This window comes from Pseudophryne corroboree, chromosome 3, assembly GCF_028390025.1.
Source record: "Pseudophryne corroboree isolate aPseCor3 chromosome 3, aPseCor3.hap2, whole genome shotgun sequence".
NCBI classification, from domain to species: domain Eukaryota; kingdom Metazoa; phylum Chordata; class Amphibia; order Anura; family Myobatrachidae; genus Pseudophryne; species Pseudophryne corroboree.
This window is the reverse complement of record NC_086446.1, coordinates 788,067,679-788,211,857: the sequence shown is the minus strand read 5'-3', so window position 1 is coordinate 788,211,857 and position 144,179 is coordinate 788,067,679. Positions and strand designations below refer to the sequence as shown.

Below are 144,179 nucleotides of genomic sequence, written 5' to 3'. Positions count from 1 at the left end.
TATTCACATTTTATCTTGTGATAGTGTCCATAATTCATATTACATCCCACAGTAGTATCACTTTACCTTATAAACGTTATTCCTCACAGTAGAGCCCCTTATTCACATTACATCACACTGAATTGCTCCTTATTCACATTACACTACACTCTATTGCTCTTTATTCACATTAGACGACACAGTAGTGCCCTTTCTATACGCAACGCCACATAGTAGAGCACCTTATACACATAATGCCACACATTAGTAATGCATTTATACACCTAATTCCACACAGTAATGCCCCTTACACATATGAGACACCTTATTAATGTCCTTATAAACACAATGTGCCTTACATATTATGACAACCTTTATTAATGCCCTTTTACACATAACGTCCCTTACATATGTCGCACATTATTAATGTACTTATACACATAATGACACACATAGTGCTCCCTACACATTTGCTGCACATTATTAGTGCCCCTATACACATAATGACACACATACAGTAGTATCCTGTTACACATATGCCGCACATTATTAATCCCCTTATACACATAATGACACACATAGTGCCCCTTACACATATGTTGCACATTATTAATGCATTTTTACATGACACACATAATGTTCCTTACACATATTCCGAACACTACTGCACAACCAACCCACTCACATGCACACAGCGCTCACACTGCCACTAACACTGTGACCTCTGCCTCTGCTTGGATACAGATGTGTCCTCCTAAATCTTGCCTCAATCGTAACGTCGGGCATCTTTTTTTTAATGAAAATACGTCTTATTTGCATTGCTATGTGGCTAGGGTGCACAAGCAGCTTCTGCTTATTAAAATGATATGCAGCATGCCAATACACTGTGTGAGACTGAGGCTGTATCTGCATATCAAATGCTACACACAGAATATAGGCATGCCGCATATCATTTTAATCAGCAGAAGCTACTGATGCCCCTAGGCATATCAAATGCCCTAGGCAATTGCCTAGTTTGCCTATGCCTATGGCCGGCTCTGCTGGTTCCCCAAGGCCGATTTTCAAAAAAAAGATTTTAAACCTACCGGTAAATCTTTTTCTCCTAGTCCGTAGAGGATGCTGGGGACTCCGTAAGGACCATGGGGTATAGACGAGCTCCGCAGGAGACATGGGCACTATAAAGAACTTTTAGTATGGGTGTGCACTGGCTCCTCCCTCTATGCCCCTCCTCCAGACCTCAGTTAGAGAAACTGTGCCCAGAGGAGATGGGCAATATGAGGAAAGGATTTTGTCAATCTAAGGGCAAGATTCATACCAGCCCACACCAATCACACCGTATAACCTGGAATATACGCAACCAGTTAACAGTATGAACAAAAAACAGTATCAGTCAAAGACCGATTCCAACTGTAACATAACCCTTATGTAAGCAACAACTATATACAAGTCTTGCATATTCAGTCCGCACTGGGACGGGCGCCCAGCATCCTCTACGGACTAGGAGAAAAAGATTTACCGGTAGGTTTAAAATCTTATTTTCTCTTACGTCCTAGAGGATGCTGGGGACTCTGTAAGGACCATGGGGTTTATACCAAAGCTCCAGACCGGGCGGGAAAGTGCGGATGACTCTGCAGCACCGATTGAGCAAACGTGAGGTCCTCATCAGCCAGGGTATCAAACTTGTAGAATTTTGCAAAAGTGTTTGAACCCGACCAAGTAGCCGCTCGCAAAGCTGTAATGCCGAGACGCCTCGGGCAACCGCCCAAGAAGAGCCCACCTTCCTAGTGGAATGGGCCTTTACCGAATTTGGTAACGGCAATCCCGCCGTAGAATGAACCTGCTGAATCGTGTTACAGATCCAGCGAGCAATAGTCTGCTTAGAAGCAGGAGCGCCAACCTTGTTGGTTGCATACAGGACAAACAGAGCCTCTGTTTTCCTAACCCTAGCCATTCTGGCTACATAAATTTTTAAGGCCCTGACTACATCCAGAGACTTGGAGTCCTCCAAGTCGCCCGTAGCCACAGGCACCACAATAGGTTGGTTCATATGAAATGAAGAAACCACCTTAGGAAAAAATTGAGGCCGCGTCCTCAACTCTGCTCTATCCTCATGGAAAATCAAATAGGGGCTCTTGTGAGACAAGGCCGCCAACTCTGACACCCGCCTTGCAGATGCCAAGGCCAATAACATGACCACCTTCCAAGTGAGAAATTTCAATTCAACCGTTTGAAGAGGTTCAAACCAGTGAGATTTCAGGAACCTTAATACCACATTAAGGTCCCATGGTGCCACTGGGCGCACAAAAGGAGGCTGGATGTGCAGCACTACCTTCACAAAAGTCTGGACTTCTGGGAGAGAAGCCAATTCCTTCTGAAAGAATATAGATAGGGCCGAAATCTGTACCTTAATGGAGCCTAACTTCAGGCCCATATCCACTCCTGTCTGTAGAAAGTGGAGAAAACGGCCCAGAAGGAAATCTTCCGTAGGAGCATTCTTGGCTTCACACCAAGATACATACTTCCTCCAGATACGGTGATAATGTTTCGCCGTCACCTCCTTCCTAGCCTTTATCAGAGTAGGGATGACTTCTTCCGGAATACCTTTTCCAGCTAGGATTCGGTGTTCAACCGCCATGCCGTCAAACGTAACCGCGGTAAGTCTTGGAACACGCAGGGCCCCTGCTGCAACAGGTCCTCCCTGAGAGGTAGAGGCCACGGATCTTCTGTGAGCATTTCCTGAAGATCTGAATACCAGGCCCTTCGAGGCCAATCTGGAACAATGAGTATTGTCTGCACTCTTTTTCTTCTTATGATTCTCAAAATTTTTGAGATGAGAGGAAGAGGAGGGAACACATAGACCGACGGAAACACCCACGGTGTCACCAGGGCGTCTACTGCTACTGCCTGAGGGTCCCTTGACCTGGCACAATACCTCCGAAGCTTTCTGTTGAGGCGTGACGCCATCATGTCTATTTGAGGTAGTCCCCAATGACTTGTTATCTCTGCAAAAACTTCTTGATGAAGTCACCACTCCCCTGGATGGAGATCGTGTCTGCTGAGGAAGTCTGCTTCCCAGTTGTCCACTCCCGGAATGAAGACCGCTGACAGAACGCTTACGTGATTTTCCGCCCAGCGCAGAATCCTGGTAGCTTCCGCCATTGCCGCTCTGCTCCTTGTCCCGCCTTTGGCGGTTTACATGAGCTACGGCTGTGACGTTGTCTGATTGAATCAGCACCGGTAGGTTGCGAAGAAGATTCTCCGCTTGTCGTAGGCCATTGTATATGGCCCTCAATTCCAGTACGTTGATGTGTAGACAAGCCTCCTGGCTTGAACATAGTCCCTGAAAATTTCTTCCTTGAGTGACTGCTCCCCATCCTCGGAGGCTCGCGTCCGTGGTCACCAGAATCCAGTCTTGAATGCCGAATTTGCGACCCTCTAGAAGGTGAGCACTTTGCAGCCACCACAGGAGAGACACCCTGGCCCTGGGGGACAGGCTTATCTTTTGATGTATTTGCAGATGGGACCCTGACCACTTGTCCAGAAGGTCCCACTGAAAAGTCCTCGCATCGAATCTGCCGAAGGGGATGGCCTCGTAAGCTGCCACCATTTTCCCCAGAACCCGAGTGCATTGATGAACTGACACTCTTTTTGGTTTTAGCAGGTCTCTGACCATGTTCTGGAGGTCCTGGGCTTTTTTCATTGGGAGAAAAACCCTCTTCTGTTCCGTGTCCAGAATCATTCCTAGGAATGATAGTCGAGTCGTTGGAATCAATTATGACTTTGGCAGATTGAGAATCCAACCGTGCTGTTGTAGCACTCTCAGGGAGAGCGACACGCTCTTCAGCAATTGCTCTCTCGATCTCGCCTTTATCAGGAGATCGTCCAAGTATGGGATAATTATGACTCCCTGCCTGCGCAGGAGCACCATCATCTCCGCCATCACCTTGGTGAAAATCCTCGGAGCCGTGGAAAGCCCAACGGCAACGTCTGAAACTAGTAATGACAGTCCTGTACCGCGAATCTCAGATACTCCTGATGAGGAGGATATATGGGGACATGAAGGTATGCATCCTTTACGTCCAGAGAAACCATAAAATCCCCCCCTTCCAGACTGGATATCACTGCCCGGAGTGATTCCATCTTGAATTTGAACTTTTTCAAGTACAGGTTTAGGAATTTTAGATTTAAAATGGGTCTGACCGAACCATCCGGCTTCGGGACCACGAACAGGGTTGAATAGTACTCTTTTCCCTGTTGGGCCAGGGGAACCCTGATAATTACTTGCTGTTGACACTGATTTTGAATTGCAGCTAACACTACTTCCCTCCCCGGGGGAGAAGCTGGCAAGGCCGACTTGAAAAATCGGCGAGGGGGCACCTCTTCGAATTCCAGTTTGTAGCCTTGGGAAAAAATTTCCATCGCCCAAGGATCCACGTCTGACAGAACCCAGACCTGGCTGAAGAGTCGAAACGTGCCCCCACCGGTGCGGACCCCCTCAGTGGAGCCCCAGCGTCATGCGGTGGATTTAGTAGAAGCCGGGGAGGACTTCTGCTCCTGGGAACTAGCCGTAGCAGGCATTCATTTTCCTCTACCCTTACCTCTGGCAAGGAAGGAAGAGCCCCGACCTCTTCTGGACTTATGCGACCGAAAGGACTGCATCTGATATTGTGGAGTTTTCTTTTGCTGTGAGGGAACATAAGGCAAAAAAGTAGATTTACCCGCAGTAGCTGTGGAAACTAGGTCCTCGAGACCTTCCCCAAATAAAACCTCACCCTTGTAAGGTAAAACTTCCATATGCTTCTTTGAGTCGGCATCACCCGTCCATTGGCAGGTCCACAGAGCCCGCGTAGCTAAGACTGCCATGGGGTTGGCCCTTGAACCTAGTAGTCCGACGTCTCTTTGAGCGTCTCTCATTTATAAGATTGCGTCTTTGATGTGACCCAAGGTCAACAAAATGGTATCCCTAACTAGAGTATCAAGATCAGCTGACAAGGGCCAGTATTTACTAGTGATGAGCGGGTTCGGTTTCCGAGAAACCGAACCCCCCCGAGCTTTACCTTTTTTACACGGGTCCGAGCAGACTCGGATCCTCCCGCCTTGCTCGGTTAACCCGAGCGCGCCCGAACATCATCATCCCGCTGTCGGATTCTCGCGAGATTCGGATTCTATAAGCAGCCGCGCGTCGCCGCCATTTTCACACGTGCATTGGAGATGATAGGGAGAGGACGTGGCTGGCGTCCTCTCCGTTTAGTAGAAGTCAGAAGACAGTTGATTTCATTTGATTGCTTGTGCTTGTTTATTACTGTAATTGTGGGGAGGATTGGGGAGCAGCTGTTAGGAGGAGTACAGTGCAGAGTTTAGTTTTTATCCGTTCTCTGCCTGAAAAAAACGCTCCATACCATATCTGTGCTCAGTGTGCTGCATGATATATCTGTGCTGAGTGCTCACACTGCTTAATTGTGGGGACTGGGGAGCAGCTATAGCAGGAGTACAGTGCAGAGTTTTGCTGACAGTGACCACCAGTATACGTTTGTCTGCCTGAAAAACACTCCATATCTGTGCTCACAGTGTGCTGCTTTATTGTGGGGACTGGGGACCACCAGTATAATTAATATTATATATAGGAGGAGTACAGTGCAGAGTGCACTGCTGTACCTACCTCTGTGTCGTCATCCATTAAGTATACTATCCACTACATTCCTATACCTGTGGTGCATTTTAGTTTAGCAGTTTGCTGACAGTGTCCACCAGGACCAGTATATACTGTATATAGCAGTATGGTAGGCCACTGCTGTGTACCTACCTCTGTGTCGTCACTCGTCATCCATAAAGTATACTAGTATCCATCCATCTACATTGTATACCTGTGGTGCCTTTTTTTTAGACTAGTTTATTAGTTCGCTGACAGTGTCCACCAGGTCCAGTATACTGTATATAGCAGTACGGTAGGCCACTGCTGTGTACCTACCTCTGTGTCATCACTCGTCATCCATAAAGTATACTAGTATCCATCCATCTACATTGTATACCTGTGGTGCCTTGTTTTTAGACTAGTTTAGCAGTTTGCTGACAGTGTCCACCAGGTCCAGTATACTGTATATAGCAGTATGGTAGGCCACTGCTGTGTACCTACCTCTGTGTCGTCACTCGTCATCCATAAAGTATACTAGTATCCATCCATCTACATTGTATACCTGTGGTGCCTTTTTTTTAGACTAGTTTAGCAGTTTGCTGACAGTGTCCACCAGGTCCAGTATACTGTATATAACAGTACGGTAGGCCACTGCTGTGTACCTACCTCTGTGTCGTCACTTGTCATCCATAAAGTATACTAGTATCCATCCATCTACATTGTATACCTGTGGTGCCTTTTTTTTAGACTAGTTTAGCAGTTTGCTGACAGTGTCCACCAGGTCCAGTATACTGTATATAGCAGTACGGTAGGCCACTGCTGCGTACCTAACTCTGTGTCGTCACTGGTCAACCATAAAGTATACTAGTATCCATCCATCTACATTGTATACCTGTGGTGCCTTTTTTTTAGACTAGTTTAGCAGTTTGCTGACAGTGTCCACCAGGTCCAGTATACTGTATATAGCAGTACGGTAGGCCACTGCTGTGTACCTACCTCTGTGTCATCACTCGTCATCCATAAAGTATACTAGTATCCATCCATCTACATTGTATACCTGTGGTGCCTTTTTTTTAGACTAGTTTAGCAGTTTGCTGACAGTGTCCACCAGGTCCAGTATACTGTATATAGCAGTACGGTAGGCCACTGCTGTGTACCTACCTCTGTGTCATCACTCGTCATCCATAAAGTATACTAGTATCCATCCATCTACATTGTATACCTGTGGTGCCTTTTAGTTGTGCGCAGTAAATATAGTAGTAGGCCATTGCTATTGATACTTGCATATAATTCCACACATTAAAAAATGGAGAACAAAAATGTGGAGGTTAAAGGGAAAGATCAAGATCTACTTCCACCTCGTGCTGAAGCTGCTGCCACTAATCATGGCCGAGACGATGAAATGCCATCAACGTCGTCTGCCAAGGCCGATGCCCAATGTCATAGTAGAGAGCATGTAAAATCCAAAACACAAAAGTTCAGTAAAATGACCCAAAAATCTAAATTAAAAGCGTCTGAGGAGAAGCGTAAACTTGCCAATATGCCATTTACGACACGGAGTGGCAAGGAACGGCTGAGGCCCTGGCCTATGTTCATGGCTAGTGGTTCAGCTTCAAATGAGGATGGAAGCACTCATCCTCTCGCTAGAAAAAAGAAAAGACTTAAGCTGGCAAAAGCACAGCAAAGAACTGTGCGTTCTTCAAAATCACAAATCCCCAAGGAGAGTCCAATTGTGTCGGTTGCGAAGCCTGACCTTCCCAACACTGGACGGGAAGAGCTTGCGCCTTCCACCATTTGCACGCCCCCTGCAAGTGCTGGAAGGAGCACCCGCAGTCCAGTTCCAGATAGTCAAATTGAAGATGTCACTGTTGAAGTACACCAGGATGAGGATATGGGTGTTGCTGGCGCTGGGGAGGAAATTGACAAGGAGGATTCTGATGGTGAGGTGGTTTGTTTAAGTCAGGCACCCGGGGAGACACCTGTTGTCCGTGGGAGGAATATGGCCATTGACATGCCTGGTCAAAATACTAAAAAAATCAGCTCTTCGGTGTGGAATTATTTCAACACAAATGCGGACAACTGGTGTCAAGCCGTGTGTTGCCTTTGTCAAGCTGTAATAAGTAGGGGTAAGGACGTTAACCACCTCGGAACATCCTCCCTTATACGTCACCTGCAGCGCATTCATCATAAGTCAGTGACAAGTTCAAAAACTTTGGGTTACAGCGGAAGCAGTCCACTGACCACTAAATCCCTTCCTCTTGTAACCAAGCTCCTGCAAACCACACCACCAACTCCCTCAGTGTCAATTTCCTCCTTACCCAGGAAAGCCAATAGTCCTGCAGGCCATGTCACTGGCAAGTCTGACGAGTCCTCTCCTGCCTGGGATTCCTCCGATGCATCCTTGAGTGTAACGCCTACTGCTGCTGGCGCTGCTGTTGTTGCTGCTGGGAGTCGATCGTCATCCCAGAGGGGAAGTCGGAAGACCAAATGTACTACTTCCAGTAAGCAATTGACTGTCCAACAGTCCTTTGCGAGGAAGATGAAATATCACAGCAGTCATCCTGCTGCAAAGCGGATAACTGAGGCCTTGGCAGCCTGGGCGGTGAGAAACGTGGTTCCGGTATCCATCGTTAATTCAGAGCCAACTAGAGACTTGATTGAGGTACTGTGTCCCCGGTACCAAATACCATCTAGGTTCCATTTCTCTAGGCAGGCGATACCGAAAATGTACACAGACCTCAGAAAAAGACTCACCAGTGTCCTAAAAAATGCAGTTGTACCCAATGTCCACTTAACCACGGGACATGTGGACAAGTGGAGCAGGGCAGACTCAGGACTATATGACTGTGACAGCCCACTGGGTAGATGTATTGCCTCCCGCAGCAAGAACAGCAGCGGCGGCACCAGTAGCAGCATCTCGCAAACGCCAACTAGTTCCTAGGCAGGCTACGCTTTGTATCACCGCTTTCCAGAATAGCCACACAGCTGAAAACCTCTTACGGCAACTGAGGAAGATCATCGCAGAATGGCTTACCCCAATTGGACTCTCCTGGGGATTTGTGACATCGGACAATGCCAGCAATATTGTGCGTGCATTACATCTGGGCAAATTCCATCACGTCCCATATTTTGCACATACCTTGAATTTGGTGGTGCAGAATTATTTAAAAAACGACAGGGGCATGCAAGAGATGCTGTCGGTGGCCCGAAGAATTGCGGGCCACTTTCGGCGTTCAGGCACCGCGTACCGAAGACTGGAGCACCACCAAACATTCCTGAACCTGGCCTGCCATCATCTGAAGCAAGAGGTGGTAACGAGGTGGAATTCAACCCTCTATATGCTTCAGAGGATGGAGGAGCAGCAAAAGGCCATTCAAGCCTATACATCTGGCCACGATATAGGCAAAGGAGGTGGAATGCACCTGACTCAAGCGCAGTGGAGAATGATTTCAACGTTGTGCAAGGTTCTGCAACCCTTTGAACTTGCCACACGTGAAGTCAGTTCAGACACTGCCAGCCTGAGTCAGGTCATTCCCCTCATCAGGCTTTTGCAGAAGAAGCTGGAGACATTGAAGGAGGAGCTAAAACAGAGCGATTCCGCTAGGCATGTGGGACTTGTGGATGGAGCCCTTAATTCGCTTAACCAGGATTCACGGGTGGTCAATCTGTTGAAATCAGAGCACTACATTTTGGCCACCGTGCTCGATCCTAGATTTAAAACCTACGTTGTATCTCTCTTTCCGGCAGACACAAGTCTGCAGAGGTTCAAAGACCTGCTGGTGAGAAAATTGTCAAGTCAAGCGGAATGTGACCCGTCACCATCTCCTCCTTCACATTCTCCTGCAACTGGGGGTGCGAGGAAAAGGCTAAGAATTCCGAGCCCACCCGCTGGCGGTGATGGAGGGCAGTCTGGAGCGAGTGCTGACATCTGGTCCGGACTGAAGGACCTGCCAACGATTACTGACATGTCGTCTACTGTCACTGCATATGATTCTCTCACCATTGAAAGAATGGTGGAGGATTATATGAGTGACCGCATCCAAGTAGGCACGTCAGACAGTCCGTACTGGCAGGAAAAAGAGGCAATTTGGAGGCCCTTGCAGAAACTGGCTTTATTCTACCTAAGTTGCCCTCCCTCCAGTGTGTACTCCGAAAGAGTGTTTAGTGCAGCCGCTCACCTTGTCCGCAATCGGCGTACGAGGTTACTTCCAGAAAATGTGGAGAAGATGATGTTCATTAAAATGAATTATAATCAATTCCTCCGTGGAGACATTCACCAGCAGCAATTGCCTCCAGAAAGTACACGGGGACCTAGGATGGTGGATTCCAGTGGGGACGAATTAATAATCTGTGAGGAGGGGGATGTACACAGTGAAAGGGGTGAGGAATCGGAGGATGATGATGAGGTGGACATCTTGCCTCTGTAGAGCCAGTTTGTGCAAGGAGAAATTGATTGCTTCTTTTTTGGTGGGGGCCCAAACCAACCAGTCATTTCAGTCACAGTCGTGTGGCAGACCCTGTCGCTGAAATGATGGGTTCGTTAAACTGTGCATGTCCTGTTTATACAACATAAGGGTGGGTGGGAGGGCCCAAGGACAATTCCATCTTGCACCTCTTTTTTCTTTCATTTTTCTTGGCATCATGTGCTGTTTGGGGACAATTTTTTGGAAGGGCCATCCTGTCTTGATTGACACTGCAGTGCCACTCCTAGATGGGCCAGGTGTTTGTGTCGGCCACTTGTGTTGCTTAGCTTAGTCACACAGCGACCTTGGTGCGCCTCTTTTTTTCTTTGCATCATGTGCTGTTTGGGGAGTATTTTTTGGAAGGGCCATCCTGCCTGACACTGCAGTGCCACTCCTAGATGGGCCAGGTGTTTGTGTCGGCCACTTGGGTCGCTTAGCTTAGCCATCCAGCGACCTCGGGGCATATTTTAGGACTAAAAATAATATTGTGAGGTGTGAGGTGTTCAGAATAGACTGAAAATGAGTGGAAATTATGGTTATTGAGTTACTTGGGTCGCTTAGCTTAGTCACACAGCTACCTCATTGCGCCTCTTTTTTTCTTTGCAACATGTGCTGTTTGGGGAGTATTTTTTGGAAGGGCCATCCTGCCTGACACTGCAGTGCCACTCCTAGATGGGCCAGGTGTTTGTGTCGGCCACTTGGGTCGCTTAGCTTAGTCACACAGCTACCTCATTGCGCCTCTTTTTTTCTTTGCATCATGTGCTGTTTGGGGACTATTTTTTTCAAGTGCCATCCTGTCTGACACTGCAGTGCCACTCCTAGATGGGCCAGGTGTTTGTGTCGGCCACTTGGATCGCTTAGCTTAGCCATCCAGCGACCTCGGGGCATATTTTAGGACTAAAAATAATATTGTGAGGTGTGAGGTGTTCAGAATAGACTGAAAATGAGTGGAAATTATGGTTATTGAGGTTAATAATACTATGGGATCAAAATGACCCCCAAATTCTATGATTTAAGCTGTTTTTGAGGGTTTTTTGAAAAAAACACCCGAATCCAAAACTCACCCGAATCCGGCAAAAAAATTTCGGTAAGGTTTTGCCAAAACGCGTCCGAATCCAAAACACGGCCGCGGAACCGAACCCAAAACCAAAACACAAAACCCGAAAAATTTCCGGTGCACATCACTAGTATTTACTAAAAGTCCGAGTTTGGTCGATTTGTGTTTTTTTTTTCTAAGTCCCAATCCGGGAATTCACTAAGCACCAATCTCGGCAGTGTCTGGTCTATTCGTAATGGTTTGAATGACAACGTCCCGAAATACGAATGAATAGACCATCGGTCAAACGCGGCTGTTATTTCATAGAATACGGGAATTCACTATTCATTCGTATTTGGGTGTTAGTCTCTGAGGGCTCAAATGCGGTCGTATTTTTTTGCGATTCGTTAAAAAAGTGGCAAAAAAAATAGACCTGCTTTCTTCAGTCATGTTTACATGTGTTGCAAATAAAAAATCACTCACACCTGAATTAGGATGCCTATAAAAGGATGTTAGGCCCATCTCAAAACACCTACACTCAGAAATGGCAGCAGGACTGTGGGCCAGTGATCTTTTGTGTGCTGTGGGATTCCTCAGACTCAGACATCAGCCTGTAAGTACCCAGGGCGAAGAAACTCAACATGGTCAGCAGGTTGTACAGGTTCCGCGGAGGCTGCGCAGGTCTCGTTTTTTTAGGGGGCATTTAAACTTCAACGCATTGTCCGATGATAAGGTCATACAGATGTTCCGTCTAAATCGTAACAAAATTTTCCGTCTGTATGACCTTGTCAAACTGGGCCTAGACCCTGAGACAGCACGCTCTCGCCCTGTCTCAGGCCTGCACAAACTCCTGGCTGTGTTGCACTTTATGGCTACTGGCAGCTTTCAGGCTGTGTCTGGGGATGTCATAGGAATCTCACAGCCCACATTTTCCAGAATCTTAACACAGGTGATGTATACCTAACAACCTCTTCTGTTTTGTGTTTGTTTTAATTTTTCGGTGGCCAGTTCTGTCCTAAAATCTCAAGTTTATTGTTCTTTAAAATGTTCACACACGTTTTGGCTGTTTTGCAGCCCCACATCGAGGCCTCAATCTGCTTCCCTACCCAGGAGTCTCAGTGGCATGCCGTCAGGGTAGATTTCTATGAGCTGGCTGGCATGCCCAATGTGCTTGGAGCCATAGATTGCACACACATTCAGCTGAGACCACCTAGGGGCAGGCAGCACATATATACAAACCGCCATTTTCAACACTCCACAAATGTGCAGGTGGTTTGTGATGCAAATCTAAAAATAATGAGTGTTGTTGCTGGTTACCCTGGGGGCTGCCATGACTCCTTCATCCTCAGTCAGTCATCCCTCTTTGATAAGTTTGAGGACGGACAAATGCCAGATGGATGGCTGCTGGGTATGTAATTTGATATGTGTAGGCCTGCGTATACTTTGCCCAAATACAGGTGCAGATGTATTAACCTGTAGAAGGAATAAGGAAGTGAGAAACCAGTGATCTGTGCAAGGTGTTAAAGGCACCAGCCAATCTGCTCCAATATGTAAATGAACATTTAGGATCAGATTGTCTGCTGCCATTATTACCTTGCACATATCACTGGTTTTTCACTTCCTTATGCCTTCTACAGGTTAATACATCTGCCCCACAGTGTGTTACTTATGCGTTGCTGTATCTTCACATGAATCACGTTACTATATCTGTCTTTTAGGTGATGGAGGATATGGCTGTTTCTCTTGGCTTCTAACTCCATTGTCCCGACCTGATACCCCTGCTGAACACAATTACAATAATGCACATAAGTCCACGTGGAATGTGATAGAAAGATGTTTTGGTGTGCTGAAATCTAGGTTTCGGTGTCTGGATTAGTCTGGTGGGCTTTTGTTGTATAGTCCCTCCAAGGTGACTCAAATTGTGTTCTGCTGCTGCTTTCTTCATAACATGTGTTTGCAACAACATCTGCCACATGTTGAGGAGGAGGAGGAAGAAAGCAGCAAGCAAGCAGAGGAATTAGAGACATCTGGTGATACTTGGAGTACTGATGTAGGGAGGCAGGTTAAGCAACACATCATCAATAGCTATTTCTAAGGTAAGCTTGGTTTGCTTATTTCATTTGTTGTGTCTTCATAAATAGATGTTTTGTTTTTTTGGTCAAAATCCATTACTCAGAATGTGTCTGTCTCCTTGACACATACAAACATACCCTCGCTATATGGTCAACAAATGTTGCATGTGTATTGTGTGTCTTTTTAATATCAAAACCACAGATTATGAGTGGCATGCATTAAGTCTGGATAAGTGTTCGAAATCTTACAGTGCTAATTTCTTACAAGCCCACATCATCCATTTAGTATTTCACTTCTCATTGTGTGTAATGTCCTAATGCACAGGTTCACAAACTCGGCCCCCAGGCCCACACACAGTGCATGTTTTTCTCGTAACCCAGTAGAAGCACAGGTGTATGAATTACTCACAGACATATGTAAAAAGGTTCACAGGTGGAGCTAATTATGTCACTTGTGATTCTGTGAGTAGACCTGCAAAACATGCACTGTGTGGGCTCCTGATGGCCGAGTTTGAGAACCTGTGTTCCCAAAAAACTATCCTCAACATATAATATGTTTGCCTTGAGGAATACATGTGTCCCTATGTGTGACGCAACATCATATTTAAGACTCACAAACTTACTGTAATCAGGATTAATTTATTTCCTAATGTTTGATGCTGGAAACTTGATGATGTGTAAGTAAATACACAGTTTGCCACACATATACATTATTATAAACCGATTTTTTTTGTCATATTTGTTTGTTTCAGCATCATGTGTAAAAACATGCTTAATAATTTTTAACACACACAAACCTGTCCCAACAATACTGACATTCATTTGTACAATGTTTTCCCAAAAAAACAAAGGCAACATATTACAAGCTTTTTATGCCACTCAATTGTGTTAATCTTGTAATGTTGTATAGATAAGATAGCTAAGATATGTATCACTAACATTGTAATTTGGATTGTCTGCAGGCAAAGAGAATGATTGGAATCTAGAAAGAGTAATGATTAGAAAAAAATCAAGTGGTCAGTTTACTTCCTGCTAAAGACATTCTGCCTGGCTGGCAATTATTGTATCTGCAGGCAAAGAGAATGTTTGGAATCTAGAAAGAGTAATGATTAGAAAAAAATCAAGTGGTCAGTTTACTTCCTGCTAACATGTATGTGTGGCTCCATCAACATTTTCCTCCTCCAATACCCAAAATAAATGAAAAGGAATAAATGTGCGTACTATTTTCTCACTTAATTTGGTGCACTTATAATTAATGATGTTTAAAAAAGGGGCAAGGAGCTAAGTGTGATATTTTGTAAAGCATCAAAAACACTTGCTAACTTTAATTATCACAAATGTCTAACTTTTTTTTGTTACGTTTTTTTTGGTGGCTGCTTGTCCTGCCCTTTGCCTTTAGCACTGTCATGTTGGCGTGCTCTGGTGGATCGTCTTGGTGGTGATGAGACTGGCGTGATATTTGGAGTAGTCGTACCAGAACTGCTGGTTGTTTGCTGTTGGTGCATGCATCCGAGTGTTTCATTCAGGTTAGTGAGGGTGGCATTGAGTTCACGTGTAGCAGCATTTTGATTGTCTACTATTCTGAATAAGCTTTCATTAATCTTTTGACTGTTTTGAAAAATGCTCATATAACTTTGCTGTTGTCTGTGCTGTTCTTCCATTAGTCTGTGCTGTTCTTCCATTATGCGCTGGAAGTTGCCCATGACTTGTGTAATGTCTGTACGCATGAGTTCCATGGTATTGCCTATTCTGGTTGTTTGCTCATTTTGGCCACTCAGATTTCTAGAGATTCTTCTGAGGTGAGATGGTAGGCTTGCAAACATTTGTGTCTGCTTACGCAGGCAATCTTCATTAGTGGCCTGCTGTCTAGCCCAAATAGTCCAAAACACCTGATCAGGGCCTTGTGTTCCTGGTGTTGTTGGGCTGTGTTGTGGTGGGGGTGGTGTGCTTTGCAGTGGTGGTGTACTCACAGGTGCTGGGGGGCTCATTCCTTGCATTAATGGCTGCATTTATAAGATGTTTGTCTCCTCCATGTCACTGTGTTGGTGTTGTTGCGGAGGGATGCTTTTCCCAGGACTCGAAGCTGAAATGTTAAACATATCTCCGTTAGCTATCCATATGGTTGTGAAATGAAAACAAAACACTACACATGGAACACATGTCATTCACTGTTGCTTTCAACTATTCTGCCTAGCAACATCATCACTCATAGCTTAAATACATACATATGCCTGCTTGTGGCAAATGTGTCTGGTTACTTAATTGTGAAAGCAAACACTTTAGTTTTATTGTAGCTCACACATACTCCAGCATAAAATAAACATTGTAATACATAATGTGTTACCTTATAGCTTTGTTCAAACAAACATAGTAATGTTTTTGTAGGTATTTTGCAATGTTACCTTAAGCACACATGAGATTTTTGGAAAAACAAACTTACTTTTTACAAACAAACCAACATGTTTTTTTGTTGCAGCATCTTACACCCAATGTCATACTGTATGACTCAAGTGGACATACATATCTTTACTGGATGTGGACAAGGCCATTTAGTTTGGATTCCATTTCAGCTTTTACTTACTGCGGTAAGTATTTTTGTTTTGGATGTGTTTGGACTTAATGCGGTTATGACTGATTATGATTATGTCCTGACATTTTACACTTTTTTTCCAGTTTGATACTCACAATCAAGATGAGGGGAGTGTGGATGACGTCTTGGAGGTGTGTCCAAAATTTGGAGTGGGGGGACAGAACATACGGATGATAATCGTTGTGGCGGGGTAGCCTGCTGTGTTTGTGGCGGGACAGACGACCTTGCTTTCTTTTCGGCCACAGGTTTCTTGTGGTGATGTCTAACAGAAGAGCCACTTCTGCTGCTCCATACTTCTTTTGATGGACCTTTTAATGAAAGTGCAATTTTGTTATGCCCATTCCTTTACAAGCATACCCTATACTACAATGGACACTTTACCTGCTTCCGCAGCGTCATCATCATCAGATGTGTTAGGATTTACTGGCCGACGAGTAGTACTGCTTTTTTCCGACACTGTATAAAATGAAATATATTCATAAATCATGCTATTGTGTATACATCCACCCATTATACTTATAAACATTTATACCTTTAGAAATGCTTGGTTTTTATTAAAAAAAAAAAAACATAAGGAGCAAAAATACCAAAACAAATAATTAAAATTTTAAAAATATGCACTATGGCAACATCAAGACAGGCAAACATGTACAGGACACTGACATAGGCCACAAGTTAAAGGAATGGGGGTTTTTTTGAAAAAAAAAACACAAATTAATTTTGAATTGTTTTTAAAAATAATACAGATGCAATATCTAATTGGCTCTGTGATGTGGCACTCCAAATACACATTACCACTATATGACCACACAAAAAAACCAGCAAATGTTAAGATTTTAAAAAATGCAGTATGGTGTCACGGAACAAATAGAAGCAAAAAAAAATATTTTTTTTAAACTTATATACAAAAAAAAACACCTTCTGTAAAGATGACCTTACACATGTAAGTGGTTTACAAACCACTTTCCAGTACTCCAGCCTCTAACATGACAACGACTTATTTTAATTCTAAAAAACATGGAACACTTAAATATAAAACATAGTCATATTTTTTTAAGAAAAAAACCACCAAAAGGAAAACATTATTGCAGGACAAATCAGAGACAGAACAAGTCCAAACTACACATGCTAAATATGTGTGTGAAAAACACATGACATACAATAAAGTAAGATGTTACATTGGCTTTTAGCTAACACATGACCCAAAACAATGTATTTGCAAACACACACTTGAAGATGGGAGTAATATGCAACGTCACATGACACAGATTACAAAATACAACTTATACAAAAAAAAAAAAAAAAAACACATGCTCACCATTCTTCCTTGGCCTATCTGAATCCCGGACATGGGTTGCAGAGACAACTTCAGGAGGTATGACACTCCGCATGGGCTCCTCATACTCCAGATATCTTGCAATATAGGGCTGCCCACCACCGGTTTGCCGAGCCGACTTGGCCTCCTTGGCCATTTTGGACTTGACACGTCGCTTTATGTCATAGTACCGTTTGCGGCATGTGTCCTCCGTCCGCTTGACCACCCCCTCACTATTGACAGCAGCAACTACTTTCGCCCACAACACCGTCTACCTCCGTGTTGGCACCTTGGCGGACTCAGGGCCAAATAGCTGCCTCTGATACTTCATCAGCTCACGCACCAATGCCACATTTTCAGCAAAACTAAACTTAACATTCCGCCCAGTCTTAGTAGTGGTGCGTGGCTGCGGAGCACTCTGACTGTCACTGTCACTTGAGGCTGCTGCAGCAACCTCACCCACCTCCTCCACCTCACTAACCTCACTAACACTCACCTCCTCCACCTGACCGACCTCCTCCCCCTCACTCACACCCTCCACCTCTGAGTCACACATAATTGTGTGTGTAAACAGTTAACACAGGGAAAAAAAAAGACAAACAACTAGTGATAAGCGGGTTCGGTTTCCCCCCCGAACTTCACCCTTTTTACACGGGTCCGAGCCATACTCGGATTCTCCCATATGGCTCGGTTAACCCGAGCGAGCCCGAACGTCATCATCCCGCTGTCGGATTCTCGCGAGATTCGGATTCTATATAAGCAGCCGCGCGTCGCCGCCATTTTCACACGTGCATTGAGATTGATAGGGAGAGGACGTGGCTGGCGTCCTCTCCGTTTATATACGAGACAGTTGATCTGATTGCTTTGCTTGTTTATTTTACTATTGTGGGGAGGATTGGGGAGCAGCTGTTAGGAGGAGTACAGTGCAGAGTTTTGCTGATAGTGACCACCAGTTTTTTATCCGTTCTCTTCTCTGCCTGAAAAAAACGCTCCATACCATATCTGTGCTCAGTGTGCTGCATGATATATCTGTGCTGAGTGCTCACACTGCTTAATTGTGGGGACTGGGGAGCAGCTATAGCAGGAGTACAGTGCAGAGTTTTGCTGACAGTGACCACCAGTATACGTTTGTCTGCCTGAAAAACACGCCTGTGGCTTTTTTTTTATACTAGTAGTTTAGCAGTTTGCTGACAGTGTCCACCAGGTCCATTATACTGTATATAGCAGTACGGTAGGCCACTGCTGTACCTACCTCTGTGTCGTCACTCGTCATCCATAAAGTATACTATCCATCCATCTACATTGTATACCTGTGGTGGCTTTTTTTTTATACTAGTAGTTTAGCAGTCTGCTGACAGTGTCCACCAGGTCCATTATACTGTATATAGCAGTACGGTAGGCCACTGCTGTACCTACCTCTGTGTCGTCACTCGTCATCCATAAAGTATACTATCCATCAATCTACATTGTATACCTGTGGTGGCTTTTTTTTATACTAGTAGTTTAGCAGTCTGCTGACAGTGTCCACCAGGTCCATTATACTGTATATAGCAGTACGGTAGGCCACTGCTGTACCTACCTCTGTGTCGTCACTCGTCATCCATAAAGTATACTATCCATCCATCTACATTGTATACCTGTGGTGGCATTTTTTTTATACTAGTAGTTTAGCAGTCTGCTGACAGTGTCCACCAGGTCCATTATACTGTATATAGCAGTACGGTAGGCCACTGCTGTACCTACCTCTGTGTCGTCACTCGTCATCCATAAAGTATACTATCCATCCATCTACATTGTATACCTGTGGTGGCTTTTTTTTATACTAGTAGTTTAGCAGTCTGCTGACAGTGTCCACCAGGTCCATTATACTGTATATAGCAGTACGGTAGGCCACTGCTGTACCTACCTCTGTGTCGTCACTCGTCATCCATTAAGTATACTATCCATCCATCTACATTGTATACCTGTGGTGGCTTTTTTTTTATACTAGTAGTTTAGCAGTCTGCTGACAGTGTCCACCAGGTCCATTATACTGTATATAGCAGTACGGTAGGCCACTGCTGTACCTACCTCTGTGTCGTCACTCGTCATCCATTAAGTATACTATCCATCCATCTACATTGTATACCTGTGGTGGCTTTTTTTTATACTAGTAGTTTAGCAGTCTGCTGACAGTGTCCACCAGGTCCATTATACTGTATATAGCAGTACGGTAGGCCACTGCTGTACCTACCTCTGTGTCGTCACTCGTCATCCATAAAGTATACTATCCATCCATCTACATTGTATACCTGTGGTGGCATTTTTTTTTATACTAGTAGTTTAGCAGTCTTCTGAGTGTCCACCAGGTCCATTATACTGTATATAGCAGTACGGTAGGCCACTGCTGTACCTACCTCTGTGTCATCACTCGTCATCCATTAAGTATACTATCCATCCATCTACATTGTATACCTGTGGTGGCTTTTTTTTTATACTAGTAGTTTAGCAGTCTGCTGACAGTGTCCACCAGGTCCATTATACTGAATATAGCAGTACGGTAGGCCACTGCTGTACCTACCTCTGTGTCGTCACTCGTCATCCATAAAGTATACTATCCATCCATCTACATTGTATACCTGTGGTGGCTTTTTTTTTATACTAGTAGTTTAGCAGTCTGCTGACAGTGTCCACCAGGTCCATTATACTGTATATAGCAGTACGGTAGGCCACTGCTGTACCTACCTCTGTGTCGTCACTCGTCATCCATAAAGTATACTATCCATCCATCTACATTGTATACCTGTGGTGGCTTTTTTTTATACTAGTAGTTTAGCAGTCTGCTGACAGTGTCCACCAGGTCCATTATACTGTATATAGCAGTACGGTAGGCCACTGCTGTACCTACCTCTGTGTCGTCACTCGTCATCCATAAAGTATACTATCCATCCATCTACATTGTATACCTGTGGTGGCTTTTTTTTTATACTAGTAGTTTAGCAGTCTGCTGACAGTGTCCACCAGGTCCATTATACTGTATATAGCAGTACGGTAGGCCACTGCTGTACCTACCTCTGTGTCTTCACTCGTCATCCATAAAGTATACTATCCATCCATCTACATTTTATACCTGTGGTGGCTTTTTTTTTTATACTAGTAGTTTAGCAGTCTGCTGACAGTGTCCACCAGGTCCATTATACTGTATATAGCAGTACGGTAGGCCACTGCTGTACCTACCTCTGTGTCGTCACTCGTCATTCATAAAGTATACTATCCATCCATCTACATTGTATACCTGTGGTGGCATTTTTTTTATACTAGTAGTTTAGCAGTCTGCTGAGTGTCCACCAGGTCCATTATACTGTATATAGCAGTACGGTAGGCCACTGCTGTACCTACCTCTGTGTCGTCACTCGTCATCCATTAAGTATACTATCCATCCATCTACATTGTATACCTGTGGTGGCTTTTTTTTTATACTAGTAGTTTAGCAGTCGGCTGACAGTGTCCACCAAGTCCATTATACTGTATATAGCAGTATGGTAGGCCACTGCTGTACCTACCTCTGTGTCATCACTCGTCATCCATAAAATATACTATCCATCCATCTACATTGTATACCTGTGGTGGCTTTTTCTTTTATACTAGTAGTTTAGCAGTCTGCTGACAGTGTCCACCAGGTCCATTATACTGTATATAGCAGTACGGTAGGTCACTGCTGTACCTACCTCTGTGTCGTCACTCGTCATCCATAAAGTATACTATCCATCCATCTACATTGTATACCTGTGGTGGCTTTTTTTTTATACTAGTAGTTTAGCAGTCTGCTGAGTGTCCACCAGGTCCATTATACTGTATATAGCAGTACGGTAGGCCACTGCTGTACCTACCTCTGTGTCGTCACTCGTCATCCATTAAGTATACTATCCATCCATCTACATTGTATACCTGTGGTGGCTTTTTTTTTTATACTAGTAGTTTAGCAGTCTGCTGACAGTGTCCACCAGGTCCATTATACTGTATATAGCAGTACGGTAGGCCACTGCTGTACCTACCTCTGTGTTGTCACTCGTCATCCATAAAGTATACTATCCATCCATCTACATTGTATACCTGTGGTGGCTTTTTTTTTTATACTAGTAGTTTAGCAGTCTGCTGACAGTATCCACCAGGTCCATTATACTGTATATAGCAGTACGGTAGGCCACTGCTGTACCTACCTCTGTGTCGTCACTCGTCATCCATAAAGTATACTATCCATCCATCTACATTGTATACCTGTGGTGGCATTTTTTTTATACTAGTAGTTTAGCAGTCTGCTGAGTGTCCACCAGGTCCATTATACTGTATATAGCAGTACGGTAGGCCACTGCTGTACCTACCTCTGTGTCGTCACTCGTCATCCATTAAGTATACTATCCATCCATCTACATTGTATACCTGTGGTGCCTTTTAGTTGTGCGCATTAAAATATGGAGAACAAAAATGTGGAGGTTAAAAAAAATAGGGAAAGATCAAGATCCACTTCCACCTCGTGCTGAAGCTGCTGCCACTAGTCATGGCCGAGACGATTTAATGCCATCAACGTCGTCTGCCAAGGCCGATGCCCAATGTCATAGTACAGAGCATGGAAAATCCAAAACACAAAAGATCAGTAAAATGCCTCAAAAATCAAAATTAAAAGCTTCTGAGGAGAAGCGTAAACTTGCCAATATGCCATTTACGACACGGAGTGGCAAGGAACGGCTGAGGCCCTGGCCTATGTTCATGGCTAGTGGTTCAGCTTCACATGAGGATGGAAGCACTCATCCTCTCGCTAGAAAAAAGAAAAGACTTAAGCTGGCAAAAGTACAGCAAAGAACTGTGCGTTCTTCGAAATCACAAATCCCCAAGGAGAGTCCAATTGTGTCGGTTGCGATGCCTGACCTTCCCAACACTGGACGGGAAGAGCTTGCGCCTTCCACCATTTGCACGCCCCCTGCAAGTGCTGGAAGGAGAACCCGCAGTCCAGTTCCTGATAGTCAAATTGAAGATGTCAGTGTTGAAGTACACCAGGATGAGGATATGGGTGTTGCTGGCGCTGGGGAGGAAATTGACAAGGAGGATTCTGATGGTGAGGTGGTTTGTTTAAGTCAGGCACCCGGGGAGACACCTGTTGTCCATGGGAGGAATATGGCCATTGACATGCCTGGTCAAAATACAAAAAAAATCAGCTCTTCGGTTTGGAATTATTTCAACACAAATGCGGACAACAGGTGTCAAGCCGTGTGTTGCCTTTGTCAAGCTGTAATAAGTAGGGGTAAGGACGTTAACCACCTCGGAACATCCTCCCTTATACGTCACCTGCAGTGCATTCATCATAAGTCAGTGACAAGTTCAAAAACTTTGGGCGACAGCGGAAGCAGTCCACTGACCAGTAAATCCCTTCCTCTTGTAACCAAGTTCCTGCAAACCACACCACCAACTCCCTCCGTGTCAATTTCCTCCTTACCCAGGAAAGCCAATAGTCCTGCAGGCCATGTCACTGGCAAGTCTGACGAGTCCTCTCCTGCCTGGGATTCCTCCGATGCATCCTTGAGTGTAACGCCTACTGCTGCTGGCGCTGCTGTTGTTGCTGCTGGGAGTCGATCGTCATCCCAGAGGGGAAGTCGGAAGACCACTTGTACTACTTCCAGTAAGCAATTGACTGTACAACAGTCCTTTGCGAGAAATGATGAAATATCACAGCAGTCATCCTGCTGCAAAGCAGATAACTCAGGCCTTGGCAGCCTGGGCGGTGAGAAACGTGATTCCGGTATCCATCGTTAATTCAGAGGCAACTATAGACTTGATTGAGGTACTGTGTCCCCGGTACCAAATACCATCTAGGTTCCATTTCTCTAGGCAGGCGATACCGAAAATGTACACAGACCTCAGAAAAAGACTCACCAGTGTCCTAAAAAATGCAGTTGTACCCAATGTCCACTTAACCACGGACATGTGGACAAGTGGAGCAGGGCAGACTCAGGACTATATGACTGTGACAGCCCACTGGGTAGATGTATTGCCTCCCGCTGCAAGAACAGCAGCGGCGGCACCAGTAGCAGCATCTCGCAAACGCCAACTCGTTCCTAGGCAGGCTACGCTTTGTATCACCGCTTTCCAGAATAGCCACACAGCTGAAAACCTCTTACGGCAACTGAGGAAGATCATCGCAGAATGGCTTACCCCAATTGGACTCTCCTGGGGATTTGTGACATCGGACAACGCCAGCAATATTGTGCGTGCATTACATCTGGGCAAATTCCAGCACGTCCCATGTTTTGCACATACCTTGAATTTGGTGGTGCAGAATTATTTAAAAAATGACACGGGCGTGCAAGAGATGCTGTCGGTGGCCCGAAGAATTGCGAGCCACTTTCGGCGTTCAGGCACCGCGTACAGAAGACTGGAGCACCACCAAAAATACCTGAACCTGCCCTGCCATCATCTGAAGCAAGAGGTGGTAACGAGGTGGAATTCAACCCTCTATATGCTTCAGAGGATGGAGGAGCAGCAAAAGGCCATTCAAGCCTATACATCTGGCCACGATATAGGCAAAGGAGGTGGAATGCACCTGTCTCAAGTGCAGTGGAGAATGATTTCAACGTTGTGCAAGGTTCTGCAACCCTTTGAACTTGCCACACGTGAAGTCAGTTCAGACACTGCCAGCCTGAGTCAGGTCATTCCCCTCATCAGGCTTTTGCAGAAGAAGCTGGAGACATTGAAGGAGGAGCTAAAACAGAGCGATTCCGCTAGGCATGTGGGACTTGTGGATGGAGCCCTTCATTCGCTTAACCAGGATTCACGGGTGGTCAATCTGTTGAAATCAGAGCACTACATTTTGGCCACCGTGCTCGATCCTAGATTTAAAACCTACGTTGTATCTCTCTTTCCGGCAGACACAAGTCTGCAGGGGTTCAAAGACCTGCTGGTGAGAAAATTGTCAAGTCAAGCGGAACGTGACCCGTCAACAGCTCCTCCTTCACATTCTCCCGCAACTGGGGGTGCGAGGAAAAGGCTAAGAATTCCGAGCCCACCCGCTGGCGGTGATGCAGGGCAGTCTGGAGTGAGTGCTGACTTCTGGTCCGGACTGAAGGACCTGCCAACGATTACTGACATGTCGTCTACTGTCACTGCATATGATTCTCTAACCATTGAAAGAATAGTGGAGGATTATATGAGTGACCGCATCCAAGTAGGCACGTCAGACAGTCCATACGTATACTGGCAGGAAAAAGAGGCAATTTGGAGGCCCTTGCACAAACTGGCTTTATTCTACCTAAGTTGCCCTCCCTCCAGTGTGTACTCCAAAAGAGTGTTTAGTGCAGCCGCTCACCTTGTCAGCAATCGGCGTACGAGGTTACTTCCAGAAAATGTGGAGAAGATGATGTTCATTAAAATGAATTATAATCAATTCCTCCGTGGAGACATTCACCAGCAGCAATTGCCTCCAGAAAGTACACGGGGACCTGAGATGGTGGATTCCAGTGGGGACGAATTAATAATCTGTGAGGAGGGGGATGTACACAGTGAAAGGGGTGATGAATCGGACGATGATGATGCGGTGGACATCTTGCCTCTGTAGAGCCAGTTTGTGCAAGGAGAGATTGATTGCTTCTTTTTTGGTGGGGGCCCAAACCAACCCGTCATATCAGTCACAGTCGTGTGGCAGACCCTGTCGCTGAAATGATGGGTTCGTTAAAGTGTGCATGTCCTGTTTATACAACATAAGGGTGGGTGGGAGGGCCCAAGGACAATTCCATCTTGCACCTCTTTTTTCTTTCATTTTTCTATGCATCATGTGCTGTTTGGGGAGTATTTTTTTGAAGGGCCATCCTGCCTGACACTGCAGTGTCACTCCTAGATGGGCCAGGTGTTTGTGTCGGCCACTTGTGTCGCTTAGCTTAGTCACACAGTGACCTTGGTGCGCCTCTTTTTTTCTTTGCATCATGTGCTGTTTGGGGACTATTTTTTTCAAGTGCCATCCTGTCTGACACTGCAGTGCCACTCCTAGATGGGCAAGGTGTTTGTGTCGGTCACTAGGGTCGCTTAGCTTAGTCACACAGCTACCTCATTGCGCCTCTTTTTTTCTTTGCATCATGTGCTGTTTGGGGACTATTTTTTTCAAGTGCCATCCTGTCTGACACTGCAGTGCCACTCCTAGATGGGCCAGGTGTTTGTGTCGGCCACTAGGGTCGCTTAGCTTAGTCACACAGCTACCTCATTGCGCCTCTTTTTTTCTTTGCATCATGTGCTGTTTGGGGACTATTTTTTTCAAGTGCCATCCTGTCTGACACTGCAGTGCCACTCCTAGATGGGCCAGGTGTTTGTGTCGGCCACTTGTGTCGCTTAGCTTAGCCATCCAGCGACCTCGGTGCAAATTTTAGGACTAAAAATAATATTGGCCCTCATTCCGAGTCGTTCGCTCGGTATTTTTCATCGCATCGCAATGAAAATCCGCTTAGTACGCATGCGCAATATTCGCACTGCGACTGCGCCAAGTAATTTAACAATGAAGATAGCTTTTTTACTCACGGCTTTTTCATCGCTCCGGCGATCGTAATGTGATTGACAGGAAATGGGTGTTACTGGGCGGAAACACGGCGTTTTATGGGCGTGTGGATGAAAACGCTACAGTTTCCGGAAAAAACGCAGGAGTGGCTGGAGAAACGGGGGAGTGTCTGAGCGAACGCTGGGTGTGTTTGTGACGTCAAACCAGGAACGACAAGCACTGAACTGATCGCACAGGCAGAGTAAGGTTGAAGTTACTCAAAAACTGCAAAGTAGTTTGTAATCGCAATATTGCGATTACATCGGTCGCAATTTTAAGAAGCTAAGATACACTCCCAGTAGGCGTAGGCTTAGCGTGTGTAACTCTGCTAAATTCGCCTTGCGACTGATCAACTCGGAATGAGGGCCATTGTGAGGTGTAAGGTGTTCAGAATAGACTGAAAATGAGTGGAAATTATGGTTATTGAGGTTAATAATACTATGGGATCAAAATGACCCCCAAATTCTATGATTTAAGCTGTTTTTTAGTGTTTTTTGAAAAAAACACCCGAATCCAAAACACACCCGAATCCGACAAAAAATTTCCAGTGAGGTTTTGCCAAAACGCGTCCGAACCCAAAACACGGCCGCGGAACCGAACCCAAAACCAAAACACAAAACCCGAAAAATTTCCGGTGCACATCACTACAAACAACACACTCCTCCACTACCACTACACAACTCACACACACACACACACACACAAACACTGACAAGGGACTATAAAGAAAAATAACTTGGACTAAAAATGAGACAAAACCACAAAATACAAGACAACAAGAATGACAAGACGACTTTCAAACACAATACCACACTCAGAAATTGCTACCAACACTCCTCTTCAAACCACAAAATCACCTACCTCCACAGGACAAACTCCCTCCTCCTCACCACTAACTAAACCCACGAGGTGCGGACGGTTTGGGGCGTATTTATATGGTTGCGCACAGACACTCCTACCATCTGAAACACAACCAATCACGAACGGGGATAAAAATCGAAACTGAAAGTGAAAATGCGGCCGCGGGGAAAAAAAACCCTGCCGTGTTTAACTTAGTGCAAAAACCTGCAAATCCAACAAAAACACGTACGCAAACGACAATGACGGCCGGAAATGTGGAAAAAAAAAAGACTGGCATCGACATCTGGAAACACGAAAACAATAAACTCGAATGCTTAGTAACTTTGCGTATATGGATTCAAAAAGTTGCATGAAAATGCACCCGATACAAAACGAATTTAAACACTACACAAACCGACTCAAACACGAATATTAGTAAATATTGCCCAAGGTATCTGTCCAAGCTGCTACTGCGCTACAGACCCAAGCCGATGCTATAGCCGGTCTGAGTAAAGCACCCGTATGTGTATAAACAGATTTCAAAGTTGTTTCCTGTCTGCGATCAGCAGGATCTTTGAGAGCTGCCGTGTCCAGGGATGGTAGCGCCACCTTCTTGGATAAGCGCGTCAACGCCTTGTCTACCCTGGGCGAGGATTCCCACCGTACTCTGTCCTGCGCAGGGAAAGGATACGCCATAAGAATCCTCTTGGGAATCTGCAGTTTTTTGTCTGGAGTTTCCCAAGCTTTTTCAAATAAAGCGTTCAGCTCATGAGATGGGGGAAAGGTTACCTCAGGTTTCTTTTCCTTATACATGTATACCCTTGTGTCAGGGACAGAGATGACCCATCTGTGATATGCAAAACATCTTTTATTGCAATAATCATATAATGAATACTTTTGGCCACCCTTGGGTGTAACCTAGCCTCATCATAATCGACACTGGAGTCAGAATCCGTGTCGGTATCAGTGTCAGCTATCTGGGATAGGGGACGCTTTTGAGACCCTGAAGGGCCTTGTTTTCTGGACTCTGCTTTGTCCAATCTCTGATGTAACAAGGTCACATTCACATTTAAAACATTCCACATGTCCAACCAATCCGGTGTCGGCGTTGCCGACTGAGACCCCCCAATCATCTGCTCCACCTCCTCTCTAGAAGAGCCTTCCATTTCAGACATGCCGACACGCGCACCGACACCCCCACACACACAGGGATTGTATATATTAATATGGAGACAATTCCCCCAATAAAGCCCTTTGGAGAGGCAGAGAGAGAGAGTATGCCAGCACACACCCAGCGCCAATAACCCTGGAAACCAAATTCCCAGACAAGTAGCGCTTTTATATATTTATATAGATAAATCTATACACTCACTGCGCCTTACAAGTGCCCCCCACCCCACCCCCTTTTTGGCCCTCTGTCACCGTGTTCAGCAGGGGAGAGTCCGGGGAGCCAGCTTCTGCAGTGTGCTGTGGAGAAAATGGCGCTGGTTAGTGCTGGGAGATCAAGCCCCTCCCCCTCAGCGGTGGGCTTTGGTCCCGCTCAAATTTTATTTATACTGGCTGGGGTTAAAATATATACTGCCGCTGTAGCCTATATTCATATTTCTGCCAGTCCTAGAGGTTTATTGCTGCCCAGGGCGCCCCCCCCCCCCCCTGCGCCCTGCACCCATCAGTGCCTCAGTGTGTGTGTGTAGTGTGGGAGCAATGGCGCGCAGCGTTACCGCTGCGCGTTACCTCATAGAAGATCTGAAGTTTTCTGCCGCCTTTGAAGTCTTCTTTCTTCTTATACTCACCTGGCTTCTATCTTCCGGCTCTGTGAGGAGGACGGCGGCGCGGCTCTGGGAAGAACGGCGAGGGTGAGACCAGCGTTCCGACTCCCTCTGGAGATAATGGTGTCCAGTAGCCTAAGAAGCAGAGCCTATCATTTAAGTAGGTCTGCTTCTCTCCCCTCAGTCCCACGAAGCAGGGAGCCTGTTGCCAGCAGTGCTCCCTGAAAATAATAAACCTAACAACATTTTTTATCAGAGAAACTCAGTAGAGCTCCCTGTAGAGCACCCATTCTCCTGTGGGCACAGAATCTAACTGAGGTCTGGAGGAGGGGCATAGAGGGAGGAGCCAGTGCACACCCATACTAAAAGTTCTTTATAATGCCCATGTCACCTGCGGAGCCCGTCTATACCCCATGGTCCTTACGGAGTCCCCAGCATCCTCTAGGACGTAAGAGAAAATCTGGTACCCCTGGAAAGAGGGGACCCTCAGCTATCAGCCTAGGGCCCTTTTACTCCTGGAGCCCTTGGGCAAGAGCCCATTGAGCCCATACGAAAAGACGGCCCTGAGGTCCATCAGTCCTCTGATTGCTCAGACTGCCCATCGCAAACTGAGCCCTAATCTCTACATCATCAAGGCTGTCTGGGGTTGCATGCAGAGACAAAAGGATTTGAGCAAGCCTACATCCAAGGGCATAGCTACCATAGGTGCAGGGAGTGCAGCGGCTATGGGGCCCAGAGCTGAGAGGGGCCACCTTCCCTGTCACAGTTACATGTGTTATATACAGGGGTGTATCTACCATAGGTGCAGGGAGTGCAGCTGCTATGGGGCCAGAGCTGAGAGGGGCCACCTTCCCTGTCACAGTTACATGTGTTATATACAGGGTGTAGCTACCATAGGTGCAGGGAGTGCAGCTGCTATGGGGCCAGAGCTGGGAGGGGGTCACCTTCCCTGTCACAGTTACATGTGTTATATTATATACAGGGTGTAGCTACCATAGGTGCAGGGAGTACAGCTGCTATGGACCCAGAGCTGAGAGGGGGTCACCTTCCCTGTCACAGTTACATGTGTTATATACAGGGTGTAGTTACCATAGGTGCAGGGAGTGCAGCTGCTATGGGGCCCAGAGCTGAGAGGGGCTACCTTCCCTGTCACAGTTACATGTGTTATATACATTTTTCACTATTGGATGATACACAGGGGCCCTTACAAACTTTTGCCATGGGCACTACAATATATCTATTTATGCCCCTGGACCTGCTTAATGTTGTATAAAATGAACTGGAGGGCATTATAATGTTACATAAAATGCACTGGGGCACTATAATGTGGTACAATATAAAGTGGAGGTACTATAGTGTGGCATAATAAGAACTGTGGCATTGTAATGTGGTACAATAGTAAGTGGAGGTACTATAGTGTGACATAATATGAAATAGGGCACAGTAATGTGGTACAATATGAAGTGGAGGTACTATAGTGTGACATAATATGAAATAGGGCACAGTAATGTGGTACAATATGAAGTTGAGGTACTATAGTGTGACATAATGTGAAATAGGGCACAGTAATGTGGTACAATATGAAGTGGAGGTACTATAGTGTGACATAATATGAAATAGGGCACAGTAATGTGGTACAATATGAAGTGGAGGTACTATAGTGTGACATAATATGAAATAGGGCACTGTAATGTGGTACAATATGAAGTGGAGGTACTATAGTGTGACAATGTGAAATAGGGCACAGTAATGTGGGCACTGCTGCAGAGAGTTGTCACTCTAGAAGCTTTGGAATAGGGACCCCTTCAAAATGTTGCTATGGGGCCCACTAAATTCTGGCTACGCCCCTGCCTACATCCACAGACGATCTGTGGTTTGTTCTCCAAGATGTTTGTAACAACCTCCCTACCGAGTCCCTTCAAAAACTGTGTGCAAGTGTACCTAGAAAAATGTATGCTATTTTCAAGGCAAAGGGCGGTCACACCAAATATTGATTTGATTTAGATTTATCTTCTGTTCATTCACTTTGCATTTTGTTAATTGATAAAAATAAACTATTAACAATTCTAATTTTGAAAGCATTCTTACTGTGCAGCATTTTTTCCACACCTGCCTAAAACTTTTGCACAGTACTGTATTTTAATGTTAAAAAAATAGCCTCCTTTAACACCAATGTAGAAATATCGAGCTCTGAAAACTGTTAGAAGCGTAGTTGTCTATTGCACAGAGTCTCCAACAAAATGGCTTCTCACGGGATACTTCCCTTACCAAGATGGCCGCTGATAGTGTATCTGCGCATGTCCTGTGCCATTTTGCCACTATGTATGAGCAACTGTCCTCTTAGCTCCTGAGACCTGTTATGCTACCCTGCATTATCTGATATTCAAAAGACCCGCGCCACTACCCTGACAAAGAACAGTCACCACCTGGTAAGCTGTCTGCACCCCTGCTCTATAGAAGGACCAGTGTCTGTAACAGTGAGTACAGCTGAACATCCACTTCTACAAATAAACTACAGAGCCTGGTTAAGCTACCTGAGTGGTCATTGCCTACACAATTTAACCGCTGACGTGTACAGTGCTCCGCTCACTCTCGAGGCTGCACGCACATGGCAAACTTTTTTATTGATTAAGAAAAAAAATGTTTCCACTTAATAGCCGACACACTTCATCTAATCAAAATAACACCTCCGCCTGTACTGAAATAAAATTGCTCCTCATTGATTCGACGTGCTGAGGAAATACATGAAAAGCCCTTAGACCGGGCATCAAAGCAGTTTGAAAGCCTCTAATTGATATAACTCATTCAAATAAAAATATATACTGTATTCCCTTGCGTCCCGGTTTCTTTTTGTTGCGCGAAAGAAAGTACTTCTCACACAAGTATTTGTCTACAATTGCTTCAGAGAAGCTAATATTATGTGTGGCATGCCCAAAATAATAGACGTCAAGCTGTTGCAGCCTCTCCGTAATTGTTATAATTTTATTTCAATAACAATGTTCCCATTTCGCACAATGAGAAAATTACACAGAATAAAAGACGCTTTTATTTGTAGCTGTGAAAAAAAAAGCAACGCTGTCCCAATTGTGAACGCTCTTATTTAACCAACATTAAAGATCTGGACGTATGGCCCATCCAGCTGTTTTACTGTCTCCGTGCTTCTCTTGTCTCGTGGAAAGTTTGTAAGAACCTCGCACTATGCCCCCGGGCACCTTGTGACACGTTCATTCAGACTGACAAAATGCTCTTTGTGCCTCCAGAAATACACAGATTCCCGTGCTATTATGAATCCTCTGCTTTGTCACTGAACCGTGTAATATTCTCGTCTCTCTGTGCATGGTATAATCCTATAATAAGAAGTACTTGTTCAATGATTAGAGGAGTCCAAGCAGAACTACAGCTGCTGTTGGTCTTATGCCTGAGTAGTCCAATAACATCGGTACAATGTGAAATATTGTTTTTACAGCCTGCGGGCTGTATACTGCACTGAAGGGGTTAATCGTTGATTTATTTTTGGAGATATATGCAGTAAAGTGAAAATAATGCATGCACCGGATAGATTTTATTTCCACGGAGCCAAACTCTCCTCCCTTCACTGGCATCTACCTTATTATCAGTGGTGCAAGTAGAATTTTTTTCTTAGTGGTACTGATAGTAAAAATGGGCGTGGTCACGTGTATTGAGGCGGCGTGATCACATGAAACTAGGGGAGTGGCTACTTGACAATAGGGGCATGGCCACATTATGCCACACACGGTAATGCTCCTTAAACATTATGCCAAACACCGTAATGCCCATTACACATTATACCACACACCGTAATGCTTAGTACACATGCCACACATCGTAATGCTCATTACACATTATGCCACACACTGTAATGCCCATTACACATTATGCCACACACCGTAATGCTTATTACACATTATTCCACACACCGTAATGCTTATTACACATTATTCCACACACCGTAATGCCCATTACACATTATGTCACACACATAATGCCCATTACACTTTATGCCAACACCGTAATGCATTACATATTACACCACACACCGTAATGCCTATTACATATTTTGCCACACACAGTCATGCCACTGACACCATTTCATGTCCCACACACAAAAATGCCCCTTGTAAATTATGCACCAGTGGTGGGCTGGTGGTACTGAGTACCACCATCATATTTCTTAATGGTACTCCATGCCACCCGGTACCACCCTACTTTCAGCACTGTTTATTATTTTCTTACCCAGTATATCTTTATAAGTAGGCTGCGGTTCAAGCTGAAAGTTATCCCCCCCCCAAAAAAAAAAAAAAAATGATGCCTGAGAACCAGCAGTACTTACACATGAAATTAGTTATATTTTGCCTTTTCTTTTATAGTTCTACACATTGTTATCACTGATTTATGGGCCATTAAGGCAGTTGCGCCATTAATTTCCGAACAGTCTGTCCAAAATTAGCCACATTGCGGGTGTCAAATATACAGTAGCGTTCCATTTACAGAAATGACAGCCCCAACAAGTACATGGAGAAACCGTAGTAATAGATATCTTGGCCATCCTTGACTTCTCCTTTCCACCTTTGCAACATCTCCAGGATTTAACACTTCCCAACCCTTGAATATGAAAATAACCTCACTGAAAGTGTGGGTAGCCACGCGCTTAATGTGAGTCGGTTCTCCGAGCAGCTGCAAAGAATAGGATGGTCAATCCAAACACAGATAATATATAGAAAATATACAGCGCTAAAAAATGGTATAAGCAGACAGGTGTAGATGATGAAACAAATAAAAAGATTTATTTAAACACTAAATACTAAGTATTTTTCAATAAATGATATAACTGAAACATTAAAAATGGAGCCTATTCATAAAAACCAGCCTCTGGTAGATTTGGACATATGAGGACAATGGCAGTGTTATCCAGTGGTAGGTGGACCTGAGTGATGTTAAGCCTTTAGGGTGGGATCGAATTTTTCCACAATAATTACCACTCTTGAAGATGGATTGTTCCCTTAGCGGTGGTTCAGATGGCACAGACTCCAACGCAAAGTTGAGGGGAAAAAAGAAGTGGATATAAACAGGATGACACACTAGAAAGGAAAAGTCCCAGGCTGCAAAGGTCCACTTTCCGATTATGTGGATGTCGCAATGAAAGTCCTTTTGGAGTCCAAATATAAATCCTAACTTCCCAACCCTTGAAGCATCCGCACTCTTATTATCTCTCACTTGAAATATTGAAGCTTCAATCCATCCTCAGCACCACGGCTCAAGTTATTTTCCTCTCTCATTGATCAACATAGACCTCCCCTCCATTGCCGGAGAATGGCTCTATGTTGCCGTGGCCTGGGCTTGCACAATTGGCATCATGACATTATGACAAGGGGCACTAGGAAGTAGAGCACTGTCTGAAGTGGCTAGGTGGCCCTACAGACAGCAGGGTAATTGGCAGGAATGTGTATGTGCCATGAAGCAATGATTGTACCACTACCACCCCCCAGATCCTGCACCCTGGGCAGGTGGCCCTACAGACAGCAGGGTAATTGGCATGCTCGTGCCATAGAGCATTTATGGTACCACCCCCTAGGGTCCTGCACCCTGGGTAATGGTGACATTCCTCTAGTCCAGCTCCACTCTCTGATAGTTACCATACGGCATCTCTGTCCCCCACACAATACAATATGAACTCAGCTACAAATCCCTAATCCTCTCCTCTCTCCCCTACATTTTAAAACACATTTCTACCTACTCCATCTCCAGTCTTCCAACAACTACTGCCGCACCTTCCCACTGCTTACTTCTCCTCACTCCCATCTCCAACACTTCTCCCGCGTTGCTCCTCACCTTTGGAACTCACTCCCATGCACAATTAGACTATCCGTATCTGCTAGTCAACAAAGCCTCAAAACTCATCTTTCCATAAGTCTAGCACTCCTTGTAATTCACCCCCACCCCATAATCTACTCCCCCTATCAGTGTCATCCTCTATCTGTCTGCCGCTGCCTAATAAGCAGGGCTCGTTTTCCTTGTTATTATCTCCTTCTACCGTCATAGCCACCTGCGCACATATACCTGGTCCCAAAGTCTCCTTCTCAACCTCTAGCACCTTTAGTTGCCCCCATGCTGCTGTGCATAGGCTTACCTCAACCTGATTTGCTTCCTGGGCTCTCCTCTTTCTTCATCCATGACTCTGGCACCATCTGTATGTCCACATGTGCCTGGAAGAGGTAAGACAGGAGTGTTCTATGGTAGCTCAAGTTCAGTAAGGGTAAATATGCACAATTGTGAACACATGCAGACCGGGAAACAGAAGTATAAAGGCTGGTGAAGACCATTTGTATAGCTAGCCTGAGAACAAAGCACAAAACCAAGTAACTTTGTATCTGGGACTGCCCGTGCTGCAATACAAGTTGTGCAAATACATTTAGATATATTTTTGCATGCAGGGAAAATGCTGGCAACTTTTGCATGAAGCCCACAGAAACTGGACACATTTATTTTAACACTGTCTGCAATTCAGATTTCCGTTTGGACAAGTTCTTCCAAAATGTAAATCTCTGCACATTTTAAACCTGCACACCAGTAGTGCAACATGATTGTGCCACTAACTAAAAAGATCTTCCAAACTATTTTTTTTTTTTTTTCAGAAAACTGACGGTAAGAAAAAGTTGCAAAAGAGAGAGAGGATTTACGTACATTGGTCATTGGTCCCAACCTGGAAGAAGAGCGATGAGTGTTGAGTACCGTCAGTTGGACATTACAACCCACAGACAATCAAAAGAAGCAAAGTGAGTTCCCTACGAGGCTTAGGATGGAACCTTGAGTAGACGACAGAGGGCAAAACCCGATATTATCTTACAGCCATTAAGTGATTTTAATAAAATGAGATTGTTGTTTCACTCAGGTTCAGAGGCATCAATATCCCAGCTGGCACCCTTGTTAAGTGAGTACACAGAAGGGAATTAACAATAGAATTGGCAAGAACAGGCCGTCTAATCTGTGGTATAAGTGTCATTGTAAGTGCTCCTTTTTAACGCTTTCCAAAAGTCTTAAATAATTTATAATGAAAGTTAGAGAAAAAAATGTGACAGGGAAGAGTGATTGCGGAGAAGATTTTATTGCCATTCAAGGTCAAAGTGAACTTCCTTTTCCATCAAGACATACAGCCCGATCTCTGCAAAGTATTATACATTTCTTTTCAATGAGATTTGCATTTCTCCGTAATTACACTAAAAATATTATAGGCGACAAATTTTTAATTAAAAGGGCGATATATTCTATATAAATATCAAATTGATTCCATTTTCTCCCTGCATGTTAGTAAAATGTAAGGGCACCAAGAATCTCTGCATTTATTAATAACGGGTCATACTGATCATTTGGGCTATTCTGCGGACTTGCTCTGCTCAGGCAAATATCTTCCATAAATACTGATAGGAACTCACCATATAGTCTTCACCAGTCTCCAAAAGGGATACATTATCCAATGGCCACCTCGATTACCAATGAGTGTTACATCCAACACATAGAAGCTTATTATATAATAATAATATGATATGCAATTGCTGTAACTGCGCAACATAAAAATTACAGTAGATGAGTTTCTCTCATAGGTTGGAAGCAAACACCTGTTTTGGTTGCCACGGGCTACAGTACTTAATGCACAGTGCACCATGATATCAAATATGGTTGATAATGATAAACCTTTCTGAAACACGGACTTCAAATGCACTGGGTAGACTTTCCTTAAAAATAAGTTTTGCAATCGTGATTTAAGGTGCCTCCAAGTAATACCAGCAATTTTGTGTCATGACAATACTGTACGTCTAACCCATTCACTAGGAGCTACTTACTTGGACTGAATGGTGTGCAGTCTCTTTGACTCTACTGCAGCTATGTTAAAAAAAAATGTGATATGTATTTGTTGCATTAAACACACAATAAAGGATTTGCGAATAAACTTCACAGTAAGATGAACAGGTAAACTTCATAAAAGAACATGGAGAATTGAAAAAATAAGATTTTACAAGAGACCACACTATCAAAGCATAGAGAGACTACATCAATGAGATCTAAAGATACAGCGCCACCTAGTGTGCCACCTACTGTACTGTTCTTTCAGCACATTTCCTCAGGCAATATTCACCATGCAGCTGTTGCTATACTCCAACAATATTATTAGACACTTTGTAGAGATTGACTAGAATCTTTTCTCCTTATTCGAATACCATAATCCTCCAGACCTGTGGCCTTGTGAGGACAGGGGCTGGTGTATTGGATGTGACAAAGGGCTGCAGTCTACCGTCCACCTACAAAAAGAGTGTGCTGCCCTGGCACACAGGTTGTATTTGATTGTGATCATTGTAGAAATTGGATGGTTTACAGACAGGGAACTTTAATATTTAAGGGGGGATATATAAAAAAAATTTGCAAAACAAAAAAAAGAATAAGTTAAGCCATGCCTGGATAGGATAAGATAGGAATCTGTCCTGGTGAAGAGGTTTACTGCCCAAAGACGCTTGCGCCACGGGAGGTCCAGGGAGGGATCCAATTGGATCTCACTCGGACAGGGTCTAGCGATGCTTTTCAGTCGCACAGGCAGCCGCAGAGTGATTGACAGGAAGTGGGCGTTTCTGGGTGTCAACTGACCGTTTTTAGGGAGTGTTCGGAAAAACGCAGGTGTGGCTGGGCGAACGCAGGGCGTGTTTGTGACGTCAAATCAGGAACTGAATAGTCTGAAGTGATCGCAAGCGCTGAGTAGGTCTGAAGCTACTCAGAAACTGCACAAAATTATTTTGTAGCCGCTCTGCGATCCTTTCGTTCGCACTTCTGCTAAGCTAAAATACACTCCCAGTGGGAGGCTGCATAGCGTTTGCACGGCTGCTAAAAACTGCTAGCGAGCGAACAACTCGGAATGACCACCTATGTGAGCAGATCTGCGTCTGTGTGAGCAACCTCTTTGATCGACATGCCCGCGACATTCCATAACATGCCCATAACATGGATCTTCTCTGCTACGCCACCTCCCAGTCACTGCTCAGGAATGCCCAGCATACATCTCAGGGCATGGTTCATAGATGGACACATAGCCCGATTCAGACCTGATCATTGTTGTGCGAATTCGCAAGGCGGACGATTATCGATCAACTACGGATCGTAGTGCGCACACGTGAGGCCACACTGTGAAAGAATGCAGCGATTTTTTTTTTTATCGCAAGGCGTACGCAAGTTGATTGACAGAAATCCGACGTTTGGGGATGGTAACTGGCTGTTTTCTGGAAGTTTGTCTGGGGTGAGTGAGCTATTAGAGAGCACGTTCTAGAAAGGCTTTCTTTTTGGTGCACTCTTTTAAATTGATTTGTTAGTTATTTAAAACATAGGCCCTCATTCCGAGTCGTTCGCTCTGTATTTTTCTTCGCATCGCAGCGTTTTTCTGCTTAGTACGCATGCGCAATGTTCGCACTGCGACTGCGCCAAGTAATTTTGCTATGAAGATAGTATTTTTACTCACGGCTTTTTCTTCGCTCCGGCGATCGTAGTGTGATTGACAGGAAATGGGTGTTACTGGGCGGAAACACGGCGTTTTATGGGCGTGTGGATAAAAACGCTACCGTTTCCGGAAAAAACGTGGGAGTGGCTGGAGAAACGGAGGAGTGTCTGGGCGAACGCTGGGTGTGTTTGTGACGTCAAACCAGGAACGACAAGCACTGAACTGATCGCAGATGCCGAGTAAGGTTGAAGCTACTCAGAAACTGCTAAGTAGTTTGTAATCGCAATATTGCGAATACATCGTTCGCAATTTTAAGAAGCTAAGATTCACTCCCAGTAGGCGGTGGCTTAGCGTGTGTAACTCTGCTAAAATCGCCTTGCGAGCGAACAACTCGGAATGAGGGCCATAACTTTTATTTTAATTCCATTAAAAATAAAGACACTATTTATAAAAAAAACCCTGTATAATTGACAGTACAACAATGCAAAAGACAGTAAATAATTATTAATTGGGTCATGCCACCAATGGAATTAAAATAAAATGGAATTTAATGGACTTAAAATAAAAGTTATGTTTTAAATAACTAACAAATCAATTTAAAAGAGTGCACCAAAAAGAAAGCCTTTCTAGAACGTGCTCACTCACCCCAGATAAATATACTGTATCCAGGGCCGGTTCTAGACCTTGTGGCGCCCAGGGCGAAAGTGGGGGCGTGACTTCATAGGAAAGGGCCTCTCCTCTGCCTTGGCCACTGCTTCCCATGCACGAGTTCAGGATTTTGCCCGTGCTGCACCCCTTCAGTGGAATGCGCTCCCCCGCTCCATTAGACTCTCCCTGACCTTGCAAAGCTTCAAACGGGCACTGAAAACCCACCTATTTATCAAAGCGTACCCCTCCAATGCATAACCTAGTCCGTAGGCTGCTCCTCCATCCCCCTGCCCCATGCCTTGGACATCTCTGCTTTGCTCGCATACCACCATCAGGCTTCTACCTGCTTGCTTGCACCTCATGTCATCTGTCTGTTGCCCCTCCCCACTAGATTGTTAGCTCTTCAGAGCAGGGCCCTCTTTCCTCTTGTCTAAGCCCTCTTCTTGACACATTTCACTCAGCGACCATCTTTACCTGCTTTTTCTCCTGCTGGTAAATGGCCCCTCTCTATCTATGGTTGCCAGCCCCAAGTAGTACAATGATTACTCCTTCGCTACTTACATCTAAGCTGTATTATGTTTTGAGAATTGTGGTGCTCTTTGTTACCTGCACTCCATTTTTGTTATTTATTTACTGTTATGCTAAGTTTTGCCTCCCTGTACTGTCCTTTGTATGGCGCTGCGAAACACTTGTGGCGCCCTATAAATAAAATGTAATAATAATAATAATAATAAAGGGCGTGGTCAGTTTTGCTTCCTGTAGAGTTGTGCACCCTGTAGAGCTGTGCCCACAGTAGTTGTTGTGCCCCGTGCAGCTGTTATGCCCCCTGCAGCTGTGCCCCCAGTAGCTGTTATGCCCCTTGCAGCTGTGCCCCCAGTAGTTGTGCCCCCTGCAGCTGTGCCTCCAGTAGTTGTGCCCCCTGCAGCTGTTGTGCTTCCTGCAGCTGTGCCCCCAGTAGCTGTTATGCCCCCTGCAGCTGTGCCCCCAGTAGCTGTTATGCCCCCTGCAGCTGTGCCCCCAGTAGCTGTTATGCCCCCTGCAGCTGTGCCCCCTGCAGCTGTTGTGCCCCCTGCAGCTGTTGTGCCCCCTGCAGCTGTGCCCCCAGTAGTTGTGCCCCCTGCAGCTGTGCCCCCAGTAGCTGTTATGCCCCCTGCAGCTGTGCCCCCAGTAGTTGTGCCCCCTGCAGCTGTGCCCCCATTAGTTGTGGCCCCAGTTGTTGTGTCCCCCTTAGTGTGCCCACCAGTAGCTGTGCCCCTAGTAAAAAAATACTTACCAGCCCTGTTCCTGCTTCCCGACCACTGCACTCCGTCTCCGCCGCCGGCACCGCTCCTCTGAGCTATGGGAGAGACGTCATGACGTCTCTCCGATAGCGCCGCACAGAAAGGTCCTCTCTGCAAAGGGAAACTAGATGCTACCTCACTGCGCGTTTAGATTCCCTTCGCGGAGAGGACCTTTTCATAACCACCGCCATCCTAGTTAGTAGCAGCTCTTGCCACGGCGGCGGCGCCCCCGGGACAGCGGCGCCCTGGTCAAAAGTCCTGCTTGCCCGTGGCAAGAGCTGCTACTGACTGTATCTTGCCACGAGCCTCCAGCCCTTGCACCTCCAGCCTTTTGACACACTACAATTCAATGTTCTAATAAGTCATTAATTGTTTGGTTTACTATACCACTATTCTGAATATTTTCCAGTCCATTGCATAATCATCTTGGGGCCACCCTCCACCCACACACCTGTTTTCTGGAAGTGTCAGGAAAAACTCAGGCACGCCCAGAAAACAGGGGCAACGCTGGCCATCCCTGGCCCTGAAAGCCAGCCTGCGGCTTTGGAGAATTGTGAGGAAACTCACAATAGAGGACCACCGCTCGCCATCTACTCTGAATCAGGGCCACAATCGCAACAGCGCCTTTGTGCGTACACTCAGTGTAAAGCGTGCCACGAGCAAGTGTTTAAGGGATTGCGGCGCACAAAACCTACAGTATGTGAACTTCTGCGTCGTGTGCTGCTCTGAATCAGCGCCATATTGTACTAGCCACTAGGATTATTGTTGCAGATGAATTGGTACAAAGTCTCAGGTTAAGCACAGTGATGCGTGATTAGTGATGAGCGGGTTCGGTTCCTCGGAAACCGAACCCCCCCCCGAACTTCACCCATTTTACACGGGTCCGAGGCATACTCGGATTTTCCCGTATGGCTCGGTTAATCCGATCGCGCCTGAACGTCATCATCCCACTGTCGGATTCTCGCGAGATTCGGATTCTATATAAGCAGCCGCGCGTCGCCGCCATTTTCACTCGTGCATTGGAAATGTTAGGGAGAGGACGTGGCTGGCATCCTCTCCATTTATTAATGTTGATGCAAATATTTGTGCTTATTGCTTAATTGTGGGGACTGGGGAGCAGCTGTATTATATAGGATACAGTGCAGAGTTTTGCTGACAGTGACCACCAGTATTATACGTTCTCTGCCTGAAAAACACTCCATAGCTGTGCTCAGTGTGCTGCATATATCTGTGCTCACACTGCTTAATTGTGGGGACTGGGGACCAGCAGTATTATATAGGAGGAGTACAGTGCAGAGTTTTGCTGACCAGTGACCACCAGTATACGTTGTCTGCCTGAAAAACACTCCATATCTGTGCTGCATATATCTGTGCTCACACTGCTTTATTGTGGGGACTGGGGTCCACCAGTATATTATATAGGAGGAGTACAGTGCAGAGTTTTGCTGACCAGTGACCACCAGTATACGTTGTCTGCCTGAAAAACACTCCATATCTGTGCTCAGTGTGCTGCATATATCTGTGCTCACACTGCTTTATTGTGGGGACTGGGGACCAGCAGTATTATATAGGAGGAGTACAGTGCAGAGTTTTGCTGACAGTGACCACCAGTATACGTTGTCTGCCTGAAAAACACTCCATATCTGTGCTCAGTGTGCTGCATATATCTGTGCTCACACTGCTTTATTGTGGGGACTGGGGACCAGCAGTATTATATATGAGGAGTACAGTGCAGAGTTTTGCTGACAGTGACCACCAGTATATATAGCAGTACGGTACGGAAGGCCACTGCTCTACCTAGCTCTGTGTCGTCAAGGATACTATCCATCTAGATTCTATACCTGTGGTGCATTTTAGTTTTGCAGTTTGCGGACAGTGACCACCAGTATATATAGCAGTACGGTACGGAAGGCCACTGCTCTACCTACCTCTGTGTCGTCAAGTATACTATCCATCCATACCTGTGGTGCATTTCAGTTGTGCGCAGTATATATAGTAGTAGGCCATTGCTATTGATACTGGCATATAATTCCACACATTAAAAAATGGAGAACAAAAATGTGGAGGTTAAAAATAGGGAAAGATAAAGATCCACTTCCACCTCGTGCTGAAGCTGCTGCCACTAGTCATGGCCGAGACGATGAAATGCCATCAACGTCGTCTGCCAAGGCCGATGCCCAATGTCATAGTAGAGAGCATGTAAAATCCAAAAAACAAAAGTTCAGTAAAATGACCCAAAAATCAAAATTGAAAGCGTCTGATGAGAAGCGTAAACTTGCCAATACGCCATTTACGACACGGAGTGGCAAGGAACGGCTGAGGCCCTGGCCTATGTTCATGGCTAGTGGTTCAGATTCACATGAGGATGGAAGCACTCATCCTCTCGCTAGAAAACTGCAGTGCCACTCATAGATGGGCCAGGTGTTTGTGTCGGCCACTTGTGTCGCTTAGCTTAGTCACACAGCGACCTTGGTGCGCCTCTTTTTTTCTTTGCATCATGTGCTGTTTGGAGACAATTTTTTTTGAAGTGCCATCCTGCCTGACACTGCAGTGCCACTCCTAGATGGGCCAGGTTTTTGTGTCGGCCACTTGTGTCGCTTAGCTTAGTCACACAGCGACCTTGGTGCGCCTCTTTTTTTCTTTGCATCATGTGCTGTTTGGGGACAATTTTTTTGAAGTGCCATCTGTAATAGTGTTATTTTATTTATTTTATGGACTATAAAGATGACGGGTCTTTGGGATTATACCTGGTTTTCTCTTATTCACAAGTTCCGGTTCCTCCCTTTCGGCCGATTTGGTCTGTAGATTACCGATTCCTCAGTTGGCAGAAATATATGCGCCAAAAATCGCACATTTAACTAAATAAACTTTTTTTTGTAAAATACAATAAAATGCAGTAAAAGAGTTTTATTTCACTGGAACAATGCAAACTCGTCCTCCTTATTTCCCACCAGTCAATAGGACAACCTAAAACAAACGGTTAGCGAGACGACATACTTCAAATGAATCTAAATACATTTATACTAGAGATGAGCGCCGGAAATTTTTCGGGTTTTGTGTTTTGGTTTTGGGTTCGGTTCCGCGGCCGTGTTTTGGGTTCGACCGCGTTTTGGCAAAACCTCACCGAATTTTTTTTGTCGGATTCGGGTGTGTTTTGGATTCGGGTGTTTTTTTCAAAAAAACCTAAAAAACAGCTTAAATCATAGAATTTGGGGGTCATTTTGATCCCAAAGTATTATTAACCTCAAAAACCATAATTTCCACTCATTTTCAGTCTATTCTGAATACCTCACACCTCACAATATTATTTTTAGTCCTAAAATTTGCACCGAGGTCGCTGGATGACTAAGCTAAGCGACCCTAGTGGCCGACACAAACACCTGGCCCATCTAGGAGTGGCACTGCAGTGTCACGCAGGATGGCCCTTCCAAAAAACACTCCCCAAACAGCACATGACGCAAAGAAAAAAAGAGGCGCAATGAGGTAGCTGTGAGAGTAAGATAAGCGACCCTAGTGGCCGACACAAACACCGGGCCCATCTAGGAGTGGCACTGCAGTGTCACGCAGGATGGCCCTTCCAAAAAACACTCCCCAAACAGCACATGACGCAAAGAAAAAAAGAGGCGCAATGAGGTAGCTGTGTGAGTAAGATAAGCGACCCTAGTGGCCGACACAAACACCGGGCCCATCTAGGAGTGGCACTGCAGTGTCACGCAGGATGGCCCTTCCAAAAAACACTCCCCAAACAGCACATGACGCAAAGAAAAAAAGAGGCGCAATGAGGTAGCTGTGTGAGTAAGATAAGCGACCCTAGTGGCCGACACAAACACCGGGCCCATCTAGGAGTGGCACTGCAGTGTCACGCAGGATGGCCCTTCCAAAAAACACTCCCCAAACAGCACATGACGCAAAGAAAAAAAGAGGCGCAATGAGGTAGCTGTGTGAGTAAGATAAGCGACCCTAGTGGCCGACACAAACACCGGGCCCATCTAGGAGTGGCACTGCAGTGTCACGCAGGATGGCCCTTCCAAAAAACACTCCACAAACAGCACATGACGCAAAGAAAAATTAAAGAAAAAAGAGGTGCAAGATGGAATTGTCCTTGGGCCCTCCCACCCACCCTTATGTTGTATAAACAGGACATGCACACTTTAACCAACCCATCATTTCAGTGACAGGGTCTGCCACACGACTGTGACTGAAATGACGGGATGGTTTGGACCCCCACCAAAAAAGAAGCAATTAATCTCTCCTTGCACAAACTGGCTCTACAGAGGCAAGATGTCCACCTCATCATCATCCTCCGATATATCACCGTGTACATCCCCCTCCTCACAGATTATCAATTCGTCCCCACTGGAATCCACCATCTCAGCTCCCTGTGTACTTTGTGGAGGCAATTGCTGCTGGTCAATGTCTCCACGGAGGAATTGATTATAATTCATTTTAATGAACATCATCTTCTCCACATTTTCTGGATGTAACCTCGTACGCCGATTGCTGACAAGGTGAGCGGCGGCACTAAACACTCTTTCGGAGTACACACTTGTGGGAGGGCAACTTAGGTAGAATAAAGCCAGTTTGTGCAAGGGCCTCCAAATTGCCTCTTTTTCCTGCCAGTATAAGTACGGACTGTGTGACGTGCCTACTTGGATGCGGTCACTCATATAATCCTCCACCATTCTTTCAATGGGGAGAGAATCATATGCAGTGACAGTAGACGACATGTCCGTAATCGTTGTCAGGTCCTTCAGTCCGGACCAGATGTCAGCATCAGCAGTCGCTCCAGACTGCCCTGCATCACCGCCAGCGGGTGGGCTCGGAATTCTGAGCCTTTTCCTCGCACCCCCAGTTGCGGGAGAATGTGAAGGAGGAGATGTTGACAGGTCGCGTTCCGCTTGACTTGACAATTTTGTCACCAGCAGGTCTTTGAACCCCAGCAGACTTGTGTCTGCCGGAAAGAGAGATCCAAGGTAGGCTTTAAATCTAGGATCGAGCACGGTGGCCAAAATGTAGTGCTCTGATTTCAACAGATTGACCACCCGTGAATCCTTGTTAAGCGAATTAAGGGCTCCATCCACAAGTCCCACATGCCTAGCGGAATCGCTCCGTGTTAGCTCCTCCTTCAATGTCTCCAGCTTCTTCTGCAAAAGCCTGATGAGGGGAATGACCTGACTCAGGCTGGCAGTGTCTGAACTGACTTCACGTGTGGCAAGTTCAAAGGTTTCAGAACCTTGCACAACGTTGAAATCATTCTCCACTGCGCTTGAGACAGGTGCATTCCACCTCCTATATAGTGCTCAATTGTATAGGCTTGAATGGCCTTTTGCTGCTCCTCCAACCTCTGAAGCATATAGAGGGTTGAATTCCACCTCGTTACCACTTCTTGCTTCAGATGATGGCAGGGCAGGTTCAGTTGTTTTTGGTGGTGCTCCAGTCTTCTGTACGTGGTGCCTGTACGCCGAAAGTGTCCCGCAATTCTTCTGGCCACCGACAGCATCTCTTGCACGCCCCTGTCGTTTTTTTAAAAATTCTGCACCACCAAATTCAAGGTATGTGCAAAACATGGGACGTGCTGGAATTTGCCCATATTTAATGCACACACAATATTGCTGGCGTTGTCCGATGCCACAAATCCACAGGAGAGTCCAATTGGGGTAAGCCATTCCGCGATGATCTTCCTCAGTTGCCGTAAGAGGTTTTCAGCTGTGTGCGTATTCTGGAAACCGGTGATACAAAGCGTAGCCTGCCTAGGAAAGAGTTGGCGTTTGCGAGATGCTGCTACTGGTCCCGCCGCTGCTGTTCTTGCGGCGGGAGTCCATACATCTACCCAGTGGGCTGTCACAGTCATATAGTCCTGACCCTGCCCTGCTCCACTTGTCCACATGTCCGTGGTTAAGTGGACATTGGGTACAGCTGCATTTTTTAGGACACTGGTGACTCTTTTTCTGAGGTCTGTGTACATTTTCGGTATCGCCTGCCTAGAGAAATGGAACCTAGATGGTATTTGGTACCGGGGACACAGTACCTCCAACAAGTCTCTAGTTGGCTCTGCAGTAATGATGGATACCGGAACCACGTTTCTCACCACCCAGGATGCCAAGGCCTCAGTTATCCGCTTTGCAGTAGGATGACTGCTGTGATATTTCATCTTCCTCGCAAAGGACTGTTGGACAGTCAATTGCTTGGTGGAAGTAGTAAAAGTGGTCTTACGACTTCCCCTCTGGGATGACCATCGACTCCCAGCAGCAACAACAGCAGCGCCAGCAGCAGTAGGCGTTACACGCAAGGATGCATCGGAGGAATCCCAGGCAGGAGAGGAATCGTCAGAATTGCCAGTGACATGGCCTGCAGGACTATTGGCATTCCTGGGGAAGGAGGAAATTGACACTGAGGGAGTTGGTGGGGTGGTTTGCGTTAGCTTGGTTACAAGAGGAAGGTATTTACTGGTCAGTGGACTTCTTCCGCTGTCACCCAAAGTTTTTGAACTTGTCACTGACTTATTATGAATGCGCTGCAGGTGACGTATAAGGGAGGATGTTCCGAGGTGGTTAACGTCCTTACCCCTACTTATTACAGCTTGACAAAGGCAACACACGGCTTGACACCTGTTGTCCGCATTTCTGGTGAAATACTTCCACACCGAAGAGCTGATTTTTTTGGTATTTTCACCAGGCATGTCAGTGGCCATATTCCTCCCACGGACAACAGGTGTCTCCCCGGGTGCCTGACTTAAACAAACCACCTCACCATCAGAATCCTCCTGGTCAATTTTCTCCCCAGCGCCAGCAACACCCATATCCTCCTCATCCTGGTGTACTTCAACACTGACATCTTCAATCTGACTATCAGGAACTGGACTGCGGGTGCTCCTTCCAGCACTTGCAGGGGGCGTGCAAATGGTGGAAGGCGCATGCTCTTCACGTCCAGTGTTGGGAAGGTCAGGCATCGCAACCGACACAATTGGAGTCGGACTCTCCTTGTGGATTTGGGATTTCGAAGAACGCACAGTTCTTTGCGGTGCTACTGCTTTTGCCAGCTTGAGTCTTTTCATTTTTCTAGCGAGAGGCTGAGTGCTTCCATCCTCATGTGAAGCTGAACCACTAGCCATGAACATAGGCCAGGGCCTCAGCCGTTCCTTGCCACTCCGTGTGGTAAATGGCATATTGGCAAGTTTACGCTTCTCCTCCGACAATTTTATTTTAGGTTTTGGAGTCCTTTTTTTACTGATATTTGGTGTTTTGGATTTGACATGCTCTGTACTATGACATTGGGCATCGGCCTTGGCAGACGACGTTGCTGGCATTTCATCGTCTCGGCCATGACTAGTGGCAGCAGCTTCAGCACGAGGTGGAAGTGGATCTTGATCTTTCCCTAATTTTGGAACCTCAACATTTTTGTTCTCCATATTTTAATAGGCACAACTAAAAGGCACCTCAGGTAAACAATGGAGATAGATGGATACTAGTATACTTATGGATGGACTGCTGAGTGCCGACACAGAGGTAGCTACAGCCGTGGACTACCGTACTGTGTCTGCTGCTAATATAGACTGGATGATAATGATATGAAATCATTATATATATGTATATATAATATCACTAGTACTGCAGCCGGACAGGTAGATATATATTTATTAGGTAATAATGACTGATGACGGACCTGCTGGACACTGTCAGCTCAGCAGCACCGCAGACTGCTACAGTAAGCTACTATAGTAGTATGTATCAAAAAGAAAGAAAAAAAAAACCACGGGTAGGTGGTATACAATTATGGATGGACTGCCGACACAGAGGTAGCTACAGCCGTGGACTTCCGTACTGTCTGCTGCTAATATAGACTGGATGATAATGATATGAAATCAATATATATATGTATATATAATATCACTAGTACTGCAGCCGGACAGGTAGATATATATTTATTAGGTAATGATGACTGATGACGGACCTGCTGGACACTGTCAGCTCAGCAGCACCGCAGACTGCTACAGTAAGCTACTATAGTAGTATGTATCAAGAAGAAAGAAAAAAAAAACCACGGGTAGGTGGTATACAATTATGGATGGACTGCCGAGTGCCGACACAGAGGTAGCTACAGCCGTGGACTACCGTACTGTGTCTGCTGCTAATATAGACTGGATGATAATGATATGAAATCAATATATATATGTATATATAATATCACTAGTACTGCAGCCGGACAGGTAGATATATATTTATTAGGTAATGATGACTGATGACGGACCTGCTGGACACTGTCAGCTCAGCAGCACCGCAGACTGCTACAGTAAGCTACTATAGTAGTATGTATCAAGAAGAAAGAAAAAAAAAACCACGGGTAGGTGGTATACAATTATGGATGGACTGCCGAGTGCCGACACACAGGTAGCTACAGCCGTGGACTACCGTACTGTGTCTGCTGCTAATATAGACTGGATGATAATGATATGAAATCAATATATATATATGTATATATAATATCACTAGTACTGCAGCCGGACAGGTAGATATATATTTATTAGGTAATGATGACTGATGACGGACCTGCTGGACACTGTCAGCTCAGCAGCACCGCAGACTGCTACAGTAAGCTACTATAGTAGTATGTATCAAGAAGAAAGAAAAAAAAAACCACGGGTAGGTGGTATACAATTATGGATGGACTGCCGAGTGCCGACACAGAGGTAGCTACAGCCGTGGACTACCGTACTGTGTCTGCTGCTAATATAGACTGGATGATAATGATATGAAATCAATATATATATGTATATATAATATCACTAGTACTGCAGCCGGACAGGTAGATATATATTTATTAGGTAATGATGACTGATGACGGACCTGCTGGACACTGTCAGCTCAGCAGCACCGCAGACTGCTACAGTAAGCTACTATAGTAGTATGTATCAAGAAGAAAGAAAAAAAAACCACGGGTAGGTGGTATACAATTATGGATGGACTGCCGAGTGCCGACACAGAGGTAGCTACAGCCGTGGACTAACGTACTGTGTCTGCTGCTAATATAGACTGGATGATAATGATATGAAATCAATATATATATGTATATATAATATCACTAGTACTGCAGCCGGACAGGTAGATATATATTTATTAGGTAATGATGACTGATGACGGACCTGCTGGACACTGTCAGCTCAGCAGCACCGCAGACTGCTACAGTAAGCTACTATAGTAGTATGTATCAAGAAGAAAGAAAAAAAAAATCACGGGTAGGTGGTATACAATTATGGATGGACTGCCGAGTGCCGACACAGAGGTAGCTACAGCCGTGGACTACCGTACTGTGTCTGCTGCTAATATAGACTGGATGATAATGATATGAAATCAATATATATATGTATATATAATATCACTAGTACTGCAGCCGGACAGGTAGATATATATTTATTAGGTAATGATGACTGATGATGGACCTGCTGGACACTGTCAGCTCAGCAGCACCGCAGACTGCTACAGTAAGCTACTATAGTAGTATGTATAAAGAAGAAAGAGAAAAAAAAAAAAACACGGGTAGGTGGTATACAATTATAATATTATATATATATTAATTATATACAATTATATATATATATATATATATTAATTAAACTGGTGGTGATTATTAAACTGGTGGTCAGGTCACTGGTCACACTATCAGCAACTTGCAAGTAGTACTCCTAAGCATACAATCACAATATATATTATACTGGTGTGGCACTCTGGCAGCAAAAGTGTGCACTGTACGTTATATGTACTATGTACTCCTGAGTCCTGCTCTCAGACTCTAACTGCTCCCCACTGTCAGTGTCTCCCCCACAAGTCAGATAATACAATACAGTCACACTATCTATCACTTCACTTCAGCAAGTACTAGTAGTAGTAGTACTCCTCCTAATGCTCCCCAAAATTACTACTGTGTCTCTCTCTGTCTCACTCTCTTCTCGAATCTCTATAAACGGAGAGGACGCCAGCCACGTCCTCTCCCTATGAATCTCAATGCACGTGTGAAAAATGGCGGCGACGCGCGGCTCCTTATATAGAATCCGAGCCTCGCGAGAATCCGACAGCGTGATGATGACGTTCGGGCGCGCTCGGGTTAACCGAGCAAGGCGGGAGGATCCGAGCCTGCTCGGCCCCGTGTAAAAAACCCTGAAGTTCGGGCGGGTTCGGATTCCGAGGAACCGAACCCGCTCATCTCTAATTTATACCAATAGTAATAATTGTAACCATACATATAGGATCAGGTAACGGTACCTTAAGGGAAGGGGTTCCCCTAACACTTCAGTATTTCAGTCTGAGTACTCTTACTACCTCGTTGGTGCACATAAGATGACAACGTTGTGATGCCAGCGGAGCGGAAATCGTTCAAATTATAGAGCTCTATGGTGTTCCCTGCTTCTACTTCAGATATGAGTCGTTAAGAGTCATACGCTGTAGCGTTTGAGGTTAACTCTAAACTCCTGTCTCCCTGCGGTAACTTGTGAAGAGTAATAGTATTTTACGGTGGCCACGAAGTGGCTAATTTGTATTCCTGCGCTAGTTCTACTAGTCTTCTGGTACAGTGAAAGGGGCGAATATACCGCTGTTATCTCCCTAGCTGGTAGGGACGTTGTTAGTGGGATCCTCGCTGGCAACTAAGCAATAAGTAGAGTCCTAGCTGATACTAGAACACTGCAGATTTCCCTGTTGAATATTGTATATACAGGCGATGTTTGGCTATTTATACGGGCATCAGGCATTAGTAAGGTATTAGTCAATATAGCGGTACTATCCTCTCTGACGAACTCCTGATGAGGCTTACTAAGTGTTACCACTGTGGAGTTCACTGAGCTTGGGGACTTTCTCACGATATGAGAGTTCAGAGGTGTAATGTATGTATGTATGTATGATCAACTGGTTACAAAGACTGGTAACTGTGTATTAGATGAGCGGGTTCAGATTTAACGCCAGAATTAACGCCAGTTCGGTTTTATCCGGATTTTTTCTATTGGCTATCCAAAACACGTGACATCCGTGAGCCAATAAGATGCCGTTTTGAGAACCGAGTAAATCCGAGTAAAACCGAGTAAAACCGAACCCGCTCATTCTATATTTCTCTTTCTCTTAGGCTATTGATTCAACTAAGAGAAGTCACTGACTGAGCTGCTGCTGTGCTGTACCTTACATGAGGCTGTCACTCACGATTTCAGGCCTCCTTTTGTCCGCCCCGAGGGAGGTACAGATGTCTCTGCCACTGCCCAGCCGGACTATCCACTGTTGCTGGCCGCCTCCTCCGTTCCGCCTTGGGGGAGGTACAGATGCTGCTACCGCCGCCCCAGCCGGACTAGGTACTATACTGGGCCGCCTCCTTTGTTCCGCCTTGCGGGAGGTACCTATGATGCTGCCGCCGCCCCAGCCGGATGACGAAGTCCCACTGCCGCCACCTACTGTTGAGCCGCACTGTGCTCCGACGTCCCTGCTGGACTCACTTCACCGGAGCCGCCGGGAATCTCCGTCAGTCCCTCCACGGTAAGCCGGGCACTCGGGTGTGACGCACCTTTTTAGCAGACTCCTTGGCCGTGCGCAGCTCCTTCCCAGTCTCCTAGCCTCAAGTCACGAACCAAACGTTTTTTTTTCAGTCCTCTTATATCACCTCCCTCCAGGGTACCCGGATTAGTCCCGCCAGATGTAACTGCCACGAGCTGGCCCACACAAACTCAGTCTCATGCCATCACCCCTTTTTAAAGCGAGACAGTGGAACAGTCTCTTAAGTTTGGATAGAGGCTGACAGATTCAACTCCCCTCTGTGAGGGGGGAATATTACCCAACCTAATGCTTTCCATGAGAGCAACTTATAGAAATCTTCTCATATCCCTCTATGAGGGCATTTGTACATATATTAACTTTTATTATCTATACTGACACCACATATATTTAATAATAACATAACTAATCATTATATACATATATATATATATATATATATATATATATATATACCACTCCTAGATGGACCAGGTGTTTGTGTCGGCCACTTGTGTCGCTTAGCTTAGTCACACAGCGACCTTGGTGCGCCTCTTTTTTTCTTTGCATCATGTGCTGTTTGGGGACAATTTTTTTGAAGTGCCATCCTGCCTGACACTGCAGTGCCACTCCTAGATGGGCCAGGTGTTTGTGTCGGCCACTTGTGTAGCTTAGCTTAGCCATCCAGCGACCTCGGTGCAAATTTTAGGACTGAAAATAATATTGTGAGGTGTTCAGAATAGACTGAAAATTAGTGTAAATTATGGTTATTGTGGTTAATAATACTATGGGATCAAAACGACCCCCAAATTCTATGATTTAAGCTGTTTTTGAGGGTTTTTTGTAAAAAAAACACCCGAATCCAAAACACACCCGAATCCGACAAAAAATTTTCAGGGAGGTGTTGCCAAAACGCGTCCGAATCCAAAACACGGCCGCGGAACCGAATCCAAAACCAAAACACAAAACCCGAAAAATTTCCGGTGCACATCACTATGCGTGATGTGAAGCATGGCGAATCAGGCTTCCATCTTTTGCCTTTGTACACATTGCCAGCCCCAGGGTTCCCGCTCAGTGTCATTATGTTACATTTGCAGTGTGACTAAGGCGCATATTTCATGATAAAAAAACATCTATGACATGCCAAATGGGTCTATTTACCGTGAATTGTGGAGAGTTGTACATGGACATATCTGTACTTGCGGCAGGGGTATTTTAAGAGAGGAGGAGGGGACCCGTGTGCAGACTCTATGCGAGCCCCCCTCTTTGTGGCACAGTAGACTCTCTGTCAGGTTACAGGTCTCCAGAAACATAGTAGTGAAAAGTCTGTTCTCTCTCTCCATCTTTTCCTCACCCCTCCCTCCCATCTCTCTCCAGTACCTCTCTCTTCCCCCCTCTCTCTCTCACCCCTCCCTCCCATCTCTCTCCAGTACCTCTCCCCCCCCCTCTCTCTCACCCTTCCCTCCCATCTCTCTCCAATACCTCTCTCTCACCCCTCACTCCCATCTCTCTCCAATACCTCTCTCTCACCCCTCCCTCCCATCTCTCTCCAGTCCCTCTCTCTCCCCCCTCTCTCTCTCACCCCTCCCTCCCATCTCCAATACCTCTCTCTCTCCCCCCTCCCATCTCTCTCCAATACCTCTCTCTCACCCCTCACTCCCATCTCTCCCCAGTACCTCTCCCCCCCCCTCTCTCTCACCCTTCCCTCCCATCTCTCTCCAATACCTCTCTCTCACCCCTCCCTCCCATCTCTCTCCAGTCCCTCTCTCTCCCCCCTCTCTCTCTCTCACCCCTCCCTCCCATCTCTCTCCAGTCCCTCTCTCTCCCCCTTTCTCTCACCCCTCCCTCCCATCTCTCTCCAGTCCCCCTCTCTCCCCCCTCTCTCTCTCACCCCTCCCTCCCATCTCCAATACCTCTCTCTCCCCCCTCCCATCTCTCTCCAATACCTCTCTCTCACCCCTCACTCCCATCTCTCCCCAGTACCTCTCTCCCCCCTCTCTCTCACCCTTCCCTCCCATCTCTCTCCAATACCTCTCTCTCACCCCTCCCTCCCATCTCTCTCCAGTCCCTCTCTCTCCCCCCTCTCTCTCGCTCACCCCTCCCTCCCATCTCTCTCCAGTCCCTCTCTCTCCCCCCTTTCTCTCACCCCTCCCTCCCATCTCTCTCCAGTCCCTCTCTCTCCCCCCTCTCTCTCTCACCCCTCCCTCCCATCTCCAATACCTCTCTCTCCCCCTCCCATCTCTCTCCAATACCTCTCTCTCACCCCTCCCATCTCTCTCCAGTCCCTCTCTCTCCCCCTTCTCTTTCTCACCCCTCCCTCCCATCTCTCTCCACTACCTTTATCTCCCCCTTCTCTCTCACCCCTCCCTCCCATCTCTCTCCAGTCCCTCTCTCTCTCTCTCTCTCTCTCTCCCTTCTCTCTCTCACCCCTCCCTCCCATCTCTCTCCAGTCCCTCTCTCTCTCTCCCTTCTCTCTCTCACCCCTCCCTCCCATCTCTCTCCAGTCCCTCTCTCTCTCTCCCTTCTCTCTCTCACCCTTCCCTCCCATCTCTCTCCAGTCCCTCTCTCTCCCCTCTCTCTATCCTCTCCCTCCCATCTCTCTCTATCCCATCTCTCTTCTCTCTCATCTATTTATTTTTCTCCCTCACCCCTCTCTCTCTCTCCCCCATCTCTCCCTCTCCCCTTCATGGGGCAGTGCAATGAGGGTACTACAGTGCAGTGTGATCAGAATAAGATTGCACTACTGCAGGACTTATTGAACTTTATTATTACTTTTTTTTATCTTTAATTTGTATTTTTATTTTATTTTAATATTTTTATTTCTCTATTATTATTTTTTAGGGGGTGCCAAATGACTGCCTTGCCCCGGGTGCCGAATATCTAGTTTCGGCCCTGAGGTAAGATTTTAAATATGCGTGCAGGGGATCGGTATGAAATACCTCCAATCAAAATCCCGACAAGGTCAAAATCCCGACATGGACAAAATACCGACATTTAAAATACGGACAAGGTCAAAATACCGACATGTAAAATGCCTACAGGTCAAAATACCGACATGCGGTTTTCATTGTTTTTTTGTGTGTATGTCAACATAGGTTGACATGGACACCATATAAGTGTACCGCGTCCCCTCGCATGGCTCGCTGCGCTCAGCACACTATTATATTCCCCCTCCCGGTCCACTGGGATGGTAAAGTATGAACAAGTCGGTTTCAATGAAAAAATCATGAAAAACTCATGTCGGCATTTTGACCTGTCGGTATTTTGGCCTTGTCAGTATTTTAAATGTCGGTATTTTGTCCATGTCAGGATTTTGACCTTGTTGGAATTTTGACCGTCGGTCAATTGCTGTCGGGATTTTGACCGTCGGGATTTTGATTGGAGGTAAATTGACTACATCCCGGGTGCAGGGTGTGTGATGTTGGTCCCATTAGACCCAGGGGCCCTTGAGGCCCAGCGTACAATCATTGGGGCTAATTCAGACTTGATCGCTGCTGTGCGTGTTCGCACAGCATCGATCAGGTCAGAAGTCCGCATGCACCGGTGCCAGCGCCAGCGCATGCCAGACAGCTGACGACTGTCTTAGCCCTGCAATCTCCTCTGCCTGATTGACTGGCAGAGGCGGTCGCTTGGCGGGAGGCGGATCAGGCCGGCGGCGTTTGGCCGCCGCTTAGGGGGCGTGGTCTGGGCAACGCAGCCATGCCTAGACCATTGGGGGGGCGGTCCGCGGTCAGGGCCGGTTCTATGTTTTGTGGCGCCCCGGGCAAAATATGGGGGGCGTGGCTTCAATAGGGGGCGTGGTCAACGCGCTGAAAGAAAAAAGAAAAAGAAATAAAAAGTATACTTACCATCCCCGTTCCTGATCCAGACCCCCTCCGCCGGCGGCGCCGCTCTTCTGCTCTCCTCTTCGATCTATGGGAGAGACGTTATTACGTCTCTCCCATAGAACAGCATAGACACTAGAGGTCAATTATGACCCCTAGTGTCTGTGCCACTGTGCTGTGCGGTGCGCGATGACGTCATCGCGCATCGCACAGCAAAGGTCCTCTAGACGAAGGGAAACTAGACCGTAGCGTCTAGTTTCCCTTCATGGAGAGGACCTTTGCTGTGCGGTGCGCGATGACGTCATCGCGCACCGCACAACTAAGGTCCTCTCAATGAAGGGAAACTAGACGCTACGCGTCTGGTTCCCTTCCAAGCGGGGGGCACAGCAGGGCACTGCGGGGGGCACAGTGGCGGTTCTTGCCCTGGTGCGGCGCCCTCCGGATGGCGCCAGCGCCCTCCGGAAGGCGGCGCCCCGGGCAAAAGTACCGCTTGCCCGTGGCAAGAACCGCCACTGTCCGCGGTGGCTGTGTGACGTCACATGCAGCCGCTGCGACCGGGCAGCGTCGAGTAGCTCCCTGCCAGCGCGCAGGGGCTGTGCTGGTAGGGAGCTTCTCTTCAAGCACAAAAGTATCGACGCTGTACCTGGAAACCCCCCCTGATGAGGCAATTTTTTTTCTTTTTGAAGCGGAGACAGCAGCATTGCGGCTGGGACAAATGCTAGACCTCCGATAAACATTGGAATAGTGAACAAGTATGAATCAGGCCCATTGTCACTTCCCCGCTGTTACTCTCAGTGAACTTTGCCCACTTAGTCAGCCCGGGCTTGTCAGTGTGGAGACGTTAGCTAATCCCTCTCTGACTAATGGAGACCTTGGAAAAGATTTTACAATCCTAGATTGGTTTTGATAACAAGCATCAACAAGACAGAGGAGGAAGCGAGGCTTGCCATTTTTAGACTAGAGAGGGAGCAAATAATCGAGGCATTGATGGGGAATTCACATGCCATCGGATAGTGTAGGCGACAGAGGCCGCGGGTCAATCTACGGCCTCCGTCCTCACATAGTGTGCGCTCAGGGGGTGACTGGGTCACTTCCTCTGCCTCGGACAGCCATCATTCACTTAGCTTGTTAAAGTTGTTCACTTTCTCCTTGTTTTTCAGATAAAACCCATAAATTGCTCATTTCATAAATGCAGCCTGAAAAGACTCTATTCTATTCCGATTGCAGAGCTGAATGATTCAGCTTTAGGAGGAATTTCCATGGTGCGTAGGTAATGATGGGATAACAGTGCTCCGTCTTACAGAACACAATGTCCAAAATTCAAAGTGATTTGAAATTATACTCTGTGCGACGTTGCATTGTATTGTAACCTACAGGCGGTGGCGGATATGTCAGTATGTCAATCAATATCACACAATACTATATACTGTAGTATAATATTTTGTCAGCAGCGCGTAGAAATCTGTATACTTTTAGCAGGTTAAGATAAACCTTCACCAAGAATGGACTATCGCCTACTTAACCCTTTCAGCGACAGAGGTTTGCGGTTGGTTTAAGGTGCTCATTCAGGATTACAGCTAATTTACACTAATTAGCAATGGGGGGAGAGGATGGTGGGGGCGGCGGAGCTGCAAGAGGAGACAGGAGGAGATTTTGTGACGGATTGCCTCAATTGTGCAGGAGATGAAGAAGTCAGTGGAAGTGAGGGAGGGAGGATGGGAGGGGAGGAAGGGGGCAAAGGATTGTGTTGAAAGTATCAAAGAGGTGGCGGGGAGTGGAGGACTGAGATGAGATGAGTGACTGGAAAAAGGATTGCTTGGTGAGGGAAAGTGAAAAGCTGTAGGAAGAGAACATAAACTTCAAATGGAGGAAGTCCATCAGAGAGCGACATTTCCTGCAAAGGTGCTTGGCGGTGAGTGAGCATATATGCAGGACCCGTGTCAGTTTGAAGTGCCAGGTTTGGGGTTTATAACGGTGGAGGGGGACAGAGGAGATGGTGGGATCTGAATTGAGTACGGAGGTGAGAGCGGAGTTATAGACGGAATCCGTCTGTTTGGGACGGATAGAGGAGTGAGGAGTGTATCAAGGAAGGATAGGAGAGCGGGGTCAAGAGACCCGAGATTGCATCTTTTGACGGTATCTCTGGGCATGTGGAGGAGATGAGAGGGTGAAAAAGAGTAAATGGTGGTCAGAGAGGGGAAGGGAGAATTGGAGAAGTCTGATGGATCACACCAGTGGGTGAAGTTAAGGTTAAGTGAGTGGCTGTGAGTGGGGATAGAGGTCCATTAAGAAAGGCCAAAAGAGGAAGAGAGGGCGAGAAGATAAGTGGATGCTGGTTTAGCAATGTCAATAGGGATGTTAAAGTTGGTAAGGATGATAGAAAGGAGGTCATAGGAGCGGAAGTGGGGAAGCCATGCAGTGAAGTTGTCAATGAATGTGGAGGAGCGGCCGTGGGGGTGGTAGATGACTGCGACATGGAGTTGATTGGGTAGCAGAGGTGGATAGAGTGGACCTCAAAGGTGGAGAAAATGAGGGAGGGTTCAGGTGGGATGACGCAAAAGGTGTAGTTCGGGAAGAGGAGCATACCCACTCCGCCACCTTGGCCCTCTAACAGAGTGGGTGAACGAGAAGCCTCCATAGGAGAGGGCAGAAGGGGAGGTGGAGTCTATTGTGACAATCGGGACTGTTTGTGTTCCCGGACTTGGATCAGGTCTTGCTGCTGCCGATGAAGCTGAAGGCTGGAAACTGGGCGGATGGATAAAGTTACTTTCTGCACATGTGCAGGAGACATAGTTACTGCTGAAGCAAAATTAAAAGTGGAGTAGGGAACCTGGGGAAGATAGCGGCTGGCGTTCGTGTTGACAACGGATACTGTGAGGAGACTGCAGTATACTAGATATTGCCAAAATGGTGCTGGACTCTGGAGTGGTGCTTTAGAATATGTAACAAACACCTGGACAAATACTGGTGGCCTGAAGTTAACCAATGAACTGGGCCAGAAGTCTCTTGGGCACTAGGCGGTGTAGTGGAGTCTGAATGGTGGAATGGGACCTGTGAAACTATAGTTGGACACCAAGCTCGTACTGATGAAGCTTAGACTGAGTACCGGGTTGGTACCGGTATGACTTTGGTAGAACACAGAGCAGCTACTGGTGAGATTTTGGATGAACACAGGATTGGTACCAATTTGAATTTTTCTGAACACTGGGCTGGTACCAATGGAACTTTGAACACCGGGCTGGTACCAATGGGACTTTGACTGAACACCGGGCTGGGACCAGTGAGATGTTAACTGGACACCGGATTGATCATGGTGAGATGATAGCAGGACACCGGGCTGAACTGGTGAAGCTTTGGCTGGACACTGGGTTGGTACCAGTGAGATATTAGCTGGCCATCAGACTGGTACCAGTGAGGCTTTGGCTGAAACCAGGCTGGTACCGGTGAGATGTTGGCTGGACACCGGGTTGATACCAGTGAGGCTTTAGCTGAACAGGAAACCTCTGGAGGAACACCCCCTCCCCCTTCAAATATTTGAGAGGCACCAGTCAATGTACTGGGTCACAGGGCCCTGAACGGCTTCCATCTAAGGGTTACCACGGGCAGTGTCAGGATGGAGATAATCCCCTTTCTGGCTGCTCCACCTCTTCCCTCCCCACAGCCTTGCCACCAGAGGGGTCATGACCGATGCTTTTTTAATTATATGAAATGATTAACCCCTAGCACACCAGTAAATAAATAGTCCTATTCCCCACCTCCTTTACATTAAATATTTAACCCACGCCACACCAGTAAAATAGCCCAGTCCCTGATTCCCTTCACATTAAATCATTAATCCCCACTCCCAGAACATTAAAAACTATTCCTACCCCACTCGCCACTGACTCGCCATCATCCAGCGCTGCAGAGATCAGCAGAGGACACAGTGTGCACCTATTCTGACCATCAGGCCACCACAGTGTATCTCTCTATGTGCAGATCTTGTCATGCTAGCAGCGGTGCCAAGAGAGGGGGGAAGAGGGTACAAATTACCCGTGCCCAGGTCTGATGGAGGGGCCCAGTGAAGGTCCAGTAGGGGCCCAGGCCCCCTCCCTCTTACCTGGCAGCAGCAGCTGCAGCTCTTCTCCTCAGCCCAGAACACTCTGCTGATACTATATTTTCAGCATTTTTTTCTAAGGGTACATGACCACACCTCCTGTGATTAGTCCACGCCCCTTCAATAGTACCTGAGCCCATCCCGGCTCTCGACTGCCCTGTATGCTAGCAGTGATGCACCATCCAGTCCTATTCCTGGGTCTAGTATATTATGTTGGCAGTCAGGTTGTCGACAATTAGTTTTAGAGTAATGAATGCTGACATAGTAAATGTCATTATCCTGACTGCATACCCCTATAACTACATTGAAGAGTCAGGACAACCGGATTATTAGAAAGTAGCGCTGCACCGGGTGTCCTAGGATGTTAGTTTAATTAAACGCCGCTGTAAGCACGCAGTGTGATAAAGTAGCTGATTAACAGTACTAATCCTTGGAGAGTGATAAAGTGGAGATATATAAAGTACCAGCCAATCAGCTCCTAACTGTCATTTCTTCAAACAGCCTGTGACTAACATTGTAGGGTGGTGCCACACACACGCTGGGCACCCTTTCCCTGTGCTGGGCGGCCCCCAGCACGTGAGTAGGTGGACGCAGACCTTGCTGCGGAATACATGGGCGGATTCTGGCATTAGCATAAGGAAAGTAGCACGGGCCGAAGAAGCAGGTGCGGATGCATACGATTCAGAAAGCTTTGGTTAGGGGTTATTTCGGGACTTGCGCGGTCATTCTGTCTGCGAGTCACTGGCGAGCGCTAGTAATTCAGCAGTCGTGCGTTTAATGGAGGTAACAGTATTGCACTTGCCGAGAATCCTCGTTTCATCAGCAATTCCAAGACCACACTCTAATTAGTGGACTAATAACTATTTTATTTTCTTAAACCCACCTAATGACGGATTAACCCTACGCCATTTCCGGGCTAACAATATCTATCTCTTTATAATTTCATATTCAAATTACAAATATTTCTGAAGAACAAAAGAAAGCAAAGGAATGAAATGTCTTCTATTATATTTTAATTAAAGTGCAATGCTTGATAAAGTCATTTTCTCCTCTAAGCTGTAAAGTGCAAAAAAGCACCAGGCCAGCAAAGCTTTAATTATTAGATCATATTAAAACAAGGCAATTTAGTCTCAATTAACGTTACAATAATTTATTTATAAATTGGCAGCGCATCCATTAATCCTTCGAGTCCATTACCGCGATGGCAATAGCCCCGGACCATTAAGTAGTGGGAGTTTTTTAACCTGCTTATTCACTTTATACAGAGATTTACCAAGTTGGTTTCTTTTGTTGAGTGGAAAGTTTTCAGGCAATTCATCTTCGGCTGTTTGTGTCCGCAGGGTGCGTTAAAGGAGTTTATTGTGCGTGGTCCAAAATGGAAACAGAGTCTGCAGGGGGAAGTCACAGATTAGCTGTCCCCATTGCGTACACTCAGATTTACCAGGATCATTGCGACTAATGTCTTTGTCTGCAAAGTGTTCTTTTATGAAACCTGCAATGTCTGCTCACCAATACCTGGGGCCGAAGACTAAAGATCTGATGGCTGTTATATGTGTATTACGCTTTATTATTCTAGAGATGAAACTAAATATCTATCTGGGCTAAAAAAAAATTAGGATGCAGTCAGCACGTCGACACCACAATGTCGACAGTTAATGTTGACATCCGCAGAATGTGAACACGTTCAACGGATGGTAATAGTATTACTGACTCACAGCACTGAGTTCATGGGTTTGAGTCCCTCCACAACTGTGTGGAGTTTGTATGTCCTCACTTGGCTTCCGTGGGTTTCCTCTGGGTACTCTGGTTTCCTCCCACATTCCCAAAAAATGCTGATAGATCAAATTGGTTCCCAACAAAAATTAACACTAACATGTACGTGTGGTTCGGAATATAGGTGGTCATTCCGAGTTGATCGCTAGCTGCATCCGTTCGCTGTGCAGCGATGAGGCAAAAAAAAGGCACTTCTGCGCATGCGTATGCGGCGCAATGCGCACACGCGAAGTACTATTACAACGAATGATGTAGTTTCACACAAGGTCTAGCGAAGCTTTTCAGTCTCACTGCTGGCCGCAGAGTGATTAACAGGAAGGGGGCGTTTCTGGGTGTCAACTGACCGTTTTCAGGGAGTGTTTGAAAAAACGCAGGCGTGCCAGGAAAAATGCAGGCATGGCTGGACGAACGCAGGGCGTGTTTGTGACGTCAAAACAGGAACTGAACAGTCTGAAGTGATCGCAAGCGCTGAGTAGGTTTTGAGCTACTCTAAAACTGCACAAAAATTTTTTGTAGCCTCTCTGCGATCCTTTCGTTCGCACTTCTGCTAAGCTAAAATACACTCCCAGTGGGCGGCGGCATAGCGTTTACACGGCTGCTAAAAACTGCTAGCGAGCGATCAACTCGGAATGACCACCATAGAGTGTAAGCTTCTCTGGGACAAGGACTGATGTGAGTGGCCAGATATTCTCTGTAAAGCGCTGTGGAATATGTGTGCGCTATATAAATAACTGATAGTAATTCTGTGAAATGTTGACATTCTGCAGGCAGTGGCCAATTAGACTGCAGGACAGGAGGTTTAGGCACTAGGGGAGGATTATGGGTTAGGGTTAGGGGCGTGGGTATGGGTCGTTGGGTTTACACAATTTAGGTCGACAGTCATTAGGTCGACCACTATAGGTCGACATACATTAGATCAACAGAGTCACTAGGTTGACATGGTCATTAGGTTGACATGTACTAGGTCGACATGTCAAGAGGTTGACATGAGTTTTTTTTTACTTTTTTTGGTGTCGTTTTCTTCGTAAAGTGACCGGGAACCCCAATTAGTGCACCATGTCCCCTCGCATGGTGAGCGAATGGGCAAGGTGCCTCGCTCCGCTACCGCTGCGCATGGCACAGGTTACTATTCCCAGTCGCAGTCCACGTAGATCGTAGAGTATGAAAAAGTCCAAAAATGTAAAAAAAAAATGTGAAAAACTCATGACCATGTCGACCTAGTGACCCTGTCGACCGAATGACTGTCGACCTAAGTGGTGTCGACCTAATGACCATATCCCAGCGGCGTTACTCACTCCTGAAACCGCTACAGGATCAGCCAGAAGTTATCGAGATGTCACTGCTGGAAACAGAAGACATCGCTGAGAACGTTGGACCCACATAACAACATGTCAACATTCTGACATTACTGTCGGCATGTTGATGTCAACAAAATATGCCACACCCAAAAAAATGAAACATGTTGGCTCACGCAAACGATATGTTATTCCATGGGGGGAATTCAAATGTTTGAAAAGTCGGTTGGGTATCTGTTTTTTCCTGTCTATTAGATGGGACAAAACAGACACCCAACTGACTTTTCAAACATTTGAATCTCCCCCCATGGGTGGTACAGTATTTTCAATATATGAATATGTAACAAGAAAGAGTAGTCTGATGAGCGCTGCACACCCCACGCGGTGCTCAGACCGTTCCAGCATCAGCAAAAGTTTAACTGAAAACAATTCAAATTTGTATTTGCTGCGACCTCCAGGGTTTGTCTGTTACTGCTAACAACACCGTGTTCTAGGTCAAACTCGCCATTAACATAGAAAATTGTTAAAAAAAAAACTTTAATTTCCATCTATTAAAGCTCGAACAAGGTGCAACGTGTCGGTCTTGCTCTAATTAACTTCTGATGTTTTCAGTCTGTATAAAGTCTAAAAAATTATTGTGCATTTTCATATTTAAGAACCAGCTTGAGAACTAATTTAAAATAAGAATTTACTTACCGATAATTCTATTTCTCGGAGTCCGTAGTGGATGCTGGGGTTCCTGAAAGGACCATGGGGAATAGCGGCTCCGCAGGAGACAGGGCACAAAAAGCAAAGCTTTAGGATCAGGTGGTGTGCACTGGCTCCTCCCCCTATGACCCTCCTCCAAGCCTCAGTTAGGATACTGTGCCCGGACGAGCGTACACAATAAGGAAGGATTTTGAATCCCGGGTAAGACTCATACCAGCCACACCAATCACACTGTACAACCTGTGATCTGAACCCAGTTAACAGTATGATAACAGCGGAGCCTCTGAAAAGATGGCTCACAACAATAATAACCCGATTTTTGTAACTATGTACAAGTAATGCAGATAATCCGCACTTGGGATGGGCGCCCAGCATCCACTACGGACTCCGAGAAATAGAATTATCGGTAAGTAAATTCTTATTTTCTCTATCGTCCTAGTGGATGCTGGGGTTCCTGAAAGGACCATGGGGATTATACCAAAGCTCCCTAACGGGCGGGAGAGTGCGGATGACTCTGCAGCACCGAATGAGAGAACTCCAGGTCCTCCTTAGCCAGGGTATCAAATTTGTAGGATTTTACAAACGTGTTTGCCCCTGACTAAATAGCCGCTCTGCAAAGTTGTAAAGCCGAGACCCCTCGGGCAGCCGCCCAAGATGAGCCCACCTTCCTTGTGGAATGGGCATTTACATATTTTGGCTGTGGCAGGCCTGCCACAGAATGTGCAAGCTGAATTGTATTACACATCCAACTAGCAATAGTCTGCTTAGAAGCAAGAGCACCCAGTTTGTTGGGTGCATACAGGATAACAGCAAGTCAGTTTTCCTGACTCCAGCCGTCCTGGAACCTATACTTTCAGGGCCCTGACAACATCCAGCAACTTGGAGTCCTCCAAGTCCCTAGTAGGCGCAAGGCACCACAATAAGCTGGTTCAGGTGAAACACTGACACCACCTTAGGGAGAGAACTGGGGACGAGTCCGCAGCTCTGCCCTGTCCGAATGGACAAATAGATATGGGCTTTTTTGAGAAAAAAACCCACCAATTTGACACTCGCCTGGCCCAGGCCAGAGCCAAGAGCATGGTCACTTTTCATGTGAGATGCTTCAAATCCACAGATTTGACTGGTTTTAAACCAATGTGATTTGAGGAATCCCAGAAGTACGTTGAGATCCCACAGTGCCACTGGAGGCACAAAAGGGGGTTGTATATGCAATACTCCCTTGACAAACTTCTGGACTTCAGGAACTGAAGCCAATTCTTTCTGGAAGAAAATCGACAGGGCCGAAATTTGAACCTTAATGGGCCCCAATTTGAGGCCCATAGACACTCCTGTTTGCAGGAAATGCAGGAATCGACCGAGTTGAAATTTCTTCGTGGGGCCTTCCTGGCCTCACACCACGCAACATATTTCCGCCACATGTGGTGATAATGTTGTGCGGTCACCTCCTTCCTGGCTTTGACCAGGGTAGGAATGACCTCTTCCGGAATGCCTTTTTCCCTTAGGATCCGGCGTTCCACCGCCATGCCGTCAAACGCAGCTGCGGTAAGTCTTGGAACAGACATGGTACTTGCTGAAGCAAGTCCCTTCTTAGCGGCAGAGGCCATAAGTCCTCTGTGAGCATCTCTTGAAGTTCCGGGTACCAAGTCCTTCTTGGCCAATCCGGAGCCATGAGTATAGTTCTTACTCCTCTACGTCTTATAATTCTCAGTACCTTAGGTATGAGAAGCAGAGGAGGGAACACATACACCGACTGGTACACCCACGGTGTTACCAGAACGTCCACAGCTATTGCCTGAGGGTCTCTTGACCTGGCGCAATACCTGTCCCGTTTTTTGTTCAGACGGGACGCCATCATGTCCACCTTTGGTATTTCCCAACGGTTCACAATCATGTGGAAAAACTTCCCGATGAAGTTTCCACTCTCCCGGGTGGAGGTCGTGCCTGCTGAGGAAGTCTGCTTCCCAGTTTCCACTCCCGGAATGAAACACTGCTGACAGTGCTATCACATGATTTTCCGCCCAGCGAAAAGTCCTTGCAGTTTTTGCCATTGCCCTCCTGCTTCTTGTGCCGCCCTGTCTGTTTACGTGGGCGACTGCCGTGATGTTTTTCCCACTGGATCAATACCGGCTGACCTTGAAGCAGAGGTCTTGCTAAGCTTAGAGCATTATAAATTTACCCTTAGCTCCAGTATATTTATGTGGAGAAAAGTCTCCAGACTTGATCACACTCCCTGGAAATTTTTTCCTTGTGTGACTGCTCCCCAGCCTCTCGGGCTGGCCTCCGTGGTCACCAGCATCCAATCCTGAATGCCGAATCTGCGGCCCTCTAGAAGATGAGCACTCTGTAACCACCACAGGAGAGACACCCTTGTCCTTGGATATAGGGTTATCCGCTGATGCATCTGAAGATGCGATCCGGACCATTTGTCCAGCAGATCCCACTGAAAAGTTCTTGCGTGAAATCTGCCGAATGGAATTTCTTCGTAGGAAGCCACCATTTTTACCAGGACCCTTGTGCAATGATGCACTGACACTTTTCCTGGTTTTAGGAGGTTCTTGACTAGCTCGGATAACTCCCTGGCTTTCTCTTCCGGGAGAAACACCTTTTTCTGGACTGTGTCCAGAATCATCCCTAGGCACAGCAGACGTGTCGTCAGGATCAGCTGCGATTTTGGAATATTTAGAATCCATCCGTGCTGTTGTAGCAGTATCCGAGATAGTGCTACTCCGACCTCCAACTGTTCCCTGGACTTTGCCCTTATCAGGAGATCGTCCAAGTAAGGGGTAATTAAGACGCCTTTTCTTCGAAGAAGAATCATCATTTCGGCCATTACCTTGATAAAGACCCGGGGTGCCGTGGACAATCCAAACGGCAGCGTCTGAAACTGACAGTGACAGTTCTATACCACGAACCTGAGGTACCCTTAGTGAGAAGGGCAAATTTGGGACATGGAGGTAAGCATCCCTGATGTCCCGGGACACTATATAGTCCCCTTCTTCCTGGTTCGTTATCACTGCTCTGAGTGACTCCATCTTGATTTGAACCTTTGTAAGTGTTCAAATTTTTTTAGATTTAGAATAGGTCTCACCTAGCCTTCTGGCTTCAGTACCACAATATAGTGTGGAATAATACCCCTTTCCTTGTTGTAGGAGGGGTAATTTGATTATCACCTGCTAGGAATACAGCTTGTGAATTTTTTCCCATACTGCCTCCTTGTCGGAGGGATACCTTGGTAAAGCAGACTTCAGGAGCCTGCGAGGGGGAAACGTTTCGACATTCCAATCTGTACCCCTGGGATACTACTTGTAGGATCCAGGGGTCCTGTACGGTCCCAGCGTCATGCTGAGAGCTTGGCAGAAGCGGTGGAAGGCTTCTGTTCCTGGGAATGGGCTGCCTGCTGCAGTCTTCTTCCCTTTCCTCTATCCCTGGGCAAATATGACTCTTATAGGGACGAAAGGACTGAGGCTGAAAAGACGGTGTCTTTTTCTGCAGAGATGTGACTTAGGGTAAAAACGGTGGATTTTCCAGCAGTTGCCGTGGCCACCAGGTCCGATGGACCGACCCCAAATAACTCCTCTTCCTTTATACGGCAATACACCTTTGTGCCGTTTGGAATCTGCATCACCTGACCACTGTCGTGTCCATAAACATCTTCTGGCAGATATGGACATCGCACTTACTCTTGATGCCAGAGTGCAAATATCCCTCTGTGCATCTCGCATATATAGAAATGCATCCTTTAAATGCTCTATAGTCAATAAAATACTGTCCCTGTCAAGGGTATCAATATTTTTAGTCAGGGAATCCGACCAAGCCACCCCAGCTCTGCACATCCAGGCTGAGGCGATCGCTGGTCGCAGTATAACACCAGTATGTGTGTATATACTTTTATATGATATTTTCCAGCCTCCTGTCAGCTGGCTCCTTGAGGACGGCCCTATCTATAGACGGTACCGCCACTTGTTTTGATAAGCGTGTGAGCGCCTTATCCACCCTAAGGGGTGTTTCCCAACGCGCCCTAACTTCTGGCGGGAAAGGGTATACCGCCAATAATTTTCTATCGGGGGGAACCCACGCATCATCACACACTTCATTTAATTTATCTGATTCAGGAAAAACTACAGGTAGTTTTTTCACATCCCACATAATACCCTCTTTTGTGGTACTTGTAGTATCAGAAATATGTAACACCTCCTTCATTGCCCTTAACGTGTGGCCCTAATAAGGAATACGTTTGTTTATTCACCGTCGACACTGGATTCAGTGTCCGTGTCTGTGTCGACCGACTAAGGTAAACGGGCGTTTTAAAACCCCTGACGGTGTTTTTGAGACGTCTGGACCGGTACTAATTGTTTGTCGGCCGTCTCATGTCGTCAACCGACCTTGCAGCGTGTTGACATTATCACGTAATTCCCTAAATAAGCCATCCATTCCGGTGTCGACTCCCTAGAGAGTGACATCACCATTACAGGCAATTGCTCCGCCTCCTCACCAACATCGTCCTCATACATGTCGACACACACGTACCGACACACAGCACACACACAGGGAATGCTCTGATAGAGGACAGGACCCACTAGCCCTTTGGAGAGACAGAGGGAGAGTTTGCCAGCACACACCAAAAAACGCTATAATTATATAGGGACAACCTTATATAAGTGTTTTCCCTTATAGCATCTTTTTATATATTTCTAACGCCAAATTAGTGCCCCCCCTCTCTGTTTTAACCCTGTTTCTGTAGTGCAGTGCAGGGGAGAGCCTGGGAGCCTTCCCTCCAGCCTTTCTGTGAGGGAAAATGGCGCTGTGTGCTGAGGAGATAGGCCCCGCCCCTTTTTCGGCGGGCTCGTCTCCCGCTCTTCAACGGATTCTGGCAGGGGTTAAATATCTCCATATAGCCCCCGGAGGCTATATGTGAGGTATTTTTTGCCAAAAAATAGGTTTACATTGCCTCCCAGGGCGCCCCCCTCCCAGCGCCCTGCACCCTCAGTGACTGCCGTGTGAAGTGTGCTGAGAGCAATGGCGCACAGCTGCAGTGCTGTGCGCTACCTTAAGAAAACTGAGGAGTCTTCTGCCGCCGATTCTGGACCTTCTTCTCTTTTCAGCATCTGCAAGGGGGCCGGCGGCGAGGCTCCGGTGACCATCCAGGCTGTACCTGTGATCGTCCCTCTGGAGCTAATGTCCAGTAGCCAAAGAAGCCAATCCATCCTGCACGCAGGTGAGTTCACTTCTTCTCCCCTAAGTCCCTCGTTGCAGTGATCCTGTTGCCAGCAGGACTCACTGTAAAATAAAAAACCTAAGCTAAACTTTTCTAAGCAGCTCTTTAGGAGAGCCACCTAGATTGCACCCTTCTCGGCCGGGCACAAAAATCTAACTGAGGCTTGGAGGAGGGTCATAGGGGGAGGAGCCAGTGCACACCACCTGATCCTAAAGCTTTGCTTTTTGTGCCCTGTCTCCTGCGGAGCCGCTATTCCCCATGGTCCTTTCAGGAACCCCAGCATCCACTAGGACGATAGAGAAAACAAGTTGTAGCAGCATTTATCACTAACGGCGAACTGCAACAAAGCGATGTTAATCTGCAAATCAAAATGTACATTTATTAGAACTATGGGGGTCATTCCGAGTTGATCGTAGCTGTGCTAAATTTAGCACAGCTACGATCTTCTTCCCTGACATGCGGGGGGACGCCCAGCATAGGGCTAGTCTGCCCCGCATGTCAGTCCGGACCCCCCTAGCAGAAGTGCAAAGGCAATGCACAGCGGCGATGCCTTTGCACTTCAAGAGTAGCTCCCGGCCAGCGCAGCTTTAGCAAGCTGGCCGGGAGCTACTCAGCGCTCACAGCCGTTGCGGCCCGCCCCCTGTTTGGTCCGGCCACGCCTGCGTTGGCCGAACCAAACCCACGAAACAGCAGCCAAACGCCGCCGTTCCGGCCCCTCCCGCCCAGCGATCGCCTCTGCCTGTCAATGGCTTTCCTACAAAGTGTGATTCTGAATGGCACAATACTACATAGAAGCATAGAATGTGATGGCAGATAAGAACCACTTGGCCCATCTAGTTTGTCCATGTACACACACACACACGCACTCACACACACACACACTTACACACTAGGGTTCATTTTTGTTGGGAGCCAATTAACCTACCCGTATATTTTTGGATTGTGGCAGGAAAGCGGAGCAAACGGAAGAAACCAACGTAAGCACTGAGAGAATATACAAACTCCACACAGTTAGGGCCATTGTGGGAATGGAACTCAGTGCTATGAGGCAATAATGCTAGCCAATACACCATCCATACTGTAGGGACACGGCAAGAAAATAATAAACTCTATGAAATTCCTATGACAGAACTATTCTCCGCATCAGTGTAATAGGATCCTCATATCTCCGCTCTGTACTGTCAGTCTTTATTCCACATTGCACATCATGGCTATATGGGCAAGGGGGTGGAGCCTCCGCAGAAGTAGGCGGATCCTCACTTAGGTGGACATTCCGAGTTGTTCACTCGTTGCCGATTTTCGCTATGCTGCGATTTGCTGCTAAATGCGCGTGCGCATGGTACGCAGAGCGCATGCGCTAAGTTATTTAACTAAAAACTTAGCAGTTTTGTGGGTGTTCGTACGACGCTTTTCAGTCGCACTGCTGATCGGTAAATGATTGACAGGAAAGGGGCGTTTCTGGGTGATAACTGAGTGTTTTCCGGGAGTGTGCTAAAAAACGCAGTCGTGTCGGGCGAAAACGCTGGAGTGTCTGGAGAAACGGGGGAGTGGCTGGCCGAACGCAGGGCGTGTTTGTGACGTCAAACCAGGAACTAAACGGACTGAGGTGATCGCAATCTGTGAGTGGGTCTGGAGCTACTCAGAAACTGCAGGGAATTATTTAGTAGCAGTTCTGCTAATCTTTCGTTCGCTATTCTGCTAAGCTAAGATACACTCCCAGAGGGCAGCGGCCTAGCGTGTGCAATGCTGCTAAAAGCAGCTAGCGAGCGAACAACTCGGAATGAGGGCCCTAATCCCCAGTGGTGTCATTTTGGGGTTGTACCCTGCACTCTCCGGGATGCTGCGCTGCCCCCAGACTTTCCCCCTGGTAAAAAGTAATTTTATCAATTGTGTTCTAATTAACATCTTTTTGGCATTCTGTTGGTCATAGAAACACTCTATTGTTATAGTTTCTTTACAAGGCGCCACATGGGCTCAGTAGTGCTGTATGAGGCAAATAAAACAGACTACAAGTTACAGAAAAGGAGACTAATATAAATAAGTTATGGGGACCTTTTTTTTATTTTTTTTAGGAAAGTTGTCCAACCTTTTTCTAAACTTTCCTTTTGTTTGTTTTTTATAATCTCAATATGGCTCTGAGAAGTAATATTCCTTATCACCACAAATCGTGGCCAATGTAACTTGTTTTTTTTTCCAATTTGGAATGTTTTCACTTTGGTGGACATTTATGTATGTAAATGCCAAACCCTTTACTCCTACCCCACCATGTGTTCCTGAGGTCATGAATGAGCAGAGCACTGCAAGAGCCAGAGAGGTTGGAGAGCTCTGGAGAGATACTGGTGTTGCCGCCAGCGATGGTGACACAGACCATTGATGGTAGCCAACCACCATGTGTGGTACCAACAATGGTTTTATCATCGTGTTCTTGCGCATGCATCTAGTGCTCTGCCATCGATGGTAAAAAATATTTGCCATCGGTCACAGGCCATCGATAATTTTGAACCATCAATAGTCGTTGGCCATCTCTATTTTCCCACTTACTACTGTATCCAACATTTTAGACAGGGATATCGTGGCTAGGGTGTCATGAATGTATCTTTATGTGCAAAATATTTATCATGCACCAGTTAGAACACTTATCATTTCCTATAAAACTCAATGCCACATAACGGCACGCGTCACACAAGCGTAATTCCTGTCTGACCGTAAACCGCTGCATGGAGAAATTGGGTATGGGACTCAGGGTCGACACCAATTAGGTTGACATCCATTAGGTCGATGCCCATTTGTCGACAGTTGGTAGGTCGGCACTAGAAATAAGTCGACACGGCCATTAGGTCGAAGTGAACAAGGACAACATGAAAAAAAGGTTGACGTGGGTTTTTTATGTTTTTTTGGTGTCGTATTCTCCATCGAGTGACCAGGAACCACAATTAGTGCACCGCGTCCCCTTGCATGGCTTGTTTCACTCGCCATGCTCGCCACGGCGCAGCTTAACGTTCACAATCGTAGTCCATGTGTATCGTAAAGTATGAAATTTAAAAACTCATGTCGACCTTTTTTCATGTCGGCCTTGTTCAGGTCGACATAATGGCCGTGTCAACCTATTTCTAGTGTCGACCTACCCACGGTCGACCAATGGGTGTCAACCTAACGGGTGTCGACCTAATTGGTGTTGACCTAGAGTCTGGATACTGGGGAAATTCACAATACAGCCTTACAAAAATATATCTGGATTAGTAACTATCCCATGTCAGACACAAGGACGGCAGAGAGCAATAACGCTGAAACGCCGCATCAATATAATGTAATATACCGCCTCTAAATCAAGCGCTTTCTGGTTAAAAACAAATTGCAATTATTGATACTATAATGTCAGAAGAACGAGGTATTGATACGTTTACAAGGCGCAGTCTGTAGGGCTGTAAAACTGTACAATGCCTGTTGTATATCCGCTGCCGACGGTAAAAAAAGTTTTATACCATGGTTTGTAATGATATTACAGTATAGTCCCCTGACAGTGCTATATTACATGTGTGCAGGGGGGGCTAGCTGTGGGGGGCTGTTTCTTCATTACTCTCTCATCTCAAACCACATAGGAAATTACTTTGTATATTTAAGGTTGGGAAAATCAATAACTATTCCTCCATAAATCAGCAGATCGCAGAGTTATATTTAGCATTCCGTCCTGGATCCCCTCTACGCCTATTGCTGTGAGGCGTGGCCGCATCCTGTTTACCCCAGATACGTGCCTCATTAATGGAGATGTATGTGTTTTCCTCTGAGCGGCACCAGGGGAATCTTGCGGACTTGTCGCCTCAGCACAACGGGTGTTAAATGTAATAGAGATGAGTTGACAAGCTGACAAGGTACGATTGCAGCCTGGGAATCATCAAGCGGTCAATAAAACATAATGTGCATCGTTCAGGCTGTAATTCCACAAAATATAAAAAACTGGACAAATAAGCCCGGCCAAGCGAGAGATTGCAGCCTAATTTACACTTTCACTGCTGAAGGGGTCCACATGATGGAACTTCAATGGAATATTAGTTTCTCCGGGATTGAACGTCTGTTTTACTGGATGATCCACGGCTATTATTAGGTATAAGGCAGACAGTAATCTGCAGTGTAGGAGTGATAAGTAGCACAAACACAATCGTGATTCCTTCCTCTTGCAACTCTTAGGTTTAGCAAACGTTTAGTCCGGTTTCCTTGCGCTGACAGAGAGGCCGCTGAGAGTCCTGCGCTAGCGCCATAAGATTAATTTCATGTTACCGATTAGCTGCACGACCCTCCGTAACACTTTATAGTAGAGGTGTGCAATTTGGTGCTTTAGAAATCCGAACCCACCCAAATTTTGCAGATCCAGACCAAACCGAACCGAGTCCCGGTTCGGATCTTCCTGCGGTTCGGAGTTCAGATTTTTAAATCTGAATTTCGGGTTTTTATGAAAACGAAGTCAGGGCTGCCATCAGAAATTGTGGGGCGGTGACTGACAAAATAGGCAGGGCCCCACCAAACTGCAGGGCTACCGGGGTAGTCCATGCTGCATGTGTTGGGAGTTGGGGATTATTTATGCTATTAGCCTCTGCTCTGCTCCCGGCTAGCGGCACCCGGAAGTGACCGCTAGCCATAGCTTCTGGTTTGTATTCCAAATCATGGGAGCGCTGCCATTTTGCCCGGCAGACTTTTGGATTAGCCCGGGCCAGCAAGCAGTATGAGCTGGGTGGGCTCCCCTCTCTGTCCGGGCCCAGGACTCCAGTCCCGTCAGTCCCCCCCTGATGGTGGCCCTGAATGCAGCCTCCGATTACGTTCATAATAAGACGCCCACGTGCAGCGGTACAAATCCGTCTCTGTGTGTCTGTAGGCTCACCATCGCACCACCATCACACGCACCAAGGAAATGTGCACCAACCCCAATCCACGGTCTGAACATAAGGTCATGTGAGAGCGGTTCTAGACGCAGCCGCTGTCTGTGACACGTCCACTAGAATCCACACTCCCAGCGTCTAAATTCATTCCGCGTGTCCATGTGGTGCCCATCGGGACTCACATGGAAAAGAACCACTGGAAATAGGAGCTGCACACACATGTAACCAAAACAGACCTGACCCTTGGATAAGACCAAGCTGTCCTGGGCGCTATTGGTGGAATGATCTTATTCAGTGGTGGAAGTTCATCCCCAGCCTCCCCCCCCCCCCCCCCCCGGTGCTCAGAGGGAAGGACCATCTCAACAGCATGGCGCACTGCAGCTCAGGTACTACTCTACTGGCTCTGTGCTGCATATATATGTTATAAAATACATATGTACATTTTATTTAAACATTTATACCTCATTGTACTAGTCCCAGTGGCCGGCCCTGGAACATTAACCCTTTCAGCGCTGGCAGCGGCAGGAGTTGCTTTCCTTGGCCACATCACACACTTTATTTACTTCTTTCTGTTTTTGTACTGTGCCTTTGCTAACACAGCCCTGCTGGAACTATGGGGGTCATTCTGAGTTGATCGCTAGCTGTAAATGTTAGCTGCGCAGCGCTGATGCAAAAAAATGGCACTTCTGCGCATGCGTATACGGCACAATGCGCACGCGCGACGTACTTTCACAACGGCCAATGTAGTTTTACACATGGTCTAGCAAAGCTTTTCAGTCACACTGCTGGCCGCAGAGTGATTGACAGGAAGAGGGCGTTTCTGGGTGTCAACTGACCGTTTTCGGAAAAACGCAGGCGTACCAGGAAAAATGCAGGCGTGGCTGGGCAAATGCAGGGCGTGTTTGTGATGTCAAATCCAGAATTGAATGGTCTGAAGTCATCACAAGCACTGAGTAGGTCTGAAGCTACTCTGAAACTGCACAAAATTTTGCAGCCGCTCTGCGATCCTTTCGTTCGCACTTCTGCTAAGCTAACATACACTCCCAATGGGCGGCGGCATAGCGTTTGCACGGCTGCTAAAATCTGCTAACGAGCAAACAACTCAGAATGACCCCCTATGTCCTAGATAGAAGCGGAGGCTTTTCCTTTGCACTCCCTGAGAGTATGTCCTACAGTATTTGCAATCAGCTCCTAACTGTCATTTTTCAAACACAGCCTGTCACATGGCAGTTAGGAGCTGATTGAGTTTATCTCCATCCACTTTATCTCCATCCAAGGCTTAGTAAATAGATCCCCTAGTCCCCAGCGGTCAGTATACAGCCCTGGGGTGACGTCCCAGCTGCAGTGGCTCCTGTGCAGGGAGGGTCCGGCAGGATCAGTCTGGCCCACAGGGGAAACCACCGATGGGCCCCACTGCCTGTGGGCCCTCCTCCTCCTCTAGGGATCAGGTTCTAGACTCTATCCTAGTGCACCTGAATTATGCATTATACATATGTTACATTATACTTCACAGGACTATGGTGTATTATGGTGTATTATATATTTACCAAGGGGCACAGAACATGTACTCTGTAATGGTTAGCCAAACCTCTGTGGTGGCTGGCCACGCCCCAGTGGAGCCTAGCCACACCTTTAAGCATGGAGCCCTACAACAGCATCCCCCCCTGGTGGGCCCTTCATGCCCCAGTCCGACACTGGGGTCCGGTGCTGCAGCACTTGCACAACACTAAAACAAACATGTTTACACAAACGTCGCCTAACACTGGCATTACATTAAAAAATGGCATGAGGGTTTACTCCTTCAGTGCCGCGGTGCCCATTTCAGTCAGGTGGGTCGGGGTCTCTGGCCACACTAACAATAAATAATAATAAAAATAATGTGTTTAAAGTCTGTTAATAAAAAAAGAAAAAGAAATTGACTTTAATCAATGTTATTAAGTCATAAACAGTCATAAAACACGCCATCTCATGACGGGTCACAATAAGAAATAGATAATTACACACCGTATATATTCTCTAATTAGTAGACCCTCTGGAATACTCTATTGATTGCAAAAATCAATTCTCCTCTTTAGAATGATAGTAAATCCACACTCTCTCAAAACAAAAGTCAATACAGGGATCAGCCAGGCTTATAGCTTACTGAGCACAGGGCAGGAATTTGGCGCTAATCTGACCCCACTCAAATAAGAATGCCTTACTGACACATGTTACACTGTGATAGCTGCTGGGAAGACAACGCAACAGGGAAAAGTTTGCATTAAAATCCAGACGCGGCCAATTTGCTTCTTCCCTATAGCCGGGACAGGATTTTTTTGGAGACTTTGGGGGTAATTCAGAGTTGATCGCAGCAGCAAATTTGTTAGCAGTTGGGCACTGCAGGGGGGGGGGGGGGGGGCAGATGTAACATGTGCAGAGAGAGTTAGATTTGGGTGGGTTATTTTGTTTCTGTGCAGGGTAAATACTGGCTGCTTTATTTTTACACTGCAAATTAGATTTCAGTTTGAACACACCCCACCCAAATCTAACTCTCTCTGCAAATGTTATATCTGCCCCCGCCCTCCTGCAGTGCACATGGGGCCTAATTCAGATCTGTTCGCCCACTAGCTATTTTTTGCAGCGCAGCGAGCAGATAGTCGCCGCCCATAGGGGAGTGTATTTTAGCTTTGCAAGTGTGCGATCGCATGTGCAGCCGAGCGGTACAAAAACAGTTTGTGCAGTTTCTGAGTAGCTCAGAACTTACTCAGCCGCTGCGATCACTTTAGCCTGTCCGGTCCCGGAATTGACGTCAAACACCCGCCCTGCAAACGCCTGGACACGCCTGCGTTTTTCCAAACACTCCCAGAAAACGGTCAGTTGCCACCCACAAACGCCCTCTTCCTGTCAATCTCCTTGCGAACGGCTGTGCGAATGGATTCTTCGCTAGAACCAGTGCACAACAACGATCCGCTTTGTAACCGTACGGCGTGCCTGCGCATTGCGGTGCATACGCATGCGCAGTAGTTACATGGTTTTGCCTAATCGCTAACAAATTTGTTGCTGCGATCAGGTCTGAATTCGGCCCTTTGTCCCGGCAATTAAGGCCCAGATTTATCAAGCCTTTCAGAGTGGTAAATTGCACGGTGATAAAGTACCAACCAGCCAGCTCCTAACTGTCATGTTACAGGCTGTTTTTGAAAAATGACAGCTAGGAGCTGATTGGTTGGTACTTTAGCACCATGCAATTTATCACTCTCCAAGGCTTGATAAATAATTGGTACCGCTTGGTAAAAAAAGAATCCTTACTGTCAGGGGTGTCACTGCCCCTGATGACTCCTGGTGCAGGCCGCTTCAAAATGGGGGCCTGGCTAAGCAGGAGGTGGTGGCCTTGCGGCCAGAACCCCCATTTTCGTAATTCCGGGGGTACGGGAGATACAGGCTGCCCCCCGGGGAGTTATATGGCTGCAGTGCCAGCTCCTACAAGATGACAGGAGCCTGATGCTGCACGTAATGTCACTGAGCAAGAGGCGGCATTTTGGTGTCACCCCTCGGCAGGTGACACCCGGGTGTGACCCGCACCCCCTTTATGACGCCAGTGTTTACTGCCACCATATGTGGGGGCCAAACACATAGTTTAGTAAATATGCCTCTTACAGCAAATACAATAATTATCCTCACTGAGCAAAGTGTTATTGCGAAGTCCAAATATAAAACCAGAGACAATATTGTATTCAGTTCAACTGAGTACACCAGGGTGACCAATATCAAGTGAACCAGCCGAATCCACTGTTCCTCCACCAGATTGTAAGTGAGCTCCATGCAGAAACCAACAAGTGGTGCAATTGTGCGCCGTGAAAGATAAAAGTGATCTTTCGGATGTTTTACCCCTTATAGTGCACGCCGGGCTGGCTTATGATTAAGGGGGTCATTCCGAGTTGATCGCTCGCTGCCGTTTTTCGCAGCGCATCGATCAGTTAAAAAAACGGCAAATCTGCGCATGTGTATGCACCGCAATGCGCACGCGCGACGTACGGGTACATCGAGCATCGTGGTTTTGCACAGGTTCTAGCGACACTTTCAGTCGCACTGGCGGTCGCAAGCAGATTGACAGGAAGGGGGAGTTTCTGGGTGTTAACTGACCGTTTTTCTGGGAGTGTTTGGAAAAACGCAGGCGTGGCTGGGCGTTTGCTGGGCGGGTATCTGACGCCATTACCGTGTCATTCATCGCAGCAATCATCACACAGGATAAGTAACTACGGGGCTGGTCTGGTTTTGCACAAAATGTGTTTGCAGGCGCTCAGCTGCACAGGCGTTCGCACTCCTGCAAAGCAAAAATACACTCCCCCGTGGGCGGCGACTATGCGTTTGCACGGCTGCTAAAAACTGCTAGTGAGCGATCAACTCGGAATGACCCCCTAAATGTAGCTGTCTTTAAGCAAATAAACATAGGAAGACTCAGCAGCTGATACCTTAGAATGACATCGGAGAGGAAATAGGGAAGTGCCATATCTAAAGTGGCCCTTGAGCACCTGGAACACATTTTGCACTGAGAAAAAAAACCTCTTGTTTCTTAAAAATCTTTGTGTCGAATCGGTGTAAAAATCAGAAAATTTGCTGGAGTTTTTAATAAATTGATAAAAGCATTGAGCCAAATTGCTATCTATTGAACCGTTAGAGCCATGTTCGAACCCGTTAGACAATGTACTTGAACAATGAGCCGCCGGTGAAGGGGGGTGGGTTGGAGGGACCTGTGTCCACCCTGTCTCCCAACCTGCACCTGCACTTTGACACTGCTGCTGCTGCTGCTATTGCTGCTTTTTTATTATTATTGTTCTGAATAGCAGTGCTTAGTACTATAGAGTGTGCATCTGCATTTTCTTTTTTTCTCCATCGTATATTCTATATTGTGTAAACTTGAAGGTGGACACTCTTTCAGCTTGGATTAGCATCGATCCCATCTACAAAAGGGTGTTTTTAATTAGCATGGATCTCTGCCATTTACAGACTGCATATTGGGAAAAGCACTTTGATGGTAATTCCTGAATGAAATTAAATTTATACAATACAGTATGTCAGTTTTAGGGATACGTTTGGGGTGATAGGGATAAGTTTGGGGTGCGGGGCTCCCTGGGTTGGTGTAGCCTAGCTGCTTTGGGGCATCATATTGTATTTCTTAATCTAGCACTTTTTCTTAGCACCTAATTATTTTTCTACCTACAGATGTGTCCTCACACATCTTTTCCCCAAATTGTGTCTTACCGTGACACAGCGTGGCGATCGCACGCCATTGTTTGCTACTATTAGCGGAAGCGTGCATACGCACACTCCCGTGAACACGGCAGAGAAACTCTGCTTTTAATAATGGCTTGCGGAAGTACAGCTCATCGCTACCCATTTGTAATAGGTACTGCCAGGTCCCCCGGTAATGTAGGCCAGCAGGGTGTATAGCGGGAGCATGCATACATATGCTCATGCTACGGCAGTGTTTTTCAACCACTTTGCCGTTGCACACTAGTGTGCCCTGAGCAGTCTCCAGGTGTGCCGCCATAGAAGCACAGCCAGGCCCGTCAGCGTTTTGCCGCTACTGAGGCCCTGGAATGACCAACACTGGTGGGTTTAGTGGTTATTATCCTTTATTTATATGGCGCCACATGGGATCCGCAGCGCCCAATTACAGAGTACATAAACAAATAACAAACAGGAAAACAGCAACTTACAGTTGATGAAAGGATAGGACAAGTACAGGGTGAATAACATAGTTACATCAGCAGATGACACTGGAATAAGTATCAGGTGGCAGAAGACTGCTGGATTTGGTGCAGTTGAAGATTATTAAGTAAGAAAAAGGATAAGCACATGAGGGAAGAGGGCCCTGCTCGTGAGAGCTTACAATCTAAAGGGGAGGGGTAGACAGACAGGGTTGACACAGATGGGGTATATAGAGAGAGTGTGGAACAGAGGGTTAGGATGAGAGTTGACTGGGTTTGGTGAAGAAGTGGGTCTTGAGAGCCCGTTTGAAGTTTTGTAGAGAGGTGGAGAGTCTGAGGGGGAGAGGTAGGGAATTCCAGAGAAGTGGTGCAGCACGTGAAAAATCTTGGAGGTAGGAGTGGGAGGAAGTAATCCGTGGTTGCAGAGCCAGTTCTAATTTTGGGCCCGGGCAGTGTTGGGCTCTTCTGGCTTTCTCAGATGTGGCTCAGGCGTTACCTATGGAGAAGCTGCGACATGATACCCTAGAACACGCAACTGCACCATGCATCACCATTATATTTGAATGTGTCTTGGCAATATTATTTTGTTCAGTGTGCCGCAAGTTGTAAAAGGTTGAAAATCTCTGCGCTACGGTATGCCTTCCCGGGAATAGGGAGCTGCGATGCAAAGATGTGTGAGGACACATCTGTATGTAACACCTTTGAACAATCTAATTATTACTTCTCACCACTAACACACCTAACACATAGCTTCTGCTTCTTGTTTATGCAACCATTACTAACACTTCAACCTCTCACTAGTGTGATGCCTTGGGGAGGTTGGCCTGTGCTGACTGAGGGAGATCCATGTGTCCTTGACTTGAACCTTAGTGTTAGGGACCCACCAGATGAGGTCACCTGGTCATGATTGGTGGGCCCAGGGGCAAGAATGCTACAAGCATAGAATCAATAGTTTCACATTGTCTGATCTCTTCATAATAACAAATCCCTTTAAAATGTTGCTGAAAAACTCAACTTAAAACAACCTTATGTACCTCTGACCTCCCTCTTTCAGATGCCTCAGCCCCCCATTGTAGTACCAGGAGGAATGGAGACTCTCAGGTGAAACTTCAGTTTTTTGTGTGTGACTCAGATTGTTAAGGGACTCTTCCATGTATATCACACATTCTGACCCTCGGGCTGTGAGCCTGACCTTTCGCTGAATGAAAGGACGCCGCCTGTTTTTGTTTTTCGCTTCCTCTGTATAGATATTTCTGTTGTCTGCTTCTAACGATCTTTGATCAACTTCAAGAGTCATTTTTACCTTGTTGTTTTTACAATGGTTTTGTTTATCCGGAGATTACATCTGAGCAACCTTTGGGTTGCTCAGATGTAAGATGGTCTACACAATGTTCCTGATGTGGCTCTGATGGTGCGTCTTCTGATGCAGGCAGCAGATCTGAGAAGCCGGCAGTGAGCATGTTTTTACAAAAGACGGCTCCTGCGGCATTATTATATGTTCTCAGATCTGCTGCGTCCATCTATGAATGAGGTTCATAGTACCTCGTGCCTCGTTGATGTTATTAGTTCATAGTGATTTGACAGGCTGCATATTGGTTTATAAAATAGCCACTTAGTGAATAAATGGCAAAAAAAAGATACAGAATATTTGTAATATATTAGTGTCATTGTTTTAAATAAATAAAATATATTTTAAAATATTAATTTATTTTATTTTACTTTAGTATACACCTGAACTTAATTAACATAATAATAAAAAATAGATTATAGAGCGATAAGCTGGCACAATTAGTAATATAATGAGCTGCTCAATGATTGCTTCCGTTACTTGTGCACAATTTGTGCAGCCCTATAAATGTGCGCAATTGAGTTGTCTAGTATTCCTGTAGTACAGATACAGCAAGTATGTGAGTGTAAGCAGGGGTGTATCTAGGGGTTGGAGCGCCCCTGGCAAAGTAAGGAACTGGCGCCCCGCACCTCCTCCACCCAGGGACACAGATGGGGGAGGTACAGATAGGCTGAGGTCAGGGACACGGAGGGAGAATTACAGGGAGGGTGCGGGTAGGGACAATGAGGTGGAGGACTTACATGGAGGCTGAGGTCAGGAACACCGAGGGGCAATTACAGGGAGGGTGTGGACAGGGACACTGAGGGGGAATTACAGGACTGTGCCGGCAGGGACACTGAGGGGAAGTTACAGGGAGGGTACAGGCAGGGACACTGAGGTGGAATTACAGGAGGGTGTGGGCAGGGACACTGAGGTGGAATTACAGGAGGGTGTGGGCAGGGACACTGAGGGGGAAGTCACAGGGAGGCTGAGGTCAGGAACACTGAGGGAGAATTACAGGGAGGGTTCGGGTATGGAAAATGAGAGGGAGGGGCTACAGGGAGGCTGAGGTCAAGGACACTGAGGGGCAATTACAGGAGTGTGTGGGCAATGACACTGAGGGGGGAGTCACAGGGAGGCTGAGGTCAGGAACACTGAGGGAGAATTACAGGGAGGGTTCGGGTATGGAAAATGAGAGGGAGGGGCTACAGGGAGGCTGAGGTCAAGGACACTGAGGGGCAATTACAGGAGTGTGTGGGCAATGACACTGAGGGGGGAGTCACAGGGAGGCTGAGGTCAGGAACACTGAGGGAGAATTACAGGGAGGGTTCGGGTATGGAAAATGAGAGGGAGGGGCTACAGGGAGGCTGAGGTCAAGGACACTGAGGGGCAATTACAGGAGTGTGTGGGCAAGGACACTGAGGGGGGAGTCACAGGGAGGCTGAGGTCAGAAACACTGAGGAAGAATTACAGGGAGGATGCAGGCGGGGACACTGAGGATGAATTATGAGGAGGGTGCAGGCAGGGACACTGAGATGAAATTACGGGGAGGGTGCAGGCAGGGAGACTGAGGGGGAATTACGAGAAGTGTGCAGGCAGGGACACTGAGGGAGATTTACGGTTGGGGTGCGGGTAGGGACACTGGGCGGGATGTACTAAAGCAAAAATGCGGTAAAACCCCCGAAAACGGAGGTTTTACCGCATTTTCATATTTACTAAGACCCTACCGCAGCGTTTTCGGCGTCCAGGGTTTCGCCATCTCTGGATGGCGAAACCCTATAGAAGCCTATGGGCTTCTTTTCGCCGACCGCCGCAACCCGCCGACACCGTCGACCCCCGCCGCAGACGCCGACCCCCCTTCCCCCTGGCTCACCTTCCTCCAGGCTGCCCTGGACCCGGAAGGTAGTGTCCTCCTCCCCCTAGCAACGCAGCCGGACGTCCTTCCGGCTGCAGGGGGGAGGAGGAGGTGCCGGGGGCAGCCTGCTGCTGCTTCCCGGCATCTAGCCAGTGTGGGGACCCCGGGGAGGTGACGGAGACCCCCCGCAGACCACCTAACAGGTATCGCGGGGGGCCCCCGTCACCGCATCGCGATGTTGATCGCATATGTTAGTACATATGCGATCAACATCGCTGCGGTAACCGGCGAGGGGCGGCGATGTATGTTAATACATCCCGCCCCCTATATAACACATGTAACTGTGACAGGGTAGGTGGCCCCTCTCAACTCTGGCCTCATAGCATCTGTACTACCTGCACCTATGGTAGCAACACCCTGTATATAACACATGTAACTATGACAGGGAAGGTGGCCCCTCTCAGCTCTGGACCCCATAGCAGCTGCACTCCCTGCACCTATGGTAGCTACACCCTGTATATAACACATGTAACTGTGACAGGGAAGGTGGCCCCTCTCAGCTCTGGACCCCATAGCAGCTGCACTCCCTGCACCTATGGTAGCTACACCCCTGTATATAACACATGTAACTGTGACAGGGAAGGTGGCCCCTCTCAGCTCTGGGCCCCATAGCTGCTGCACTCCCTGCATCTATGGTAGCTACACCCCTGTATATAACACATGTAACTGTGACAGGGAAGGTGACCCCTCTCAGCTCTGGCCCCATAGCAGCTGCACTCCCTGCTTCTATGGTAGCTACACCCCTGTATATAACACATGTAACTGTGACAGGGAAGGTGGCCCCTCTCAGCTCTGGCCCCTGAGAGGGAATTACGGGGAGGGTACGGGCAGGGATACTGAGTGGTAATTATGGGAAGGGTGCGGACAGGGACACTGAGAGGGAATTACAGGAGTGTATGGGCAGGGTCACTGAGGGGGCAGTTGCATGGATGGTGCGGGCAGGGACACTGTAGGGGAATTACAAGGAGGGTGCAGGCAGGGACACCAAGGGGATATATGCACATATATATACAGTTAAAAACCCTCTCTCGGTGTAATGGAACTACATGTCCCAGCAAATCCAGTTGACATGGTGTGCTGGAACTTGTAGTCTCAACACAGCTGGACAGGCAGTCACTGGTGTAGATACCTCTCCATACAGAACTCTTTGTAAGCTGTGATCCAGACTGCCAGGATAGACCATGCAGTGCAGCTACGGTACCACAGAAAATGTACAGGTATGCTCTCATGCTGCACTGCTGACTGGTGCTGATTGTAGTGGCTGCTGTTCAGTGACAGACCGTGTGGGACCAATGAGAAGGGGAGCGGATGAGGAAGAGGAGGCGCCTCGCCTCTCCTCATACCTGGAAGTGCCCCGCTCCCCAGTTATATTCACCATCATTGTGACTGTAGTCACAGAGCAATACGCTTCTGAGAGTCCCGCAGTGGATGAGCACTGCTAAGGTATGTACTCAGTGAGAACTACTATGTCATTCTACCCCCTGACACGGATGGCACTGCCGGGTGGCGCCCCCCTCTTGGCCGGCGCCCCTGGCAAGTGCCATCCTGGCCAATAGGAAGATACACCCCTGAGTGTAAGCTATATAATGTATGAGGGAGTTCTAGGTACTGCTGGAATAAGGCATGTGGTGACCCCAGGGTAACTAACGTCTGGGTTCCCCTTTATATTCCCCATGATTTTCAGACTGCACGTTTCCCATACTATCAAACAGAGTGCACACTATGGACTTTCCCATATCAACCACAGCACACTGCATAAACATCTACACGTGACACTACACTGCACATATTGGTGGTCATTCCGAGTTGTTCGTTCGGTAATTTTCTTCGCATCGCAGCGATTTTCCGCTAATTGCGCATGCGCAATGTTCGCACTGCGACAAGTAAATTTGCTATGCAATTAGGAATTTTAGTCACGGCATTACGAGTTTTTTTCTTCGTTCTGGTGATCGTAATGTGATTGACAGGAAGTGGGTGTTTCTGGGAGGAAACTGACCGTTTTATGGGTGTGTGTGAAAAAACGCTGCCGTTTCTGGGAAAAATGCGGGAGTGTCTGAAGAAACGGGGGAGTGTCTGGGCGAACGCTGGGAGTGTTTGTGACGTCAAACCAGGAACGAAACTGACTGAACAGATCGCAGTTGCCGAGTAAGTGTGGAGCTACTCAGAAACTGCTAAGAAGTGTCTATTCGCAATTCTGCTAATCTTTCGTTCGCAATTTTACTATGCTAAGATTCACTCCCAGTAGGCGGCGGCTTAGCGTGTGCAAAGCTGCTAAAAGCAGCTTGCGAGCGAACAACTCGGAATGAGGGCCATTATCCAACACATTGGGGGTAATTCAGAGCTGATCGCAGCAGCAAATTTGTTAGCAGTTGGGCAAAATTATGTGCACTGCAGGGGGGGGTAGATATAACATGTGCAGAGAGAGTAAGATTTAGGTGGGTTATTTTGTTTCTGTGCAGGGTAAATACTGGCTGCTTTATTTTTACACTGCAATTTAGATTTCAGTTTTTAACACACCCCACCCAAATCTAACTCTCTCTGCACATGTTACATCTGCCCCCACCCCCACCCCCACCCCCTGCAGTGCACATGATTTTGCCCAACTGCTAACAAATTTGCTGCTGCAATCAACTCTGAATTAGGCCCGTTGGGGGGTAATTCTGAGTTGATCGCAGCAGCAAATTTGTTAGCAGTAGTTCAAAACCATGTGCACTGCAGGTGTGGCAGATATAACATGTGCAGAGAGAGTTAGATTTGGGTGGGTTACATTGTTTCTGTGCAGGGTAAATACTGGCTGCTTTATTTTTACACGTCAATTTAGATTTTAGTTTGAACACACCCCACCCAAATCTAACTCTCTCTGCACATGTTACATCTGCCCCTCCCCCTGCAGTGCACATGGTTTTGCCCAACTGCTAACAAATTTGCTGCTGCGATCAACTCTGAATTAGGCCCATTATACACTATGCATACTGCGTAATATACCAACCAATACCTGTACTATCCCACAGATTGCTCTACGAAGATGGGAAGACAAGCCAACCACCAAGAAGCTTTGGGAAGCCCTGATACTGCCTGTGAATGGGACCCTTTGTACCCCCACTTTTATATGGGGTTACACAATGGTGATCTGTCCATGGGAGAGGGAGGTCCAAGGCACGTGCATTCTGGACCCCCTTTCAGTCCAACTCTAGCATTGGTGGGGAGACCATTGGGCGACTGGCCACCAGGATAGTGATCCCCTCACCGGCCTATTTCATGATACATTTAATAGTTTCAGTGTAACTTAGATCTAGCAGCCGCTGATAAGCCAGTAATTATTAGATGCAGATGACACTTGGTCTACTGTACATTATCAGTGGTGACTGACGGGTATGGGTCATCATATGGGTCATCAGGTCAACAAGACTTAGGTCAACAGTCATTAGGTCGACCACTACTGGTCAACATGCATTAGGTCGACATGCTGACTACGTCGACATGGTCATTAGTCACTACTAGGTCAACATGGATAAAGGTCGACATGAGTTTTTTTACTTTTTTGGGTGTCGTTTTCTTTGTAAAGTGACGGGGAACCACAATTAGTGCACGTGTCCCCTCGCTTCACTCACCATGCTTCAGGCACGGTGCTTCGCTCCGCTACCGCTGCGTGCGGCACAGGTTACTATTCCCAATCGTAGTCCACGTGGATCGTAAAGTATGAAAAAGTAAAAAAAAAAAATTCAAAAATGTGAAAAACTCATGTCGGACTTTTTCCATGTCGACCTAGTACATGTCGACATAGTAACCGCGTCGACCTAATGCATGTCGACCAATAGTGATCGACCTAATGGCCGTAGGCCGTGACTGACAGGTGAGATCTGCCCGGTTACTAACCTTCTCGCCATTATCTTACCATATTGTAAAACTGAAATGACATTTTATTTTATTAAATATTACTTTAATCTTGTTGCTCCTCTCTCTCTAAGTAAATACTGAGAGTGTTCTATGTACAGAATATAATAATATTAATCTATGTGTCCCTTGAGACGCTGTAAGATGTGACAGTCGGTACACCTCGTACATGTGCAAAGGTCACACTTCTCTGACAAGTAATGATGACGGTACGTTGCTGAATGACTCCGGGTAATTAATCTCATGTAGTCACATCAGCCGCGCAGTTGATAAACCCCATCTCTCAGAGCAGCAATACGGTGATAGACTTCTCACTTTGCCTATCTGGAGAAATGGAACTAAATCTTTTTATCACTTGAGTTGACATGACGGGATATGAAGCGTGCGTGCCATGTGTTCTTACATTTTTATTATGTTCTCATTGATTGAGCATTACAAAGTAAGGATAAGGCCGAAGAGGCAGGAGGCTCAGGTTCAGAGGGGTCATGTCCTAATATGGGAGTCGTGGCCTCCCAAAAACAACTGATGCACTACAAAGGGGGATATTTTTCCTCATTAGTGGCTGGTCTGGACCACTTCTGGACTCCTCCAATGAGGCCTGGCCCAGATAATTTGTAATACCTTTACATATTTCATCATTTTAGCGTAGACATCGCCTCTGATGGGTACATTACATTATTTGGTCTTAGGGGGTCATTCCGAATTGATCGCTAGCTGCTTTCGTTCGCTGTGCAGCGATCAGGCAAAAAAACAGCACTTCTGCGCATGCGTATGCGGCGCAATGCGCACGGGTGTCATACTATTACAATGAACGATGTAGTTTCACACAAGGTCTAGTGAAGCTTTTCAGTCGCACTGCTGGCCGCAGAGTGATTGACATGAAGAGGGCGTTTCTGGGTGTCAACTGACCGTTTTCAGGCAGTGTTCGGAAAAACGCAGGCGTGCCAGGTAAAAAACGCAGGCGTGGCTGGGCGAACGCAGGGCGTGTTCGTGACGTCAAAACAGGAACTGAACAGTCTGAAGTGATCGCAAGCGCTGAGTAGGTCTGAAGCTACTCTGAAACTGCACAAAAATATTTTGTAGCCGCTCTGCGATCCTTTCGTTTGCACTTCTGCTAAGCTAAAATACACTCCCAGTGGGAGGTGGCATGGCGTTTGCACGGCTGCTAAAAACTGCTAGCGAGCGATCAACTCGGAATGACCCCCATAGTCTTATAATCCTTACTTTACAATTTAGCTAGGCTATCAGGGATATTTTTATTAATGACATATTCATTATGTAATTATGCAGAAGATCTGAGGCATTTATCAGATCCTGTGTCACACCGCAACACCTGTTCATTATCTATTCTTCTAAGTGTAATTAATAAAATAATAATAATATTCTGCTTATGGAGAGGTCTTCTCAGGAACTTCCTTCCCCGTCCAGCAGAACTCACCTAAAGGACTTTGATGACACCTGGTAGAGGTACAGTAAAATGCAACTCCCGTCAATGCTTAATTGCGTAGGATGTTCCTTGGTTACGAGTAGGAGATTACCTCACATCACAGCGAAAGGAAATAACTTCTCGTTTCCTAGGAACTTGCATCTTAAAAATAGATTTATGTAAGTAAATGCACCTCCTGTAGGCTTCATGTAAAATCCAAATCACTTGGTTCAACCTTTTCTAGAGTAGTTCAGTAGACGGCTATAACATATCAGTAGCCTGTCATAACTTATACATGTTACTCTCCCTTTCTTGCTACTGTATGTACCTATAAGAATAATTATATATTATTATGGGAAGAATTGGATGAGATCTAGAAGAATTCTGTAAACATCTAAATGAAAACGACTCTAGTCTTAAAATTAGTTTTGGAAAAAAAAAAACAAGGAGAAAATACATTTTCTGGACCTCGAAATCTATATAGAAGCAGGAGCTTTGGAAACTAAAAAGGGGGCATTTACTAAGCAGTGATAAGAGCGGAGAAGTGAGCCAGTGGAGAAGTTGCCCATGGCAACCAATCAGCACTGAAGTAACATCTATAATTTGCATACTATAAAATGATACAGAGCTTCTGATTGGTTGATGGGGCCATTTCTCCACTGGCTCACTTCTCCACTCTTATCACTGCTTAGTAAATGTCCCCCTAAGGGGTCTATTTACTAAGCCCTGGATGGAGATAAAGTGGACCTAGATAAAGTAGCAGCTAATCAGCTCCTAACTGTCATTTTTCAAACCCAGCCTATGACAGGGCAGTTATGAGCTGATTGGCTGATACTTTATCTCCATCCATTTTATCTCCATCCAAGGCTTAGGTGGTCATTCCGAGTTGTTCACTCTGTAATTTTTTTCGCATCGCAGCGATTTTCCGCTTAGTGCGCATGCGCAATGTCCGCACTGCGACTGCGCCAAGTAAATTTGCTATGTAGTTAGGAATTTTACTCACGGCTTTTTCATCGTTCTGGTGATCGTAGTGTGATTGACAGGAAGTGGGTGTTTCTGGGCGGAAACTGGCCGTTTTATGGGTGTGTGGGAAAAAACGCTACCGTTTCTGGGAAAAACACTGGAGTGGCTGGAGAAACGGAGGAGTGTCTGGGCGAACGCTGGGTGTGTTTGTGATGTCAAACCAGGAACGACAAGCACTGAACTGATCGCAGATGCCGAGTAAGTCTGGAGCTACTCAGAAACTGCTAAGAGAGGTGTATTCGCAATATTGCGAATACGTCGATCGCAATTTTAAGATGCTAAGATTCACTCCCAGTAGGCGGCGGCTTAGCGTGAGTAAATCTGCTAAAAACAGCTAGCGAGCGAACAACTCGGAATGACCACCTTAGTAAATAGACCCCTAAGTGCTATACGAATTCTGGTATTGCTCAACCCCCCCCGCGCGTCAAGCAGGGCTGCCGCTGAGTGTCTTCTCTCTCTCCCTGCTTGACGTTCCATATAAAGAAACATTGGCACCTATCACTGAAAGACCAAACATGGAAAGATGTAATTCCAAAAAAGACTTTATTTACAGAATGTCCTGTAATTTTAAAAATAAACTCACCAAAAGTGCATTACCGGAAAATACTCTACATACACTAAGAATACAAGGATTGCGCATGTACGGAAGTGAAATCCACCACCACTAAGTTTTCAGACTTTATGGTAAATAATGAAAAATAGAATGAAAACAATTCACTACTTGTCATATATATTACCACCAACGTATCCATTTAGTGGAATGTACAGTAGTTGCAATTTGCTATATATTGGCAGAACAAGTAGGGCTTTAAAAGCCACTTGAGTGAGTGCATAAGAGATATCTAAAAAGGCCGGACTGCGCATTCACTGTCCAATCATGTTAAAGAAAAACTCAATTGTTCAACGAAAGAAATAAAGTGATTTTTGGACATGCAGCAATATATAAGAAACAATTGTCGCAACAGAAATGCAGAGACCAATCTTGTGCAAACCGAGATGCGGTGGATACACAATTTAAAAATCACTGCATCCAACAGGGTTGAATCTGGACTTTGAGTTGAAATGGTTTTTCGAAAAGTCAAAAATAGGACCTAATTCACACCTGATGGCTCCTTTGCGATCAGATAGTCACCTCCCAGACAGGGGTTTGCGATTGGATAGTCACCGCCCAGACAGAGTGAAAATCCACCCCATGCAAGTCTGCGTACGCCGTGCAAAAATCTCTGTGAACGCCGGTCAGCTGCAAATCCGCTCGCAACTCACTCACCATCAAATGTTTTTTTCCGGTCTGTGCGTAGCCCAGGACTTACTCCTACAGGCTGATCGGGGCCACTTACCACCCCCAAACTTCCGCTTCCTGTCAATGAACCTATTGATCAAAAAAGACACTGGATTTTTTCGCAGTTTGGCCTCATGCGTGGGTGCTACAATCCATACGCATGCGCAATTGAACGATAATCGGCCGCATTGCGAATTCACACAGCAGCAATCAGGTCTGAATCTGGTCCATAGTTTGTAACTGAGATGGTACGGCACCCAAGTTATTGTATTTCCACTGCACAATTACCACGTAACATCTCCTGTAGCCACACAAGGAAACACTTTACTGCAAAGCCTGCAGGAGTGAAGAACCTTAAGTCACCAGTTTCCAATAGCGATAACTTGGCCGGTAGCTGACTTGTCTAGCCATGCACCTTATTCCAGCGGCACAGTAACCAGGCATTACGCAATGACGGATATCATCGCCAATGCAATGTCATATCAGTAAATGTTAAGCAGGCAGAGATCCGCATAGGCTCGAAGCCACATAAACACCCTGAATTTTTCCGACATGTGTTGAGGATAGGCAGGGCTAGCCTTAGTGATTGACAGTTGTGGTCAGGTGACAGATGGGTGCCTATTAGGGATATTGTAGGAGGAGTATGCACAGGGGTATATAGTTCTGGGATTTGGCAGCCATCTTCCTCTTGCCAGTTTTCTTGGATGCCCTCCCACCCTCCCTGTAAGGTTGCTTGAGGCTCGCTTTTCGGGCCTCTATTTCCATTTCTCAGCAGGCTTTGATAGCCAGATGGGCGGAAAGTCGCTACCAGCCAGCGGTCAAATAGTTACATAAGTGGTCACTGTGGGGCACCCCCTTTTGATTGAACAGCGAGTATGCCCTCCCCTTGCGGGTGGACTACGGATGTTCCCGTGCGGGTTCGTCCACGGCTCTGCTAAAGTAAGGGGGGTGAGCCTGCGCAGTGCGGGTTATGTTAAGGAGGCGGTTGTGAGGCCCCTCCTATTTTATTGTTTATTATAGTTGACTGGTGCTGGTGAGTTGGTAGCGCCTTTTTCTTGCCATCCTCCAATATTCTTAGTTTAAACGACAGGTCATCAAACAATAAATATCTGTTTGACCTTTTAAATCTAGCAGTTGGTGTCTGTGTGGTTATTTCTTAGTGATAAGCTAGCTAGTTATAAATGTTAAGTTCGTCGGAATAAAGCCATGGGTGGTTTATGAATATTGGACAACTTCACTGATCCCATTTCTTAGCTCCTGCAGCATCTTCCACCGATCAAGGACAATGCTTACTGTACTTTACCTGCATTTACTGTACCTGCACCTTTGCCATATCCGTGCCTCACTCCAGCAGCTATCTTAGTACAATTGATGGATAGCCATCTGTAAGGGAATCATCAATGGTTTTACCCATCGATGGTCACCCCCTGCATTACTGCACAATGAAATGCGGGCCAATCAGAGCACAGGGGCATGGCTTCATGGGTGTCAGGGGGCAGGGCTAATCTCCATGCCCTGACACTTTGAGGGGGGGGGGATTTGGTAGTACCAAACCATCAATGGCGAGAAACCATCTAGTTCTCCCCCATCGATGGAGAAAGTATTCGATGGTCGATGGCCACCCCTAGTCCCAAGTCAGACTTGCAGCTGCAAAAAAAAGAAGAGCAAGCACGCTAAAAAAAGAACACAAGTTGCGGATGGAAAAATCCTCAAATTTTGGGTGTAATTCATTAATTTCACAAACCAGTAAGTCAGCAAGACACTAATCTGACACAGGAATAAACTAATGAGCAGTAACTAACGGAGGAACAGTCTTAAGGTCACAGAAATTGTGCCGCTTCTAATTAAATTAAAGTGCTTGGTGCTGTATATTTAGAAATGTAAAGTTAATTTTTTAAAGAAAGTCTTCAAATGCAGAAAAACAGGTTCAATACTAAAGCGCTAACAAAACAGATTGTGTCACAACATATTGTGCACTATATTTAACATAAGCTAATTTAGCACAGCTTTCTGAAACTGAACCAAACATGCGGGAGAAGGTGGGTACAAACCGGTGTAGTATGGTATGTTGGCTGTCGGGGTCCCGGCGAACAGCATACCGCCGCCGGAATCCCAACTGCCAGCATACTGACAGCGTGGCAAGCGCAAATGAGCCACTTGCTATCTATTCTCCCTCCAGGGGGGTCGTGGACACCCAAGAGGGAGAAACGGTGTCGGTATGCCGGCTGTCAGGATTCCGGTGTCGGTATACTGTGCGCCGGGACCTCGGTGTAAACAAGTGCAATCAATGCAAGTAATAAAAATACAGGGCGATTCGAAAGTCGTAGTACACCCTTTTGTTTCAAAAACTGTGCAGGAAATGGGAAAACAGAATACTCCAGTAAGGTATGGGTGAGGTGGGCTATCTTTTAGGGTATGTACCGAACTTGGGCGCCATCTTTAAATCAGTCATCTTGAATCTAAGTCAGTTTTTTCAAATGGAAAGGGGTTCGTGTAACATATCAAACAACATTAGAATTTGCTGAAAATTGTATTGCTATGAACAGATGTGAAATAGCAGTTATAGTTCAAAAGTTACAACACTTTTTAGTTGCAGGTAACTGAAGATGACTTTGACAAAAGAGGAGAGAATTGTGGTCATTTTGATGTCTGGAGAACAAGGTTTCCATGTCATAGCTGCAGATTTTAACAACCGGCACCCAGAAAGCCCTCCAATTTCACATAACACTGTCAGGTGCCTAATTTAAAAATTCAGAGAAACTGGGACTGTGGCTGACAAGTGGTCGGAGCGGTCGTCCAAAAAGTGCTGCTGACGAGACAACCTCAACAATTGTTTTGGCATCCTTCGTGAAGATCCCACAATGCAGCACAACGTCCACACATTAAATGACTGTCCTTTATGGAGAACAGTTCAGCCTGTAATTCCAACAAAAGAAGTGATGTAACTTTAGAAATATAAGTGCTATTTCAAATCTGTTTGCAGCAATAAACATTTCAGCAAATTCAGATGTTGTTTGACATGTTATACGACCCCCTTTCCATTTGAAAAAACTGACTTAGATTCAAGATGGACGATTTCAAGATGGCGCCCATGTCCGGAACATACACTAAAGGATAGCCCACCTCACCCATACCTTACTGGAGTATTCAGTTTTCCCATTTCCTGCACAGTTTTTGGAACACAAGGTTGTACTGCGACTTTTGAATCACCCTGTATATGTACCATGTAATTAAGATTAGAGATGTGCGGCTGGTACTTTTCGTGTTTTGTGTTCTGGTTTTGGTTCTGGTTCCATGATTGTGTTTTGGATCTGGATTGGTTTTGCCAAAACTAGAGATGAGCGGGTTCGGTTCCTCGGAATCCGAACCCGCCCGAACTTCATGTTTTTTTTCACGGGTCCGAGCGACTCGGATCTTCCCGCCTTGCTCGGTTAACCCGAGCGCGCCCGAACGTCATCATGACGCTGTCGGATTCTCGCGAGGCTCGGATTCTATCGCGAGACTCGGATTCTATATAAGGAGCCGCGCGTCGCCGCCATTTTCACTCGTGCATTGAGATTGATAGGGAGAGGACGTGTCTGGCGTCCTCTCCATTAGAATAGAGATAGATAGATTAGATAGAGAGAGATTGTGCAGAGTCGCAGACAGAGTTAGTTTACCACAGTCAGTGACCAGTGCAGTTGCTAGTTAACTTTTATTTAATATAATATATCCGTTCACTTCTCTCTGCTATATCCGTTCTCTGCCTGAAAAAAAAAACGATACACAGCACAGTCAGTCACACAGTGTGACTCAGTCTGTGTGCACTCAGCTCAGCCCAGTGTGCTGCACAGTCATCAATGTATAAATTAAAAGCTTATAATTAATTGTGGGGGAGACTGGGGAGCACTGCAGGTTGTTAGCAGGAGCCAGGAGTACAATTATATTAATTAACAGTGCACACTTTTGCTGCAGGAGTGGTGACCAGTGCCTGACCACCAGTATAGTATTGTTGTATACTACTAATATCTCTTTAAATATCAACCAGTCTATATTAGCAGCAGACACAGTACAGTGCGGTAGTTCACGGCTGTGGCTACCTCTGTGTCGGCACACGGCAGGCAGTCCGTCCGACCAGAATTGTATTATTTATTATTATATACCTACCACCTAACCGTGGTTTTTTTTTCATTCTTTATACCGTCATAGTGTCATCCTAATTGTTACGAGTATACTACTATCTCTTTATCAACCAGTGTACAGTGCGGTAGTTCACGGCTGTGGCTACCTCTGTGTCGGCACACGGCAGGCAGTCCGTCCGACCAGAATTGTATTATTTATTATTATATACCTACCACCTAACCGTGGTTTTTTTTTTCATTCTTTATACCGTCATAGTGTCATCCTAATTGTTACGAGTATACTACTATCTCTTTATCAACCAGTGTACAGTGCGGTAGTTCACGGCTGTGGCTACCTCTGTGTCGGCACACGGCAGGCAGTCCGTCCGACCAGAATTGTATTATTTATTATTATATACCTACCACCTAACCGTGGTTTTTTTTTTCATTCTTTATACCGTCATAGTGTCATCCTAATTGTTACGAGTATACTACTATCTCTTTATCAACCAGTGTACAGTGCGGTAGTTCACGGCTGTGGCTACCTCTGTGTCGGCACACGGCAGGCAGTCCGTCCGACCAGAATTGTATTATTTATTATTATATACCTACCACCTAACCGTGGTTTTTTTTTTCATTCTTTATACCGTCATAGTGTCATCCTAATTGTTACGAGTATACTACTATCTCTTTATCAACCAGTGTACAGTGCGGTAGTTCACGGCTGTGGCTACCTCTGTGTCGGCACACGGCAGGCAGTCCGTCCGACCAGAATTGTATTATTTATTATTATATACCTACCACCTAACCGTGGTTTTTTTTTTCATTCTTTATACCGTCATAGTGTCATCCTAATTGTTACGAGTATACTACTATCTCTTTATCAACCAGTGTACAGTGCGGTAGTTCACGGCTGTGGCTACCTCTGTGTCGGCAGTCGGCAGGCAGTCCGTCCATCCATAATTGTATTATTATTATAATATATACCACCTAACCGTGGTTTTTTTTTCATTCTTTATACCGTCGTCATAGTGTCATACTAGTTGTTACGAGTATACTACTATCTCTTTATCAACCAGTGTACAGTGCGGTAGTTCACGGCTGTGGCTACCTCTGTGTCGGCAGTCGGCAGGCAGTCCGTCCATCCATAATTGTATTATTATTATAATATATACCACCTAACCGTGGTTTTTTTTTCATTCTTTATACCGTCGTCATAGTGTCATACTAGTTGTTACGAGTATACTACTATCTCTTTATCAACCAGTGTACAGTGCGGTAGTTCACGGCTGTGGCTACCTCTGTGTCGGCAGTCGGCAGGCAGTCCGTCCATCCATAATTGTATTATTATTATAATATATACCACCTAACCGTGGTTTTTTTTTCATTCTTTATACCGTCGTCATAGTGTCATACTAGTTGTTACGAGTATACTACTATCTCTTTATCAACCAGTGTACAGTGCGGTAGTTCACGGCTGTGGCTACCTCTGTGTCGGCACACGGCAGGCAGTCCGTCCGACCAGAATTGTATTATTTATTATTATATACCTACCACCTAACCGTGGTTTTTTTTTCATTCTTTATACCGTCATAGTGTCATCCTAATTGTTACGAGTATACTACTATCTCTTTATCAACCAGTGTACAGTGCGGTAGTTCACGGCTGTGGCTACCTCTGTGTCGGCACACGGCAGGCAGTCCGTCCGACCAGAATTGTATTATTTATTATTATATACCTACCACCTAACCGTGGTTTTTTTTTCATTCTTTATACCGTCATAGTGTCATCCTAATTGTTACGAGTATACTACTATCTCTTTATCAACCAGTGTACAGTGCGGTAGTTCACGGCTGTGGCTACCTCTGTGTCGGCACACGGCAGGCAGTCCGTCCGACCAGAATTGTATTATTTATTATTATATACCTACCACCTAACCGTGGTTTTTTTTTTCATTCTTTATACCGTCATAGTGTCATCCTAATTGTTACGAGTATACTACTATCTCTTTATCAACCAGTGTACAGTGCGGTAGTTCACGGCTGTGGCTACCTCTGTGTCGGCACACGGCAGGCAGTCCGTCCGACCAGAATTGTATTATGTATTATTATATACCTACCACCTAACCGTGGTTTTTTTTTTCATTCTTTATACCGTCATAGTGTCATCCTAATTGTTACGAGTATACTACTATCTCTTTATCAACCAGTGTACAGTGCGGTAGTTCACGGCTGTGGCTACCTCTGTGTCGGCACACGGCAGGCAGTCCGTCCGACCAGAATTGTATTATTTATTATTATATACCTACCACCTAACCGTGGTTTTTTTTTTCATTCTTTATACCGTCATAGTGTCATCCTAATTGTTACGAGTATACTACTATCTCTTTATCAACCAGTGTACAGTGCGGTAGTTCACGGCTGTGGCTACCTCTGTGTCGGCACACGGCAGGCAGTCCGTCCGACCAGAATTGTATTATTTATTATTATATACCTACCACCTAACCGTGGTTTTTTTTTTCATTCTTTATACCGTCATAGTGTCATCCTAATTGTTACGAGTATACTACTATCTCTTTATCAACCAGTGTACAGTGCGGTAGTTCACGGCTGTGGCTACCTCTGTGTCGGCAGTCGGCAGGCAGTCCGTCCATCCATAATTGTATTATTATTATAATATATACCACCTAACCGTGGTTTTTTTTTCATTCTTTATACCGTCGTCATAGTGTCATACTAGTTGTTACGAGTATACTACTATCTCTTTATCAACCAGTGTACAGTGCGGTAGTTCACGGCTGTGGCTACCTCTGTGTCGGCAGTCGGCAGGCAGTCCGTCCATCCATAATTGTATTATTATTATAATATATACCACCTAACCGTGGTTTTTTTTTCATTCTTTATACCGTCGTCATAGTGTCATACTAGTTGTTACGAGTATACTACTATCTCTTTATCAACCAGTGTACAGTGCGGTAGTTCACGGCTGTGGCTACCTCTGTGTCGGCAGTCGGCAGGCAGTCCGTCCATCCATAATTGTATTATTATTATAATATATACCACCTAACCGTGGTTTTTTTTCCATTCTTTATACCGTCGTCATAGTGTCATACTAGTTGTTACGAGTATACTACTATCTCTTTATCAACCAGTGTACAGTGCGGTAGTTCACGGCTGTGGCTACCTCTGTGTCGGCAGTCGGCAGGCAGTCCGTCCATCCATAATTGTATTATTATTATAATATATACCACCTAACCGTGGTTTTTTTATACCACCTAACCGTGGCAGTCCGTCCATAATTGTATACTAGTATCCAATCCATCCATCTCCATTGTTTACCTGAGGTGCCTTTTAGTTCTGCCTATAAAATATGGAGAACAAAAAAGTTGAGGTTCCAAAATTAGGGAAAGATCAAGATCCACTTCCACCTCGTGCTGAAGCTGCTGCCACTAGTCATGGCCGAGACGATGAAATGCCAGCAACGTCGTCTGCCAAGGCCGATGCCCAATGTCATAGTACAGAGCATGTCAAATCCAAAACACCAAATATCAGAAAAAAAAGGACTCCAAAACCTAAAATAAAATTGTCGGAGGAGAAGCGTAAACTTGCCAATATGCCATTTACCACACGGAGTGGCAAGGAACGGCTGAGGCCCTGGCCTATGTTCATGGCTAGTGGTTCAGCTTCACATGAGGATGGAAGCACTCAGCCTCTCGCTAGAAAACTGAAAAGACTCAAGCTGGCAAAAGCACCGCAAAGAACTGTGCGTTCTTTGAAATCCCAAATCCACAAGGAGAGTCCAATTGTGTCGTTTGCGATGCCTGACCTTCCCAACACTGGACGTGAAGAGCATGCGCCTTCCACTATTTGCATGCCCCCTGCAAGTGCTGGAAGGAGCACCCGCAGTCCAGTTCCTGATAGTCAGATTGAAGATGTCAGTGTTGAAGTACACCAGGATGAGGAGGATATGGGTGTTGCTGGCGCTGGGGAGGAAATTGACCAGGAGGATTCTGATGGTGAGGTGGTTTGTTTAAGTCAGGCACCCGGGGAGACACCTGTTGTCCGTGGGAGGAATATGGCCGTTGACATGCCAGGTGAAAATACCAAAAAAATCAGCTCTTCGGTGTGGAGGTATTTCACCAGAAATGCGGACAACAGGTGTCAAGCCGTGTGTTCCCTTTGTCAAGCTGTAATAAGTAGGGGTAAGGACGTTAACCACCTCGGAACATCCTCCCTTATACGTCACCTGCAGCGCATTCATAATAAGTCAGTGACAAGTTCAAAAACTTTGGGTGACAGCGGAAGCAGTCCACTGACCAGTAAATCCCTTCCTCTTGTAACCAAGCTCACGCAAACCACCCCACCAACTCCCTCAGTGTCAATTTCCTCCTTCCCCAGGAATGCCAATAGTCCTGCAGGCCATGTCACTGGCAAGTCTGACGAGTCCTTTCCTGCCTGGGATTCCTCCGATGCATCCTTGCGTGTAACGCCTACTGCTGCTGGCGCTGCTGTTGTTGCCGCTGGGAGTCGATGGTCATCCCAGAGGGGAAGTCGTAAGCCCACTTGTACTACTTCCAGTAAGCAATTGACTGTTCAACAGTCCTTTGCGAGGAAGATGAAATATCACAGCAGTCATCCTACTGCAAAGCGGATAACTGAGTCCTTGACAACTATGTTGGTGTTAGACGTGCGTCCGGTATCCGCCGTTAGTTCACAGGGAACTAGACAATTTATTGAGGCAGTGTGCCCCCGTTACCAAATACCATCTAGGTTCCACTTCTCTAGGCAGGCGATACCGAGAATGTACACGGACGTCAGAAAAAGACTCACCAGTGTCCTAAAAAATGCAGTTGTACCCAATGTCCACTTAACCACGGACATGTGGACAAGTGGAGCAGGGCAGGGTCAGGACTATATGACTGTGACAGCCCACTGGGTAGATGTATGGACTCCCGCCGCAAGAACAGCAGCGGCGGCACCAGTAGCAGCATCTCGCAAACGCCAACTCTTTCCTAGGCAGGCTACGCTTTGTATCACCGCTTTCCAGAATACGCACACAGCTGAAAACCTCTTACGGCAACTGAGGAAGATCATCGCGGAATGGCTTACCCCAATTGGACTCTCCTGTGGATTTGTGGCATCGGACAACGCCAGCAATATTGTGTGTGCATTAAATATGGGCAAATTCCAGCACGTCCCATGTTTTGCACATACCTTGAATTTGGTGGTGCAGAATTTTTTAAAAAACGACAGGGGCGTGCAAGAGATGCTGTCGGTGGCCAGAAAAATTGCGGGACACTTTCGGCGTACAGGCACCACGTACAGAAGACTGGAGCACCACCAAAAACTACTGAACCTGCCCTGCCATCATCTGAAGCAAGAAGTGGTAACGAGGTGGAATTCAACCCTCTATATGCTTCAGAGGTTGGAGGAGCAGCAAAAGGCCATTCAAGCCTATACAATTGAGCACGATATAGGAGATGGAATGCACCTGTCTCAAGTGCAGTGGAGAATGATTTCAACGTTGTGCAAGGTTCTGATGCCCTTTGAACTTGCCACACGTGAAGTCAGTTCAGACACTGCCAGCCTGAGTCAGGTCATTCCCCTCATCAGGCTTTTGCAGAAGAAGCTGGAGGCATTGAAGAAGGAGCTAACACGGAGCGATTCCGCTAGGCATGTGGGACTTGTGGATGCAGCCCTTAATTCGCTTAACAAGGATTCACGGGTGGTCAATCTGTTGAAATCAGAGCACTACATTTTGGCCACCGTGCTCGATCCTAGATTTAAAGCCTACCTTGGATCTCTCTTTCCGGCAGACACAGGTCTGCTGGGGTTGAAAGACCTGCTGGTGACAAAATTGTCAAGTCAAGCGGAACGCGACCTGTCAACATCTCCTCCTTCACATTCTCCCGCAACTGGGGGTGCGAGGAAAAGGCTCAGAATTCCGAGCCCACCCGCTGGCGGTGATGCAGGGCAGTCTGGAGCGACTGCTGATGCTGACATCTGGTCCGGACTGAAGGACCTGACAACGATTACGGACATGTCGTCTACTGTCACTGCATATGATTCTCTCAACATTGATAGAATGGTGGAGGATTATATGAGTGACCGCATCCAAGTAGGCACGTCACACAGTCCGTACTTATACTGGCAGGAAAAAGAGGCAATTTGGAGGCCCTTGCACAAACTGGCTTTATTCTACCTAAGTTGCCCTCCCACAAGTGTGTACTCCGAAAGAGTGTTTAGTGCCGCCGCTCACCTTGTCAGCAATCGGCGTACGAGGTTACATCCAGAAAATGTGGAGAAGATGATGTTCATTAAAATGAATTATAATCAATTCCTCCGCGGAGACATTGACCAGCAGCAATTGCCTCCACAAAGTACACAGGGAGCTGAGATGGTGGATTCCAGTGGGGACGAATTGATAATCTGTGAGGAGGGGGATGTACACGGTGATATATCGGAGGGTGAAGATGAGGTGGACATCTTGCCTCTGTAGAGCCAGTTTGTGCAAGGAGAGATTAATTGCTTCTTTTTTGGGGGGGGTCCAAACCAACCCGTCATATCAGTCACAGTCGTGTGGCAGACCCTGTCACTGAAATGATGGGTTGGTTAAAGTGTGCATGTCCTGTTTTGTTTATACAACATAAGGGTGGGTGGGAGGGCCCAAGGATAATTCCATCTTGCACCTCTTTTTTCTTTTCTTTTTCTTTGCATCATGTGCTGATTGGGGAGGGTTTTTTGGAAGGGACATCCTGCGTGACACTGCAGTGCCACTCCTAGATGGGCCCGGTGTTTGTGTCGGCCACTAGGGTCGCTAATCTTACTCACACAGTCAGCTACCTCATTGCGCCTCTTTTTTTCTTTGCGTCATGTGCTGTTTGGGGAGGGTTTTTTGGAAGGGACATCCTGCGTGACACTGCAGTGCCACTCCTAGATGGGCCCGGTGTTTGTGTCGGCCACTAGGGTCGCTAATCTTACTCACACAGTCAGCTACCTCATTGCGCCTCTTTTTTTCTTTGCGTCATGTGCTGTTTGGGGAGGGTTTTTTGGAAGGGACATCCTGCGTGACACTGCAGTGCCACTCCTAGATGTGCCCGGTGTTTGTGTCGGCCACTAGGGTCGCTAATCTTACTCACACAGTCAGCTACCTCATTGCGCCTCTTTTTTTCTTTGCGTCATGTGCTGTTTGGGGAGGGTTTTTTGGAAGGGCCATCCTGCGTGACACTGCAGTGCCACTCCTAGATGGGCCCGGTGTTTGTGTCGGCCACTAGGGTCGCTTATCTTACTCACACAGCGACCTCGGTGCAAATTTTAGGACTAAAAATAATATTGTGAGGTGTGATGTGTTCAGAATAGGCTGAAAATGAGTGTAAATTATGTTTTTTGAGGTTAATAATACTTTGGGATCAAAATTACCCCCAAATTCTATGATTTAAGCTGTTTTTTAGGGTTTTTTGAAAAAAACACCCGAATCCAAAACACACCCGAATCCGACAAAAAAAATTCGGTGAGGTTTTGCCAAAACGCGGTCGAACCCAAAACACGGCCGCGGAACCGAACCCAAAACCAAAACACAAAACCCGAAAAATTTCCGGCGCTCATCTCTAGCCAAAACCACCCTTTCGTGTTTTGCTTTTGGATCTGGATGGTTTTTGTAAAAAGACATAAAAACATCTAAAATCACAGAATTTGGGGGTAATTTTGATCCTACGGTATTATTAACCTCAATATCATTCATTTCCACTCATTTTCAGTCTATTCTGAACACCTCACAATATTGTTTTTAGGCCAAAAGGTTGCACCGAGGTGGCTGTATGACTAAGCTAAGCGACACAAGTGTGCGGCACAAACACCTGGCCCATCTAGGAGTGGCACTGCAGTGTCAGACAAGGTGGCAGATTTAAAAAATAGGCCCCAAACAGCACATGATGCAAAGAAAAAAAAAGAGGTGCACCAAGGCTGCTGTATGGCTAAGCTAAGCGACACAAGTGTGCATCACAAACACCTGACCCATCTAGGATTGGCACTGCAGTGTCAGACAGGATGGCACTTTTCAAAAACTAGGTCCCAAACAGCACCTCATGCAAAGATGTAGAAGAGGTGCAATGAGGTAGCTGTATGACTAAGCCAAGCAACGCAAACAATTGGCCCATCTAGGAGTGGCACTGCAGTGTCAGAAAGGAAGGCACTATTCAAAAACTAGGTCCCAAACAGCACATCATGAAAAGAAGGAAAAGAGGTGCAATGAGGTCGCTGTATGACTAAGCCAAGCGACACAAGTGTGTGGCACAAACACCTGGCCCATCTAGGAGTGGCACTGCAGTGGCAGACAGGATGGCACTTAAAAAAGCTAGGCCCCAAACAGCACATCATGCAAAGAAGAAAAAGGGAATTTGCCCAGATGTAATACACGCACAATATTGGTGGCACAAGAGAGCGTACCCCAAAACACACACTCACAGCAAAGCCTGTAAAATTAATTTGGATAATAATAACACTTTTATTTGGAGCTATTATAATAACATGCAGCACAGGCGAGAGTAACCATACACCACACAGGGCAAACCCTGTAAAAATTATTTGGATAATAATCTAAGTAATGTATATAACCCTTTTATTTGGAGTAAATAATATACAGCACAGGACATCACCACTGGACTTATGGCAGTACAAGACACCACCACTGGACTGAAGCAGCACAAGACAGCACCACTGGACTGGACTTATACGGCAGTACCCATGGACTTGTACGGCAGTGTCATACAGGATGGCACTTTAAAAAACTAGTCCCCAAACAGCACAAAGAAGAAAAAGAGGTGCAAGATGGAATTGTCCTTGGGCCCTCCCACCCACCCTTATGTTGTATAAACAGGACATGCACACTTTAACAAACCAATCATTTCAGCGACAGGGTCTGCCACACGACTGTGGCTGAAATGATTGGCTTGTTTCGGCTCCCACAAAAAATAAGATTTTAAACCTACCGGTAAATCTTTTTCTCCTAGTCCGTAGACGATGCTGGGGACTCCGAAGGGCCATGGGGTATAGACGGGCCATGGGGATTATACCAAAGCTCCAGACCGGGCGGGAGAGTGCGGATGACTCTGCAGCACCAATTGAGCAAACATGAGGTCCTCATTAGCTAGGGTATCAAACTTGTAGAATTTTGCAAAAGTGTTTGAACACGACCAAGTACTGTAGCTGCTCGGCAAAGCTGTAATGCCGAGACGCCTCGGGCAGCCGCCCAAGAAGAGCCCACCTTCCTAGTGGAATGGGCCTTTACCGAATTTGGTAACGGCAATCCAGCCGTAGAATGAGCCTGCTGAATTGTGTTACAGATCCAGCGAGCAATAGTCTGCTTAGAAGCAGGAGCGCCAACCTTGTTGGCTGCATACAGGACAAACAGTGCCTCTGTTTTCCTAACCCGAGCCGTCCTGGCTACATAAATTTTTAAGGCCCTGACTACATCAAGGGACTTGGAATCCTCCAAGTCACCCGTAGCCACAGGCACCACAATAGGTTGGTTCATATGACATGACGAAACCACCTTAGGTAGAAATTGAGGACGAGTTCTCAACTCTACTCGATCCACATGGAAAATCAGATAGGGGCTCTTGTGAGACAAAGCCGCCAATTCGGACACCCGCCTCGCAGATGCCAAGGCCAACAACATGACCACTTTCCAAGTGAGAAATTTTAATTCAACCGTTTGAAGAGGTTCAAACCAGTGTGATTTAAGGAACTGTAATACCACATTAAGGTCCTACGGTGCCACTGGGGGCACAAAAGGAGGTTGGATGTGCAGCACTCCCTTTACAAAAGTCTGGACTTCTGGGAGAGAAGCCTATTCCTTATGAAAGAATATAGATAAGGCTGAAATCTGCACCTTAATGGAGCCTAACTTTAGGCCCATATCCACTCCTCTCTGTTAAAAATGGAGAAAACGACCCAGCTGAAAATCTTCCGTAGGAGCATTCTTGGCCTCACACCAAGATACATATTTCCTCCAGATACGATGATAATGCTAAACCGTTACCTCCTTCCTAGCTTTGATTATAGTAGGGATGACTTCCCCCGGAATACCTTTCCTAGCTAGGATTTGGTGTTCAACCGCCATGCCGTCAAACGTAACCGCGGTAAGTCTTGGAACACACAGGGCCCCTGTTGCAACAGGTCCTCCCTGGGAGGAAGAGGCCACGGGTCTTCTGTGAGCATTTCCTGAAGATCTGAATACCAGGCCCTTCGAGGCCAATCTGGAACTATGAGTATTGTCTGCACTCTTGTTCGTCTTATGATTCTCAATATTTTTGAGATGAGTGGAAGTGGAGGGAACACATAGACTGACTGAAACACCCACGGTGTCACTAGGGCGTCCACTGCCACTGCCTGAGTGTCCCTCGACCTGGAACAATACATCCGAAGCTTTTTGTTGAGGCGTGACGCCATCATGTCTATTTGAGGAAGTCCCCAATGACTTGTTACCTCTGCAAAGACTTCTTGATGAAGTACCCACTCTCCTGGATGGAGATCGTGTCTGCTGAGGAAGTTTGCTTCCCAGTTGTCCACTCCCGGAATGAAGACTGCTGACAGAGCGCTTACATGATTTTCCGCCCAGCGAAGAATCCTGGTGGCTTCTGCCATTGCTGCTCTGCTCCTTGTCCCGCCCTGGCGGTTTACATGCGCCCCGGTTGTGACGTTGTCTGACTGGATCAGAACGGGTAGGTTGCGAAGAAGAGTCTCCGCCTGTTGTAGGCCGTTGAATATGGCCCTTAATTCCAACCCATTGATGTGTAGACAAGCCTCCTGGCTTGACCATATTCCCTGAAAATTTTTTCCTTGTGTGACTGCTCCGCATCCTCGGAGGCTCGCGTCCGTGGTCACAAGAACCCAATCTTGAATGCCGAACCTGCGACCCTCTAGAAGGTGAGCACTCTGAAGCCACCACAGGAGAGATACCCTGGCCCTGGGGGACAGGTTTATCCTCCGATGCGTTTGTAGATGGGACCCTGACCACTTGTCCAGAAGGTCCCACTGAAAAGTTCTCGCATGGAACCTGCCGAACGGAATGGCCTCGTAGGCCGCCACCATCTTTCCCAATACTCAAGTGCATTGATGAACTGACACTCTTTTTGGTTTCAGCAGGTCCTTGGCCATGTTCTGGAGTTCCTGGGTTTTTTCCATTGGGAGAAAAACCCTCTTTTTTTCCGTGTCCAGAACCATGCCCAAAAATGATAGCCGAGTTGTCGGAACCAACTGCGAATATGGTAGATTTAGAATCAAGCCGTGTTGTTGTAGTACTCTCAGGGAGAGAGACACACTGTTTAGTAACTGATCTCTTGATCTTGCCTTTATCAGGAGATCGTCCAAGTATGGGATAATTGTGACCCCTTGCTTGAGCAGGAGCACCATCATTTCCGCCATTACCTTGGTGAAAATTCTCGGAGCCGTGGAAAGCCCAAACGGCATTGTCTGAAACTGGTAATGACAATCCTGTACAGCGAATCTCAGGTACGCCTGATGAAGCGGATATATAGGGACATAAAAGGTATGCATCCTTTATGTCTAGTGACACCATAAAATCCCCCCCTTCCAGGCTGGAGATCACTGCCCGGAGAGATTCCGTCTTGAATTTGAACCTTTTCAAATATAGGTTCAGGGATTTTAGATTCAGAATTGGTCTGACTGAGCCATCCGGCTTCGGGATCACAAATAGGGTTGAATAAAACCCTTTCCCCTGTTGTACTAGGGGAACCTTGATAATCACCTGCTGTTGACACAGCTTTTGTACGGCAGCTGAAACTATTTCCCTCTCTGGGGGAGAAGCTGGCAAGGCCGATTTGAAAAATCGGTGTGGAGGCACCTCTTCGAACTCCAGTTTGTAGCCTCGGGATACAATTTTGACCACCCAAGGATCCAAATCCGACTGAACCCAGACTTGGCTGAAGAGCCGAAGACGTGCCCCCACCGGTGCGGACTCCCGCAGCGGAGCCCCAGCATCATGCAGTGGATTTTGTAGAGGCCAAGGAGGATTTTTGTTCCTGGGAACTAGCCGTAGCTGGTGTTCTTTTCCCTCTACCTCTACCTCTGGCGAGGAAGCAAGAGCCCCGACCCTTTCTGAACTTATGCGACCGAAAGGACTGCATCTGGTATTGCTGTGTTTTCTTTTGCTGTGGGTGAACGTAAGGCAAAAAAGAAGACTTACCCGCGGTAGCTGTGGAAACCAGGTCCGCGAATCCCTCCCCAAATAAAACTTCACCTTTGTAAGGCAAAGCCTCCATATGTCTCTTTGAATTAGCATCACCTGTCCATTGATGGGTCCACAGGGACCTTCTAGCAGAAACTGCCATGGCATTGGCTCTTGAACCCAACAGCCCAAATTCTCTCGCAGCCTCTCTCATATATAATGCTGCGTCCTTGATGTGACCCAAGGTCAACAAAATGCTATCTTTATCTAGGGTGTCAATGTCAGATGACAAGTTATCTGCCCACGCTGCAATTGCGCTACCCACCCATGCCGACGCTACTGCCAGTCTGAGTAGGGCTCCCGTAGTCGCAAAATTGATTTAAAAGGTAGTTTCCTGTCTGCAATCCGCAGGATCCTTGAGGGCTGCCGTGTCCGGGGACGGTAGTGCAACCTTTTTGGACAAGCGCGTCAAGGCCTTGTCCACCATGGGCGAGGATTCCCACCGTAACCTGTCCTGTGAGGGGAAAGGATACGCCATAATAATTCTCTTGGGAATCTGCAGTTTCTTGTCTGGAGTTTCCCAAGCCTTTTCAAATAAAGCGTTCAGCTCATGAGATGGGGGAAACGTTACCTCAGGTTTCTTTTCCTTAAACATGCAGACCCTCGTGTCAGGGACAGAGGGGTCCTCTGTGATATGCAAAACATATTTTATTGCAATAATCATATATTGAATACTCTTGGCCACCCTTTGGTGCAACCTTGCATCATCATAGTCGATACTGGAGTCGGAATCCATGTCGGTATCAGTGTCTGCTATCTGTGAAAAGGGACGTTTATGGGACCCTGAAGGGTCTTGTGACACAGTCAAAGCCATGGATTGACTCCCTACTTTGTCCTTGGACTCTGCTTTGTCCAATCTCTTATGTAATAAGGTCACATTATCATTTAAAACATTCCACATATCCAACCAATCAGGTGTCGGCTGTGCCGACGGAGACACCACCACCATCTGCTCTGCATCCTCCCTAGACGAGCCTTCCGCCTCTGACATGTTGACACACACGTACTGACACCCCCACACACACTGGGATATATGAATATGGGGACAGCCCCACAATAAGGCCCTTTGGAGGGACAGAGAGAGAGTATGCCAGCACACACCCAGCGCCACTACATACTGAAAACAAAGTCCCAGCCTGAATAGCGCTTTTTATATATAATTTGCACCAAAAAAATGTGGGCCCCCCCCCCTCGTTTTTTGTCCCCTCTTACTTGTTCAGCAGGGGAGAGTCCGGGAGCAGCTTCTCTGCAGCATGTTGTAGAGAAAATGGTGCTGATTAGTGCTGGAGGATCAAGCCCCGCCCCCTCAACGGCTTCGGTCCCGCTCATTTGTTTATACTGGCGGGAGTTTTTATAACATACTGCCTCCGCAGTATCTAATAATGGTGCCAGTCTAATGTGAGGTAATTATTGCTGCCCAGGACGCCCCCCCTGCGCCCTGAACCCTTGCATCATCTATGTCATGACTAGTGGCAGCAGCTTCAGCACTAGGAGTAAGTGATTCTTGATCTTTCCCTAATTAATCCTCCAAATTTATGTTCTCAATTATTTTTCTAGAGTTATATAACACAATATGCGGCACAGGAGATCGTACCCCTACACCACACAGGGCAAACCCTGTAAAAATTATTTGGAATAAATATTAATAACCTTTTTATTTGGAGTAAATAATATACAGCACAGGACAGTACCACTGGACTTTTACGGCAGTACCACTGGACTGGATTTATACCCCAGTATCACTGGACTTATATGGCAGTACCACTGGAATTATACGGCAGTATCACTGGACTTATATTGCAGTATCACTGGAATTATATGGCAGTACCACTGGAATGGATTTATATGGCAGTATCAATGGATTTATACAGCAGTACAACTGGAATTATACGGCAGTATCACTGGACTTATATTGCAGTATCACTGGAATTATATGGCAGTACCACTGGAATGGATTTATATGGCAGTATCAATGGATTTATACAGCAGTACAACTGGAATTATACGGCAGTATCACTGGACTTATACAGCTGTACCTATGGACTTATACGGCATTACCACTGGACTTGATTCATACAGCAGTATAACTGGACTTATACGGCAGTACCACTGGACTGGATTTATACGGCAGTATCACTGGACTTATATGGCAGCATCACTGGACTGGATTTATATGGCAGTATCACTGGACTTATACAGCAGTACCACTGTAATTATACGGCAGGACCACTGGATTTATATGTCAGGATCACTGTAATTATACAGCAGGATCACTGGAATTATACGACAGGATCACTGGACTTATATGGCAGAATCACTGGATTTATACAGCAGTACCGCTGGACATACAGGGCAGTACCGCTGGACATATATATGGCAGTATCAAAGGACATAAACGACAGGAAGACTGGATTTATACGGCAGTACCGCTAGACATATACGGCAGTACCGCTGGACATATACGGCAATATAAATGGACATATATGGCAGGATCACTGGACTTTTACGGCAAAATCACTGTAATTATACAGCAAGATCACTGGAATTATACTGCAGGATCACTGGAATTATATGGCAGGATCATTGGATTTATACGGCAGTACCGCTGGACATATATGGCAGGATCAATGGACATATATATGCCAGTACCACTGGATTTATACGGCAAGACAACTGGACAAATACGGCAGTATCACTGGAATTATATGGCAGTACCACTGGACATATATGGCATTATCACTGGACTGGACTTATACGGCAGTACCACTGGATATGTATCATAAGAAATAGGGCTAGGGAGCACAATATGCACTTGGATCAGCAATTGGTTAGATAATAGGGAGCAGCGCATTGTGGTTAATGGATCATTTTCAAATTGGACTGAAGTGCCAAGTGGTGTGCCATAAGGGTCTGTACTTGGACCACTATTGTTCAACATTTTCATTAACGACTTAACAGTAGGTCTAGAGAGCATGGTGTCAATTTTTTGCAGACGATACCAAATTGTGTAAGGTTATAAATACGGAGGGGGATGCTGAGTCTCTTCAGAATGACTTAGTTAAACTAGAAGCATGGGCAGCAAAATGGAGAATGCGCTTCAATACAGACAAGTGTAAGGTAGAGATGTGCACTTGAAATTTTTCGGGTTTTGTGTTTTGGTTTTGGGTTCGGTTCCGCGGCCGTGTTTTGGGTTCGACCGCGTTTTGGCAAAACCTCACCGAATTTTTTTTGTCGGATTCGGGTGTGTTTTGGATTCGGGTGTTTTTTTCAAAAAACCCTAAAAAACAGCTTAAATCATAGAATTTGGGGGTCATTTTGATCCCAAAGTATTATTAACCTCAAAAACCATAATTTCCACTCATTTTCAGTCTATTCTGAATACCTCACACCTCACAATATTATTTTTAGTCCTAAAATTTGCACCGAGGTAGCTGTGTGAGTAAGATAAGCGACCCTAGTGGCCGACACAACACCGGGCCCATCTAGGAGTGGCACTGCAGTGTCACGCAGGATGGCCCTTCCAAAAAACACTCCCCAAACAGCACATGACGCAAAGAAAAAAAGAGGCGCAATGAGGTAGCTGTGTGAGTAAGATAAGCGACCCTAGTGGCCGACACAAACACCGGGCCCATCTAGGAGTGGCACTGCAGTGTCACGCAGGATGGCCCTTCCAAAAAACACTCCCCAAACAGCACATGACGCAAAGAAAAATTAAAGAAAAAAGAGGTGCAAGATGGAATTGTCCTTGGGCCCTCCCACCCACCCTTATGTTGTATAAACAGGACATGCACACTTTAACCAACCCATCATTTCAGTGACAGGGTCTGCCACACGACTGTGACTGAAATGACGGGTTGGTTTGGACCCCCACCAAAAAAGAAGCAATTAATCTCTCCTTGCACAAACTGGCTCTACAGAGGCAAGATGTCCACCTCATCATCATCCTCCGATATATCACCGTGTACATCCCCCTCCTCACAGATTATCAATTCGTCCCCACTGGAATCCACCATCTCAGCTCCCTGTGTACTTTGTGGAGGCAATTGCTGCTGGTCAATGTCTCCACGGAGGAATTGATTATAATTCATTTTAATGAACATCATCTTCTCCACATTTTCTGGAAGTAACCTCATACGCCGATTGCTGACAAGGTGAGCGGCGGCACTAAACACTCTTTCGGAGTACACACTTGTGGGAGGGCAACTTAGGTAGAATAAAGCCAGTTTGTGCAAGGACCTCCAAATTGCCTCTTTTTCCTGCCAGTATAAGTACGGACTGTGTGACGTGCCTACTTGGATGCGGTCACTCATATAATCCTCCACCATTCTTTCAATGGGGAGAGAATCATATGCAGTGACAGTAGACGACATGTCCGTAATCGTTGACAGGTCCTTCAGTCCGGACCAGATGTCAGCATCAGCAGTCGCTCCAGACTGCCCTGCATCACCGCCAGCGGGTGGGCTCGGAATTCTGAGCCTTTTCCTCGCACCCCCAGTTGCGGGAGAATGTGAAGGAGGAGATGTTGACAGATCGCGTTCCGCTTGACTTGACAATTTTCTCACCAGCAGGTCTTTGAACCCCAGCAGACTTGTGTCTGCCGGAAAGAGAGATCCAAGGTAGGTTTTAAATCTAGGATCGAGCACGGTGGCCAAAATGTAGTGCTCTGATTTCAACAGATTGACCACCCGTGAATCCTTGTTAAGCGAATTAAGGGCTCCATCCACAAGTCCCACATGCCTAGCGGAATCGCTCCGTGTTAGCTCCTCCTTCAATGTCTCCAGCTTCTTCTGCAAAAGCCTGATGAGGGGAATGACCTGACTCAGGCTGGCAGTGTCTGAACTGACTTCACGTGTGGCAAGTTCAAAGGGCAGCAGAACCTTGCACAACGTTGAAATCATTCTCCACTGCGCATGAGACAGGTGCATTCCACCTCCTATATCGTGCTGAATTGTATAGGCTTGAATGGCCTTTTGCTGCTCCTCCAACCTCTGAAGCATATATAGGGTTGAATTCCACCTCGTTACCACTTCTTGCTTCAGATGATGGCAGGGCAGGTTCAGGCGTTTTTGGTGTTGCTCCAGTCTTCTGTACGTGGTGCCTGTACGCCGAAAGTGTCCCGCAATTCTTCTGGCCACCGACAGCATCTCTTGCACGCCCCTGTTGTTTTTTTAAAAATTCTGCACCACCAAATTCAAGGTATGTGCAAAACATGGGACGTGCTGGAATTTGCCCAGATTTAATGCACACACAATATTGCCGGCGTTGTCCGATGCCACAAATCCACAGGAGAGTCCAATTGGGGTAAGCCATTCCGCGATGATCTTCCTCAGTTTCCGTAAGAGGTTTTCAGCTGTGTGCATATTCTGGAAACCGGTGATACAAAGCGTAGCCTGCCTAGGAAAGAGTTGGCGTTTGCGAGATGCTGCTACTGGTGCCGCCGCTGCTGTTCTTGTTGCGGGAGGCAATACATCTACCCAGTGGGCTGTCACACAGTCATATAGTCCTGAGTCTGCCCTGCTCCACTTGTCCACATGTCCGTGGTTAAGTGGACATTGGGTACAACTACATTTTTTAGGACACTGGTGAGTCTTTTTCTGAGGTCTGTATACATTTTCGGTATCGCCTGCCTAGAGAAATGGAACCTAGGTGGTATTTGGTACCGGGGACACAGTACCTCAATCAATTCTATAGTTGCCTCTGAATTAACGATGGATACTGGAACCACGTTTCTCACCGCCCAGGCTGCCAAGGCCTGAGTTATCTGCTTTGCAGCAGGATGACTGCTGTGATATTTCATCTTCCTCGCAAAGGACTGTTGGACAGTCAATTGCTTACTGGAAGTAGTACAAGTGGTCTTCCGACTTCCCCTCTTGGATGACGATCGACTCCCAGCAGCAACAACAGCAGCGCCAGCAGCAGTAGGTGTTACACTCAAGGATGCATCGGAGGAATCCCAGGCAGGAGAGGACTCGTCAGACTTGACAGTGACATGGCCTGCAGGACTATTGGCTTTCCTGGGTAAGGAGGAAATTGACACTGAGGGAGTTGGTGGTGTGGTTTGCAGGAGCTTGGTTACAAGAGGAAGGGATTTAGTGGTCAGTGGACTGCTTCCGCTGTCACCCAAAGTTTTTGAACTTGTCACTGACTTATGATGAATGCGCTGCAGGTGACGTATAAGGGAGGATGTTCCGAGGTGGTTAACGTCCTTACCCCTACTTATTACAGCTTGACATAGGCAACACACGGCTTGACACCTGTTGTCCGCATTTGTGTTGAAATAATTCCACACCGAAGAGCTGATTTTTTTAGTATTTTGACCAGGCATGTCAATGGCCATATTCCTCCCACGGACAACAGGTGTCTCTCCGGGTGCCTGACTTAAACAAACCACCTCACCATCAGAATCCTCCTTGTCAATTTTCTCCCAAGCGCCAGCAACACCCATATCCTCATCCTGGTGTACTTCAATAGTGACATCTTCAATTTGACTATCAGGAACTGGACTGCGGGTGCTCCTTCCAGCACTTGCAGGGGGCGTGCAAATGGTGGAAGGCGCAAGCTCTTCCCGTCCAGTGTTGGGAAGGTCAGGCATCGCAACCGACACAATTGGACTCTCCTTGGGGATTTGTGATTTAGAAGAACGCACAGTTCTTTGCTGTGCTTTTGCCAGCTTAAGTCTTTTCTTTTTTCTAGCGAGAGGATGAGTGCTTCCATCCTCATGTGAAGCTGAACCACTAGCCATGAACATAGGCCAGGGCCTCAGCCATTCCTTGCCACTCCGTGTCGTAAATGGCATATTGGCAAGTTTACGCTTCTCCTCAGACGCTTTTAATTTTGATTTTTGGGTCATTTTACTGAACTTTTGTGTTTTGGATTTTACATGCTCTCTACTATGACATTGGGCATTGGCCTTGGCAGACGACGTTGATGGCATTTCATCGTCTCAGCCATGACTAGTGGCAGCAGCTTCAGCACAAGGTGTAAGTGGATCTTGATCTTTCCCTATTTTAACCTCCACATTTTTGTTCTCCATTTTTTAATGTGTGGAATTATATGCCAGTATCAATAGCAATGGCCTACTACTATATTTACTGCGTACAACTGAAATGCACCACAGGTATAGAATGTAGATGGATAGTATACTTAATGGATGACGACACAGAGGTAGGTACAGCAGTGGCCTACCGTACTGCTATATATAGTATACTGGTGGACACTGTCAGCAAACTGCAAAACTAAAATGCACCACAGGTATAGAATGTAGATGGATAGTATACTTAATGGATGATGACACAGAGGTAGGTACAGCAGTGGCCTACCGTACTGCTATATATAGTATACTGGTGGACACTGTGTCAGCAAACTGCAAAACTAAAATGCACCACAGGTATAGAATGAAGCTGGATAGTATACTTAATGGATGACGACACAGAGGTAGGTACAGCAGTGGCCTACCGTACTGCTATATATAGTATACTAGTGGACACTGTGTCAGCAAACTGCAAAACTAAAATGCACCACAGGTATAGAATGTAGATGGATAGTATACTTAATGGATGACGACACAGAGGTAGGTACAGCAGTGGCCTACCGTACTGCTATATATATAGTATACTGGTGGACACTGTCAGCAAACTGCAAAACTAAAATGCACCACAGGTATAGAGTGTAGATGGATAGTATACTTAATGGATGACGACACAGAGGTAGGTACAGCAGTGGCCTACCGTACTGCTATATATAGTATGCTGGTGGACACTGTCAGCAAACTGCAAAACTAAAATGCACCACAGGTATAGAATGTAGATGGATATTGGATAGTATACTTATTAATGGATGACGACACAGAGGTAGGTACAGCAGTGGCCTACCGTACTGCTATATATAGTATACTGGTGGACACTGTCAGCAAACTGCAAAACTAAAATGCACCACAGGTATAGAATGTAGATGGATAGTATACTTAATGGATGACGACACAAAGGTAGGTACAGCAGTGGCCTACCGTACTACTATATATAGTATACTGGTGGACACTGTGTCAGCAAACTGCAAAACTAAAATGCACCACAGGTATAGAATGTAGCTGGATAGTATACTTAATGGATGACGACACAGAGGTAGGTACAGCAGTGGCCTACCGTACTGCTATATATAGTATACTAGTGGACACTGTGTCAGCAAACTGCAAAACTAAAATGCACCACAGGTATAGAATGTAGATGGATAGTATACTTAATGGATGACGACACAGAGGTAGGTACAGCAGTGGCCTACCGTACTGCTATATATATATATAGTATACTGGTGGACACTGTCAGCAAACTGCAAAACTAAAATACACCACAGGTATAGAATGTAGATGGATAGTGTACTTAATGGATGACGACACAGAGGTAGGTACAGCAGTGGCCTACCGTACTGCTATATATAGTATACTGGTGGACACTGTCAGCAAACTGCAAAACTAAAATGCACCACAGGTATAGAATGTAGATGGATAGTATACTTAATGGATGACGACACAGAGGTAGGTACAGCAGTGGCCTACCGTACTGCTATATATAGTATACTGGTGGACACTGTGTCAGCAAACTGCAAAACTAAAATGCACCACAGGTATAGAATGTAGATGGATAGTATACTTAATGGATGACGACACAGAGGTAGGTACAGCAGTGGCCTACCGTACTGCTATATATAGTATACTGGTGGACACTGTGTCAGCAAACTGCAAAACTAAAATGCACCACAGGTATAGAATGTAGATGGATATTGGATAGTATACTTATTAATGGATGACGACACAGAGGTAGGTACAGCAGTGGCCTACCGTACTGCTATATATAGTATACTGGTGGACACTGTGTCAGCAAACTGCAAAACTAAAATGCACCACAGGTATAGAATGTAGATGGATAGTATACTTAATGGATGACGACACAGAGGTAGGTACAGCAGTGGCCTACCGTACTGCTATATATAGTATACTAGTGGACACTGTGTCAGCAAACTGCAAAACTAAAATGCACCACAGGTATAGAATGTAGATGGATAGTATACTTAATGGATGACGACACAGAGGTAGGTACAGCAGTGGCCTACCGTACTGCTATATATAGTATACTAGTGGACACTGTGTCAGCAAACTGCAAAACTAAAATGCACCACAGGTATAGAATGTAGATGGATAGTATACTTAATGGATGACGACACAGAGGTAGGTACAGCAGTGGCCTACCGTACTGCTATATATATAGTATACTGGTGGACACTGTCAGCAAACTGCAAAACTAAAATGCACCACAGGTATAGAGTGTAGATGGATAGTATACTTAATGGATGACGACACAGAGGTAGGTACAGCAGTGGCCTACCGTACTGCTATATATAGTATGCTGGTGGACACTGTGTCAGCAAACTGCAAAACTAAAATGCACCACAGGTATAGAATGTAGATGGATAGTATACTTAATGGATGACGACACAGAGGTAGGTACAGCAGTGGCCTACCGTACTGCTATATATAGTATACTAGTGGACACTGTGTCAGCAAACTGCAAAACTAAAATGCACCACAGGTATAGAATGTAGATGGATAGTATACTTAATGGATGACGACACAGAGGTAGGTACAGCAGTGGCCTACCGTACTGCTATATATATATATATATAGTATACTGGTGGACACTGTCAGCAAACTGCAAAACTAAAATACACCACAGGTATAGAATGTAGATGGATAGTGTACTTAATGGATGACGACACAGAGGTAGGTACAGCAGTGGCCTACCGTACTGCTATATATAGTATACTGGTGGACACTGTCAGCAAACTGCAAAACTAAAATGCACCACAGGTATAGAATGTAGATGGATAGTATACTTAATGGAAGACGACACAGAGGTAGGTACAGCAGTGGCCTACCGTACTGCTATATATAGTATACTGGTGGACACTGTGTCAGCAAACTGCAAAACTAAAATGCACCACAGGTATAGAATGTAGATGGATAGTATACTTAATGGATGACGACACAGAGGTAGGTACAGCAGTGGCCTACCGTACTGCTATATATAGTATACTGGTGGACACTGTCAGCAAACTGCAAAACTAAAATGCACCACAGGTATAGAATGTAGATGGATAGTATACTTAATGGATGATGACACAGAGGTAGGTACAGCAGTGGCCTACCGTACTGCTATATATAGTATACTGGTGGACACTGTGTCAGCAAACTGCAAAACTAAAATGCACCACAGGTATAGAATGTAGATGGATAGTATACTTAATGGATGACGACACAGAGGTAGGTACAGCAGTGGCCTACCGTACTTCTATATATAGTATACTGGTGGACACTGTCAGCAAACTGCAAAACTAAAATGTACCACAGGTATAGAATGTAGATGGATAGTATACTTAATGGATTACGACACAGAGGTAGGTACAGCAGTGGCCTACCGTACTGCTATATATAGTATACTGGTGGACACTGTCAGCAAACTGCAAAACTAAAATGCACCACAGGTATAGAATGTAGATGGATAGTATACTTAATGGATGACGACACAGAGGTAGGTACAGCAGTGGCCTACCGTACTGCTATATATAGTATACTGGTGGACACTGTGTCAGCAAACTGCAAAACTAAAATGCACCACAGGTATAGAATGTAGATGGATAGTATACTTAATGGATGCCGACACAGAGGTAGGTACAGCAGTGGCCTACCGTACTGCTATATATAGTATACTGGTGGACACTGTGTCAGCAAACTGCAAAACTAAAATGCACCACAGGTATAGAATGTAGATGGATAGTATACTTAATGGATGACGACACAGAGGTAGGTACAGCAGTGCACTCTGCACTGTACTCCTCCTATATAATATTAATTATACTGGTTGTCCCCAGTCCCCACAATAAAGCAGCACACTGAGCACAGATATGGAGTGTTTTTCAGGCAGACAACGTATACTGGTGGTCACTGTCAGCAAAACTCTGCACTGTACTCCTGCTATAGCTGCTCCCCAGTCCCCACAATTAAGCAGTGTGAGCACTCAGCACAGATATATTATGCAGCACACTGAGCACAGATATGGTATGGAGCGTTTTTTTCAGGCAGAGAACGTATAAAATCTGGTGGTCTCTTATCAGCAAAACTCTGCACTGTACTCCTCCTAACAGCTGCTCCCCAGTCCTCCCCACAATTAAGCAATAAACCAATCAACTTCAACAATAAACGGAGAGGACGCCAGCCACGTCCTCTCCCTATCATCTCCAATGCACGAGTGAAAATGGCGGCTTATATAGAATCTGAATCTCGCGAGAATCCGACAGCGGGATGATGACGTTCGGGCGCGCTCGGGTTAGCCGAGCAAGGCGGGAAGGTTCGAACCTGCCTCGGACCCGTGTAAAAAGGGTGAAGTTCGGGGGGGTTCCGAACCCGCTCATCACTAATTTATACGGCAGTACCACTGGACATATACGGCAGTATCACTGGATTTATGCGGCAGTAGCATTGGACTTATACAGCAGTATCACTGGACTGGATTTATACGCCAGTACCACTGGATTTATACGGCAGTACCACTAGACATATTCGGCAGTATCACTGGATTTATACGGCAGTATCACTGGACTTATATGGCAGTATCACTGGATTTATACGGCAGTATCACTGGACTTATATGGCAGTATCACTGGACTGGATTTATACACCAGTACACCTGGAGTTATATGGCAGTACCACTGGACATATACAGCAGTATCACTGGAATTATATGGCTGCACCACTGGACATATACGGCAGTATCACTGGACTGGACTTATACGGCAGTACCACTGGACATATATTGCAGTATCACTGGATTTATATGGCAGTATCACTGGACTTATACGGCAGTATCACTGTACTGAATTTATACGCCAGTCCCAATGGATTTATACAGCAGTACCACTGGATTTATACAGCAGTACCACTGGATTTATACAGCAGTATCACTGGACATATATGGCAGTATCACTGGACATATATAGAAGTATCACTGGACATATAGGGCAGTATCACTGGACATATACGGCAGTATCATTGGACATATATGGCAGTATCACTGGACTTATACGGCAGTACCACTGGACATATACAGCAGCACAGGGACACCACTACTGGACTGATGCAGAACAACACAGCACCACTGCAATGGACTGGACTTATACAGCAGCACTGGACATATGGCAGCAGAGGACACCACCACTGTGACTGGACTGATGCAGCACAAGACACCACCACTGGACTGATGCAAGACAACACAGCACCACTGCACTGAACTTATATAGCTACACTGGACATATGGCAGCAGAGGACACAACCACTGTGACTGGACTGATGCAGCATAACATACGACACTGAACTGAGCAGCACAAGACCGCACTAGAATCGCCACCCCACTTTCCCTCCTGCACAGACACTGAGGACGGAGACACGTCCTCTCGCTACACTCTCCAATTCCGGAGTGAAAATGTCGGCGACGCGTGGCTCCTTATATGGAATCCAAATCCTGCGAGAGTCCGACAGCGGGATGGTGACGTTTTGCCTCGTTCTGGTTTCCGAGTCAGGCGGGAAAACCCGAGCCGCGCTCGTATCCGGGCTCGGGTAGTGAAGTTCGGTAGGGTTCGGTTCTCAGGGAACCGAACACGCTCATCTCTAAATTAAATATAACAGCTGATAAGAAACGAGCCTCCAATGTAGTCACTATGAGACCCAGCTGCCCAGCTCGCTCCTCATCTGTTTATCTACACCGTTGGCAGAGGAGGAGAGAGCATGGGAGGGGCACCCAAACTGCGCTGATTGCATCACATCGCTCGCCAGTCATGTGACTGTCATTGAAGGCTGGGGTTACAAGGGCATAGAGGCGGCTGATAAAGACCTGCCGTTGACGTTGGTGTCATTTTAGAGACATCCTTCATTTTTTTTGCTAGGCTAGTTCAGCAGCGCCCTTCAGGTGTTGGCGCCCTAGACAGCTGCCTAAAGCTGCCTCTGATCTCCAAATAAGCTGGAAAGAAACCCTTGATGCTTCCATAAATGTCTTCATTACCTACATACAATGGCAAACACTAACAGACAACACTTCTACCTCTTGGAAACCAGGTGGAGTGCTCTACTTACAGCAGCAGAATTTAAGAACAATGGGGGTTATTCAGACCCGATCGCACGCTAGCTTTTTTTGCAGCGGTGCGATCTGGTCTAAACTGCGCATACGTATGCTCCGCAATGCACAAGCTCGTCGGCCGCCGGACAACGACGGTTTTAACGAAGAAAGTGATCGCACCAGCGATCGCAAGAAGATTGACAGGAAGAGGCCGTTTGTGGGTGTCAATTGACCGTTTCTAGAGAGTGTCTGTAAAACCGAAGGCGTGCCACTTTTGTTTGTGCAGCTCTCTGCACAAGTGTTCGCACCCCTGCACATCAACTACGCCCTCCCCCTGTAGGCGGCAACTACCTGATTGCAGCACTGCAAAAAAACGCCTGCTTGCAAGCTGCAACCAGGTCTGAATCACCCCCAATGTTGGTTGCAAAAATAACGAGCGAACAACTCGGAATGAGGGCCATGGTTTTGCCCAACTGCTAACAAAAATCCTGCTGCGATCAACTCAGAATTACCCCCAGTGGTAGGTGCTGACATTACTGTTATGTTGTTCTGTCACTTTGACGGGCTGGTAACTAGGAAAAAATAATTTTACGTTTTGGAAAGTTATATTATCTTATTGATAAGTGTTTGCGCAAACGACAGGTCACATGCTGTACAGTGAGGCTCTTTTTTTTTTAATAATCCTATATATATCCGATTCTTTCCATTACATCTCTGTGTAACTGTTCACAGTGGCGTATTTAGCGGGGGGCGATTAGGGCGAACACCCCCCCCTACACATACCGGCACCGGGATGGAGGCCGGGTCCCGCCGCGGTGTTGGGAACGAGGTGGAGAGCGGTGCAGCGTGGCGGGGGAAGGGGAGAGAGATAGAGCGTCCTGACGCGCATACAGCGGCTGAGCGGCCTCTGTTCTAACCACGCCCCCTCCTTCCTGTACGCGCGTCAGGACGCTCTCTCTCTCTCCCCGTCCCCCGCCGCGCTGCACCGCTCTCCACCTCGTTCCCAATGCCGCGGCGGCACCCGGCCTCCATCCGACTCCTCATGCTGCTGGCTGCAGCAGGTGTCACTGTCAGTGTATGCCATGTCTCCTACCCTCCAAACTAAAGTAAGTGTGTGTGTGCCCCCTCTGTGTTCCATGTCGCCCCCCTCCGCTCCTAGCTAAAGTGCCTGTGTTCCATGTCTCCCCCCTCTTCTCCTAACTAAAGTGTATATGTCCCTGCATTATTTTGGCTCATTCAGTGTACTGTAATGTGAATTTCGGCTCATTCTACATGCTGTAATGTGAATTTCGGCTCATACATTGTGCTATGATGTGAATTTCAGCTCATTCTGCGTGCTATAATGTGCATTTCGGCTCATTCTGCGTGCTATGATGTGCGTTTCGGCTCATTCAGTGTGCTATGATGTGCATTTCGGCTCATTCAGTGTGCTATGATGTGAATTTCGGCTCATTCTGCGTGCTATAACGTGAATTTTGGCTCATTCTGCGTGCTATAATGTGAATTTCGGCTCATACAGTGTGCTATAATGTGAATTTCGGCTCATTCAGTGTGCTATAATGTGAATTTTGGCTCATTCTGCGTGCTATAACGTGAATTTTGGCTCATTCTGCGTGCTATAATGTGAATTTCGGCTCATACAGTGTGCTATAATGTGAATTTTGAATCATACTGTGTGCTACAATGTGAATTTCAGCTCATTCAGTGTGCTACAATGTGAATTTCGGCTCATTCTGTGTGCTGTAGAAACAGAATTTGTCGGCAGATAAGAACCACTTGGCCCATCTAGTCTGCCCCCCTTTTTTTTTTTACATTATTTTTTATCTCTAACCTTATCTGATCCTTATTTCTTTGTAAGAATATCCTTATGTCTATCCCATGCATGTTTAAATTGCCCTACTGTCTTAGCCTCTACCACCTCTGATGGAAGGAATGGCGATTCGCCAGTCTGTATCACCAGTGCGCAGGGTTCTCTCCACTAACTGGCAATATTTTATTAGTAATGGCAACAATAGGAAATTTAGAAGTGAACGGGAAGGGCATTTCTAAGTGGGAGGGGCTATTAGGGGGAGGAGTCATAATTCTTAAACCGCCCCCCCTAAAAGTTAAGTCTAGATCCGCCACTGACTGTTCATTGTGAATAAAACATTTATAAAACAATACGTCAGCAGAGCGTTTCAGCAAAGACATTTCATAAATACATGTTAAAGGGGAAATGACTGAAATTACAGGGCAACAACCACAAGATTTGGGAACCAGCAGATCAGAAAACTTCTTATAGTAAGATATTGGGGGGTCATTCCGACCCGTTCGCACGCAGCAGTTCTTTGCTGCGGTTCGAACGGGTCGGAACTCCGCATGCGGTGTGGGCGCAATGCGCACGTGCGTTGTTGCCCGGCGACAGGCGTCAATGGGCAGCGGCTAGAACAAAGAATAAAGTGATAGCTAGCGCGATTGCAAGTAGATTGACGGCGGGGAGGCGTTCCGGGGCGTCTACTCACCGTTTTCCAGGCGTGGAGATCCGAACACAGGCGTGTCCAGGCGATTAGAGGGCGGATGTCTGACGTCAATTCCGGGACCTTCGTCGCTGGATCCGTCGCACAGGGTAAGTAGGTCTGACCCTGGTCTTGTTTTGCATGAATCTTTTTTAGCATAGCAGGGCTGCACAAGCGATCGCAGCCCTGCTATGCTAAAATACACTCCCCCATAGGCGGCGTCTAGATGATCGCACGGGCAGCAAAAAGTTGCTACATGCGATCAACTCGGAATGACCACCATTGTTCTGTCACTCAGCAAGATTGCTTTCACTCAGAGCAAAAGGAATGTCACTTGTAGCTTCCCTCCATGCCTTTGTAGTGGGTGCTTGGGCATCCGTCAGTTTTACTTTTGTTTTCCGCATATGCATAAAAATGTGAAACTCCGCTTAAGGTGATGATATGGATGATGGTGTGGGGTAGGTGCACGTCGGAGTTACCTCTCTGATAGATCAACCTTCTGGCCTTTTTTTTTGTTAAGTGGCAACTTCCAACTCAGACCACGGGGTATATTTACTAAGCTCCCGATTTTGACCGATTTTGCGTTTTTTCTTCTAAAGTGTCATCTCGGGAATTTACTAAGCACAAATCTCGGCAGTGATGAGTGCATTCATATTTTTTTTTGAAGTAAAAAAAAAAAAATACGAATGAATACACCATCAGTCAAATACGCCTGTTATTTGATAGAACTCGGTCATTTACTAAAATTTGTATTTCACAAACACTGCCAGCAATAGCCAAACACTGCGTGAATAAATACAATTCGTAAAAAAAAAGCAGTTTTAAAATAGACCTGCTTTTTTTTACCGTGTTCTGATAGGCATGCACGGATCCGTGAGATCCGTGCATGTTTATCAGTGGTAAGGGGTGGGAAAGTGTTAAATTTATTTAAAAAAAATGCGTGGGGTCCCCCCTCCTAAGCAAAACCAGCCTCGGGCTCTTTGAGCCGGTCCTGGTTGTCAAAATATGGGGGGGAAAATGACAGGGGTTCCCCCATATTTCATCAACCAGCACCAGGCTCTGCGCCTGGTCCTGGTTCCAAAAATACGGGGGACAAAAAGCGTAGGGGTCCCCCGTATTTTTAAAACCAGCACCGGGCTCCACTAGCCAGGCACATAATGCCACAGCCGGGGGACACTTTTATAGTGGTCCCGGCGGCCCTGGCATTACATACCCAACTAGTCACCACTGGTCGGGGTACCCTGGAGGAGTGGGAACCCCTTAAATCAAGGGATGTCCCCCCTTCCAGCCACCCAAGGGCCAGGGGTGAAGCCCGAGGCTGTCCCCCCCATCCAAGGGCTGCGGATGGGGGGCTGATAGCCTTGTGAAAAAAATGTGAATATTGTTTTTAGTAGCAGTACTACAAGTCCCAGCAAGCCTCCCCCGCAAGCTGGTACTTGGAGAACCACAAGTACCAGCATGCGGTGGAAAACCGGGCCCGCTGGTACCTGTAGTACTACTACTAAAAAAAATACCCCCAAAAAAACAGGACACACACACTGTGACAGTATAAGTTTATTACATACATGCACACCTCCAAACATACATACTTACCTATGTTCCCACGAGGCTCGGTCCTCTTCTCCCTGTAGAATGCTTGGGGTACCTGTGAAAAAAATTATACTCACATAATCCAGGGTATCTTGTATTCTTTGTATAATCCACGTACTTGGCAAAACAAAAAAACGGAAACCCGACCACGCACTGTAAGGGGTCCCATGTTTACACATGGGACCCCTTTCCCCGACTGCCAGGACCATCCCTGACTGCTGTCAAAGAGGGTCCCTTCAGCCAATCAGGGAGCGCCAAGTCGTGGCACTCTCCTGATTGGCTGTGTGCTCCTGTAGTGTCTGTGAGGCAGCACACGGCAGAGATACAATGTAGCGCCTATGCGCTCCATTGTATCCAATGGTGGGAACTTTGCGGACAGCGGTTGACCGAAAGTAACCTCACCGCTGACCGCAAAGTTCCCACCATTGGATACAATGGAGCGCATAGGCGCTACATTGTATCTCTGCCGTGTGCTGCCTCACAGACACTACAGGAGCACACAGCCAATCAGGAGAGTGCCATGACGTGGCGCTCCCTGATTGGCTGAAGGGATCCTCTTTGACAGCAGTCAGGGGGGGTCCTGGCAGTCGGGTAAAAGGGTCCCATGTGTAAACATGGGACCCCTTTCAGTGCGTGGTCGGGTTTCCGTTTTTTTGTTTTGCCAAGTACGTGGATTATACAAAGGACAGAATCTACACTGGATTATATGAGTATAATTTTTTTCACAGGTACCCCAAGGATTCTACAGGGAGAAGAGGACCGAGCCTCGTGGGAACATAGGTAAGTATGTGTGTTTGGAGGTGTGCATGTATGTAATAAACTTATACTGTCACGGTGTGTGTGTCCTGTTTTTTTGGGGGTATTTTTTAAGTAGTAGTACCATAGGTACCAGCGGGCCTGGTTTTCCACCGCATGCTGGTACTTGTGGTTCTCCAAGTACCAGCTTGCGGGGGAGGCTTGCTGGGACTTGTAGTACTGCTACTAAAAACAATATTCAAATTTTTTTCACAAGGCTATCAGCCCCCCCATCCGCCGCCCTTGGATGGGGGGGACAGCCTCGGGCTTCACCCCTGGCCCTTGGGTGGCTGGAGGGGGGACCCTTGATTTAAGGGGTTCCCACTCCTCCAGGGTACCCCGGCCAGGGGTGACTAGTTGGGTATGTAATGCCAGGGCCGCCGGGACCACTATAAAAGTGTCCCCCGGCTCTGGCATTATGTACCTGGCTAGTGGAGCCCGGTGCTGGTTTTAAAAATACGGGGGACCCCTACGCTTTTTGTCCTCCGTATTTTTGGAACCAGGACCAGGCGCAGAGCCCGGTGCTGGTTGATGAAATATGGGGGAACCCCTGTCATTTTTTCCCCATATTTTGACAACCAGGACCGGCTCAAAGAGCCCGAGGCTGGTTTTGCTTAGGGGGGGGGGGGACCCCACGCATTTTTTTTTTTTTTTTGCTTTTTAATAATTTTATTTATTTTACGAAAGGTGCACAATGAAGCCCTGCACGGATCTCACAGATCCGGCCAAGATTCATTGTGCTAATGTCGGCAGTGTTTTACTATTCACTCCCGTAAAACACTGCCAAAAAAAACGAATGACATCGACATCGGAAAACACGAAAATGCAGAATACGACAGCTTAGTAAATTAGTCGTAATAAATTCAAAAAGTTGCAAATTTACACACTAGATGTCATTCGTGTTTGAACTTTAACCTCATTCTGAAAAATACGAATTTTAGTAAATATACCCCCACATCTCAGCAGAGAGGCATGGATTTCTACCCCAGATACAGCAAATGCACAACCAGGCTAGCATCCACAAGAATGAAATATTGAATCTAAATGAACCCAGGTGAGAACTTGAATGGGCAGCAAGATGTTTCTAAACAATGAAATTATTTTTACATTTATATAAAATTCAGTAAAAATTAAATGCAGTGACAGTATCTCAGGTACCGGTTAACTTTATCACTAATGAACTATCACTAATGAACTACAGGGTGTTTAAAACAAATTCTGTATAGAATACGTAAACACTGCACATCCACATAAACTTAACATAATATGCACTCTGCTGGCACTCTACAAATGTCCTTGTAAGTAATGGAGGGTCCTTTAACCCAATTACCAATGTCCAGAAGGGAATGCAGTCAGGATCTGTTACGAGCCACCATGGCTCGTCTTCCCTGCTAGACCCAGTCACTGCTAGGCATCCAGGAAGTCAGCGTACTTCCAGCCGGTGTCTTCCCACTGGTCGCTAGGCAAACGGGGCGCCTGGCTGCCGCGGGAGGTTGTGGGTTGTACTGGGGAGATTAAATTGTAAATTATGGGGGCTTGTCCAGGCTGAGCTCTGGATTGGCTCTTCTCTCCTTTATGTAGCAGTCAGCCCTGTCAGTCTCCGCTGGTTATAGTTCATGCCTGCCAGCTTGAGCCTCTGGTCCTCAGTTCCTGTTCCAGAAAGGCAATTCCTGTTGGATTCTCCCGGCGGTTCTAGAGCCTATCCTGTATACCTGGCCTGCCTGAATATCTACCACAGCCTTGCAAGGCTGGAGCCATAACCTCTCAGCCTATTGAGGGTTATAGTGCGTAGTCACACACTATAGTTATAAAAAAGAGGCGTAAAACACAACGGCTGACATCAGCATCAGACAAAATTTAGTCCAAAAATAATACTGCATAGGAGACCACAAATAGGTTGAACTCAATGGACAAATAGTCTTTTTTCAAACTTAGATACTATCCTGTATAGCTGGCCTGCCTGCATATTTGCCAGAACCCTGCACAGCTGGAACTGCAACCTCACAGTCATTTCCTGCACTCCTAGCCTGCCAACATCTGCTGGAACCCTGTGTGGAGCCACAACTTAACAGTAATATTCCACATTCTTGGCCTGCTCACCATCTGCTAAAACCCTACATGGCTGGAACAGTGACTCTTCTAGTCAGATCCTGTGCTACTAGAGTTATTACCACTTTGGCCAAGCATTCTGTATTGTTGGGACTATTGCTATTCAATCTTTTATCCTGTGATCTCCAGACTGATTGCATAAGGCAAGCCCTTACTGTTCCGAGCATAAATACAGGTGGTCACCTAAGTACCTGTGAGCATTACTTGCTCTATGGGAACAGCGGGTGACTGTTAGTGGTTGAAGACCTCGCTAGAAGTGACTCTAGGGGTATTATGCAAATCAGTTCAGGTTATCATAACATGATCCCAGCAGTCAGAATCCCGATGGTCAGAATACCTTTACTGGAATCCCAACGCTCACAATGTCAATGGATGCCCAAGATGAGTATTAGGAACAGGAACTCAGTGTCACTCAGCTCTCTTCTCTCAGCAGCTGCTCAGTGGCGTCACTCAACTCTCCTCTCTCAGTGGCTGCTCAGTGGCATTACTCAGCTCTCCTCTCTCAGTCGCTTCTCAGTGGGGTTATCCTGCCCTCCTCTCAGCGGCTGCTCAGTGGCATCACTCAACTCTCCTCTCTCAGTAGCTGCTCAGTGGCGTCACTCAGCTCTCCTCTCTCAGCAGCTGCTCAGTGGCGTCACTCAGCTCTCCTCTCTCAGCAGCTGCTCAGTGGCGTCTCCCAGCTCTGCTCTCTCAGCACCTGCTCAGTGGTGTTGCCCAGCTCTCCTCTCTCAGTGGCTGCTCAATATTGTCACCCAGCTGTCCTCTCTCAGTGGCTGTTCAGTGGCGTCACCCAGCTCTCCTCTCTCAGCAGCTGCTCAGTGGCATCTCCCAGCTCTCCTCTCTCAGCACCTGCTTAGTGGTGTTGCCCAGCTCTCCTCTCTCAGTGGCTGTTCAGTGGGGTCAACCAGCTCTCCTCTCTCAGCGGCTGCTCAGTGGCATTACCCAGCTCTCCTTTCTCAGCATCTGCTCAGTGGCGTCACCCAGCTCTCCTCTCTCAGTGTCTGCCCAGTGGAGTCACTCAGCTCTCCTCTCGTCTACCAGCTCTACTCTCTTAGCAGCTGCTCAGAGTCATCACCCAGCTCTCCTCTCTCTGTGGCTGTTCAGTGGTGCCACCCAGCTCTCCTCTCTCAACATCTGCTCAGTGGTATCACCCAGCTCTCTTCTTTCAGCAGATTCTCAGTGGTGTCTCCCAGCTCTCCTCTTGCAGCGTCTGCTCAGTGGCATCTCCCAGCTCTCCTCTCTCAGTGTCTGCTCAGTGGTGATATCCAGCTTTTCTCTCTCAGCAGCTTCTCAGTGGCGTTACCCAGCTCTCCTCTTGCAGCATCTGCTCAGTGGCATCACCCAGCTCTCCTCTCCCAGCGGCTGCTCAGTGGTGTCACCCAGCTCTCCTTTCTCAGCGTCTGTTCAGTGGCTTCTCCCAGCTCTCCTCTATCAGCGGCTGCTCAGTGGGGTCACCAAGATCTCCTCTCTCAGCTGCTGCTCAGTGGAATTTCTCAGCTTTCCTCTCTTAGCAGCTTCTCAGTGGCATCACCCAGCCCTCCTCCCAGCTTAGTGACTGCTCAGTTGTGTCATCCAGCTTTCCCCTTCTCAGTGAAGCCACCCAGCTCTTCTGTCTCAGCATCTGCTCAGTAGCATCTCTCAGCTCTCCTTTCTCAGCATCTGCTCAGTGGCATCACCCAGCTGTCCTATCTGAGCAGCTTCTCAGTGAAGTCACCCAGCTCTTCTCTCTCAGCAGCTGCTCAATGGCGTCAACCAGCTCTCCTCTCTCAGTGTCTGCTCAGTGGTGTCACCCAGCTCTCCCCCTCAGTGGCTGCTCAGTGGAATAACCTAGCTCTCCTCTCTCAGTGGCTTCTCAGTGGCATCCCCCCGTTTTCCTCTCTAAGTGACTTCTCAGTGGCATCTACCAGATCTCCTCTCTCAGTGGCTGCTCAGTAACATCTACCAGCTCTCCTCTCTCAGTGGTTGCTCAGTGTCATCTACCAGGTCTCCTCTCTCAGTGGCTACTCAGTGGTGTCACCCAGCTCTCCTCTCTCAGCAGCTGCTCAGGGGCGTCAACCAGCTCTACTTTCTCAGTGGTGACTCCCAGCTCTCCTCTCTCAGTGTCTGCTCAGTGAAGTCACCCAGCTCTCCTCCTCAGCGGCTGCTCAGTGGCATCACCTAGCTCTCCTCTCTCAGTGGCTGCTTAGTGGCATCTCCCATCTTTCCTCTCTCAGCAACTTCTCAGTGGGATCACTCAGCTGTCCTCTCTCTGCGGCTGTTCATTAACGTCTCCCAGCTCTCCTGTCTCAGTGGCTTCTAAGTGGGGTCACGCAGCTCTCCTCTCTCAGCAGCTGCTCAGTGGTTTCTCCCAGCTATCCTCTCTCAGCGGCTGCTCAGTGACATCTCCCAGCTTTCCTCTATCTGTGGCTGCTCAGTGGCGTCTATCAGCTCTCCTCTCTCAGTGGGTGCTCAGTGGAGTCACCCAGCTCTACTCCTCAGCAGCTGCTCAGTGGCTTTACCCAACTCTCCTCTCTCAGTGGCTGCTCATTGGCATCTCCCAGCTCTCCTATCTCAGTGGTATCAATCAGCTCTCCCCTCTTAGTGGCTTCTCAGTGGGGTCACCCAGCTCTCCTCCCTCAGCATCTTCTCAGTGGCATCACCCAGCTTACCTTTCTCAGTGGCTGCTCAGTGGTGTCACCGAGCTCTTCTCTCTCAGCATCTGCTTAGTGGCGCCATCCAGCTCTCCTCTCTAAGCAGCTTCTCAGTGGAGTCACCCAGCTCTCCTCTCTCAGTGTCTGCTCAGTGAAGTCACCCAGCTCTCCTCCTCAGCGGCTGCTCAGTGGCATCACCTAGCTCTCCTCTCTCAGTGGCCGCTTAGTGGCATCTCCCAGCTTTCCTCTCTCAACAACTTCTGAGGGGGATCACTCAGCTGTCTTCTCTCTGCGGCTGTTCATTAACGTCTCCCAGCTCTCCTGTCTCAGTGGCTTCTAAGTGGGGTCATGCAGCTCTCCTCTCTCAGCAGCTGCTCAGTGGTTTCTCCCAGCTCTCCTCTCTCAGCGGCTGCTCAGTGACATCTCCCAGCTTTCCTCTCTCTGTGGCTGCTCAGTGGCGTCTACTAGCTCTCCTCTCTCAGTGGGTGCTCAGTGGAGTCACCCAGCTCTCCTCCTCAGCGGCTGCTCAGTGGCTTTACCCAGCTCTCCTCTCTCAGACTCTGCTCATTGGCATCTCCCAGCTCTCCTATCTCAGTGGCATCAATCAGCTCTCCTCTCTTAGTGGCTTCTCAGTGGGGTCACCCAGCTCTCCTCCCTCAGCGTCTTCTCAGTGGCATAACCCAGCTTACCTCTCTCAGTGGATGCTCAGTGGCGTCACCAAGCTCTTCTCTCTCAGCATCTGCTTAGTGGCGCCATCCAGCTCTCCCCTCTAATCAGCTTCTCAGTGGAGACACCCAGCTCAACTCTCTCAGCGGCTGCTCAGTGGTGTCTCCCAGCTCTCCTCTCTCAGTGGCTGCTCAGTGGCTTCTGCCAGCTTTCCTCTTTCAGTGGCTGCTCATTGGTGTCACCCAGCTCTCCAGCTGCTCAATGGCATCCCCCAGATCTCCTCTCTCAGAGGCTGCTCAGTGGCGTCACCCAGCTCTCCTCTCTGAGTGGCTTCTCAGTGGGGTCACCCAGCTATCCTTTCTCAGCGGCTGCTCAGTGGCATCTCCCAGCTCTCCTGTCTCAGCAGATGCTCAGTGGCATCACCCAGCTTTTCTCCCTCAGCAGCTGCTCAGTGGCATCACCCAGCTCTCCTCTCTCAGCAGCTGCTCAGTGGCATCACCCAGCTCTCGTATCTTAGCGGCTGCTCATTGGCATCACCCAGCTCTCCTCTCAGTGGCTGCTCAGTGGCATCACTCAGCTCTCCTCTCTCAGTGGCTGCTCAGTGGCATAGCCCAGCTCTCCTCTCTCAGCGGCTGCTCATTGGTGTCACCCAGCTCTCCTACTGTATCTCAGCAGCTGCTCAGTGGCATAACCCAGCTCTGCTCTCTCAGTGGCTACTCAGTGGCATCTCTCAGCTCTACTCTCTCTCTCAGCGGATTCTCAGTGGCATCACCCAGCTTTTCTCTCTCAGTGGCTGCTCAGTGGCATCACCCAGCTCTCCTCTCTCAGTGGCTGCTCAGTGGCATCACCCAGCTCTTTTCTCTTAGCGGCTGCTCAGTGGTGTCACCCAGCTCTACTCTCTTAGCAGCTGCTCAGTGGCGTCACCCGGCTCGCCTCTCTCAGTGGCTGCTCAGTAGCGTCACCCAGCTCTCCTTTCTCAGCGGCTGCTCAGTGGCGTCACTCAGCTCTCCTCTCTAGGCGGCTGCTCAGTGGCGTCACCCAGCTCTCCTCTCTCGGCGGCTGCTCAGTGGCATCACCCAGCTCTCCTCTCTTAGAGGTTTCACAGGATGACCTTACTTAGACATACTGTTAGGAATTGCACATATTCCAGGATTTACTTGCAGTCAGCACCACCAGATGTAAGAGGGTATTGCTGCCATTTAGACCCTGGCATCTGGGTAGCGTATACAACTTCTGCATAACCTCTTTGCTGGTTGCCAGGGTTGGAACACTACTTGGATGGATTACAGTGTAAGTTCTCACCTGCAGGTTTGCTGGAATACAGCCGGTATGGGTATCTAACATTAAAATAGCAGGTTCTGTGGTAGCAGTGACATTTATTGTTCATCAACAGATCTGTCACAGACAAAATATATCATATGGGCACTGGCGTGCGCAGCACATTTGATTAGGGGGTGCACCGTCGGAGGGGTGTGTCTAGTACCGCCTTTTGGGCGTGTCTAGCACCATCTATTGATGGTCAACACATATAAAATATCCACCCTTGTACCAATCCTAATAAAGCAGATACATTGTCATATGTTGTGGTGTGCACCAAACAAACACCCCTGATGGCACTCACTGCAATTACAGTGCTCCTCCTCAGCCTGGTCTGGCACCCCCTCTCTTTCCCCTGCAAGCTGCAGTCACTCACTGACACTGACAGTCGCAGACTAGTTACTGCTGCTGCTGGAAAAACGAGTGACGTGTCAATGCTGCTGACCGCCTGCCAGTATTGAACTTGTCTTCCTCACGTAACATCACACTGTTTTTCCACGTGGAGGTGGATCTGGGAATTTGAAAGCCGGTGGCAGTGGCACCCTTGATTATCCCAGGCGTCCGGTCAGTAGTGCAGTCCTGACAGGGTGCAGCGCAGAGGGGACAGTAATCTGCCTGCTCGGCGATTGCTGCATCAGGCATGTGAGATTGGGGTGCCAGGCACCCCCCCTGCGCACACCTATGATGGGCATGTGCAAATAGTGACACCTGCGATCCATAGAGAATGCATTATACGATCGCAGGTGCGACTATTTTCACTCAATTGCAGAAAATTGAGATGCGTGGGGGGACACATCAGTACTTGACATGTCAACACTTACTATGCCAACAGTGATGAAAAGTTGACATTATTAGAATGTCAACTAAATGTCCCCGGTGGCCCAGTAGTGTCTTACCTGGTTTGGCAGCTACAACGTTGTCTTCCAGGTCCCTCAATCAGCTGATGGTGAGTAACGCTATCTCCTAACCCTAATTCTACCTACCCATGTAGCCTAAATGGGTTAAGGTTGAAATTAGAGATGAGCGGGTTCGGTTCCTCGGAATCCGAACCCCCCCGAACTTCAGCCTTTTTACACGGGTCCGAGGCAGACTCGGATCTTCCCGCCTTGCTCGGTTAACCCGAGCGCGCCCGAACGTCATCATCCCGCTGTCGGATTCTCGCGAGGCTCGGATTCTACCGCGAGACTCGGATTCTATATAAGGAGCCGCGCGTCGCTGCCATTTTCACACGTGCATTGAGATTAATAGGGAGAGGACGTGGCTGGCGTCCTCTCCGTTAGAATAGATAGAGACACTTGAGTTGATTTACTACTAACTTAGTAATTTTGGGGAGCATTAGGAGTACTCAGAGTGCAGAGTTTTGCTGATAGTTACTAGTGACCACCACCAGTTTTATTTATTATTTAATATAATCCGTTCTCTGCCTGAAAAAAAACGATACACAGTCACATACCATATCTGTGCTCAGCCTCAGTGTGCTGCATGATAATATCATCTATGTATATCTGACTGTGCTGAGTGCTCACTGCTCACACAGCTGAATTGTGGGGGAGACTGGGGTGCAGTTATAGCAGGAGTACAGTGCACACTTTTGCTGCCAGTGTGACTGACCAGTGACCACCAGTATATTGTCTGCCTGAAAAAGTTAAACACTCCTTTGGTGTTTTTTTTTTTTTATTCTATAAACGCATTCTGCTGACAGTGTCCAGCAGGTCCGTCATTCATTATATTATATAAATATTTACCTGCAGTAGTGTTATATTTATTTTGTTCATCTCTATCATCTTTATCATCTCTATATTAGCAGACGCAGTACGGTAGTCCACGGCTGTGGCTACCTCTGTGTCGTCAGTGCTCGTCCATAATTGTATACCTACCTCTGGTGGGGGTTTTTTTTCTATCTTCTTCATACTAGTAGTTTAGGAGTCTGCTGACAGTGTCCAGCAGGTCCGTCATTATATTATATATACCTGCAGTAGTGATATATATATATTTTTTATATCATTATCATCTCTATACTAGCAGACGCAGTACGGTAGTCCACGGCTGTAGCTACCTCTGTGTCGTCAGTGCTCGTCCATAATTGTATACCTACCTGTGGTGGGGTTTTTTTTTCTATCTTCTTCATACTAGTAGTTTAGGAGTCTGCTGACAGTGTCCAGCAGGTCCGTCATTATATTATATATACCTGCAGTAGTGATATATATATATATTTTTTATATCATTATCATCTCTATACTAGCAGACGCAGTACGGTAGTCCACGGCTGTAGCTACCTCTGTGTCGTCAGTGCTAGTCCATAATTGTATACCTACCTGTGGTGGGGTTTTTTTTTCTATCTTCTTCATACTAGTAGTAGGAGTCTGCTGACAGTGTCCACCAGGTCCGTCATTATATCATATATACCTGCAGTAGTGATATATATATATTTTTTATATCATTATCATCTCTATACTAGCAGACGCAGTACGGTAGTCCACGGCTGTAGCTACCTCTGTGTCGTCAGTCACTCGTCATCCATAAGTATACTAGTATCCATCCATCTCCATTGTTTACCTGAGGTGTCTTTTAGTTGTGCCTATTAAAATATGGAGAACAAAAATGTTGAGGTTCCAAAAATAGGGAAAGATCAAGATCCACTTCCACCTCGTGCTGAAGCTGCTGCCACTAGTCATGGCCGAGACGATGAAATTCCATCAACGTCGTCTGCCAAGGCCGATGCCCAATGTCATAGTACAGAGCATGTAAAATCCAAAACACAAAATATCAGTAAAAAAAGGACTCAAAAATCTAAAATAAAATCGTCGGAGGAGAAGCGTAAACTTGCCAATATGCCATTTACCACACGGAGTGGCAAGGAACGGCTGAGGCCCTGGCCTATGTTCATGGCTAGTGGTTCAGCTTCACATGAGGATGGAAGCACTCAGTCTCTCGCTAGAAAAATGAAAAGACTTAAGCTGGCAAAAGCACAGCAAAGAACTGTGCGTTCTTCGAAATCACAAATCCACAAGGAGAGTCCAATTGTGTCGGTTGCGATGCCTGACCTTCCCAACACTGGACGTGAAGAGCATGCGCCTTCCACCATTTGCACGCCCCCTGCAAGTGCTGGAAGGAGCACCCGCAGTCCAGTTCCTGATAGTCAGATTGAAGATGTCAGTGTTGAAGTACACCAGGATGAGGAGGATATGGGTGTTGCTGGCGCTGGGGAGGAAATTGACAAGGAGGATTCTGATGGTGAGGTGGTTTGTTTAAGTCAGGCACCCGGGGAGACACCTGTTGTCCGTGGGAGGAATATGGCCATTGACATGCCTGGTGAAAATACCAAAAAAATCAGCTCTTCGGTGTGGAAGTATTTCAACAGAAATGCGGACAACAGGTGTCACGCCGTGTGTTGCCTTTGTCAAGCTGTAATAAGTAGGGGTAAGGACGTTAACCACCTCGGAACATCCTCCCTTATACGTCACCTGCAGCGCATTCATCATAAGTCAGTGACAAGTTCAAAAACTTTGGGCGACAGCGGAAGCAGTCCACTGACCAGTAAATCCCTTCCTCTTGTAACCAAGCTCACGCAAACCACCCCACCAACTCCCTCAGTGTCAATTTCCTCCTTCCCCAGGAATGCCAATAGTCCTGAAGGCCATGTCACTGGCAATTCTGACGAGTCCTCTCCTGCCTGGGATTCCTCCGATGCATCCTTGAGTGTAACGCCTACTGCTGCTGGCGCTGCTGTTGTTGCTGCTGGGAGTCGATGGTCATCCCAGAGGGGAAGTCGGAAGACCACTTTTACTACTTCCACCAAGCAATTGACTGTCCAACAGTCCTTTGCGAGGAAGATGAAATATCACAGCAGTCATCCTGCTGCAAAGCGGATAACTGAGGCCTTGGCATCCTGGGCGGTGAGAAACGTGGTTCCGGTATCCATCATTACTGCAGAACCAACTATAGACTTGTTTGAGGTACTGTGTCCCCGGTACCAAATACCATCTAGGTTCCATTTCTCTAGGCAGGCGATACCGAAAATGTACACAGACCTCAGAAAAAGACTCACCAGTGTCCTAAAAAAATGCAATTGTACCCAATGTCCACTTAACCACGGACATGTGGACAAGTGGAGCAGGGCAGACTCAGGACTATATGACTGTGACAGCCCACTGGGTAGATGTATTGACTCCCGCCGCAAGAACAGCAGCGGCGGCACCAGTAGCAGCATCTCGCAAACGCCAACTCTTTCCTAGGCAGGCTACGCTTTGTATCACCGCTTTCCAGAATATGCACACAGCTGAAAACCTCTTACGGCAACTGAGGAAGATCATCGCAGAATGGCTTACCCCAATTGGACTCTCCTGTGGATTTGTGGCATCGGACAACGCCAGCAATATTGTGTGTGCATTAAATCTGGGCAAATTCCAGCACGTCCCATGTTTTGCACATACCTTGAATTTGGTGGTGCAGAATTATTTAAAAAACGACAGGGGCGTGCAAGAGATGCTGTCGGTGGCCAGAAGAATTGCGGGACACTTTCGGCGTACAGGCACCACGTACAGAAGACTGGAGCAACACCAAAAACGCCTGAACCTGCCCTGCCATCATCTGAAGCAAGAAGTGGTAACGAGGTGGAATTCAACCCTCTATATGCTTCAGAGGTTGGAGGAGCAGCAAAAGGCCATTCAAGCCTATACAACTGACCACGATATAGGAGGTGGAATGCACCTGTCTCAAGCGCAGTGGAGAATGATTTCAACGTTGTGCAAGGTTCTGCAACCTTTTGAACTTGCCACACGTGAAGTCAGTTCAGACACTGCCAGCCTGAGTCAGGTCATTCCCCTCATCAGGCTTTTGCAGAAGAAGCTGGAGACATTGAAGGAGGAGCTAACACAGAGCGATTCCGCTAGGCATGTGGGACTTGTGGATGGAGCCCTTAATTCGCTTAACAAGGATTCACGGGTGGTCAATCTGTTGAAATCAGAGCACTACATTTTGGCCACCGTGCTCGATCCTAGATTTAAAACCTACGTTGTATCTCTCTTTCCGGCAGACACAAGTCTGCAGGGGTTCAAAGAACTGCTGGTGAGAAAATTGTCAAGTCAAGCGGAACGCGACCTGTCAACATCTCCTCCTTCACATTCTCCCGCAACTGGGGGTGCGAGGAAAAGGCTCAGAATTCCGAGCCCACCCGCTGGCGGTGATGCAGGGCAGTCTGGAGCGACTGCTGATGCTGACATCTGGTCCGGACTGAAGGACCTGCCAACGATTATGGACATGTCGTCTACTGTCACTGCATATGATTCTCTCACCATTGAAAGAATGGTGGAGGATTATATGAGTGACCGCATCCAAGTAGGCACGTCAGACAGTCCGTACGTATACTGGCAGGAAAAAGAGGCAATTTGGAGGCCCTTGCACAAACTGGCTTTATTCTACCTAAGTTGCCCTCCCACAAGTGTGTACTCCGAAAGAGTGTTTAGTGCCGCCGCTCACCTTGTCAGCAATCGGCGTGCGAGGTTACTTCCAGAAAATGTGGAGAAGATGATGTTCATTAAAATGAATTATAATCAATTCCTCCGTGGAGACATTCACAAGCAGCAATTGCCTCCACAAAGTACACACGGAGCTGTGATGGTGGATTCCAGTGGGGACGAATTGATAATCTGTGAGGAGGGGGATGTACACGGTGATGAATCGGAGGATGATGATGAGGTGGACATCTTGCCTCTGTAGAGCCAGTTTGTGCAAGGAGAGATTAATTACTTCTTTTTTGGTGGGGTTCCAAACCAACCCGTCATTTCAGTCACAGTCGTGTGGCAGACCCTGTCACTGAAATGATGGGTTGGTTAAAGTGTGCATGTCCTGTTTATACAACATAAGGGTGGGTGGGAGGGCCCAAGGACAATTCCATCTTGCACCTCTTTTTTCTTTCATTTTTCTTTGCGTCATGTGCTGTTTGGGGAGTGTTTTTTGGAAGGGCCATCCTGCGTGACACTGCAGTGCCACTCCTAGATGGGCCAGGTGTTTGTGTCGGCCACTAGGGTTACTTATCTTAGTCACACAGCTACCTCATTGCGCCTCTTTTTTTTCTTCTTTGCGTCATGTGCTGTTTGGGGAGTATTTTTTGGAAGGGCCATCCGGCCTGACACTGCAGTGCCACTCCTAGATGGGCCAGGTGTTTGTGTCGGCCACTAGGGTCGCTTAGCTTACTCACACAGCTACCTCATTGCGCCTCTTTTTTTCTTTGCGTCATGTGCTGTTTGGGGGGTGTTTTTTGGAAGGGCCATCCTGCGTGACACTGCAGTGCCACTCCTAGATGGGCCAGGTGTTTGTGTCGGCCACTTGGGTCGCTGAGCTTAGTCATCCAGCGACCTCGGTGCAAATTTTAGGACTAAAAATAATATTGTGAGGTGTGAGGTGTTCAGAATAGACTGAAAATGAGTGGAAATTATGGTTATTGAGGTTAATAATACTTTGGGATCAAAATGACCCCCAAATTATATGATTTAAGCTGTTTTTTAGGGTTTTTTGAAAAAAACACCCGAATCCAAAACACACCCGAATCCGACAAAAAAAATTCGGTGAGGTTTTGCCAAAACGCATTCGAACCCAAAACACGGCCACGGAACCGAACCCAAAACCAAAACACAAAACCCGAAAAATTTCCGGTGCACATCTCTAGTTGAAATGCTGGTGTTTGGGACCCAGCAATCAGAATACTGACCGTGGAATCCTGATGTTCAGAATCCTGACAGGGCAAGGTAGGTAGTGTCGGTATTCTGGCATCTGTACTTCGACTGCCGGGATCCTGACCGCATCTCACCTAAACCTTACCTCCCCTCCTGCTGCCCAACTTAACTGTCTGTATTCTGAAAATGTCGGCATTTCAAGTGTTGACATTTCAGATGCGGACATTGTGAACTTGACGACATTCTGCAGATATTGACATATTCCATGTCAACCTTTCAAGTGTTGATATCATAATTGTTGACACTGCGGTGTCAACAATATGATTGCCGACATTGTAAATGTCGACAAGATGAACTGCATCCTGATAGATTGATAGATAGATAGATAGATAGATAGAGGAACCAGACAAAAAGTATTTGTTTTGTACTCCTAACCTAACCTAACCCCCTGTCCCTGTCACCCTCTATCCTGCCCTTTGTGATTCTCCTCCAATCAACTTCCCTCTATATTTTTATTTAAACGAAAAACACCAAATTCTACAGATGTTTCCACTGGTCATGGACACGGTATATACATTTACTCATTACCATTACAAAGGTACTACTTACGTGTTGGGGGGGGGGAAAGCCTGATATACACAGAATCCCCTGTGATGGAATAATGCTGTATTGGCCCTTACTCTTTTCACAGGGAAGCAATACATAAATTGTACAAACTGTGTTAAAAATTAACATACTGTAGTATTGATTACCTGACCGGACAGGAACCATCAACAGATCAAAGAATCAATTCTTCTGCTTCTTACTAATTCTCAGTGACACTTTTTAAATAAGATTAAATGATGTTTAGGACAGGGACGTAGCAAACCCAACTTTTAAACATTTTGCTGTGTGACGGGACCTGCCGTCCTAGAGGTTTGCAGCTGCTCTGAGTGTCATCATGATGATTTGTATATCGGGGAGTAATGAAATCATGACCTTTAGCCCAATATATTATAGGATTTTTTCATACTTTCTTTATGGTTCATTACTGGAAACCCCTATAGAGTTTCTATAGCATTAAACATCCCATACACAGAGCAGACATCCTCAAGACATTTGATGCTACAATTTTGGTGTCTCCATATTTTTGTCTGCCCTTTAGCTATAGGAAGGTGTCAGAGACGTGCGGTGAGGTAAATGGGTCAGGAGGCATTGGCTAGTACCAGAGTCAGATTTACACACAGTATATGAGCCCAATGGTTCATGTGGGCATTATACACAGGTGCAGCAGTGTATACATGTGGGCATTATACACAGGTGCAGCAGTATATACATGTGAGCATTATACACAGGTGTAGCAGAATATACATATGGGCATTATACACAGGTGCAGCAGTACATACATCTGGGCATTATACACAGGTGCAGCAGTATATACATCTGGGCATTATACACAGGTGCAGCAGTACATACATATGGGCATTATACACAGGTGCAGCAGTACATACATATGGGCATTATACACAGGTGCAGCAATACATACATATGGGCATTATACACAGGTGCAGCAGTACATACATATGGGCATTATACACAGGTGCAGCAGTATATACATGTGGGCATTATACGCAGGTGCAGCAGTATATACATGTGGGCATTATACGCAGGTGCAGCGGTATATACATGTGGGCATTATACGCAGGTGCAGCGGTATATACATGTGGGCATTATACGCAGGTGCAGCGGTATATACATGTGGGCATTATACACAGGTGCACCAGTATATACATGTGGGCATTATACACAGATGCACCAGTATATACATGTGGGCATTATACACAGGTGCAGCGGTATATACATGTGGACATTACACACAGGTGCAGCGGTATATACATGTGGACATTATACACAGGTGCAACGGTATATACATGTGGGCATTATACACAGGTGCAGCGAAATATACATGTGGGCATTATACACAGGTGCAGCAGTGTATACATGTGGGCATTATACACAAGTGCAGCAGTATATACATGTGGGCACTATACACAGGTGCAGCAGTATATGTATGTGGGCATTATACACAGGTGCAACGGTATATACATGTGGGCATTATACACAGGTGCAGCGAAATATACATGCGGGCATTATACACAGGTGCACAGTGTATAGCTCCTAGGCCCTGGTGCTTCTTAAAAGCCTGCAGTGTTTCCCCTGGGAGCCTCCCAGGGGAGGATGGATCCTCCTGGGGAGGAGGATGACGGAGAGTCCCAGGCTGCAAGGCCTGAGGGAGGCCCTGGGAATTCTGACCTACCGATTGCAGTGGAAGCCTCAGTGCTGGAGGATTTGGACAGTACAGCGTTTCCAGTGATTGTGGGTCCAGTGATGAAACAGGATCCCCAACTGGAGACCCCCAAACCGCAGGATGCCGGCTCTCTGGGTGAGGAAACCCAGGGAGGTGATAAGGTGAATGAACTTGCCTGTGGTGGGGCGGGGGTTAGTGCTGCAGGTGGAGATGCTGAGGTTTCTGATTGCAGCCTGGAGGATTCAACATCCTCTAGTGATAAATACATGAATATGAGTCTAGAGGAATTAAGAATGGAGCAGAACCGTATATACTCCTGCATTACTTATAAAAAAAGAAGGCGTAACTGTAGCAGCAGATGGGAGAGAGTTGCCCTGAAAGATGAACTTTGGGAGCTGAATGACACTTTGGCTGCAGTTAAAAAGAGGATTAAAATGTTGCAGGATCAGGCTCTATTGCAAAAGGAAAAAGCACTGCTAGAATCCATACCAGGACAAGATGGCGGATGTGATGGCGGCCTGGTCCCGGCGGGTTCTGTGGCGGCATCTGGGCTCATAGTTCCAGTGGAAGACATGGAAGTGGGCAGCCAGACTGCGGAAGAAGTGGTGGATATCGTGGGCCATGATGGAGGTGAAACCTCTGGGATTGCGTCTGGTGCCGTGGATACCGAGGGGAACCCTGCGATGACGTCATCCTGTGATTTCCATGAGGGGAAGGCGTCTCTCCCACAGAGAGTGCTGGGTGGTGGCAGTGCAGGGGGCATGGTGGCTGCCGGGGTGACGGCGGGTGCTGGAGCTCTGGTGGCTGCTACTGCTTCCTGTGGACTTGCTCCCGATGCACTTGTCTCTGAAGCTGCGGATATGGGGACGGCGCGGGCCATGGTAGATGCTGAGGCTGGCTCTCCCTGTAAGACAGCAGCGACTGGCTCTGGCTTAGTCGCTGTGGTGGCTGAGGGGGGCGGGGCCAAAGACGCATCATGTGTGACATCACGAGTGAAATCATTAACTGCATCAATGGGAATTCCGGAGTATGAAGCCATATTAAAAACTGGGCAAAGATTGGCCCAAGGACTGCCGGCAGTTGATAAAAGCAGCTTAACCCCTGAGGAGACTACACTGGTAGAAACAGTTTACGGAGATATGGATATGCCTGTGAGGGCTTTAGCGGCCGTAGGCTTGATCCAGGCAAACCAAACTAGGATGGCTGGTGGGGCTGGTAGTGCGGGTATAGAGGTCAGTAAGAAGGTAAATGTTCAAGCACCCAAGGGTCTCCCTGTAATCTCTCCTTTGGTTAGACCAGGATCTGGTTCATATGCCAAAACTTTGGAGGGTTCTGGTTGGGCTAGTACTGGTCCTCAGCTTGGGGTAAGTGGGGGTCAGCCTATAAAAAGGCGTAATGTGGTTCAGTTTAGATGGGTAGGGGAAGGGGAGGCTCCTTCAAAGTCGGAGTTCTTGGATATAGTATTCTCGCTGGGTTTTAGGGCCGCAGACCTTTTTGCGTGCATCCATCCGGTGAGAACTCCTGACTTTGATCTGAGCTTCCTCTCCCTGAATGGCTTGCAAGCTTTTGGCTCCCAATGGGAGAAGAACAGGACCAAGGAGCCGTACTGCCATTTTAAAACCAACACCATCACCAGGCAGGATAGGGTAAAGATTACTGTTCTGGTGCGCAATGAGTCACTACCGTCTGCGGATATCGTATATTGGTTGTCCAGGTCCTGCACAGTGTTGTCCCCACTTGAGAAATTTGATTACACTAAGGGGGTCTGGGGTGGTGCCTATTCGACCTTTGTGAGGTTGCACCAGGTAGGGGCTGAGACTAAGCACATACCATCTGCTGCTTATATTGGCCGTGACCGGCTTCAGTGCTTCTATCCTGGGCAGCCCAGAACTTGTCACAAGTGTGGTGACTTTCGCCACCTTAGTAATGATTGTACGGTTGTTAAATGTGCTTTGTGTGGCCAGATGGGGCACGGGTCCCGTGAGTGTAATAAGGTGAGGTGCAATCTCTGCGGAGCGGATGGCCATCCCTATAGTCGGTGCCCTAAAGCATTGCATAATCATGATGCAGGGGTGGTTGAGGAGGCACTAGAAATCAGGCCCAGTCATGAGGATAACATGGTGGTTGCTTTACAGCATCAGGATATGTTGAGGAAACTAGAAGCTGGTGGGGTAGGGAAAGTCCAGGTCGAAAGGGGGGAAGCATCTTTTCAGGCAGTGAATAAAGGCAGGAGGAAGAAGCTGAAAAAGAAGGGGGTGGACGTTGTATGCTCTAATAGGTTTGACGTTTTGTCCTCTGCTGATGATGAGGATGAGGGGGAGGTAGTCATGGTTGGGGGAAAAGAGCTAGTGTTTGTTCCGAATACTTCTAAAAGTAAAAGGCCAAAACAGGCCTCTAATCTGTCTGTTGATGGGGTGGCAGTTACGGTCAAAGCTAAACAGGAAAAGGGGGGATGTGGTAAAGTTCAGAGCAAAACCAAGCACTTAGATAGTTCTCAGGGGGATCTAGAGTGGGATCCTACAGGGACAGAGTTAAGCCAGGCCTTGGTACCGTTATTAAATAAGGTTGAGGTAGTGCAGAGTTCAGAGGGGAAGGCCCCTCAATCTCCGGGAGAGGTGATGGTGGTGGAGGAGACTCCTAGCCTTGAGGCGGGGAGCCTTACCTATTCTCCTTTGGCGTCCTCTGGTGGGGATGATCCTGGGGGCGGTTCTTGTATTATTGCCCCAAAAGTCCCTGATCCGGATCCTCCCCCAGACAGGGTTGCAAATGGGGAGGGGTGTGATATTAGGGAGGGTGTTGTTGTACAGGGATCTAAGGGTCTGTTCTGTGAGACTGCGGTCTCAGTTGTTGGTGGGGTGGAGGAGGGGGAGGTGGAAGAAATCTCTTTGTCCGATGAGGATGTTCTTCCCTTCGGGGTTACGTGTAAAAGAGTAGGATCCTCGGATGAGGATTCTAAAAGACAAGCAAAGAAAAAGTGAATGGGGTCCTACCTCTATAATCCAAGAAACATGGATCCCCAACCTATACGATGTGCCACCATTAATGTGGCTTCCGTGTTTTCTGAACGTGCTCGTTTCTTGGCCTTCGATTTTTTCAACACGGTTGATGTTGACTTTTTATTTTTGCAGGAGACCAGGGTAGGTGACTTGGCCACACTCCATCAGGCCAAGTGTCAGTGGAAGCGGGGGCCTTCCTTCTGGTCTCTTGCGGCCGAGGCGTCCAGTGGGTTGGCAGTGCTTTTTACTGATATGGTAAACGTGCACAGGATTATAGATTTACAGGTAGGTAGGTGCATGGTTTTAGATGTCAACCTGAGAGGACATGACCTGAGGCTTATAAACATCTATGGGCCCCATTCAAAGTGGGACAGGAAATGTCTTTTCAGGGAGATAAAACCGTTTCTTTTTACGGCCCGGCAGATTGTCTTTGGAGGTGATTTTAACACCGTCATTAGGCCAAAAGACAGAGGGGACACAAAGGCGACCCTGGGCTATGATTCCAATTTTCTAGTTAGCATGGTTAGAGAGGCTGGTCTGGTGGATGTGCACGTTCACCATTTCCCAGACCTCACAGGTTTCACCTATCATTGTGGTAGTCGTAGGTCTAGGATAGATAGGTTTTTTTGTTAAGGAGTCCTCGAAAACTTTGCCTCCTGAGACAAAGCCAGTAGAGTTCTCCGATCACGTTTTTCTGTGTGTTGCTTTGAACGTCTCAGAAACCCCTCAGAAAGGGCGGGGCCTTTGGCGTTTGAATTCCGAGCTCCTAAAGGAGGAGGGAGTTAGACAGTCCTTTAGTGACTTTCTTCAACTACAGGAAACACTTCTGGAGGCTAGTTGGAGTAGGTCTGAGTGGTGGGAGGAGTGTAAAAAGAGGACTCGAAGGCTTTTTCAAAGGCGGTAGCCAGGAAAAACTTGACAAAAAGATGTATCTACCAGAGCCTGAGAAAGAAACTGGATTTCTTGATCTCTGAGCGTGGAGATAGTGGGGAAATCTCCCGGGTGAAGGCTCAGATGAAGGAATATCAGTACGATCGCCTGGCTTCTTTGATTCTGGAGAGGGATTATGGAAAGTACCACTCGCCTGATCCCTACCAGAGTTGCAGAAAATCAGTTGATTTGAGGGAGGTCCGGGGCCTGTTTGATGACCAGGGTACTCTTCATGAAGACAGGGAGGGTATTTTGGGAGTCATCAGGTCCTATTACTCCAGCCTTTTGTCTGAGCAGCCACTCATCAGAGAGAGGATGGATCAGTTTCTGAGGGAGACGCCTGGACTTGAGCAACTTGATCCTTCTTTTGACTCTTTGGGCAGTGATGTGACAGTGGAGGAGGTCAAGAGAGCCATAGACGGTTTGTCTATAAAAAAATCTCCGGGCCCAGATGGGTTAACATCTGAATTTTTTAAAGCTTTTTCAGACATATTGGCTCCTCATCTCATGGAGGTATTTAATGAAAGCCTGGGTAAGGGATCACTCCCTCCCTCTATGAGATCCTCTGCTCTCATATTATTGTCTAAAGGTAGGGACCCGGTGCGTGTTGAGAACTGGCGCCCCATCGCTCTTCTCAATACGGACAGAAAGATTCTGGCAAAGGTACTTTTTAATCGGC

At 46.7% G+C, this 144,179-nt stretch overlaps 1 long non-coding RNA gene across 1 annotated transcript; it reads right to left on the bottom strand.

The window, feature by feature from the left end:
- Nucleotides 1-31,215: 31,215 nt before the first annotated feature.
- Nucleotides 31,216-139,740, bottom strand: LOC135058270 (uncharacterized). Its single transcript, XR_010244717.1, has 3 exons — nt 139,584-139,740; nt 34,396-34,471; nt 31,216-31,594 (listed from the first exon to the last, which is right to left on the bottom strand). It is a non-coding gene; the product is annotated as an uncharacterized LOC135058270 (long non-coding RNA).
- Nucleotides 139,741-144,179: the final 4,439 nt, after the last annotated feature.